This window comes from Diceros bicornis, chromosome 38 (assembly GCF_020826845.1).
Source record: "Diceros bicornis minor isolate mBicDic1 chromosome 38, mDicBic1.mat.cur, whole genome shotgun sequence".
NCBI classification, from domain to species: Eukaryota; Metazoa; Chordata; class Mammalia; order Perissodactyla; family Rhinocerotidae; genus Diceros; species Diceros bicornis.
The window spans coordinates 9,111,028-9,254,808 of record NC_080777.1 but is presented as its reverse complement, the minus strand read 5'-3'; the positions used below and the strand labels follow the sequence as shown (position 1 = coordinate 9,254,808).

At 46.9% G+C, this 143,781-nt stretch overlaps 1 protein-coding gene across 1 annotated transcript; it reads left to right on the top strand.

The window, feature by feature from the left end:
* The first annotated feature begins 36,076 nt into the window (after positions 1-36,076).
* On the top strand, positions 36,077-143,225 carry CNIH3 (cornichon family AMPA receptor auxiliary protein 3). The gene is made up of 6 exons (XM_058533629.1): positions 36,077-36,960; positions 85,956-86,024; positions 90,818-90,865; positions 131,949-132,061; positions 136,418-136,561; positions 140,995-143,225. Exons 1-6 carry the CDS (start codon positions 36,880-36,882, stop codon positions 141,020-141,022), a joined length of 483 nt encoding a protein of 160 aa, XP_058389612.1. The 5' UTR covers positions 36,077-36,879; the 3' UTR covers positions 141,023-143,225.
* The last annotated feature ends 556 nt before the right edge of the window (positions 143,226-143,781 follow it).

Below are 143,781 nucleotides of genomic sequence, written 5' to 3'. Positions count from 1 at the left end.
GTCTGCCAGGAGTAATGATTAGAGTTGAAACAATATCTGGCAATACCTGGATGGATATAGCTCAGTTGGTTCCTCCTGACAGGTCTCTGGCTAGGAGAGCCTACGGCAGCTGCAGTGCTGAACAGGGAGGGTGGGATAGTTTAGGACTAAACAAGTGGTGGGCAGACATTGCCCATGCATCCTAATCCTCTTCAGTCTTACATTACAAATGCCCTAAGGCTATTTAGGAAGCAGATTTTGAATAAAAAGTCCAATTGATTCAATTCATCAGAGGTTTTCTCAATAACAATAGATGGATTATAAAACTGGTAACCATTCCCCAAAATAGATTTGCAATGCTTGGAGTCTCCTCTTAATATATAATGGGGGAGTTTCTAGGAGTAGTAGACCTGAGTGTGTATATGTGTGTGTGTGTGTGTGTGTGTGGGACTCTCTGCAAATGTTTTTTCTTGCAAAAATTTTAAATAAGTCTTGTAATTGTGGTGTAAGTTTGTATTGTCCAATTGCATACCCTGAGTCACTGTCATGTCACAGCCATACCTCCCAGATGCATCATACTTGCAGCCTAGTGTGTTATTGTAGCAAGAGTGCAAGGCACAATGGAAAATATAGGTGAGATGTATGAATCATGAAGTTCTGCTCTTAAGAGATAAGCCTACATGTTTTCCCAGCTTGTTCAGTGAACCTTAAACTGTGGAGAGCGTGAACCCAGCACTGCCCTTCTTGCATTCTTTGCTCCAGTTCCTCTGATCTAATTGTCCTTCTCCTGTGCACCGTGCTCGCTCCCTGAACCTGCACACCTGCCGTTCTCCAGCTTGGGGCTTTCTGCCCCTTGCTTCCTACCCCCACCCCATCCCCCTGTGTCAGGCTAATTTCTACTCCTCTTTGAGTCTGAGCTTAGTGTTGCTTCTCCGGGAAGGCTTTTCTGAGCCTCCCAGCCTGTGCTGTGTACTCCCGTGGCAGCCCCTGCTTCTCCTGTCACATCGTTTGTCACCCATTTGCTTCTCTCTTTCCCCTACTAAGCTGTGTGCTCTATATGGCAGGACTGTGTTTATTTTTCCCAGCACGGAGTCTGGCGTGCAGTAAATGCTCAGTGATTGAGCGTGTAGGGGAGGAAGAAATGTTCCTCTGCCCTCCTAGGTTGTTCTGGCTGGTCTAAGAATTAAATTGACATGAGACACAATAACAAGGAAAATCAAACAAATTTAATGACGTGTATACATGGGAGAAACAGGAAAACTGAGTAACTCACCAAAATGGCCAAAGCCACCACCTTAAATAACATCTTCAGCTAAAGACAAAGGAGGATGTTGGGGGCAGTGGTTTGAGACTTCAAAGGGGAGAAAGGCAATTCACATGGAGATGGACAAGCAAATGTTTGGTAAACAAATGTTTGCCATGCCTTGCGGGGACAATGAGGCTTGGAGAGGACTTTGATCAAATGGGCCTTGCTACGTTCCCCCTGTCTACCACACCTAGTTCATATGATACTATAGTTATCTATGGTGATAGCTCCTTCATGGAACAGGTCTTCTATCTTAAATTCTTTTAGGTAGTTATGGGAAGGTCAAAGTTTCTTCCTGAGTCTTTTGGTATTAAAAATAATCAAGCCAAAGAGACACATTTTGGGATGGCGAATTCTGCTCTCCTGTAAGCAAATTAATGAACTGTCTTGGTTGTCATTTGCTTCCCTCATACTGCTGAGGTCTGGCCAGCTCATCTTCCTTTTCCCCTTTCCCTTGTTCACTCAGTCCCTCTTCCAGATTACCCATGAAAACACAGTCCTTGCCTGGCCTGTTTTTTCTCCTCCTGGTTTTAATTAACTTAGAAATTCTGCTGTTTGTCTCTATATCATACCTGGATGCCACTTCTCTGAAGTCTGTTTGGATGAAATAATGAAACCTTCTATGTATTATTTGGGTTTTTTTCAAGCTGCTTCGTGTTTATGAAAGGAGAAAAGCAAAATTGTAGGGAGAAGACCAATGTCAGAGCCTTTATTATTATTTTTTTTGTGAAGGAGATCAGCCCTGAGCTAACATCCATGCTAATCCTCCTCTTTTTGCTGAGGAAGACCGGCTCTGAGCTAACATCTATTGCCAATCCTTCTCCTTTTTTTTTCTTCCCCAAAGCCCCAGTAGATAGTTGCATGTCATAGTTGCACATGCTTCTAGTTGTTGTATGTGGGACATGGCCTCAGCATGGCCGGAGAAGCTGTGCATTGGTGCGCGCCCGGGATCCGAACCCCGGCCGCCAGTAGCGGAGTGTGCGCACTTAACCGCTAAGCCGCCAGGCGGGCCCTGTCAGAGCCTTTATTACTAAAATGTCAACAGTAGCTGCAACTCTCTTAGGTTTGAGGCTTTTGTGTGTGACAGATGTTTTCAAATTGATCTAGGGATTTATAACATTTGGGCCAGAAGATAATCCAAGAGCAGGCATTGAGCAAGCCAGTATCTTTACTCCTTTTCTGCCTGTTATATACCATGTATACCAGAGCACCAAGATGAGACAGAGAGTGCTGGCTGGCAGGTGTCCATTGTGTCTCGATTTTTATTTCTTTCACCGTTGGCCTTGGCTTCTCCCATAATAGTTTCACCAAAAGAATATTTTATATTCAGAAAGAGAACAGCAGAGGTAGAAATCAAGGTGGGCGAAAGAATGAAACACCTTTAGATGTTTATTTTGTAGTGAAACTGGCGTAAACAACTAGGGTGGGGTGTTGTAAGATGGGGAACCGGGAGTGGGGAAGGCTCATTAGTCCTTGACTTTGAAGAGACCTGGGATCTGATCCTGTGGCATTCTTCAACCTCCCAGCAAGTATTGGAGTTTTGAGAAAGCCACTCTTTAGTTTTGCTCAAATTTATTCTCAAATATTTATAGTGAAACAAAAATTAGAAGAAGAATGGGCACCCAGCTTATGCCAGCCTCTGTGCTGTGTATTTTATTTAGTCATCATCTCATTTAATTGTTTTGATGAAATATTGAGTAGCTTCAAAAGGATGTTCATCAAATATAAGTGATGTGTAAAGAATTATAATAGAGTAAACACCTGTGTTCAGCTTTACTTTTGAATTCCCTTGGATGCTTCTCCTGGGAGCCCATCCATCTCCTTTCTCAGATGCAGCCATTCTCCTCAATTTTGCATTTATCATTTGCTTTCCTTTTAAAATACCTTTTTCACTTTTTGTTATATCCCCAAACAATGTATTTTGTCATTTTGCATGTTTTTGGACTTTATAGAAATGGAATCATACTGTACGTATTTTCTGCAACTTGCATTTTCCACTCAAATGTTTGATTTTGAGATTTACCCATGGTGATGGGCGTCACTGTAATCGATTCCTTTTCTCTATTCGATCATGTTAGATTGTATGAATAGAGTATAGGGCATTTATTTGTTCTAACACGGATGGACATTTGGATTGCTTCCATTTCTCCCATCATTCTTGTTCGTGTCCTCTGGTGCACATGTCCAGGAGTTCTAGAGTATTATCTCAGAGATGGAACTGCTGGGTCACAAGGCATGTGCATCTTCACTCTTACTAGATAATTCTAAACGGTTTTCCAAGTGCTTGTACCAATTTACACTTCCACCAGCAATGTGTAAGTGTTCTGGTTTTTCTACATCAAAGCCAACACTTGGTTTTGTCACACCTTTTAACTTTTGTCAGTCTGGTTGGTGTGAAATGGTGTCTCATGGTGGTTTCATTTTGTTTTCCCAATTATGAATGAAGTGTAGCATATTTTCATATGAATATGGCTATTTATATTTCTTCTTCTGTGAAGAGCTAATTCAAGCCCTTTGCCAATCTTTTTCTATTGGGATTTATGTCTTTTTCTTATAGATGTGTGGGAATTCTTTGTATATTTTAGATACTCCCTGCTATAGACCGAATGTTTGTCTCGCTTCAAAATTCATATGTTGAAATCTGATCCCCAGTGTGATGGTGATTGGAGATGGGACCTCTGGGAGGTGATTAGGTCGTGAAGGTGAAGCCCTCATGAATAAGATTAATGCTCTCAAAAAAGAGGCTCCAGAGAGTGTCTTTGTCCCTTTCACCATGTGAGGACACGGTGAGAAGATGGCTGTCTATGAACCAGAAGTGGCCTCTCACCACACCTGAATCTATTGGTGCCTCGATCTTGACTTTTCAGCCTCCAGAACTGTGAGAAATAAATTTCTGTTGTTTACAAACCACCCAGTCTGTGGTATTTTGTTACAGCAGCTCAAACAGACTAAGACACTACCCCAGCTATGTGTTGCGACAAATAACTTCTCGCTCTTTCTGTTGTTTCATTCTCTTAATGGTGTCTTTGGTGAACAGACATCCTTTTTTTTTTTTTGTGAGGAAGATTGGCCCTAAGCTAACATCTGTGCCCATCTTCTTCTATTTTTTTTCATACCTTTTACTTTTTTTTTTTTTTTGATGAGGAAGATCAGCCTTGAGCTAACATCCATGCCAGTCCTCCTCTTTTTGCTGAGGAAGATTGGCCCTGGGCTAACATCCGTGCCATCTTCCTCCACTTTACATGGGATGCCGCCACAGCATGGCCTGACAAGCAGTGCATCAGTGGGCGCCCAGGATCCGAAACCGGGCCGCCAGCAGCGGAGTGTGCGCACTTAACCACTATGCTGCGGGGCCGGCTCCTCTTCTATTTTTTTTTTTTTTGTGAGGAAGATCAGCCCTGAGCTAATACCCATGCTAATACCCATACCCTCTTTTTGCTGAGGAAGACTGGCTCTGAGCTAACATCTATTGCCAATCCTCCTCTGTTTTTTTCCCCAAAGCCCCAGTAGATAGTTGTATGTCATTGTTGCACATCCTTCTAGTTGCTGTATGTGGGACGTGGCCTCAGCATGGCTGGAGAAGCGGTGCATTGGTGTGCGCCCGGGATCCGAACCCGGGCTGCCAGTAGCAGAGCGCGCGCACTTAACTGCTACGCCATGGGCCAGCCCATCTTCTTCTATTTTGTATGTGGGATGCCAACACAACATGGCTGGATGAGCAGGGCATAGGTTCGCACCAGGATCCGAACCTGTGAACCCTGGGCTGTGGAAATGGAGGGCGCGAACTTAACCACTTCATCACCAGGCCAGAATTAAGACATTCTTAATTTTAACCTCGTCCAACTTATCGATCTTTCCTTTAAAGTTTTATGCATTTTGTGTCATTTCTATACAATCTTCTTTGCACAAGGTTATGAACATATTGCCTATATTGTCTTCTAAAAATTTCATTGTTTTGCCTTTCACATTTAGGTTTCCAGTATACCTGGAATTGATTTTTGTGTTTGGTGTGAAATAGGGCCATATTTATTTATTTCTTTTTTTCCCCCTCAGGTAGATACTCAGTAGTCCCAGCACCATTCATTTCCTCACTGATAAACAATGGCAGATTTGTCATAAGTTTACATACACATAAGGGTCTGTTTCTGGAACGTCTATTTCATTGTTCGGTTTATATACCCCTGTCTCCACTGTCTCCTTCCTAGAGGTGTATAATAATTCTTGATGCTTGATATTTGATTTTTATCTTGTTCTTCTTCAAGTGTGTCTTGGCTATTCTTGGTCCTTTGCACTTTTTCTAGAAACTTTGGTTTTAGACTGTCAAGTTCCACAAAAAAACCTGATCTAATTGAATCTTTATAGCAATCCTGTAAGGGAGGTGTTATTGTCTTTTACAGATAGGGAAACTGAAGATTGGAGAGTTTAAGTAACTTGTCCAAGATTGCTTAATAAGATGCAGATGAGGTATTGCAATCCTGGCCTGTTGAATATTAACCCACTGAAATGTTTTTTTTCAAGGTGTCCCTTATTGAAGCAAAAATTTAACTCTTCTAAAAGTTTACAACATAGTTAATATTTAATCTTAAACTGCTTTATGCAAATTGCTTTTATACAAATACTAACCTTTAAAAAAGGGTGTAGAGAAGTAGGATTATTTGGGAGTTTTTTTTTTTTTTTTTTTTTTTAATTTAGAAAAGGGCAGTAACAAGAACTATCAGGCTGGCAATAATGTTTCTTTCTCTCTCTTTCTCTTTTATTGTGGTAAAATATACATACAATAAAATTTACCATTTCAACCCTTTTTTAATTGTACAATTTGGTACATTAAGTACATTCACAATGATGTGTGACCATCACCACTATCTATACGCAGAACTTTTTCATCATGCCAAACAGAAACTCCGTGCCCATTAAACAATAATTACTTGCTCCCAATGCCCCCGGAGCCCCTGGAACCACTGTTCTACTTTCTATCTCTAGGAATTTGCCTATTTTAGGTACTTCAGACAAGTAGAATCATATAATATTTGTACTTTTGTATCTGGCTTCTTTCACTTAGCATAGTGTTTTCAAAGTTCATCCATCTTCTAGCATTTGTAAGAATTTCATTCCTTTTTGTGGCTAAATAATATTCTATTGTGTAAATGTATCATATTTTGTTTATCCATTCTTCCATTGGTGGACACTTGGGTTGTTTCCACCTTTTGGCAATTTGTAATAATGCTGCTATGAACCTTGGTGTGCAAGTATCTATTTGAGTCCCTGTTCTCAACTCTTTGGGGTATATACTCAGAAGTGGAATTGGTGGATCGTATGGTAATTCTGTGTTTAACTTTTTGAGGAACTGGCAAACTCCGCACCATTACCACCAGCAGTGCATGAGGGTTCCAATTTTTCCATATCCTTGCCAACGTTTATTATTTTCCATTTTTTTGATAGTAGCCATTCTAATAGGTGTAAAGTGGTATCTTGTGGTTTTGATTTGCATTTCCCCAATGACTTGTGATGTTGAGCATCTTTTCATGTGCTTATTGGGCATTTGTAAAGTCTTCTTTAGAGAAATGCCTATTCAAGTCCTTTTCCCATTTTTGAATTGGGTTGTTTATTTTTTTGCTGTTGAGTTGTAAGAGTTCTTTATATATTCTGGATATTAATTCCTTATCAGATATATGATTTGCAAATATTTTCTCCCGTTTTATGAGTTTTGTTTCATTCTCCTGTAGTGTCCTTTGATGCCCAAAAGTCTTTAAGTTTGATGAAGTATTATTTATCTATTTTTTCTTTTGTTGCCTGTGCCTTTGATGTCATATCCAAGAAATCACTGCCAAATCCAGTGTGATGAAGATTTTCCTCTATGTTTTCTTCTGAGTTCTATAGTTTTATCATTTAAGTTTAGCTCTTTGATCCTTTTCGAGTTAATTTTTGTATATCGTGTAAGGTAAGGGTTCAAATTCATTCTTTTGCATGTGCATAACCAGTTTTCCCAGAATATTTGTTGAAAAGATTCTCTTTCCCCATTGAATGGTCTTGGTATCCTTGCCAAAAATCAGTTGACTATAAGTGCAAGAATTTGTTTCTGGGCTCTTTATTTTATTCCATTGGTCTCTATGTCTGTCCTTATGTAGTACCAAACTGTTTTAATTACTCTCTAGCTTTATAGTAAGTTTTGAAATCAGGAAGTGTGAGTTCTCCAACTTTGTTCCTCTTTTTCAGGATTGATTTGACTATTTGGAGTCCCTTGAGATTCCATATGAATTTCAGGTTGGGTTTTTCTATTTCTGTAAAAAAATAAAATAAAATGCCATTAGGATTTTAATAGGGATTTCACTGAATCTGTAGATTGCTTTGGGTAGCAATGTCATCTTAATAATGTTAAATCTTCCAATCCATGAACATAGGATGTCTTTCCATTTATTTATGTCTTCCAGCAATGTTTTGTAGTTTTCAGTATACAAGCATTTTACCTCCTTGGTTAAATGTTTTTTGATGCATCGTCTTGATGCTTTTGTAAATGGAATTGTTTTCTTAATTTCCTTTTCATATTATTTCATTGTCAATGTATAGAATTGCAACTGATTTTTGTGTGTTTATTTTGTATCCTGCAACTTTGCTGAATTCATTGATTAGCTCTAACAGTTCGTGTATGTGTGTGTGGTGTGTGCGTGCACACATGTGTATGTATATAATTTTTCAGGTTTTCTACAAATGAGATCATGTCATCCATCAACAGAAATCATTTTACTTCTTCCTTTCCAATTTGGATGCCTTTTATTTCTTTTTCTTGACTAATTGTTCTAGATAGAACTTCTAGTACTATGTCCAATACAAGTGATGAAAGCAGGCATCTTTGTCTTGTTCCTGACGTTGGGGGAAAAGCTTTCAGTCTTTCACCATTTAGTGTGATGTTAGCTGTGGGTTTTTCATATATGGCCTTTATCATATTGAGGACGTTCACTTCTAGTCTTGTTTTTTTGAGTGTTTTTATCATGAAAGGATGTTAAATTTTGTCAAATGCTTTTTCTGCATCAATTGAGATGATCATGTGTTTTTTTCCCCCTCATTCTATTAATATAGTGTATTACATTGATAGATTTTCATATGTTGAAACATTCTTGCATTCTGGGGATAAATCCCAATGGTCATGGTGTATAATCCTTTAAATATGTTTGCCAGTAGTTTGTTGAGGATTTTTGCATCAATATTCATAAGGGATATTGGTCTGCAGTTTTCTTTACTTGTAGTGTCTGTCTGGCTTTGGTGTCAGGGTAATGCTAGTCTCAGAGAATGAGTTAGGAAGTGTTCCTTCCCCTTCAATTTTTGGCAGAGTTTGAGAAGGATTGGTATTAAAGATTCTTTAAATGTTTGGTAGAATTCACCAGTGAAGCTATCTGGTCCTGGGCTTTTATTTTTGGGAGGTTTTTGATTACTGATTCAGTCTCCCCACTAGTTAGAAGTCTATTTAGACTTGGTATTTCTTCATTAGTCAGTTTTGATAAATTGTGTGTTTCTAGGAATTTGTTCATTTCATCTAGGTTATCCAATGTGTTGGTGTACAACTGTTCATAGTGCTCTTTTATAATCCTTTTTGTCTCTGTAAAATCCATAGTAATGTCCCTACTTTCCTTTCAGATGTTAGTAATTTGAGTTTTCTCCCATTTTCTCAGTCAGTCTGGCTAAAGGCTTATTAATTTTGTCGATCTTGTTGAAGAATCAACTTTTGGTTTCATTGACTTTCTCTATTGTTGTTCTATCTTTATTTTATTTATCTCCACCCAGTCTTCCTTTTCGAATTACTGCTTGCTGCAAAGAAGAGAGTGTGCAGGGGTTGAGAGCTTAAAGCACACGCTGTAAGGTACAGCGTTGGAGAAGGGCTGAAGGGTCGCCTGATTGGGGGTAGAGGAAAGGCTGAGCGCAGGCCCTGCCTGGGCTGTGAGATCTAAGCTGGAAGTTAGGTAGTGTGTTACTGGGAGTTCTTCTTAGGGCCAGAAGCTGTTGATACTTAATCAATGAGAGAGAGCACATGTAAAGTCCTTTCCTAAGGCACAATAAGGAAAACTAGAATGAGATTAAATGGAACTAGGTAATAGTTTAGCAAATTAACCCAGGATCAGGGATTCAGCAAGGCGTTTTATGTGAACATACGGCAGCCCAGATCAGAACTCAGGCACGAGAGACTAATTCTGGGGGAGATGGTTATCTTTTTCCATGTTCCCTATAGGAAGGAAGTGGTCTCCCAGTCAGGGGTAGGCAATGTGTGATGAAAAAGGTAAAGGAGAAGTAGCTACAAGTGAGGTCTTGTTGACCAGGAGGGTAATTCATTTTATGTATAGGCTCGCATTTCCTTAATTTTTTTTGTAAATGGTATTTGCCTCTTTAGTATGCTCTAGGTGGAAAGCATATAATTCATTTTAAACATTTTCATAGTATGTTTGTAAGTAAAAAACATATAGACTAGACCATGTGCTAATTTAACTTCTCTAGGCATCCATATTTGGGAAAAGCCAGGCTGGTGAGTCCCTGTGGCCACAAGAGGAAGCACTGCTTCAGGTCAAGTACCTCTGAGAATATGAGCAACCTCTTACTTGATGGCTTTGCAAATCCAAATCTATTAAGTGGCCCACAATAACAGTATCTTATTGTTGATTAGACCAGGCATTCCTTAAAAACAGAACTATTTTAATATCATTAAGTTACTTAAAGAGTCACTGAGGCAAAATTGTGAAGATCTAAAAGTTTAGAGGAAAGTAGAATGAACTTTGGACTAGTTTCAAATCTTGGCTCTATCGCTTACCAACTGTGCACCTTCAAGGAGTTTATGTACCTTCACCATTTTCCCCAGGGCATGTTTGGATGCAACAATTAGACACCTTCTTAAACTATTGCATATAAAAGGGGCCTTTTTAAGAAGGTGTGAATCTCACAGAATCCAAGGAACAAGTAAACAACCAAGCCCATTTTTAACACCGTTTATGGGAAACCAAGGATTAGAGAGGTTAAGTCTCCTAACTACTGATGCCAGTGGGGCGAGCAGATCCATGGTGTACTGAGCGCTGCCTAGGGATAAATCAATTACATGTTTTGTACTTACATAAGGCTACTATTTTTCCAATGTATGTAAATGCTACTCTAAGGAAGTTCAAATGTATTTTAAAATGTTGTGTTATTCACAGTAGCTTTTATCATGTTCTTTCTCGGTCAATAGACATTAAATGTACATGGGGTCATCTATAAAATTTCTTTTTACTTTAGAAAATAGTTTTTATTTTTATTTTTTTCTGTGTGGAAGATTAGCCCTGAGCTAACATCCGTGCTAATCCTCCTCTTTTTTTGCTGAAGAAGACCGGCTCTGAGCTAACATCTATTGCCAATCCTCCTTCTTTTTTTTTCCCCCAAAGCCCCAGTAGATAGTTGTATGTCATAGTTGCACATCCTTCTAGTTGCTGTATGTGGGATGCGGCCTCAGCATGACCGGAGAAGCGGTGCGTTGGTGCGCGCCCGGAATCCGAACCCAGGCCGCCAGTAGCGGAGCGCACGCACTTAACTGCTAAGCCATGGGGCGGGCCCCTAGAAAATTGTTTTTAAGGGACCAGCCTGGTGGCATAGTGGTTAAGTTTGCACGCTCTGCTTCGGCAGCCTGGAATTCGCATGTTTGCATCCCCAGCGCAGACCTACGCACCACTCATCAAGCCATGCTGTGGCGGCGACCCACATGCAAAATAGAGGAAGATGGGCATGGATGTTAGCTCAGAGCTAGTCTTCCTCAGCAAAAAGAGGAAGGTTGGCAATGGACGTTAGCTCAGGGCCAGTCTTCCTCTTGTGCACACACACAAATCATACATGTACATAGTTTAAAGAGTCAAATAGCAGAAGTGAAAAGCTTGATAGGAGTCCTCCTCCCACTCCCCATTCCTTCTCCCATTTTCTGCTCTTCAGAAGTAAGTACAGTCATGTGTTGCTTAACATCAGGGATATGTTCTGAGAAATACATCCTTAGGCAATTTCACCCTTGTGTGAACATCATAGCAGGTACTTACATAATCCTAGATGGTACAGCCTACCACACACCTAGGCTGTATGGGACTAATGTTACGGGACCACCATAGTCTATGTGGTCCATTATTGACCGAAATTTTGTTATGCAGTGCATGACTATACTTACAATTCTTTGCTATTTACCACCATATCTCTAAATAATACGTTTTTCTTGCTCTTTCTTGATTTTTGATGTTGGGAATAATCTACTTACTTCCCATTAAGGAAGAGAGGAATTTAGTTTTCTTCACATACTACCCTCCCTTTCCATCACACTTGTGGTTAGATCAATGTTCAGTGTTTGTGTTCTTATGACTTAAGTAACTGCTATTCACAACTGAGCCGTGTAGTATACTATGGTTACTTTTTCTTTCCTTCAAGAAAAGGAAAAATTTCCTTCAAAACTTTTTGTTTTTCCTGAAGTTGATATTTGCGTCTGTTTAGTTGGTTAGCTTTCTTTGTATTTACCACTAATTCATTCTCCCAACTTGCTGCCAGTGTATAAATCTGCTCTCAGTACTTAATTACATTAGATTTTTCTATCAATTTCATCTTCTAGACTCTTGATGAGTCTAGAGCCTCCTTTCCTGCTCCAGGCTGGGCTAGTTATGCTCTGTCTACTGCACAGCTGCCATCTTGTGAGCTTTCTTCACCATGATTCCAGAAATTTCCTTTCCCTTTCTTTTGTGTTTGATTCTCTGTTTCCTGGATCCAATGTCTTTCACTTTCTTAGTTTATTCCCTCATTTTGGTGGAACACATCCTCTAGAACGTCCCTGAGAAAGGATGCATGGGAAGTAAATGTTTGGAGATCTTGCATGTCTAAAAATATCTTTATTCTACCCACACACTTAATTATGGTTTGATTGTATAAAATTTTGAATTGGAAAACATTTCCCTTGCTTCCTTATCTTCTAGTTTCCAGTATTGCTGTTGAGAAACCCAAGATCTTTTTGACTCTCCACATTTTTGTTGAAACTCCTCCCCACCCCATTTTCCCTCTCTGTGAAAGCTTGTAGAATTTTCTTTTATCCTCAGTGGTCTAAAATTTCACAGTGAATGTTTCTATTTTCATCTGTTGTTCTGGGCACTCAGCTGGCCCTTTCAATCTGGAAACTCATGTCATTCCATCTTGGGAAATCTCAATTATTTCTTTGCTAGGTTCCTCTTTTCCATGTAGGAAGCAAAGAACAACTCTCTATTTGAAATCCTTTTCTTGAGATAGTGGACCTCCTAAACTGGTCCTCTTTTCATTTACTTATTTTTTTTAGCCTCATGTTTTCCATCTCTTTGCCTTTGGCTCTATTTCTGAAAGATTCTGCAATTTTAACTTCTTTCCCTTCTATTGGGATTTTCATTTCTGTCATATTTTTAATTTCTAAGAATATAGTATTTTTTGGAATTTCTTTTTTTCTTTTCGTAAGCTGTGTTTCCTCCACGTTGCTTTTTTCTGCTTGTTTGTTTTGGCTTCTTTTTCCTCTTAGAGATTTTCCTCAAATGCCCCAGTGATCCCAGGCCCTCGTTTATATTCACGAGTGGGGCCTCCACAAAGCCCACTGGAAACCGTGCATGTTGGGTGGGGCTTGTCAAATCTGGGCTTCATTAGGGTGATCTGTCTGGAACATTTCTTTGGGGGAACCTCTTGATGTTGGTATCTCCTAGGCCAGTTTTTTTGTTGGGATCAGATTCTACAGGGAACTCCTCTAGTCTCCTGTCTAAGGGGTAAAAGTCTGGCCAACAGTGTCTAGGAACTGAGTGGAAGTTGGCCTGAAGTGGGGGAGGTGGTAGTGTCTCAAAATTTAGTCTGTAATCCTTCAACTCATCCCCCTTTGTATATATGTATATATATACATATATATATACATATATATATATTTTTTTTGTTTTTGGTGAGGAAGAGTCTCTCTGAGCTAACATCTGTTGCCAATCTTCCTCTTTTTGTCTTTTCCTTTTTTTTTTTTTCGCTTGAAGAAGATTAGCCCTGAGCTAACATCTGTGCCAATCTTCCTCTATTTTGTATGTGGGTTGCCGCCACAGCATGGCTTGATGAGTGGTGTAGGTCCATGCCTGGGATCCAAACCCGCAAACTGGGGCCACTGAAGTGGAGTGTGCCAGACTTAACCACTACCCCATGAGGCCGGACCCCTCCTTCATGTTTTTAATAAGCTGTCCCAAACCTCAGCTGTGCCTAGTGTCCTGCTTTATTGCCTCTTCTGGAGAGATAGCCTTTGGTCTTCAGCCAAGGTGGTGGTGAGGGAATGAGGGGGTGGGAGTCTAACTGTATCTTAAAGAGACTTTCAACCAGACCCCTTGGTTTAGCCCCCACTTCATCTCCACTCCTAAAGGCAGTTGGAGCTGGTTTAGGACTCAGCCTTCTTAGGTTTTCTAAGTCAGTTGCTACTCATCCATCTCCTTTCCAGTTTCCATTGTATTGCTGTTGTCTTTATCCTGTTCTCTTTGTTGTGGGGATTTTGCCTTACCGCAAATCTCATTACTGTTCTTGTGGGATTTTCAGAGGGAGCAGAGGCTAATGAGTGTGTTTCGTCTGCCATCTTTAACTAAAGTGTGAAAATTTCTGGAAATAAAAAAGGCATCATGGTAGGGAAAAGATTGGAAATCATTGCTCTGGTTCTTCTATTCCTTCTATCCCTCATTTAAAAAACCTTTTACTAGGGGCCGGCCCGGTGGCATAGTGGTTAAGTGCACGAGCCCCACTTCGGCCACCCAGGGTTCACAGGTTCAGATCCCAGGCGCGGACCTGCGCACTGCTTATCAAGCCATGCTGTGGAGGCATTCCACATACAAAATAGAGCAAGATGGGCACAGATGTCAGCTCAGGGCTAATCTTCCTCACCAAAAAAAAAACAAAACAAAAACCTTTTACTTTTGTTTTGTTTCACAGGTCTCTACTATCTGTTAGTTAATCTGACGATATATGTTGACTAATGGACTGGTGCAAATAATAATCAGACACATGATAGATTACTCAGTGCTCTTGAGATTATAATATGAAGAGACCAAAGCATGTTGATTACCTCCTGATGTGAGAATGTGAGAGAAGTAAATTGTACTCTTCTTTTGAAAGCAGTGCCACTGCATGTGGTTTGCATTGTGGGGAAAAAAAGGATTGTCATTCTTATGAGCTCATTATTTTGTTATTGATTGGGTGCCTTTTTAAAGATGACAGGCGTCATTTTTCTCTTCTTGGAAAATGATTTGTTAAGGTCATATTTAGCTCATCTGCTCTGCTAAGGATCTTTGGGGATAAAATTTGAGTCACTCTAAGCCTGGAGTTTGAGAGACAGACTATTCGTATCCAAATGATGACGGGATAAGGAGGACTCTGGGAAGCCTGGAGAGAATGTTGCTGGCGCTGTGTGTCCTGGATCCCTTTTGACATCTCTGGAATCAGACTGGATATGAGAGGTTGTGACATTAAATGTTCACCCAGACAGATGATGGGGCGGGCATGCACAAAAAGGGAATGAAGATTGATGACAACAATTGGCCCAGAGGATGTGGGAGGATTAGGGGGCTGGTTCTTCCCCAGATGATCTTTGCATTTTCATTCATCAAGTTAGCATACTACTTGGCTTTCATATACCGAAGGCCTGGGGTTTCCTTTATCATCTCTGTGCCTCCTCCAGCTGTTCCTGTGTTTCTTTCTTTATTTTAACTGCTATTTATAGTTGATAGATAGCCATAGATGACCAGGCCTTCAAGTGTGTTAGTGTATTAACATAGTTTTAGAGGCAAGTATTTTCTTATTATGGTATGAACAGCTGTGGCTGTCCTTTTCTTTCGTAGGGTTTGGCTGTGACAAGTATATTACATAAAGATAGAAAAGAACAAATGTGTAATTTTTTCTCCCTGATGTAGCCATTGACTAGTTTTAATCTAAAATAGTGGTCATGGATATTGAAATATCAGGGGTGGTGCCCTGTGTACAACATACCTGGATGACTCTCTGCAGAATTTTCTTCTTACAGATATATGTAATGAAATGGAAGAAACCTTATTCACCCAAATTCCTCTTGGAGAGAGGGAGTATGTGTTTGGAAGGAATATTTTGAGAAGCCTGTCGAGGTCAGGGTTAGGGATGCCAAATGAGATGCTCAGGAATTGGAAGGGGTTCCAAATGTGTTCTAAGGAGGGTAAGTCCTGCTAACTAGAGGACTTTGTTTTTCTGAATACTGAGATGGTCAGGTCTGCAAGGTTGGAGGTTAGGAATTTCATTATTTCAGGCATCTTTGAGTCCTTTCTCTCTGTGTTACTCAACCATGTGACTTCAACTGATGTATTCCTGGGGTACACGGCGTGTGCCAGGGGTAATAGAAGCTTCAGAATAAACATGGCACATCTTCTGAGGGATTGGTGGTCTCTATGAATAGACTGTGGAGAATTCAAAACTCACATATGTTTTTTTTTTTTTTAAAGATTTTATTTATTTATTTTTTCCCCCCAAAGCCCCAGTAGATAGTTGTATGTCATAGCTGCACATCCTTCTAGTTGCTGTATGTGGGACTCGGCCTCAGGATGGACGGAGAAGTGGTGCCTCGGTGCGTGCCCGGGATCCGAACCCGGGCCACCAGCATCGGAGCGTGCGCACTTAACCACCAAGCCACGGGGCCGGCCCCTCACATATGTTTTTAAAAACATTAAATTTAAAGAAATTGCTCTGGGGCACTTGAGTCTGTGCTCTTAGACACTCCCCTTCCATCATATGATGTCCTTACCTTCTCCAGGCACACACAAAGAGCTGTAAGAATTCCGAGGACAGAGGGAACATTTCTGGCCGTGCCCAGAGTCTTGAGTGACCACAGGAGGCTTTATGGAGGCAGGACTTGAGGTGAGTCCCAAAGGACTGGGAGTGTTTGTTAGGGGGCAGTTGATGGATGTGTGTTGGGGTGGGTGGGGACATGCGAGGTGAGGGGATGGCATGAATCGCAGCTCAGGGGTGGAGATGCCAGCCAGAGAGTGGTCCAGTTTGGCCGAGTTGTGAGAGAGTGAGAAGTAAGATCTAAATTGCATATGGGGATCAGTGGGATGAGAACCAACTATCAACTATCCTGTTCATTATTGGGAATTTCTGGTGATTTTGGATATTATCAAAGAGAAGCTTTAGGGAGATTAACTAGGGGAGGGTATGCAATGGTGGAGGGTAAGTTTAGAGACCAGGTTGTTTGGTTTAGTGATTCCTAATCAGAGATGCACTTTCAGAATCACCTGTGGAGCATTTTTAACTACCCACGCTGGGACCCCCACCATTGGAGATTCTGATTCAGGAGGTCTGGTGTGGAGCCCAAGAAATCTGTATTTGGAAAAAGCTCTTCATTGAATGTTGTTGCATTCCTTGGTTAAAAAACCCTGAAGTTGGAAATGATTGGAATAGCCTACTTTTAATGTAATGGAACTTGGATTGAGTGTGGTGACAATGGAAATGGAAAAGAAGTGTTCAATTTGAAAGACTGTAAAAGAATAAGGGACATGAATTGATATTAGGACGCTCTCTGCCCAAATATATGTGATGTTCTGAACCATACCTCGTCATCTATGTATCGTCCAGATTAGCACATGTTGGGTTCCCCAGCTCACTTGTGACTGCATTAACCTCGCTTATAGCCCTTTCCTGGGAAATAACCCCACAGAATACATAGTTCTTTGAGATCTTTGTGGACAAATTTTTAAAAGACTATTTCTGCACACTGTTATTGTTGACATTACCATCATTATTAATGTTTTAAAAGCTATTTTATTATAATTTCCAGCTTCTGTTTTGTCCAATTGTCCCCTTTAAAAGAAAGTTACTATATACAGAGGAAAGGCATTAGAAAAAACTTCAAGTTTCTGTTGCATAGAGACATGCAATCCCCATAAACACTGCATGTCTAATTTGTCCTTGAACATCGTTAGAATAATGGGAGACTCAGAGACTATGTTATGCCTGGTATATTTAAGAAAGCAAGGTACTTCTTGGTCTTGAGCAAACTGGATTCAAGTCTTGTTTGGAGACTAGAAAAAAATAACCGGTTCCATCACAAACCCTTTATGCCAGAACAGACAATGTTTCATTAAAAGGCAGAGCAAAAAGTGCTGATGTAGACCCTTCCTTTTTGAGAAGCTGATCCTTTTTGTCTTGGAACAAAGACTGGTAAAAATATTCACATTGCAGTCATCAGGATTGCAAAACTTGAATTTGATGAACAAATATATTTATCATTTGGTATATAGATATATTTTTGGCTACATAGTTCAGCATTTTGATTTGCACTGACCATTTTGAAACAATGAAGCTTTTCTTGGTCATGAAATTTGTTTCTTTGGAATATTCCTACTTTGTGGCGTAGTTGACTGTGTGGTGTTTTCAGCCTTCATGTAAGATAAGAACATGGTGATACCAGCTCAACACAGGGTTGACATAAGGGAAGTGATATTGTAGGAAAGATACCATATTGTAACTTTGAATGGCCTCTGACTAACTCTGTGGATTTTATGGCGCCTCCCAGCTGCTATAAGTTGATAACTTTGTTCTCCTGACTTCCTTAGGAATGTGATGACCCCCAGGCGGAGAGTCTATGCTGATAGCCATCATCAATGATAACTGAAAAATCAGGGTATAGGTCTCTGTTGCATATCCAGTAAAACAAAAGACTATCAGGAACTAAGAACAGATGGCTGCCCCCACCCTGAGACTAGATCTCTGCCTCCACCGTGAGACCAGATGCCTGCCTCCCCCACCCTGCCCTGGAGACCAGCCCCCTATATAACTGGCCTGTAGTCTTTGTTCTGTAAGATGGTTCTTCCGGGCATTAGTCAGCCATCTTCCCCCTTGCTAGCAAGCTGTAATAAACTGCCCTTTCTCTGCCACCATCTTGCCTCTTGACGATTGGCTTTTTTCCTTGCAGTGAGCAGATCATGCCCTTTGTGTGGTAGCAATGGGAATCTCAGAAATGTCAGTGTAGGTTGGCCAGTATTAAGTCTATGAGGATAGGACGAAGGGGCATGTTTAGGAATAGGAAGGACACAACTGCATCTGCTGACATCAGTCTCAAAAGGTCAGGGAAGAACCCCCAGCTGTGCTGGCTTCCCCAGTAATCTGGTACAGACCAATAAAGCATTAATTTGTATGAACAACGCTGGAAGCACACCCTATTTTCAGCCTGCATCACCCCTGTCCATTTCCTTCCCATTGAAATCCCAACTCTGCAGCATGTCATTCAAGTCCTTTAGTGTTTGCCTCAGTGTCCCCTTTAGTCTCATATCCTACCACCCACCCATCAGGCCAGACTCCTCACCGTTTCTGAAGATGCCACTCTCTTCCATGCCTCCATGCCTTTGTTCTTTTGCCCTTTGCTTATAATGCCTTTCCTGTCCATTTCCCTCAATCAAAATCCTACTCATTTATTTTTCAAGGCCTGACTCAATGTCACCTCTATCATGAAGCCTTCCAGACCCCTACAGTCATTCAACACACATGCAATGAGCATCTACCATATGCCAGGCACATGGCTGGTGTTGTGAATAAAGATGGATAAGACACAGACCCTTCAGGGGATCACATATGTGCTTCCACAGGCCACACAGCAGATGTGCCAGGTGCTATAGTGGCGATGTTAATCCAAAGTGCAGTTCTTCCCTTCTGAGAAGTCCTGGAGCTGCACACACTGAACCAGTGGCTCAAGGGAGGGTGGAAATAACCTAGGACAAGAGGATCATGGTTCAGTTTTAAATTTCAAATTAGATTTTTTTGAATCTATAACCAGGCAATAGTCTTGAAAGCCAGACTTTGTTGGAAGAGAAAAGGGCTTTCTAGAGACTCATCTTCCCCAAGAGTAGATCTGGGCCTCTGCAGATCATGGACATTTTACTGTGAGTGTAGAGAGAACTCAGGATATGATCCAGGAAGTTCTCATCTCATAGGAAAAAGGAAAGCCTCCCCCTCCCCCCGTGCTAGGGGGAGAAATGGGGTGGTGTGATACTGTGATTTATAATAAGAAATATGTATTTAGTCTTTGTCCACTGTTTCTGGCTCACAGCTCCCAAAACCCTTGGCATTTTGTAAGCAATTAGAGCAATGGGAGCATCTTTTGTTATAATATTTGTTTATTTGTCCTCAGTTCTTGGAATAGCTTCAGATCGGTGAATGAAATGGATGTCTTGTTATTCACAAGTCCCTTTCAACCGCACCTGAATTTATGTTAATGAGGTGACTTTTGGAAAGCCCCTAGGTAACCTAAGGATGAGGGCTGGTTGCCAGGAGAACCAACCACAATTAGTGTATTGGAACTTTTAGCCCTCCCCCCTCACCTCTGGGGATGGGAGTGGGGCTAGAGATTGAGTTCAATCATCAATAGCCAATGATATAATCAATCATGTCTGTATAATGAAGCCTCCACAAAAATCCAAAAGGATGAGGTTTGAAGAGCTTTCAGGTTGGGGAACCAGAACACATCAGTGTGCCGGGAGGGTGGTGTACCCCAAATTCCATGGAGACAGAAGCTCCTGTGTTCAGGGCCCTTCTAGACCTCGTCCTGTGTATCCATGCTGGATGCCATTAGGACAGGAAGTTTTCCCCTGCACCCCAGTGCCATCTTGAGAAGGAAGCTGGTGTGTGGCCAGAGCTCCTTTGGAAAGTGGAAGTAGACCTCATAGGGAATTTGAACTTGGAAAGTGAGTAAATATTTCCCTGAAAGAAATGAAGAGCCTAGAAGAGCCCAAGTTATTTTTTATTGGAAAATTTAAGATTTGTGTGTGTATGCTGTATTGGGGATTGAGCACAAGATAAGAATAGTTATAGAAAATATATTTATAGTTTTTGCATATTTGAATTTTAGTGTATAAATGTCAACCTCAATTCCACTCCACCCCTAAATACTTACCACGTTCTGTTTTTTTCCTTCTGTTTGTTTCCTCCACTGAACTGTGAACTCCTTTTGGGCAGAGACAATGCGATGCATCTTTGATACATCTTTGGATATCTGTGTCCCCAAGACCCAATGGGACAATCACGACACATAGCATGTTCTCATTAAATATTTGTCGAAAGAATAAAAAAATTCAAAATGTGTAAGTAATATTTCCTTTTATTTTTCCTCAACAGCCTTCTTTCAAGTTTTATTTTTTATTATATTTTTCTGGTTTTATTGAGATATAATTGACATTTAACATTGTATTAGTCCAAAGTGTACGGTATAATGATTCGATATATATATATGTTGCGAAATGATTACCGGAATAACATCCATCACCTCACATAGTTACAAATTTCTTTTTTCTTGTGATGAGAACTTTTAAAATCCAATCTCTTGGCAACTTTCAAATATACAATAAAGTTTATTAGCTATAGTCACCATGCTGTACGTTACATCCCAGGAACTTATTTGTCTCATAACTGGAAGTTTGTATCTTTTGACCACTTTTACACATTTTTTTGAGTTTTAAGGAGTGTCCAGATTTTCTTAGGGCCTTTGCCTTGGACCTGCACGCTGCAAGACTGTGAGGTCCGGGGAGCAGGCAGAGTCCAGGAGGAGCCAGGAGGATGGCAGTCGCACTAGTTATGTTGTCTGAGTGAGAATTTCTGTTTAGATCTCTCCAAGCACAAAAGTCATAGCCCTGTGGCAGGGTCTCCTACGGCTGTGAATAAATCAGAAATGGAGAAGAGGAATTTTTCGGAAACAGCATAGATTCCGGTAGGATCTTTGCTGCTCCTTAAAAAAAAAGTATTTAAAACTCCCACAGTATAAATTAACTCGGATGTAAATAACCATTCAGACAACCAGGAATTTGACAAGCAGAGGTGTCTGCCAACATGTCCTGAGTAATTAACTAGATTTGTGCACTTTTTTCGTTTTGCTGGCAACACCCGGCAACACTTACTTATTTCTTAGCTCTGACTTGATGGTGCTGATTCTAGGACTTAAGAAAAGATTCTGGATTTTGGTGGCCGGCTTCTTAGGCTATGGAGCCTGCTGGGAGAGTAAAGATTGGACCTAGAAACTTCTGTTCTCAATTCAGAAGCTGACTTAGCAATAAGTCTTGGGCCAAGCCACTAGCTTCTCTCTGACCCTTTTTTTTTTTTTTGAGCCATTTTACGGGGGATTGCAATATCTATCAACTTTCCAGATCCCTATGAGAATTGATTAAAGAGCCGAGCTCTGGAGATGAAAGTGCTAAGTGAGCACAACTGCGGCTGTTCAGAAAACCTGAGAATGCACGAGTTGAAACTTCCTTTTCTAAGTTTGGATCTGCTTTTCCCTCACCTTTGCCTGGACGTTAGGGCAACAGAATAATTCTCAGGGGCAGAAGCTCAGTGCATCGCTATTCACAGACTCCGCCACAGAAGGTCATTGAATTTCAGCAACTCCGTGCTCACGTCCTGTTCGGGGGCACCCTGAAGGTGTACACATCACCGTTATTATAATCCACATTCTGAATCAAAGTAACGGTTTAGTCTCCTCAGATGAGATGGAATGTCGGGGGTCACATGAAAAATACTTTACATACCTTTCACGTGCAGGCAAAACTGAGTCTATCCCGGGGGAGCTGCAGGCTGCAGCCTCTTTTCGAAGCTGACTCCTGGAGGCTGTGGTCGGGGCTGCTTTTGCATGAATTGTTTGTTGACATCTGGACACTTTTATCTCTGATGGCTGCTCCGTAACTTAAAGTGATATTTTGCTCCAAGCTCAAGTTTTGGAGAGAGGGAAAGATTTTTAACCGAGAATACACGCACAGGGAAGGACTCCTTGGACTAAGTGAGAACGCTCCTTTGAGTCTCTTTGAGGCTCTGGCAGCCTCCTCCATGTAGCACTGAGAGGGGAGAAGTGGAGCCCTGGGGGCGAGAGATGGCTTTCCAGCAACTCTCAAGTGGGGCCTTGCCAGCGGGACCTCACCATTTGGCTTGAAGTTTTGAGAATTACCAGTATATCAGCAGACTCGCTTTTAAATGCCAACACAGTACTTGGCGTATGGTAGACCGTGAATAATGTTTGTTGAATAAATGGAGAAATAATTGAAGCCCAAATTCCACACGTGACCTTATGAACGATTTTTGGATAATCGGTTGCTTTGGGTTGTTTTATTGCTGTGACTTCCTCCCATCTCGCTGTAACTGCTCTGTACTTCACCGTGAGCATGTGTGTCTCAAGTCTCCCTTCCTGTGCCTTTGGCCCTTCCCCCCACCTCCCCTCCCAGCTGATGGGTCCTGGCTGAGTCTGTGACAGCTGTGTCTGGAGCCTGGTGGGATTTCCGGGGCTTCATTATGTGTTACGTTTTCCTGTAAGGTTTATAGGGGTCTTGCCGCAGAAACAGCAACTTCCCTGAAGTTACGTGTTTGCAACACGACGTGGGCGGCCATTGGAAAAGGTGGACCCTGACTTCTCTTGAAGTTGTTTTTATTTAATCCAGGTTGGCATTCAGACCACGAAGCCTGCTTTTCTAATTATACTTCCTGTCTCCCTCCTCTATTAACTCATAGCCAAACAGGTGTGTTCAGTGATCAATGAAATAACATGCGCGTTGGCACCCTGCACCCCTTCACTTCCCTAAATCCTACCTGCCTTTCCAGGTGTGGTTCAAGGGTCAACTCCTCCGTAAAGTTTCCCCTCTGTCTCAGCCACCGTTCTCTCTGAACTATGAAGTCGTTTTTGATCTGCGCAATTCGGGGGCAGTTGGTCCAGGCCTTTTGTGAAGTGTGGGGTTTGGGAACCAGTTCTGCAGTCCCAAATTGCCATATTGCCTGGGTTTAATCCTGACCCCTCCCTCTCCTAGCTGTGTGTCCTTGGCAAAGTTACCTAACTTCTCTGTTCCTCCGGGCTGTACAAATGGCATATGGGAGGAGCTTGGTCTCACTGGGGAGTGGATTTCTTGGAGGCCCGTTTCAAAGGATCAGGAGAGACCACAGCCTATCAGGCCCAACTGTCTTGGCATCTGCTCCCTGCCCTGCACACCAGGACATAAAGGTTGGCATGGGCCCAACTGGAGATCTTCCGTTTTTATAGATCCCAGATACCGCACTGTAAAGCAGCCCATTTGTGCTCTCGGAGGCTTGGCTGCTAGGTTTCTTCGATCTCTATCCAGGGAGCCAGCGTCCCGAGGCCTCCACCTCTAGGGTACAGTGAGTGGGAATTAGAGCTCAGGCTCTAGAGTCAGAGAGATTTGAGATGAATCCTAGCTGACCCTGCTGTTTACTGTGTGACCTTAGGCAAGTGCCTGAGCTCTCTGAGTCTCAGTTGTCTCATTGGTAAAACGGAGCTGATGATACCCACATCGCAGAGTGTGAGAATTAAAGGAGACAGTGCATGGTGGGTGCTTGCCCAGGATCTGGCATCTAGTAAGCAATCAACATTGATTATTCATAACTACTCTTTATAAGACTTTCACAGAACACATGAACAGTTGCTGTCATTATCTGGTGGGGTCATCGTGACATCCGGTGCTCATTCAGATGAAGCTTCGAGGAATTCTTTTTGTCCAAATGGGGCAGAGCTTCTTTCATTCCAAGTGTGCACGTGTGTGCGTGTTGTGCATGTGTGTGCATGCGTGTGTGGATACAGACGCTCTGATCTTTATAATGGTTTCAGACATCCTTCATGTGAACTGAGAAAATGGAATAATTAAGTGACTCACAGCTTTTTAAAGGTGAAATTCTGGTAGAGCACAGAGGGGTGGAAGACACAGAGAGCAGAACTCAGTGAGAAGAGAAGAGACTCTCAGGGCATATTGAAGTCAGGGCCTGGGAGGGGTCCAGAAGGGAAAAGAAATTGTGGCAGTATTAGTCAGCCTCCGTAAAATTAGATCCAACATTCATCTTGGGAGTTGGAAACTCGTTAGCTATGGGGCTAAACTTAGGAGCCTCCGATTTTTTGCAGGACGCCTGAAATTGTTATCAAGAATGACACACCCACTTACAGCTCGAGGAAGGGTGGGAAGATATTTCACATCTATGGGAAAGCTCACGCCCTCAAGTTTCCTATCTGAATTAGCAAATAGAAAAAAAAAAAATAATGGCATCACAAATTATCATGTTAATAATAATGCCGGCCCTGTCTACTGATGCATTCACTACCGATGCTTTGGGAGGAAAAAGGACCAAATAGGGGAGTGGAGTTTTAGGCAGAGAGGGTGTGGGCATTTCAGATCTCCAGCACGCACCATTAGGCACCCCCGGAAGCTCTGCAGTTTCTGAGTCAATTTCTCCTGACAGGACAGCTGCCTCTTAAGCAGTATTGTTAAAATAGATGATACATCTCCAGGTGTGGAAGGAGCCCGAACTAAATGGGGTGTTTCTAACAAAACCTCATTGTTTGCCATCTGTTTACAGTGCCTGCTTAACGATAACGATAAGAAGAGCACTTAATTTCCGCAGAAGGCAGCACGCGCGGGAAGATGACATTTAGACGAGTTCGGAAGGCAAGCAAGAAGCCGCATCCCATTACTCTGCCTCCTCAGCCCGAGGACTCGGTGAAATTGTGGGTTCTGTGGTTGGAGGCCTTCCTCTGTCCTCCCCTGCCTCTCTCCCCACCACTTCTTTGCGGAAACGTGGCTTCTGCATTTGCTGCGTCCTGTCTGCACAGACCAAGCTGGCTTCTACCTGGTTTTCATGTCAAAACGGATGCATATGGAGAGATGAAGTAACTTGCTCAAGTCACACAGCTTGAGAGTGGGAATTTAATCCCAAAGCTTCCCAATGAGCTTATCATCTGATTCAATTGAGTGAAAAATACATTCAGTGAACACAGTCCGTGTCTGAAGCCTGTGCTAGGTGCCTCCACGGACATTTGCACTCCTCTGTTGAAGTTCTTATCAAAGTCAGAGATGGCTCTGCGCATCTCTGTCGGATTTTGAGCTCCTTACAGGCTCGGATTGTGCCTTGTTTATTGTGCCTGCTGAGTGGTAGGTGCTCTTAGGTAAATGAGTGAAAGGTAGACAGGGTCCCTGTCTGCATGTTGCTCATTGTCTAGTGGGCAGACTTGTCTAAGCCAACTATGGTACCATCCATCCATCCATCTGTCCATCAATCCATCCATCCATCCATTTGTTGAACACTTACTGGACATCTATGATATGCCAGACAGTGGGAGGGGTAATGGTGAGTCAAAGATGAATAAGAAAGAATCTCTAATGTCAAGGATCTCCCAGTTTATAGAGGGAGATAAATAGAGATTCAACATGTAAAGAGTTGAATTATAAGACAGTGTTGTATTCCACTTATATGAAATATCTAGAATAGTCGAATTCATAGAGACAGAAAGTAGAATGGTGGTTGCCAGGGGCTGGGGGAAGGGAGAGTGGGGAGTTATTGTTTAATGGGATGGAGTTTCAGTTTGGGAAGATGAAAAATTTCTGGAGATGGCTAGTGGTGATGGTTGTGTAACAGTGCGAATGTACTTAATGCCACTGAACTGAACACTTAAAAATAGTTAAAATCGGGGCCGGCCTGGTGGCATAGCAGTTAAGTTCGCGAGCTCTGCTTTGACGGCCTAGGGTTCGCTGGATTGGATCCCGGGCGCGCACCGACGCACTGCTCATCAATCCATGCTGAGGCGGCGTCCCACATACAGCAACTAGAAGGATGTACAACTACGACATACAACTATCTACTGGGGCTTTGAGGAGAAAAAAGGAAAAAAGGAGGAAGATTCGCAACAGATGTTAGCTCAGGGTCAATCTTCCTCTAAAAAAAAAAAAGGTTAAAATGGTAAATCTTATGTCATATATCTTTTACCAGAAAAAACCCTCCAAACAAACATGGTGGTAAATATTCCGCAGCCTGAGGACAAGTGACCCCTGGAGCCCACGCCTGGCCCTGTGGCCTGGACACTGCACCCTGGCCCAGACCCCAGAGCTTTTGTGCTCTTGCTTGTCTGGAAGGGGGCTTGGGCAGCTGTAGGAATCAGGGTAAAAGGAGGCACAGGATCTGGAGGCACATCTTATCTAAGCCGTAGGGGAGTTTCCTTCATTATACACTTGCCCTTTCCAGAATCCATAAGTTCTGTCCACAGTGGGCACCAGATTAAAAAGGTCACTTGGTGAATAAAGAACTTTTGTAGTTATCTATCACCGTGTAACCAACAACGCCTAAACTTAGTTGCTTAAAGCTACAGCCCCCTTTATTTGCTCTTGACTCAGCTCTGGGCTGGGCTCATCTGGGGGCTGTGTCTGCTGCCCGTGGTGCTGGTGCACTTACCTGTGGGTTTGGGGCTGGAAGAGCCAAGAGGGCCACCCCACATATGTGGGGACTCCGCTGCATGGCTGGGAGAGCTGGGGCTGGCTGGGCCTCTCTGTCTTCATGGAACATCACATTGAATGAGTCAGACTGATTTTTATTAACTTTTTTTTTTTTTTTTTGTGAGGAGATCAGCCCTGTGCTAACATCTGCCAATCCTCCTCTTTTTTTGCTGAGGAAGACTGGCCCTGGGCTAACATCCGTGCCCATCTTCCTCCACTTTATATGGGACGCCGCCACAGCATGGCTTGAAAAGCAGTGCGTCGGTGCATGCCCGGGATCCGGACTGGCAAACCCCGGGCCGCTGCAGTGGAGCATGTGCACTTAACCGCTTGTGCCACCGGGCCAGCCCCAGGTTTTTATTAGATTTTGATCACCTTCAATCCGTGGAGCTTTGCAAACACCTTTTGGCAAAGTTGCAGATTTAATAAATGGAAACAACTTAAAAATTCATTATGCTTCTCACTTCTGTCATCAGTCATTTTACGTAATTTACTAGATATTCCAATAGCTGTCTTAGAATTTATAATTTGTTTTGTTTCAAGTGGTAATCATGTTTCTTTGTTCCTCTATAGTTTCTTTTGCTTATCCTTATATGCTTAATTACTTTCATGGATTATTGAATTAAAATGATTTGACAGAAACTTATTTCTTGTAAAGCCACAGAAAGTATAGATATCACTATTAGAATATTGTTTATTAAGGCTAATTCTCTAATTTCCTTTATCATTTTCAAAATGTTTGCTCCCATTTCACGAGTTACATTAAAATGAATACAAAATTTCTAAATTCTTTTTGCATTACAGCAGTACAGGCCACCCACTAAGGTGCAAACATTCTTTCAATGTTTAACCTCAATTTCCAGATCATCAGAGATATCATTTAATTCTCTGTTTATGTGATGTATGGCATTGTTGTGGACTGAATTGTGTCCCTCCCAAAGTCATATGTTGAAGCCCTATCCCCCAATGTGACTGTATTTGGAGATGGGAACTATAAGGAGGTAATAAAATTTAAGTGGGGTCATAAGTATAGGGCCTTGATCCGATAGGACTGGCGTCCTTGTAAGAAGAGGAAGAGACACCAGATCCTTCCCCACCTCCCTCTCCCTCTGTGTGTGCACAGAAGAAAGGCAGGTGAAGACAGAGTAAGAAGGTGATTATCTGTAAGCCAGGAAGAGAGCCCCTATCAAGAACCAAATCTGCCAGCACCTTGATCTTGGGCTTCCAGCCTCCAGAACTGTGAGAAAATAAATCTGTTGTGTAAGCCACACAGTCTGTGGTATTTCGTTATGGCAGCTTGAGCAGACTAATACAGTAATAAATATAAGGCTTATCAAGAAACAATTCAAAGTGATTTATTGAATTTACATCTTTCATTGCATCATCCAGTGGTAATTGAATACAATGACTTAGTGCCAAATTAAAAACATTTAGAAATATTTCTAAAATTTTGGCTGAAATACCAGACTTTCTCCCTAACATATAGGCACCATCACTGTCTGAACAAAAGGTTTCCATGGAAATGTGTCTCACTGGTGCCATTTTTCTCAAGCATTGATGATCAAGTTTGGTCATTATTTCGAGTATTATTCCTTCCAACTCCTCAAGATCAACATTTTTCATTTCTCATTTTAAAATAAATTATTAATACACTTTTATGTGACACAGTTGAAGTTTCATAGAAAATGAATATTTTGCTGTCTTGATTTATAACTTTTGACATAAGTTCTTTTCTCATTTCAGTAGATATATGTTTTCCAACAAGTGGGACCATAAATCTAGAATGCAATGTATGTGTATACAGATATTATTCTTTTTTTAAACGGCTATTGAATATTTCATGTTTGGAAATGCTTATGTTTAAGTCCATGCCGGCCAGTGTTAACTTTTTTAAGGGTACTTTTTTTTTTTTTGGTGAGCAAGACTAGCCCTGATCTAACATCTGTTGCCAATCCTCCTCTTTTTGCTGAGGGAGATTCGCCCTGGGCTAACATCTGTGCCCAGCTTCCTCTACTTTATATGTGGTATGCCTGCCACAGCATGGTTTGAAAAGCGGTGTGTAGGTCCGTGCCCAGGATCTGAACCTGTGAACCCTGGGCCGCTGAAGCAGAGTGCTCGAACTTAACCACTATGCCACTGGGCAGGCCCAAGGGGGTACTTTCTTAATTTTTTTTTTTTTTGCTGAGGAAGATTCATCCTGAGCTAACATCTGTTGCTAATCTTCCTCTTTTTGCTTGAGGGAGATTTTCCCTGAGCTAACATCTGTGCCAATCTTCCTCTATTTTGTATGTAAGCTGCCGCCACAGTGTGGCCGCCAACAATTGGTGTAGGTCTGCACCCATGAATTGAACTCGGGCCACTGAAGCAGAGCACGCCAAACTTAACCCCTAGGCCATGGGGCCAGCCCCACTTTCTTAATATTTTTAATCATTTTATCAACATTTTGTTAAATTTAGAAGATTTTGTTCTTTCAAATGCATTAGTGTTTGAAACTGATCTTTTGATTGTTTTTCTCATACTTTTTTTTTTCATTGAACCATGAGCTTTGGCAGAATGTGACTGCATTCTGATGAATATCTAAGTCTTTTAACAATAAACTCTGGGGCCGCCCTGGTGGCGCAAGTGGATAAGTGTGCACGTTCTGCTTTGGTGGCCCCAGGTTTGCAGGTTCGGATCCCGGGCACACACCGACACACCACTTGTCAAGCCATGCTGTGGCAGCGTCCCATGTAAAGTGGAGGAAGATGGGCACGATGTTAGCCCAGGGCCAATCTTCCTCAGCAAAAAAGAGGAAGATTGGCATCAGATGTTATTTTAGGGCTGCTCTTCCTCAAAAGGAAAAAAAATAAAGCAATCAACTCTGATGAATACCTAAGTCTTTTAACAATCAACTCTGGGCACCATCTGTATCTTATACTTACCTCCCTACCACTGAGGAGACACTCATAGTTTTGTTAAAATAATCTAATTCTTTTGTATTAAAGAAATAAAAAATATTGTGTGATTCTGTACCCATTCTTACACATGCAAAAGATGTTCAGGTTCTCTGGATTTCTGCACGGTAACAGAAGGTGCTCTAGGCTGCTCATCATTATTAATATCACTGCTTGTTCTCTGCAGACTCCAAAGATTGAGGTGGGTGATATTTAAATGGAACATTAATAAATGGATCCGCACTTGTTGTCTCTTTATTCTGCGTGCTAGTTTTTAATATTTTATTTATAAATTCTTATGTTTATCAGTATCGAGACACTACATTTACCACTTATGCAAGAATTACAATGCACAAATACAAATAAAGAAACAGCTATGTAGAATCAGCGGCAGCCACACGATTTCAGTATACTCATAAACCAGGATGTAAATTGCATAGTATGCTTTGTGTTAGAGGCTCATTTATCGATGGTCCTTGTGACATCTAATGACAATTAGCCTGAATGAATGAGTTTAATTTAGAATTTTAGACTATTGATTAATTTTACTGTTTGCTGCAATAACTTGTGCTATTTGCCAATCAGAACAGAAATCTTTAATATTATCACAATCACGGCAGTTATACTCATGAATATTGGCTAAATAAACGGTGAGGTGGAAAGCAGAAGACTTTTGAAGTTAAAGGCTCTTTCTGGTTTGGGGGAGATTCTTGGAGATGTCCCTGAGGGGCAGAGAGGAGAGAGGGGAGAGAATGGCTTTGCCAACAGCAAGAGGGAAGCAGGACGCAATTTCCTGCAGACTGGAAAGAGGCTGAACTTGGGGTTCTGGAGGAGAGGCGACCCATATACTGCTTCGTGCCAGCGACTCGTGGAGGAGGCAAGACCTGAGACATGGCTGTGTGGTGCCCAGGGAGGCTGGAGCCGGGCACAGGGGATCCCAGGCACTCCAGCTAGGAGAGGGCAGAAGGCCAGAGGTGAAAGGACCAGGGACCAGTCCAGCTGGGATGTCTCAGCAGGAACCAGTGTGGACCAGCGACCAATGGCAGAGGGGGAGCTGCTGGGTGCTTCGGTGCCCTATAAGCCCCCCAGAAGCTCTGCCCAATTTCCTGGGGAGCCCCACTGAAGCCTGATACTTAATTTCCTGCTAGTTCTGCAAGCAAGAAGGGGGCACAACTTAGATTTAAGTTATTTTAAAGAAAATGAAGAGGTGATTTATCCAGCACTCGCAAGTCTGCAATCATAGTGAGCTTCACACACGTGAATGTGAGCCAGGCGGGTAAGTAAATGTATTCCTAAGGCAGACAACACCAGCTTAGATATAGGAGGGCATACGGAGCAACAAACATGGGCTACCAGTGACACAAGTCGCTGTGCTCAGCACAGAGATGTCAATGGCAGACACTCAACTTTAAAAAAAAAATATTGAATACATTATATGCAAGAAAAAGTGCATAATGTCCTGAGGGATGAGAGGCGAAGGGAAAATCTTTAGATCCCAGTTTGAATAAACTAGCTGTGAAATACAGTTTTGGGACAACCAGGAAGCACAAAGAGCAAAATGTTAACAGTGGTTGAATCTGGGTGATATGTCGACAGATCTTCACGATACTCTTTTCTCTACTGTTCTATATGCTTGAAAATTTTATAATAAACAGTCATTTAAAAACCTCCAGGCCTGCCCAGTGGCATAGCAGTTAAGTTCGTGGGCTCCACTTCGGTGGCCCAGGGTTTGCAGGTTCGAATCCCTTGTGTGGACCTACGCACTGCTCATCAAGCCATGCTGTGGCGGCCTCCCACATACAAAATAGAGGAATATGGGCACAGATGTTGGCTCCAGGCTAATCTTCCTCAGCAAAACAGATGAAGATTGGCAATAGATGTTAGCTCAGGGCCAATCTTCCTCACAAAACAAAACAAAACAAAACAAAAACTCCAATTCTCAGAACGTTCCAATTTCCAAACCCCCCAAAGAGAGAGAAACAGGGAGAGTCTTAGGGGAGGTGGACTGGCTGGGCATAGTCTCTTTCTGGTAGGATTTGAGGGAGTGTTTGGATGGTGGTGGGGGAACTCTGTGAGTTGGGTTTACGCTGCGGGATGGGGAGAGCTTTCTGGGATTCCGACATGCCTTGGCGGGGAAGCAAGGGAGTAACTGGATGCTGGATCCACCACACTGGTAGTGAAAATTGCGCGGAGTTCATTTATGGGGGGAAATGCCTGTTAGGAAATATTCTTGAATTCTATGCTAAATGAAGTGTCTGGTCAGATTCTCCCGTGGGTAGAATGGGATGGTGGGGGGATAGAAAGAGCTCACAGCTCACTTAGCCAAGCTCCCCATGGATTCATAGGCTGCTCTATAGGCTTTGACTGTTTCTCTGATAGATGCTTGCGGGTGAGGTGGAGAGGGGGTGTAAGGGGAGCATAGAAACAGGACAGGGTTGGAAGAAGCTTCCTGAAGATCCAAGTCTTGAGTTGTGTGGGGACACGTTATTTGCCTTCACCTTCAATAAACTGAGGTGTTACTATGTAAGTTGACTATATGTAAGACAGGAAAAGGCAGAAAACCAAAACTCACCTGTGTAGACGTATAAACTTAGAAGGAGGTGAATGTGTCAGGAAAACATGGAACCATCAGATTTACTTAAGAGCAGACAAAGAGTTTGATGGAATTTGCCTAAAGTTGTCACCTTGTCTATGAACCCTCCCCTGATCATACCACCCCCAAAGCACTCTGTCTCTCTTCTCAGACAGCGTTGTCGGCACCATTGTAGCACCCAGAAATTGTCTCAGGTGCTGGTAACAGGAAACCCCATGACAGCAGTATGGAAGAAATGTGGATATTCACAGCCACTCAAACCCTTTTTTTCTTTGCCTTCCTATTTTATAAAGGCCGGAATGAGAAAAGACTCATCTTCTCAGACTCACTTGAGGTAGAGGTGGCCAAGTGTCAGAGTTCTGGCCAATGAGATGTAGGAGATCCCTGGGGAAGGCTTCCTTTAATCTTCCAACAAGACATGCTTTCATGAGCTGAGACCTTTTGGCTCTTTTCTTTCTTCCTGCCTGCAACATGGACATGATGCCTGGAGCGCAGCAGCCTTCTTGTGACCATGAGAACTAAGTCCACATGATAAGGATATCAAATCAGGAAGGGGAAAGGAGCTGGGGACAGTAATGGTGTCATGGCACTGCCACACCAGCCCAAATATCCCGATTTCCTGTCATATCAGGAACACCCCCCCCCATTAAACCATGGTAACACTTAAGAATTGTGTTCACCTGTAAGTAACAGAATTTCTTACTTTCATGGCTTAAAAAAGTGGGAGGTTTTTATTGTCTCGCTCAATAAGAAGTCAGGGAATAGGAAGTTCAGGTCTAGTAGGGTGGCTCAATTATGTTGTCAATGGTACTTGCTCCCTCTATCTTTTTAGCTTTTCCATTCTTAACGTGTTGATTTCCTTCTCATTGTGACAAAATGGCTGCTGTACCTCCAGGCATCAGGTCTGCATTGCAGGCAAAAAGAAATATATATCTCATGGGTCCAAACTGTGTCACGTGGCCACTCCTGGCTGCCTGGTGGCTAGGAAAAAAATCAAGTAATTGGCTTTTCAATGTCTACAGTAGATGAAACAATGTAGGTTGGTCACTCAACATCCATTCCTAATCACTTTCTCCCTTGCCCTCCTCTACTGTGTCACAGACCATTTTTTTTTTTTAAACACTGCCTTGTGAAGGAGTTCTTTATCACCTCACTAATTAGGGTGGGAACCTTGTGGATCTCTGAAAGTGCCCACCACATATAGGTACTAAATAATATTTGTTAAATTAGTAAACAATAACTGTTTGGGGTTCTTATTTTCTGAAATTCTACTACCGCAGTCACCTTTACGAAGACACTGCTCTGTAACTGATAAAGCAAGATAAAGCAGCGTTGGGGAAAGGGCAGGTATTTTTCTGTGATCTGGATGGAGACCTTGAAAGTCAGAGTGGCAGGATGAGGGATTCATGTCTTCATTTGAAATTTTCCTCTGACGTAAAGACTCCTGATTCTGGCAATTCTAGGCCAGATAATTCAGACCAATTCCCCCACTGAACACAATTTAAGAAGCTGAATGAAATATAAAAACACCTTCTTAAAAGCATCAAAGACTCAAGAGAGTAAGCAATTATTGGAGCCAACTTCTGAGAGTGGTCAGGAATCCAGAGAGGTCAGCCTAGCACTTGGGGCCAGTTTTGCTCTAGGGACATGTGCTAATCCGGAGGAGGTGGCTGAGAGGCTGAGTTGTGGTTTTAATGCTTTGTAGGGCTGGGAGAAAAGGTCAGAGTCCAGGGACCACCAAGGCTTTGGACTTGATAATCCACCTGCTTTGGCTTGGGATCCCAAAAGGATTGTTCCATTTGAATAAGGGTGAACCAGAAAAAAAACAGCCCTCATACAGACCACAGTCATCCGGTTAGCCCAGAAAATCTCAAACCCTGAATTTGGATTAAGATAATTCTAGTTTCCCCCAGACACCTGGCAAAAGAAGTAGAAATTCCTCCTTGGAGAAAGATATCATCTTAGACCTCAAATTCCTGTGAAGAACTGTTCAAAACAATGTTTGACATACAATAAGAAATTACTAGACACATGAGGAGGTTGGACTCCATAAACAAGAACCAGCAGAAACAAAAAACAATAGATCAGCCCTAAAGGGACTCAAAATATTTGAATTAAATTTTCTTTGATATTATCTTATTGTTTTGGTGTCACAAAAATTTATACAGTATAATTACAACAATTACAAGAAATGGTTGGTATGAAGTAAAAAGCAAAAAACAGAGCTAGAAAGAAATATACCACTATTGTGCTAGTGGTGTCTGAGAGTGGCAAACTGTGGTGTTTGGTTCATCATTTTTCATTTCTGTATTTTCCAAATTTTCTTTAATGAGAATTTATATTGGAAGGTGTACTTAAGGAAAAGAGAAAGTGATAAAGAATATAAGGAGAGCAGAGCTGGATTCACAGGTGTGCAACCTCTGCAGTTGCCCAGGGTCCTGGAGTCAGATGGGCCTCATGCCTGGTTTAATGCTCTGCTGTTGCTCTTCTGAAATTCTTAATAATTTTTTAACAAGAAGCCCCACATTTTCATTTTGCACTTGGCCCTGCACAGTGTGCAGCCAGTCCTGGCCCAGGGGAAACCTAATGCTGATCTGTTGACCAATCGGTCAACAGCCACTGAACTGGCTCTAGTTTCCCCACTTCTCACCAAAAGGCGTCTTGTTTCCAAAGTGGAGGTGCGGCCAAACAGCTGCAAGAATGTTGTGGTGTAGTGGAAAGAGCCCCAGATTAGGAGTCTGCAGATCTGATTCTAGTTCTGCCACTGGCTAGTTGTATGCCTACCTCTCTGTAATTCATTTCTTCCAGCTCCAAAGCAGTTGGAATCACATCATTTGTGAACAAGGCAGCTAGCACACCAGGGTTACAATAACCCAACAACTATTTATTTAGTGCCCACTCTGTGCAAGATACCAGGTGCTCTGAGATTCACTCCAAACCATGATATGGCGGATTTGCCAACCATTTTTCAGGATAGTCCTTGCTTTCTGGCGTTACTGACTTATCTGAAACCCAAGTTTTATCTTTAACGATTGGAACCTCTTTTGCAGCTGTCAGAAATCCCTTAGGAAGGAAGCATGGCGCCTTTCCAAGATGCTAGGCCACTGGGGCAAAGTGTGCAGATAACATTCTCTACTATTTACTGAATGTGCACCAAAAGCCAGGCTCTGTGCTACGTTCTTTATGTTCCCATTTAATCCCTTAAAATGGATTGGTAGTACTCCTATCCCTAATTTTCAGATAATGAAACTGAGGTTTAAAGAGGTTAAGAAAGTTGCAGCTATAAGGGGTCTGACTCCAAAAGCACACGCTCTCGACAGTTCCACTAGACCAACACCAATTACACAGAGCCATTGTTGCTGCCTCTTCAGCCCAGAATAGTCCACGAAGTCTAGTTTCCCAATCCCAAGGTCAGATGGTGGGGGAGGGTGAAGGATGCGAGGGAAATGGAGAATTTCGCAGGGGCTGGGAGCAGCGCTGCAAACGCAGCCGGGAGCATTAAGGGCACTACAGTTTGGGAAAACCCACCCGAGCAATCCAGGGGGGCAAGGGCTTGTCCTGTATCCGCAACCGACACAAAACCAGCGCCCTCAGCCCCCACGTTTCCCACTCAGGAGGAACTGCGAGAACCGCAGGTACACACCATACCCTTCCGCAGCTTCCCACCTCCTCCAGACGCACGTGTTTAAAGAGTCCCTGCTCCTCCCCGGCGCGCCCCACCTCGCCGCGGCCGCCCTGCCCCAACTGCGCCGCTGGCCTCAAGTTTCCTCCGAGCGGCCGGCGCGCACAGCTGCAGCCGCGGCCACGGGCGCCCAGCGGCGCATCGCCGGCCACCTTTCCCCAGCCCCCGCCGCCGCAGTCTCCGCCCGCCGGGGAGGGCGTGCTCGCGGCGCCGGAGCCGAGGGTGGGGCGCCGAGAGGGAGGGCATCCCGGCCGCGCCGCTTCCGTGCTCGCAGCGGCAGAGGCGGCTGCAGCAGCAGGTGGACCGAGCGTCACGGCGAGCGGCTCCTGGCCTGAAATCCGCCGCTCCTGCCGCCGGGCGGGAGCAAGCCTGCCGGGCTGGAGCCCGTGCGCACCCCGGTCCAGTCCCTAGTCTCCGGGGAACTTGGATTACCGAGGCCGGCGGGCCGGGGCTGGGGCCAGGCGCGCAGGAGCGCACAGCAGCCCTGGAAGCCGCGTCCGGGGCGCGGGACCAAGGGGATCTGGCTCTTTCTGGCTCCCTAAAGACCTTTTCTCCCGAGAAAGCGCCGCTGCCGGCTCCGGGATTCGGGAGGAGCCCGGAGTCCGTGCGGGCACCGCGCTGGGCGCTCTCCGTGTGCGCCCCGGTTGCGCAGGAGGGTCCTGAGCGGCGCGCTCGCCTCTTCTCTTCGGCTGGGGCGCGGAGAGCAGAGGGCTCTTCCCTGGGATTCCGGGGGGACGGGAGCCTCTCACGCGGTCCTCCGTGGAGTCCTCGCACCCCTCGCCGTGTTGGTCTCGAGAGGCTCGCTGGCTGGCACCAGTCTGCAGGAGTTCTCTACTGCTTTGGTTTCTTTTCCGATTTGGGGACATTTCCCGCCAACGACGCTTGAAGCACCTTTCTCTGTCTTCGCGGGCAGGCTGGCGCCTCGGGTCGCCGGAGCCTGGGAGAAACCTATCCCCGTTCGCCGACCCTCAAGTCTCTCTCCGCTTGGCCTGCCTCGTCCTAGCCACTGGCCTCGAAGGGAGGGTGCAGACGTGGCTCCTTTTTGCCTCCCTTTTGAGGGAGTGCGGTCCCCGACGGGGCCATTGGTCTCCTAGGGGGTCTTTGTGTGTGGCGGGATTGGGCCACCGGCCATGGCCTTCACTTTCGCTGCTTTCTGCTACATGCTCTCCCTGGTGCTGTGCGCTGCGCTCATCTTCTTCGCCATCTGGCACGTGAGTAACCGGCAGCCGCTTCTAACTCTCTTTCGCCCCAAACGCGCCCCTGTCCACCTCCTTCCCCAGTTTCTCTAAAATGCCACCTCATTTTCTCCGCATCGCGTGTGTGGGCGGCCCGGGAGGCCAGCCGCGGCGCTTCTGAGGTTGGACCTGCGGCCGCTCCCTGGTCCCGGGGCAGGAGACGGTTCGCGGCATCCCGAGGCCGGGCGGCGCCGGGCGCGCCTTCGGTGCCCAGGCCACTGGCTGGAGGCGGAGGGACAGCTGGTTCCCGGGGGCAAGGCACCCTTGCCAGGGCCTGGCTTTGCGTCCCGGGCCCCGGGGAGTGGCGGCTACAGCCCCGTCTACCCCGTTGCTTCCCCTGCCCCCTCCTCTCTTGCCCGCGGGAGGCGAAGGAGAAGCGCCGCTGTCGGGCCGGCAATTAGTCAAGTAACTATAACAATTAAACATTTAAAATGTCAGCATCTGTGGTGGGTTGCGTTTAGACATAATTGGAGACAAAGTGGAAACACGACACGAGCGCCTTATAAGAGGAAGTAGGGAGAGGCCGGGCCCGGGGAGGAGGGGGAACCAGGTGATGGGGGTCGACATGGGAGGCGGGGGATGGCTTGGAAGAGAGAAAAGCGAGAAGGCGAGGGAGCGTGGGGAAAGACAGGCATGAGTGAGGCCGTGGAGGAAAGTCCAGGAGAGCGAGTTTCCTTCCTCCTTTGCTCTGGGATCCCAGCCATCCACCTCCTCAAAGACCCCCTGCAGGTGGCAGATCTCCCTTCGCCAGGCACCCAGCATCCCAAGCAGGCACACGCTTTCCTGCCATTCTTCCAGGGGCGATGCCAGGCTGAGGGCAGTCGTGGTGGGTCCCCATTCTGTAGGTATGGTGTGGCAATAGGAAATGGAGTGCTTCTGAATAGAAGTAGGAAAAAAGGGAGAGAGTAGGACTGAGGAAAGCTGGTTTTCTTATAGAGATTGTGCAGTATCTGGCAAGTGGGTTGAACTGGAATTCTCAGGGCTTCCTCCTCTGGCTAAGCTCCCTACTCCCGCCATCAGAGAGTTGGCGGGAAGAATGGCTAAGGTCAAGTGTTTTAGAAGGAGCACCAAAGTGCATAGTCTCCCACCATTAACAGCCTTGCCCTGCCCAGCAAGTCCGGGTGACAGAAAGGACCCTGAGGTGAATTCTGGGAGGCATGGTTCTGGTGCCCCTTAGAGAGCACTCATGTGGTGGGAGATGACCTGGGATAAAGAGCAGAAGGAAATCACAGAGTGGGTGAGATTCAGGAGCTTTGTATAAGTAGTTTCTAGAGTGAGAGGGTTTATCTTAAAATAGAACTAAGCAGCTCGAGCTGCTGCGGTTACAAGGCTCTCTGATGAGGAGGAGAGGGAACCCGGGAGGAGGAGGGCTTCTATGTCACCTTAGGAAATTCGATGGCTGGGCTTCCTTCCACATCTCCGGAGTGAGGGAGTTGACCTGGATGATCTTCAAGCTTCCCCTGATGTCTAAGATGCTGTAAGTCCAGGAATCAGTTGATTTAGGCATCTGGGGGTGAGAGAGAAGGAATTCACACAGAGGAATTTCGGGGCTGATCAAAAATCCTGCCAGTGAGAAGTGATGAGATCTTGCATCTTCTCTTCCTCTGCCCTGGGATGCTGGATCTAGTCTACGGTGGAGAATTGAGCCTTGAAGTTGTCTACAGTTGTTAAGGGAAAAAGAAACTTTACTTAATTTAGAATAAAAAGGGGTACAGAACGGATCATGCCCACACACTGCAACTGACCTCTGCTAATGTGTTTTAAAGGAGCTTTACTTTGCTTCTTTGGATTGGGGGAGTTCTTTGCATTCTAGAAGTCTAACTAGTCCCTTTTTCCAGAAATACTTCATTTGCTGTTTCTTTATGTTTTTGCCTTGACCAGAGGGTGGCAGGGACCAGAGAGCTCTGTCAAACTGTCAGGCTTGGAGTTCTCTGAACTAGCTCCTGAAGCAGAGCAGGTAACCGGAAACAGTCATTTTCTCTCACTCAGGGGAAGGTGATACATAATTCAAGAGCAGGTTAATTAAACGGATGGTTTGTGCAGCTGGTTGACTAATAGACTTTTGCATTGGAATCAAGCATTGCTCTGATCCCGTGTTGGCTTCCACTCTTCTGGTTCCCAGTGCTTCTTTGTCCAGGGCAGCTGAATGTGGTCAGATTCCAAGTCTGGGTCAGGTCCTGATTCCCAGGGGCAATGGCAAGATTCCAGTTTCTAATAATAAAAAGAATTTGTGCTTTTTGAATTCAAGTTACAGTAACAATTCCCAAGTCTCAGCCCTCTTCCTTTCCTAATCTTTTCCTTCTCCCTGTTTTCAAATCAAACAACCCAAAGCCCCTCCGCATTAATTTGGTTCCTGGACTTTGAAAGGAGAAATCTGAGACACATCCATTTCAGCACACCCATTGTATGTGTGGGTGTTGTGTATATGGCAGTAATTATTTCAACCAAAATTTAGGAGAGTTAGTTTTATATTAGACTCTGTGTTTGCTTTCTTTCCAGCTTCTTATATTCCTTCTCTATTTCTTGATCTGACAAGCCATCTTGATTGCTTGGATATATTGATACTCCAAATAATGAATTGGGCACTTAACATACAGCAGTTAAAAAGCCTGCCCCATTGCCATCCCTAGGCTGTAAGATGAAGATGGCACGTTTTTCTTATTTAATTGTGCGTTCCTACTTAGGGGTAATAATAGTAGCTACTATTTATTGAGTGTCTACAGTAGGCCAGTTCTTGGCACTTGTAGATGCCCTCTTCTGATGTTCGTCTGCTTACCTCCTCCTTCCCACCGGAGGTCTGGGACGACGATGGATGTGGCCAGCCATAAGCGCAACATTTCTTTGAAGTCTTGTTTTTTTACTTTGAACATGTATCTGCATTTGTTTTCAAATGAAAATATGTCGAATTGCCAATTTATTTTATATCGGCCACTATCTTCTAGTATATTTGTGACGTTTGGAGGATGCAGAATAAAACTGAGATTTTTTTTGTGGCTTTGCATACCTTCAGGCACATGGCTTCTTACTGCCCAGGCAGCCCTTTAGTCCTCGAAACTGGCGTTTTACAGATGAGGAAACTGTGGATCAGAGAGGTTATAAAACTTACCTGAGGTTGCACAGCTGGTATGTATTGGAGCTGGGATTTGAGCTCCAAGAGTCTGAAACTCTTATGCCTATGTCTTTTTCTAACTCTAGCCACTGTCTTTGGATTGTTTGACTTTGATAGTAATGGATAATGTTTCTATCCAAAGAATTAGCTTTTTCTGTATAAATAAAATATTTGGAGTTGGTATTTTTTTTTTTAAATTTTTATTTATTTATTTCTCCCCCAAAGCCCCAGTAGATAGTTGTATGTCATAGCTGCACATCCTTCGAGTTGCTGTATGTGGGACTCGGCCTCAGCATGGCCGGAGAAGTGGTGCGTCGGTGCGCACCCGGGATCCGAACCCGGGCCGCCAGCAGCGGAGCGCTCGCACTCAACCGCTAAGCCACGGGACCTGCCCTGGAGTTGATATTTCTGATTGGAGTTATAAGAACAATAAGACACAAACATACTACATATCCTTTTTAAAATGAGGAAATTCTATTTCATTTTTTTAAAATTTGTTTTTCTGTTTAGAAAATGGTACGGGTTCATTGCCAAAAATTTTGAAGCTACAGGAACATATAATAGAACAAAATGACCACTAGTCTTATCATCCAGAAAAGATTTGAGTGTCTCTTCTTCTCATCATTGTGTATGTGTGTATTTTTAAAAATTGCATATGGATGTTTAGAAGGAAAAAAAGTGTTCTGAAGGATTTCAGATGTGAGGTGGTGCCTGCTTGCAGCCAGGATAAAATGAACAGTGTTTACTCACAAGAGCCCTGTCAGCTGCAACTTGGTCGAGCTTGTTTGCAGACTGTCTCATTTCTATAAACACAGATGAAACCACTCTTTGAAAAGATCAAAGATTTATTACTAGTTATTTCAGGTTTTTAGCTTTTAAAATTTTTCACTTCTGGAGTCACTTATGAAAACTCTGAGTTTTGACAACATACAAATAAAATTAATTCCCAATAATATTTTTGGGGGATTCACAGCAGCGTTTGCTATTGGAGAGTTTTAATGGGCCCCAACAGATGATAACAAATACAGATTTACGGAGAGGCAGTTTTGCTAGGCGAAATGTCTTTCTGGCTGAACCTTTCAGCCAGTTCCACCGTCACGGCCACGGCCACTGGGAACCGAGTAAACTTCTTAGTTTCTCAAATTATCCTTTTGGAAACAAAAAATGGGTTTATGTGAAATGGTCAGATGCCTGGAGTTGACAGTAGCCTGTCCTTCCTTCCCTACCCAGATGAGGATGCTGAATTCTTAGCCTGCCTAACCTGGTCTCCACTTCTTGTTCTGTTTGAGACAGCCCCATCCCCTCTGGTGTCTCCCTTTTCGATGTGATGTCTGCACCTCCAGCCTCCCCTACTACCTCCTCTCTCATCCCCTCACCCCACCTCATTCTCCCTTGCCTCCTGGCTAGCGTGGAAGGAAGCCCCATGACAGCCTTACCATTGTTTCTCGAGCCTAGAACAGTGCCTGGCATGTAGGAGGGGCTCAGTAAATACTCGTGGAATAGTTTCTTGTTCCCTTCTGGCCCATGTGGTAACTCACTTCTGATCATGTGGTAACTCACTTCTGATCTGGCTTCCAGCTCCTTCTCAGGGACTGCTCCCCAGGCAGTCTGGGCACGTGCATTTTCTGCTGAACCCCGGCACTTTGAAACCTTGGAAGCTGTAGTTACAAAGGAAGACTGGCCATTACTGGGGTTACTGTCTTGATGATGCTGGAGCTAGTTCCCCTGCAGAGGGCAGCTTGGGGGCAGTGCCGGCTGTACCTGGAGAGAGTGCCTGCGTTCAGATGTGATGTCTGTGCTGACTCGTGCTGCTCACCCTTGCTGGCCTGGAGGTGTTGGCTGGTGATTTTCTGTGACTACCCCTGAAAGAGAAGACTTACATCGTCATGGTGTTTCTACCACCGTCAGGTTGAGAGAGAGGAGAGAAGGATGCAGGATTCAGAGATGGCCTAAAACAAGTGGGCGCTGGCCCTATCTCGACTGCTTGGGAGGTTCAGGGCCTCTCTGGGATTGGGTGTCACAGGGGCACTGTACCATTTGACTCTGATGTTACAGTTGCTGCACAAACATGACAGGCAGTGACCATTGTGAGGTCTTTGCCAGGTAATTGGGGTACACACCTGTACTGGCCCTGAAGCCATGCCCGGGCAGAGCTCCCTCCTGAATTGTGAGGCTTGAAGACCTCACTTGGCTCACCCAGCCCCTCTGGCTGCCTGCCCCCTTTCTCTCCCTGACATCTACGTGGCTCTGTGCTGTCTCCTCTGGACTTGTTTTCTGCTGCTGCTCTCCCCCCTGCACGAAATCTGCAAAGAAATTCCTCTGCTGTGGACGTGCTCTCTGGGTGGAGCCCTCACCAGCCTTCCCTGTCGCCATCGTCTGTCTCCTCCAGGGATCCACCGATGACTTAGCATCTGGTCACAGTCACATCCACATCCTGCGTCATCCATCCTGGGTGCTGCCGGTGACCTGACCTCACCTCCGGTCACCACTGTCACCTCCTGTGAGCACGTCCATCCCTGCAGTCCCACACCCTGGCCCTGCCTTTCCAGCATGAGCCCCGGGTTCTTTCACTCCCGCACTCCGATACCCTGCTCTTGGCCCTCGTTGTGACTGACCGTTTCCTCTAGACGTCTCGCTCCTCGAGGGGAGGGTTCAGTTCCTGCCCTGTGCCTTCAGACCTCATCGTCCTCCACACGGCTCTTATTGCTGCCCTCAGCTGCTGTGTCCTGTGACCCGTCACTCCCACCTGGAAGCCCTTGGTCTCCGAGGAGTCCACTCACTCAGTTCCCCCTCTGCTCTCACCCCGGGTGCCTGAGGGCTGCTGGGGCTACATGAATGCGCGGTTGGATCTCAGTATCCCCTCATCACTCATCAGCGTCATCCCAGTCCCTTCTCTCAGCTCCTACTATACTGTTGTAGATCTTTGGCATTTTCTCAGAGCCCCCCGAAGCTCCCCAGAGCCCCCCATCACCTCCTCTCTGCAGATGACTCCACCTCCAGCTCACAGAGAAGATGGAGGTTCTCAGACAGGGCTGCCTCCATATCCCGCCTCTTCTGAACTGCTCTGATTATGCCCTTATGATTTCTGCTTCCTTCCCAGACTCTGAAGAAGCAGTCTCTCCTCCTGTCTGAGGCTAGTGCCTCCCCTGCCTGTTCCCCGGGGACACTGCTCCATCACTTATCCCCACCCGCTGTGTCCTCAGCCACCGGCCCTTGCTGGTCCTCACCCCCGGCAGATGTGGGTTCTCTGAGCTTACAGACGAGCCCCTTTGTCCCCTCCCCACGCCACCCAGCCTCTCTTCCCTCGCAGACAAGTTTTGTCTCCTCACCTCCTGCCTCCCATTCCCTCTTTTTATTCTTACATCAAGCATACAGAAAAGTACAGAGACTAACAAAGCCTTCTTCTGCCTCCACCACCGAGAATTAGCAATTGTTAGCATTTTGCTACTTTTGCTTCATATCTGTCTTTTGAAGGCATTCATTTCCTCTTTAGCCTCTGCCTCGTGCCCCCACCTCTTCTCGGCCCCCCCCCCACCCCGTGGCATTGGCACCAGTGGCCTCCTACTGGCCAGTCTCTGAGTACCATTAGTGCTTGTTGGGACCTCTCTGTGGTTCTGACACGGTGGTCCACGCCTCCTTCTGGCTGTTGTTGCATGTTGCTTCTCTGTTCCTCCCCTTGGCCCGACGGTTTCTCCCCCGTCTCCTCTCTGGCCTCTTCTTCCTCTGCCTTCGTTTACCTGTTGGTGGTTCCCCCGCTCAGCATGCCAGTGCCTCCCAGACCTGTCCTCTGACGTAGGCTGTATATCGGGCTGCCTACCCCACCTCCCACAGTCGGTTCCATGCTGAGTGCGTCTATGTGCCCTCCTCACCCCTTGGCCTCAGTGGCCCCAGTCCCACCAGTGCCTCCCCACTCCTGTCCATTCTTTCTCTACTTCCTGCTCATATTCCTCCCCGCTACCCCTGCCTCGTGGCCCTGCCTCGGTTCAGGCTCTCGTCTGCTCTTTCTCACAGCATCGTGGTCCCTTCCAAACTGGCCTCCCTGGTTAAAATCTCACCTGAACGAATCCACCCCCACACACCTGCCGAGAGTGACCTTTCTAACGCCTGAAAGGACCTCTCCGTGTCATTCCCATACTAAACACTTTTCTGGCTTCTCTCACCTACAAAGTTTAGGGGGCCTGTGGGACTGGGCCTCAGTTAACCGTTTAACCTCGTTTCTCGTCTTCTCTGTCCCAGATGTTCTCGACTTCTTGCAGTTACCTGAATGGGCTGTTTCATCCCCCTCGAATGCTCTTCACCCACCGCCTTCTTCACCTGCCCCAGCCTTTGTCCTTAGGAAAAGTCCCACTCTCCCTTGTATCTGAGCCCCACTCCCGCTGCTCCCATCCTCTGGTCTGAGCCCCACTGATGCACTAGTCACGTGATGTTGTATTTGTCTCTGTGCCTGGACCGTAAGCCCGTAGAGGGCAGGACCTGCTGCCCTCATGTGTAGCCTCTGTGCCCAGCATGGAGGTGCCACAATGGTGCCCACTGAGTGCAGAATAATAAATGCAGGATCTGGGTAATTTACTGTCGCCAACCCAAGCTTGACAAACTTGTGCTCAATGAATGGTCTTCCAGACTCCCCTGGTTACAGCAGTCATCTGGGCTCCGCTGGAGGCCCACAGAGTCCCAGGTGTGGTTGAGGGGTAACGGAGCTCCGGCCAGAATCGCCGAGTTGAGGGGAGACGCCAGATGGGGCAGATCCGTCTGGTTGGAGGTGAAAAGGGCCCTGGTGGGCTGACATTCTGAATAACAGGTGTCAGAGAGGAATTGCTTTCATTGGAGTGGGCTGTCAGACAGTGACCACAGCCCATGTGGGTGCCCCAGTGCAGAGGACAGTGTCGGGGCTGGCACCAGCTGTGTTGATTTTATGCTTCAGGATAATGGTCCCACGGTATCTTGTGGCACCCATTTTTGATGGAGGATGATTGTGAAATACACCATTCTCCCATCCCTTGATGACCAGGTGTAGATAGTCCCCTTATGGCTTAGATAAGGCAGATATTAAATTCCAGGCTGATGTGTTTGCCCTTCGTGTTGCTTCTGAGTTGCTTCCTCTTCTAGTAGACGGAGGGTCCTCAGAAAAAGAAAATGAACTGTGTTGGTTTAGGGAAGAGGCATTAGGTGAGTCCTGGTACAAACACTGAGGTCATGCACGTGAGTTACAAACTCAGATCTGTGGGGTTGGAGGCGGGATCTTTCATAGGCAGGGCTTCTGCCTCTTAACACGAGTAACTGAGACTTGCCCGCACTTCTCTTAATGGCACTCGGAATCTGATTAATTCCCATGAAGGTCACTGAAAACTCCAAGTGCACAGTCCAATCCTGAATTGGTTTCTGAATACCAATCCAGAACTTAATGATGAGGCTGGAAAATATTTTTAGTTTGGCATAGAAAGCGAGGCAAACATGAGACCATGTTACTTATGCTAAAATAAAGCCGAAATATAAACCACTGAAAAAGATACCTACATCAAGATTAAGCTGATAGACTGTGACGGAGGCACCAGCATTTCTGTGTGCACAGCGTCGCAGGCATTGAAAGACTTCAGAGTCTTGGTGGGGACAGTCCCTGCTACAGGGCATGGGGATTGAGGACAGGGATCTCATGGGATAAAGTCCATGTCAGTTTGGTGTGGGAGGCCTATTACAATGTAGGCAATCTCCCACTCCCCCCGATCTCACGGCCCTAACTCCACAGGTAGACTTTACTGCCTCCTAGATGTGTGTATTTGTTCCTCTTTCCACAAGGAAAGGCTGTCTCCCTCTTGGATCTAAATTCTGTACATTCCTTCACTGTCTAGCTCAAGTCTCACCATCATCAACTCTGCTCACTCCAGCCTGCCACAGACTCCTAAGACAGCTTGTGTGGCTCATTAGCTCTTGTGTGCCTATGACCTTGTGTTAGTACACACTTTCCTGTGTGTCCACCTGGGCTCTCTAAGTGAAGTAGAAGTGGATGGAAGGCAGGACCCTTATTGTCCACGTTATGCATTCGCAGAACTTAGGAGGACACACAAACACGTGTGGAGCACATCGCTGCTGGTTGTGGCTCTCAGACTGGCCGTGAGAGGAATGGAAGCCACCTCTTTGGCAGTCTCATGTGGCTTGTGAACCCAGAAGCTTGCAAGTTTCCTCCCTTCGAAGAGAAAAGGAGCCTGTGGCTTTTGGGATGTTGGTGGCTGGCTCTGGGAACAGTGCCCAGGAATTGGCCTGCCCAGGATGGGCTGGGGGGCTGCCTGAGAGCTGCTCCTACCTTCTGCCCTGAGACTCACCTCAGAAGGGAGAGTCAACGCAGTAGTCTCCAGGATCCACCAGTCAGTCTGAGGGTCGAGCATCATTGTCAGAGGGGATGGCTTCACCCTCCAGGGGCCCAACCACCACAGGCCTTGGCACTCCTGTCTGTGACGGGGCCCTGAGAACAGAACCTTCCATCACCACCTGACTCTCTGAGGCCGTTGTCTTACATGAGCAATTAAATTACTCTAGCTGGAGGATTTGTAAGGGCCTCGGTTACATACAGGCATGTAGCGGCCAGGGCTGTTTCTTTTTTTTGTGAGGAAGATCAGCCCTGAGCTAACATCCATGCCAGTCCTCCTCTTTTTGCTGAAGAAGACTGGCCCTGGGCTAATATCCGTGCCCATCTTCCTCCGCTTTATATGGGACGCGGCCTCAGCATGGCCTGACAAGCGGTGCATCGGTGTGCGCCCGGGATCCAAACCTGGGCCGCCAGCAGCGGAACACGCGCGCTTAACCGCTATGCCACGGGGCCGGCCCCCAGCAGGGCTGTTTCTTAACCTCTGTCTTACCAGAACTTGTATAGACACTAATTAAGTGCACATTGAATTGGACTGGGTATTTGTGTCCAGACTCCATCATTTAATAAGTCTAGCCTAGGTCTAGACTCAGGCTGCCTTGTCGAGATATCTGTTGTCTTGAGTTCTGTCCTGTTGGTACCTTTTTCTCGACTTTCTCTGTGTTCCCTTGGCTCCCTGAGAGAGAAAGGATCTCACCTGGCCTTGCAGTTTCTACTTTGGGCTCTGTCTGGCTCTTCTAACTTTTTAATTTTAATTTTATTTTTTTATTGTGGAAAAATATACATAACAGAATTTACTATTTTTAACCATTTTTAAGTGTATAGTTCAGTGGCATTAAGTATATTCACATTGTTATGCAGCCGTCATCACCATCCATCTCCAGAACTTTCTCATCATTCCAAACTGAAACTCTATATCCACTAAGCAATAACTCCCCGTTTCCCCTTCCTGTCAGCCCCTGGTAACCACCATTCTACTTTCTGTCTCTATGAATTTGACTGTTCTATGTACCTTATATAAGTGGAATCATACAATATTTGTCCTTCTGTGTCTGGCTTATTTCACTTTGCATAATGTCCCCAATGTTCATCCAGGTTGTAGCACATGTCAGAATTTTGTTACTTTTTGAGGCTGAAAAATATTCCGTTGTATGTATATCCCACATCTTGTTTATCCATTCGTCTGTTGGTTCCACCTTTTGGCTATTATTGTGAATAGTGCTGCTATGAACATGGGTGTGCAAATATCTGATACCCTGTTGTGCATTCTTTTGTGTATATACCCGAAAGTGGAAATGCAGGGTCACGTAGTAATTCTACGTTTAATTTTTTGTGGCTCTAATTTTAGAAGCAGAAACTCTTTGGTCCTAAGTCTTTGCTGCACCAACTTTCTGACCTTTCTTGACCTTCTGGCTCCTGTTGGTTGCCTCTCTCTACCTTCCTCTGTGATGGACCAGCGGCAGTGCCCCACACATCCCAGGTTTACTTGTTTGATTAAATATCCGATCTGTTTTGCTACATGACTCTGGAATCCTCAGGTCTTGCAGGTGAATAAAATGGTTATAGCCTCTTCAAGTCTTAGCATTGGCTCCCAGTTGTCAGGAGTTATAATGCTCCTTAGACAGATTTTACTGGAGACAACTCTTGGGCTTTGCAGGCAGGTGGCCCCATGACCATGGCCATTTCTTCCCGGGAATTTCATCAGGGAGGGATACCAGTGTTTTCTGACATTTTAGGCCTGAGGATGTTTTGGGTGTGTAAGAACTGAGAAATGCACTTGACATTAAGAACAAAGGGATCTTGTGAAAAAATTTTTGTTGCCGTTTGTTAAAACTTAGTTTGCATTTCTGCTTTCAAGTCAATGGGAAGGCCAAAGGCCCAGCACTTTCTTTGGTGGCTGCCAAGGAGAGGGACCAGGCAGCCTTACGTGGGCTGCAGAGGAGCCGAAGACTCTCCATTTCGTTTTTGCCCTTCAGCTGGGGACTGCTGGGGCATGGAAGTGAGGCAGGCTGTCAGCTCACTGGGAGACATTTTGGAGGATGACTTCATCTTCTAGTCTCTTTAAGCTGCCTTGAGTCACAAAAGTGGTTTTAAAAAACAAACTAGATTTGTAAAAGTGTAATTTTGCGCGCGCGCGCACACACACACACACGCAATTACCACCACAACAAAAAATATTCCATAGCAAGGCAAATGCCACACTTTCCTGGCCATAAATATTGGGAGGGTGGAATTTGCTTTCCGTTCTCCTGGGGTAAGGGTGGGTGGTGGGGGGTGTGGGCGGTCGGGATGCCTGCGTGTCCATTTGCGGTCGACATGGTTTGGGTTGAATGCCTTCGTGGGAGCAGTTCACCACACACCTTTACCCCACCAGTGTCTACTGCCCGCAGCCCTGTTTGCATGGTTGGCCCTTGAGTGCAACCAAGACTTAGAACTGCCCTTGGTGGGGTTGGGTTTCTCTGATGCTGTCTGGCCAGAATGATACTATGACTTCTGGTCCTTTGCAGTTGTTTGTAGAAGCTGTAGGTGTGTGCTCAGGACGCGTTTCTGACTGAACAACACACTGATTCCTTTCTCCGGACACCGTTTCTCCTAGCGAGGGAGGAACCGCAGGCCAGACCACTGTGAATCCACCTTACGTCTCCCTCTCTCCGTTGCTCGACTTTTCCGTTCACGTTCTTTTCAGATTTTGTCTTCCCATTTACACAGGGGGTCCCACTTACGTTGTTTTCTCTCTCTGGCCAGCCGCCTTGCACCCCCGAGCTCACCTCCCCAGCCCTGCCCAGCAGGTGGTCTTGCTGGCTGACTGGTTCTGAAGTCTGTGGTGGTTGGTGAGTCCCTGGCATTAAGGATTCCCAGGCCTCGACTACTCTGTCTTTCTCCTTTCTTCCTTTCTTTCTCTATTACCTCCTTTTATTCCTTCTCCTTTGCATATCTCTTAGATCTGCCAAAGGCTGCACAACATCACTTAGCCCAGCTGGAGGGCCCAGGGGCTAGGAAGTTAGCTGACACCACCTCCTTCCCCCAAGGCATCTAGACCCATGGGCTGACATCTCCAGAGCATCAGTCTAAGGTATCTTTTGTTTTTTGTGTTCACATGGTCCATTTTGACTATGGGCGGAGGGACAGCTCTCCTGCTGGGGAAAAATGCAGGGGAGGAAAGCAGAGTCTCAGAGCTGACTTCCTTTTTTTTTTTCTTATTGGCATCTGATTCATGAACCCTAAAAAAAGAGTTGAGAGCAACATAGCCAGCTAGCGATAGCAGCCCAGATGGTCCCCTATATAATAGAGACATTTGTATCTTGGATAAAAAATATTTAAATGTGTTCTGTGAACCTGATTGAGAAAAGGAATTAGCAACTGCATTCAAGGGGTGTGGGTATGGAAATTGCCAGATGATTCTAGTCCCCCAGAACGCAAAGATTAGGAAAGAGGAATTGGGAGGTGTAAGGCCCAGATATGAGGGAATCCTGGGAGGGCAGATGGATTCTGAGGGCACCACATTGCACTGTCCGAGGCCTGAGGCATCCCTGCCTCGGGAGTGTCATGAGTAGAGGGGTCCAGTCTGGACGTGTGCACCTGTGGAGAAGGACTGCATGTCTGGCTTCTGCGTCCACCCAGAGGTCCTGCCAGCTGGCGAGACTTCACAGCAGCTGTAGGCAGACCAGGGCTGAAGAGAACAAATTTGTGCCAACCGTTTCTAAATTCTACACTGAACAGATAACGCAGTTATCCTGTTTCCCTTCTCCTTCATTTTCTGTTCACTGGGAAAGGGTATGGCACCAGTGAATCCTATGGGCCTGCCTGAAATCAGTATAGGACTTTTATTGTTCTCATTGTTATATATCCTAAATGGGCCATTGGGTGGAGCTTGGAAATCTTTGTCTGAGAGGGGTTCTGAATTGAGGTGGCATCGAGCTGACGTTGGCCACTTTGCGAGGATGGAGGGGGAGGTGACGCTGAGAAAGCATTAGTGCCAGCCTCTGGGCTGGAGTGTGCGAGTGGCGGTTTGTGGGGATAGAGGACGTCTTAGGGCACGTGGAGTCATTATCTGGAGTTGGGACTCGGAACCAGATGCTGCGGAAGTTAAAGTCGCTTCATCATTACTGGACCGTGACTTATCCTGGGATCATTTTTCTTGGTGGTTCTGGAGAGTGATGAGGGAATTGGGTAGAGGCCAGCATAGCATATGTGCTGACTGGAGAAAAATGACTGGAGAAAAATGTGTTTTTGCTCATTGGTTGGCAGTTTTAGAACTCAAAGTCATGCCCTAGAAAGGGGCTGGCAGCTAATGGGGCCAGTGCTACTGCTGAGTGGTGCTCTCCGGCAGACTGCTCTGTGGCTTTAGACACGTCCCTGCGTCTCCCTGGGCCTTTTATTTTCATGAGTGTAAAGTGAAGGAGCAGAACACAGAGATCTCTGTGCTCCTGTCCAGCTCCAGGGTTCTGTGGGTCTACCACTGCTTGCTATATGCATCTCGTTCTTTTCCCTTCTCGTGTCATGGTTTTCCTTCTGCGATGGCCTTCCTGGGCATTCAGTGTCAGCTTTCTCTGAAGGGAATGGATCAGTTAAGTTTCTTAGAAATCAGTTCTGGCCACCTTAATCACAGAAGGAATTTATGGAAATGGAATTTGAGTGCTCATAGAATGGATAGAAAGTCCAGAAAACAAGACTTGAAACAACAGGATAGCCTAGATTTAGATGGCTGCCCCTCGTTCTTTTGTCCTTGATGCTCCTAAGGATGGAGAGTCTTGTAGGCTGAGCTTAGGTTGGTGCTCCCTGCTGGCTGTACCGAGTGGTGCGTAGAAGGATGACAGGGATCCCCAGGGACCCTTTTGGTCTCCTCAATGGAAGGACAGGCAGTTGGATTTACCCACCCACCTGAATGCACTCAAAGGGAGAGAGGTAATTCCTCAGAGGAAATCAGAGCAGTGTAGGAAGGGGGCAGAGATGTTGGGTGACCAAAAAATGACAGAGGGCCACTACCTGGGCTCTTTGGTTTAGTTGTCACCTCACCTCTACTCAGAGAAGGCAGAATTTTTTCTAAAGGTTAACTTCTCATTGCCACAGACCCTGTGATGTGTTATCCCCTGTGAGCTGCAGAAAAACATCTTATTTCGCTTCATCCTCAGCTTGACGAGGGACAGCTGTGCTCTGGCCAGGAGGATGGACTTACTGGGCTCGTGGCCCTGAAGGTGTTTCCCCGTTTGAGTGATGACTGCCCACTTAGTAAAGTCCCCATCATCTCATCATCAAAACCTTCCGTGGAGGCAGTGTGATATGCTTCCATGGCACACGTCTTTCCTTCTGAGCCTGCAGCTTTTACAGAGTCCACTTGGATGAGGGCTTTGCAGGAATTTAGCAAAACACATGCTCACCTAGAAGGAAGGGACACCAGTTGTGTAAATCAAAAATAAGAAAAATGGTATCTTGCCGGTTTGGTGTCTCCCAGTCTGTTTAGCCCCAAATTCTAGAGGAAAAAGGGAGAAGTGAAGCCCAGCTCTTCCTTTTCTTCTTCAAAAAGCAGCCCCTTAACCCCAAATTCCCTCCTCTTCCTGAGAAATTTCCCCTTGCCCCACATCTAGACTGTGCTGAGCAGATGTGCCCAATTTCAGTTCCCTGCTTGATACAGAGCCAGGGGCAGGAGGCCCCCTCCCAGGCCCTGTCTGTACCACTTAATATGCTCCCCTCTGCCTTCCCACCAGGAGCCACTCTCTTATAATTAGCAGAGTTGGCAACTTCCACCACTGTAGAGTAGGTTATTTTAGCTCTGTAAATGGAAGGCCACATCAGTTGTCTCCCGAATGGAGAGGTGATGTTATGGCTCAGAGCTATGCTGTGTGCTGGCACCTCCATTAAAATTAGTTCCTCCACCATTCTAGGAAGGTCGTAAAGGAGCCAAATAAAGTTTGGTGTGGCAAGATTATTAAAGCCAAGGGAGCAGTGACTCTAAGAACAGCATGGCATTTTCAGGAAGTCAGTCCCACCGAGCCACGGGGAGGCAGGCAAAGCACTGGGCCTGCGACAGGGACGCTGACCACAGAGAGGGGTGCCTGCAGCACCACACAGTGGATTTCGTTGCTGGGAGCTACTTCCATGGACTCCCTCTTCAGTTTTTCCTTTCTTATATCAAAGTACCAAGCGGAACATTTTATTCAAGAAAAAAAATTAATGAAACAAACCAAAACCCAACCCAGTAAAGGGTTTGGGGTCAAGCAGCGTGCGGTTGCTCTGCATTGGCTCACGGGTGTTCTGAACTTCACTGATGGTGCCCTCCTTCTGGAAGTGGGGCAGAGTGGGTGGGTTTGGTTTAATGTTTGCTGATTTGTTTTCTTTTAATGTGACTTGCATTGACAAAAGGGGATAGAGTCAGCTAATCATCCAGTCCTCGAATCTGGCCACCTAAAGGGACCATGATGATCTGGTCTGTCTTCTCTAGAAATGAGGGTACTTCAACCCCTGAGTTTTCATCAGGCAACCTACTGTGTTTTATAGCAACTGAAATAAAGAATAAAAATGTATCTCCTTGATCTTTACAGCTGTGCAGACTAAGTATTCATACTTCCTCCACAGCTTGTAAGTGGATTTTGTGACATTTCGTTGCTTTCTAGATGGGGAGAAAGAGAACATTGATTGAATTAAGAGGGACACATGTCATATTCCGCCAATCTCCGTATTTAAGATATTGCATAGCCCTGAGGAAGATGTGAATTAAAGGATTGTTCTAATATTTTTATTTATTTACTCATCTGTCTCTGAGAGGTGCGTGCTCTACTGTGAACAGAGGTTTCCATCCGAGAGGCCCAGCACATGCATGCAGTCCTAATTCAGAACAGTGAGACAGAATGTGTGCTCTTCCCGGGACAAACCACCCCTGACAGGTCAGTTCCCCTCCCTTTGGGTTGCAGTCTCTTTAATCGTCAAACAAAGGGGACTTCTCTTTCTCCTGGTGTTCTGAATTGGGGGTCACCCTCCTGCATCAACACAGTTTCATGCAAGACATTATGGTCCTGCATTTTCAGGAGTGGCTTGCTTTAGCAACTGCCCACTCGCTTGCCTTTAGAAGGTCTTTGTAAACCATCAGCAAAGACACATCCTTTCTCCCTTTGTCATGGTGTCTGTCCTCTGACACAGTACAGTCTTAAAGGACACGAGGTCGTAAGCAAGGTAACGGCTGGCTTGTCACCAAGTCGCCGGTTGAGGTCTTGTTGCTGTCAATGAATAAGAAGCATAAACTGCAAGAGAAGCAAAAAGTTTATTTGTGGTCTCAAGAATTGCAATTCGGGGAGCACAGAATCAGGTAGAAACCCAAATAGCATCCTGTAGGGAGTAAAAGTCAGGGGCTTTTAAAGGCAAAGAAGGGAGGTCGTATTACAAAGAATTTTCATTGGAGTTAGAGGCAGAAGCTAGTCTTGGCTAACCGTTGATTGACTATTTGATTCTGTCTTCAGAAAGTCCACAATGCTCGGTCTTTGTGATCAGGATGTCCATTTTCCTGCTGAATTCTTGTAAAACAATTGCCATTTTGGCCCAATCCAAAGGTTTGGCCCTGTCCAAGGTTGAAGACAGCAAGGCAGTTTCTTTGGAAAGGGAGCTCTGACTCCATTTTAAAATGGCTCCACTAATGTCAACTGTGACATTGCTCACACTGTGACCCTGTTGCTCACCACCATCTCCACTGGGGGCAGACAGCACTGTGATGGTGTGTGCTTGGGGGCTCTCTCCCAGGCCCTTCGCTCTGGCTTTTCAGTTGATCCCTTTGGCCAGTTGACCCCTTCCATCTGCACCCCCACCCCCAGTCCCTCCCTCAGGCTCCCCTCCCTGCTGGCAGCTGTGGGACCCTCGCCTTGTGGAGGTCAGTCAGGTTTGCTTGTGGCTTCAGTGCTTTTCAAATGGATGAATAAGAAAGACACAAAAACGAAGCCAGTGGCATTTCCCGTTTATAGCTTTTCCAACATAGAAACCCTGGTTTTGAGCGTAGCTGAAGTATTTCCTGCCTGAACCATAAAGGAAAGCTCATGCAGTGAGATGGGAAGAGTGCTCTGCAGCTGTGCCTGTGAAGGTGCCAACTCGCTGATGGACTCGGCAGGGCTGAGCTTAGACCCCAGGCTGCACCTTAGACCCCAGACAAACGTCGGCCCCACCTCTGTGAGGCTTTGTGGTCAGTCCCAGTGATGCTGAACCCCCTGGGAGAGGGCAGGCAGTGTCTGCAGAGGATGCGGGTGAAGAGATGAAAGCCACAGGGAGATTCTCGAGGGGCAAATGATGCTGAGAATGCTTCTGCCCAGTCCCTGCCTCCAGGCTGGACAGGGTCAGCTTTTTTTGGAAGCTCCAGGAGGTTCCGCAGACCCCTTTTGAGCCCTGCCCACGAGGATGCTCATCCTAACAGCCAGGTGGATTCTCTTCTGCCCTTGTGGACCATTCTTCCTCTTGTCATGCCAGGCCTGAACTTCTGAAGTTGGGCTCTAGAACTCTCCTCTTGTTTGCCTTTCCTGATTTTACCAGCCTCATTCCGCTGCTCTGGGCCTCAGTTTCCTGCTCTGTATGAGGAGGGGTGGCAGAATTAGTGGTTCCCATAGCTGCCTCACCCCTAGACGTTATTTCTCAGAAGGTCTTGGGTAGAGCCCAGGACTTGGAATTTTTTTCCTTTTTTTTAGTGAGGAAGATCAGCCCTGAGCTAACGTCTGTTGCTAATCCCCCTCTTCTTGCTGAGGGAGATTGGCCCTGGGCTCACATCTATGCCCATCTTCCTCTACTTTATATGTGGGATGCTGGCTTGATAACCAGTGCGTAGGTCTGCACCTGGGATCCGAACCTGTGAACCCCAGACCGCTGAAGCAGAGCATGTGGACTTAACCATTACACCACCGGGCCGGCCCCAGGACTCTCAATTTTTAGAAAGCTCCCAGGCGATTCAGACTTGGGACATGCAGGCAGCATTAGGAAGCTTCCGGAGGCCTCTCTGACATTCCATGACTCGTGAATCTTATTCCCTCATGATTCCTCTCCAGGACCCCACATTAAGTAAAGTTAATTACCTTGTCATGTCTTTATTCTCAGTTTGGTCCCACATGTGTACCTCTAGCATGTAATTCTTTCCTTTATTTGCAGTTCTATTTTCTACGAATCCATATTTCCAATTTCCTTCCTCCTCTAGAAAGTTTCCCATGATTTGCTTCTTACCCACTTGTTTCCCTTTTGACCCAGGGCTCCCTTCCATCCTCAAGGTGATATATCTATATATATCTCACAACAGGGAGCAATGCTTCCTGTTTTGCTCACGAAATGTAGTCTCTTGGTGGTTTGGTCTGTGGATTTTCTTTCCCCCAGAAGGTAACCTCCTGACCATCCTCCCCTCCCAGCAAGGAGCCCGGGAGTCTCGAAGGCTCAGTGAACACTGTTGATCTTTGACCTCTGTCTTCCATGGGAAATTGACAGCCGTTGCCTAGCACATTCCTTGAAGTGGACTTTCATATACAAGAAGGCCCGTTATCTGATAATTGTGTGATTCAGAGCTTGATGGGGTCCCCTGTCCCCCCACCTCCCTCAAGGCCTACTGGTTGTCTTGTACCCTACGGCTTCCTCTCGCTCTTCATCGTTGTGTGAGAGCAGGCGGGAGCCCCCTCTACTTTGTGACACCCGTGTGTGTGTGTGTGCGTGTGTGTGTGTGTGCACGCGTGCGCACGCTGCCTCCCATCCACTACCTTCCCTACCTCACCAGCCTCAGCCTCCCTCTCTGTAAATCGAGGGGGTGGACACGGTGACAGCTGAAGCCCCTTGAAGCTCTTTGCTGAAGAGAGGCCCGGCTCCCCCATAACGCCTCACTGCTCTGCACCCTTAAGCAACAGGTGCCCTGAGAGGCAGCTTGATGAGTGTTGCTTAGAAAAGCCCTTTGTTTGCAAAGGATGTTGGTGTCAAGCTTGTCTGGGGAAGCCATTGTGCTTTCTGGTGATGCAGACTCTCGGAGCCTTTGTGGCTGTCGGTTCCTGTGACCCTCTGAATAATTTATTTACCCCTCAGCATCCCCACTGCCTTTTCCAGCAATTCTCTGCTTATTAGCGTCTGCCCTGAGCGTACAGGGGCCCGAGGACCAAGTGAAATGATCCTCATGGCCACGCCCACTGTGGTGTGATTGGTGGAGTGGGGCAGCCCTGAGCCCAGGGACCAGAGGTTTGGGTGATGATGGTGGACATTAGCCACCATCTGCCAAGATGACCATTGTGTGTGTCGTCACCTGGTCACCTGAGGGATGGCTGAGTGGTCGTTAAGGGGCATGGGCTGTCTGGGGTGGGCTGAAGGCCACTGGTTGTGGTCTCTTAAGCAGCAGATCCAAAGGTGAAGGAAGAGGGGCACTCGGTTGTGAGGACGTGTGGCAGTGACACGTTTCTCGTGAAATAGGTGACATTTGGCAAAGATTCTTTTACTTTGTATGTGTGCTGTTTGCTTCCTTGATCAGGCAAGTGCAATTCCGCAGGGCCTCTGAGGCTCATTTTCGGTGTGATTGGGATACGAAGACGCTGCCGGTAGAGTCTTGGGGGCGCCGTGTGGGCTGAGCTCCCCGGCAGACCCTGGCACCACCCTGCAGCTGCCTTGAACCGCGGCACCTGCTCGTCGCAAGTCGCTTAGCCCCACCTGCAGGACAGGCCTACCGCACCTGAAGGAGGAAGGAGTAGAGGGGGCGAGAAGATTCCCTGCCGAGGGAATGTGCCTCCTTGCCCACCAGTCGTTTCCTGGGAATAGTGCCCAAGCACGATCATGTGTGCCCCGGCTGGGAACCGTCCCCTTGCCTCTTCCCCAGCTGGCCTCTCTGGAGTCCCCTCTTTTATTCAGTGGTGCTATCCTCTTCCCAGGTGCCCAGCCCTGGAGGCACCCAGAGCACTCTTCCTTGCCTCTCCATCCCCCAGTCCCTTGGAGAGGCAGGGCCTTGTGTGTACCTGCTGGCCTTTGCTCCCCTTCCAGCCAATCAGGACCCCAATTTCTCAGGCCCCAAAGGAAGCCAGGAACCAGCAGCCCTGTGACTGATCAATATCATGGTGTCTGAGTGGAAAACGTTGCTGAGAGCGCAATTTGCGTAGGCGTGGCCTCTGCTCAGGCAGCACTAGCTGGATTCCAGGGTCTATTCTGGTGCATTTCTCACTTGAAGGACAGCCGACTCTCAGAGGCCACCGGCCTCTCCCCACAGCACACTTCCTTCTTCCTCTGTCATATTCTCTTCATCATATGCTAGCATCTCTCTCAGGACGGGGATATTGGCCTGCCCTCACCTCCAAGAGTTCCAGATGCTGCCAGGCCCCACTTTCCTTTCCCATCAGTAGTTAATGGAGAATATGTGGGGTGTCGGCTGTAAGACTCCGGGGCGATGCTTTTTGGTTTGTCAAGAAAGTTGAAGACGGATCACATGGAATTGCCTGTCCGTCACCTGAGATTAGGACGGTGAGCCATCCAGTCCCGTCTGCTGTCTCTCTTCTCCCTGCTCTGTCTCCTTCTCCGGTGACAGATAACTGACGAGAGATGGAAAATGGAGTTGTCTTAGTAAAACCGGTGAAAGCTCTAGGTTTCGTTCCTCCTGCATCTTGGTGTAGTTCCATTTAGGGTGTTCTTTACCGGTATTCTGGACCAGCGGTTCTCAAACTTCAGTGCACACATGAAGCACCAGCAAATGTTCACAAAATTCGGATTAATTCCTGCCCTTGGGGATTCTGGTTTGGGTGGGAGGGCTGCTATGCTCAGTGTGGTTGTGAGAATTTGTTAGATAATGGTGTTTTCCCTGTATTGCTATTTTGTGGAAGGGTGTGAAGGGTTGGCATCACTGTAATAGTGGCTGATATTGATTGAACACCTACTCCTCCAGGCACTGTTCGAACTGTAGTGACTCGTTTAATCGTCACAGTGTCCTATGATGCAGATGCTATTATTATCTCTGTTTCTCAGAGGAGGAAGTGGAGGCACAGAAAGTTTGCCCATGGTCACGCGGTAGTACATGGCCAAGCCAGGATTGATGCCACGCAGGCTGACCCAGAGCGGGGCTCTGTACCTTGTGCTATCCCACCTCTCTGCTCTGCTCTACCTTTTGGGTAACTGTTTCAAGCTCTCTGTGCTCGGCAGGTAGAGATTTTTTTTAAAAAAAGAGAATGATTGGTATTTCTGATTTCTCATAGTCCTAGAATTGCACATATCTATGTGTAGCTCTGATGAAAGAAACCTCCAAGATGGTTAGGTCCTCCATCTCAAGATAGAAAGCCTGACCCTATGAGGTAAGAGGCCGGGGGTTAGGCAGAAGGAGGGGTTGGGACATTGTGAACAGATGCTGCTGTGAGCTATAAACTCTCCTAAGAGAGCTCTGAAGGGACACTTGTCAATGCAGCTGAACGTACCAGTCAGGATGCAGCCCTCTTCCAAGGCTCCCAAAGGATCCCTGATCCCTACCTGTGTCAGCCAGCTATGACCTCGCAGATTGGGTGCCTCTGCCGGCCTTCTGTGGTCTTGGGGGCTGTAGGCATGCATTTGGAGAGCATGCACTTTGATTTTAGCTCTTATGTTCCTGTCCTCAAATGCATTTACTCATTCCACAGTTATCAAATACCTACCAAGGATCCTGGGCCTTGGGAATATAGGAAGGACCAAAACGAGGGCTGCTCTGAAGGAGATGGCAGTCTGCTGGAGAAAACGCACGTGAGATGAGCATTTGCACTCCGGTGTGGTGGTTGCTGCGTCCACAGAGCATCTTATTTGCACTGTCTTTTGGACATCGATTCCAGCCACATCTACGCGGAGGCTCATCTACACTTAAGGAAACTGGAGAAAACACAATCAGATGTTAAATATAACCACACCTGTCCTGCTTTGGTCCCTGCAGGCCAGTTAGCTTGGCACAGTGATCCCGGCAGGAAGGTGAGTCATGGGAGCAAGACCGAGTGAGGCAGGTTTGGTGAATGAGGGGAGGGCCTGCCTTACTGAAGGCCAGGCAGTTTCCTGACTGTGGCCCAAATGCTTGAGCACCTCGGGAGGAAACCCAGCCCAGGGGAGCGAGTCCGATGTCTCCAAAGCTGGGAGGTGGGTGTCGGTGCAACCCTGGTGAATCTATTGGGGTGTCAGAATTGTGGTAGAGGCTGAGTGACCCCAGGGACCTCTTAGACTGACAGCTCCATGAAGGCAGGGCTCAGGTCTGCTGTTGTTAGCCATTGCCCCAGTACCTAGCCCGGGGCCTGCACACAGCAGGCACTCAACAAGTGCTTGGCCAATGAATGTGTGGAAAAGATTGTAAAAATCTCTACCAGATAATTTTACATCCAAAGTGGTAGCTATGGAGATAGATGACAGACTATCGGAGAGAGTGGGGCTGGACTAGATGATGTCTGAGGGACCTTTTGGCTCTAACATTCTTCCTGGCATAGGACAGGATGTCTTTGTTGAATTGCAAAAAATTCTACAATTCTAGGGAGGAAAAGAGCATCCCTATAACCCTCCCCCATATGTTTCATCTCATCCATTCTTAGGTAAGCTTTTCCTGGCTGCTGCAAGTGGGTGACTGTCTGTTATCCCAAAGACACTTGAGTGTTCTAAACAGGCTTGTCTTCCATTTGAGACCGAGTTTTTTTCTCCACCAAGCTGTAATGCTCATCCGCTGCCACTAGAGGGCCAAGGTTTTGCACAACAACTAGGAGCTTCCAGTTCAAAGGTCTGAGAAATCCAGAGAGCGGGCAAATGATGTCCTGAAAACTTGCTTAAGCAATAGATGCATAAGCAGCCAAGTGCTTGCACGTCTGAGCTGGGGGCGCAGGAGAATGACGATTGTTCCTGTGCTAAGAGACCTCGTGCGGGCAGTGGCTGAGGTCTCCGTGTGGCTGACTAAGGAAAATGGGACCATGGTAGATCCCGTGTGAGGAGTGTTTATGGCAGGTGACAGCAGCTCCCTCACCACTCTGAGCAGTGAACAGTATGAAACTGCTCTCTTTCTCTTTGAGTACTGGGCTTTTTTTATTTTAAAGGAGCAGAAATACTCAGAGGGCGTGGTCTTACCAAGGAAACTGTTTAGTTTCTAGGTCTCCCCGCCATGTTTGATCCTTTTCTTGTTCTCTTCTCTCACCACCTCTCCCTCTGCCCTGCTGCTCCTTTCCTTCTTTTACCCCTCACTCCCCCATCCTCTCTCCTGTGTTACTTTCTGAGGTTTTGCCTTGTTTGGTGTGTGGTCACTGCTGGGCGCTGCTGTGGGTACTCAGGTTCCCAAAGGTGGCTGACCCAGCTCTGGAAGGGAAATCCAAAAAGAAGTGACAAAGAGACTTGGTGTGGCCTCATTGCCCTTGCTCCTTTGCTCAGCACTGTGCAGGATTACATGCCTGTTCCGGAACTTGCCATGGAGGATGCAAAGCCAGCAGTGTCAAGCGTTTTCAACCTGCTCTGAAGTCAGGGCTGTGCAGGTCACCAATAAACATGTGTGTGACACGGTCTCTGTGCTCCAAAGTATGCATTTCCAAAGTCTAGAGGGTAGTGAGGTTTAGGCCCTGGTGCAGTTTAGGATGTTGACACATGGAACAGTTACAGTTCAGAAGGCTCTGTTATGGCAGCGTGTGCCCATTGTGGCCGTGGATGTTTACATCTATTATAGCCTAAAAATCCAAAGAAAAGCACATGCAAAATCCAGTTCATTTACACCATTCCCCACCGCCCTCCCTCCAAATGGAGGAATTTATGTTGTGGTGTATTCTCTGTTCCTGGCCATTGTTCCCTGAAGGAGTTAATAAGGACCAAAATGGCCAACAGGCAGGAAGCAATGGGGAGATGCAGAAGAGAAGCATGGACCATGTTTAATTCATAAATCAGGTAATCTCTTGCCCTTGGCAATGTACAGGATATTTTTAGCCCTGTGCTGGGTAGCCCTTTAGGGAAACCAGTTGTATTTAATTCTCTTCATATTTATTGAGCACTCGTCTGTCAGTCACTGTGTTTGGACTTGTAGGAGATATAAAGAGTAAGATAAAGGCCCAGTCCTCAGGGATCTGACAGTCTAAGATAATGACTATAGCATAAGGCGGCACAGGTCCACGATGGACTTTCAAATCAAGGTCACCTCTGATTAGGGGCATCACAGAGAGGTGGCATTTGTATGGGCCTCAGTGTTTTGACAGATGGAGATGAGGAGAAAGATGGAGGGATTAGTCCCCATGGTGAGGATGTATTTGAGAGAACCCTCAAGTAGCGTGGTTTGGCTGGTCCACGGAGCCTGAACTTCGAGTGGGGAATGTTGAGGTGAAGCAAGAGTGTCTGACCACCCTGCTGCCTGGGCCTGGGGACTAGGGGTGGGCGGAGTTGGCTGAGCTGTCCCTGGCAGGGGCAGGGTTCTGTGTGCCCAAGGCTGTGGAGGAAGTTCTCAACTAAGACTGAGAGTCATGAGAAGAACCAAAGCAGAGAGCTGGGTCAGAACCCCTAGGAGAAAGTAAAGCTCCAAAACATAGGAGAACTTAAAAGAAATGAGCTATCAAGCCATGAAAAGACATGGAGGAACCTTAAATGCATATCACTAAGTGAAAGAGGCCAATCTGAAAAGGCTACATACTGTATGGTGCCAACTATATGACATTCTGGAAAAGGCAAAACTGTGGAGACATAAAAAACATCAGTGGTTGCCAAGGGTTAGTGGGGAGAGAGGGATGAACAGGCGAAGCACAGAGGATTTTTAGGCAGAGAAGCTATTCTGTATGACACTATAATGGTGGATACATGTCGTTATACATTTGTCCAAACCCATAGAACAACAAAAGTGAACCCTAATGTAAACTGTGGACTTTGGGTGATTATGATGTGTCAGTGTAGGTTTATCAACTGTAACAAAGGTACCACTGTGGTGTGCGATGTTGATAATGGGGGAGGCTGTGCATATATGGGGGCAGGAGGTATATGGGAAATCTCTGTACCTTCCCCTCAATTTACTGTGAACCTAAAAGTGCTCTAAAAAGTAGTCTGTTAAAAACAACAACCCCAATTCTGGAGAAGAGGAAGGAAATACCTTAGGAAATGGTCGGTGCATCCGCTGGTGTTCCCAGATAATGAGCCAGCAGGCACAGGGTCTGGGGGGGTCAGGCTGGCTTAATCGATCAGTAGCAGGTGGATGAGGGAAGAGTTTAAACTAGCTGAAGTTTTGAAGCTCTCGACCTGAGGAGTGCCGGTTACAGAAATGGGCAGGAGCTTTTGGGTTTGTTGAGGTATGTTGATGAGTTCTTTTCTGGGCCTGTTCAGTGTGAGGTTTTAGAGTACCTTGGGGCGGAAACTTTGGGTCTAGAGCTGGGGAGAGAGTGAAGCTGTTCAGCTAGAAGTGATCAGTCTAGAAATGGTGATAGAACCTGTGGGACAAGAACATAGGGAGTTCACCAGGACAAGAACATAGGGAGAATATTTTGCCATTCATTTACTCACCCATCAAATGGCTATTTAGCATGGGTACTGTAATAGGCAGTCCTCATTCTTCAGAGTCATTTAGGAGCAGAGGCACTGTTTGGGCTTGGGGAGAAGTTTACTTATTAAGATGATATTAGAGCTAGCGATGCAGGAATATCTGAATTTTCTATCACTTCTCCCGGATGTGTTTCTGGAGAAGATACAGATATAAGGAACAGTAGCACAGTGGGAATGAGGACTGCTTCATCATGACTTAGGGCTGTGCTCAGGTCTCCCCAGTGCAGAGGGCTCCAGCAAGGCTGCACTGGAGCCCAGGGCTCATGTTTAATGCCCAAGTGGGAGTCGTACCTCGTGTAAGCTCTAATCCAAGTTTTATCACCAGCTAGCCTCAACGCCCAAAGGGTGTAATGGAGAGCTGAGTAAGACGGGAGGGCATCTGGCCCAGGAGAGAGGACCAACATGTAAGGGCTTTTTGTGCCCAGTGAGCTTTAAGTGCCCAGTGGCCCTGCCCACCAGTGAGCAGGGCCTAGTCAGGGTCTGTACTCAGATTAGTAATGGTTCCTTCCTGGAGGGGAGGAGCAGGGAGGTTCTCAGCCCCATTATGTGCATGAGCTCCAACTCCCACTACAAATGCCCTTTATTGGAGAGGGAAATGGAAGGCCCAGAGTCCTGAGTTACAATTTATCCCCAGTTGTGAATGATCCGTGTCCCTTGTTCTGAGAGTTTCTTCCTTTCAGACTCCCTGGCCTCTGCAGCCAGCCGTAAGTGGTGGGGCTTCCCTTATGTATGGTGCTCACCAATTGTGGGAGGCAGAATAATGGCCCCAAAGATGTCCATGCCCTAGTCCCTGGAACCCTAGTGACTCTGTTACCTTACATAACAACAGGGACTGTGCAGATGTGATTAAATCAAGGATGTTGAGATGGGGGGATTATCCGGGTGGGCTCAATATAATCACAAGGGTCCTTTTAAGAGGGAAGCAGGAGCGTCAGAGTCAGAGAAGGGGATGTGATGACAGAAGCGGTTGTCAGAGTGCTGTGATTACTGGCTGAGGGCCACAGCCACGGAATGCAGGCCACTTCTAGAAGCTTCAAGAGATAAGGAAATGGATCCTCCCCTAGAGCCTCCAGAAGGAACACAGCCCTGTTGACACTTGATCTTAGCCCCGTGCGACCCATTTCAGAATTCTGACCTCCAGGACTGTAAAATAATAAATATGTGTTGTTTTAAGCCACTGAGTTTGTGGTAATTTCATACAGCAGCTAAAGGAAACTAACACACTAATATATACCTAAAATCCTGGTACATAATAGGTGCTCAGTTTAGTTTATTGGATGAATAATGAATCCCATATTAACTCTAACACCCAAGGCAGGGTTCTCTGTAGTGCTTTTTGAAATCTACTTGGCTTCATTTAGATGGGTAGAAACTTGGGGGAAACTTTGCCCAAGCAAAGAAATCCCCAGCGGCTCCTCCTCTGTTAATTGCAAAATGATCAGTCCTCCAGTCCAGGCCACCACATGCAGCGTCTGCCTGGGCAGGGTTTACGCTGTGACGGCTAAAACATTTGCCTCGACTCTACCTTGCCTTTCACCGCTTTTCCACTCTCTCTGTTGCAAATCAAAATTGAGGAGGTGCCTGCAAGTTTAGAGAGCCAGGTGGAATGATAACCACACATAAACGTTGTCCTTCGTGGAATCTTAGAGGTCTTTGAATTAACAGAAATTTTGAGTAAGCAAGGTGTGGTTCCTGCTCTCAAGGTGCTCGCACGGCCGGGAGGTATTATGTGTAATTAATTATCTACAAAGGTGTTCTTCTGCAGGCACAAAGTGTTGTGTGGGGGTGTTGTGTTGTTTGCACACAACCTAAGTGTCCTGAAAGAGACAAGTCCCCAACACCACACTGGCCACACCCTCAGCTGGATAAGCTGTTTCCGCTGATGGGGAACGTCCCCAGTGAAGACTTTCAGGAGTGTGGGCCAGGGCACTCCCTGCCCAAGTGTCACTTTTCAAGGGGACAGAAGTGTCCCTGGACCTTTACCAAGCAGGGAGGCTAATTGGATACATACTTCCAAGAAGTTGCACAAACTAACCAATTTGATTTTAAATACTTGGGATTAGGCCTCTTGAGACTGACATACAAATTTATGTAAATTATATGCAAAGAAGCACCAGATCCAAGGGGCCTGGCCCTGCCCCCTTACTCAGGATAGCCACTCCAGCCCTGCTGCCCTTGTGTCTAGTTCTGCTTTTGGCTCTGGGACTCTGGGGCTGTTGTGTTGGCAAAACGTGGGGGTGGGGTGGGCAGTAGAAGGAAGGATTGTTCCAATTTAAACAGCCACGACAACAAGAATCCTTTTAGCAAGTCGGCAAGCTGTTCACAAACAGTTTTCTATTCACATGAGGCTTTAGAGGCCTTATAAACTCTCTTCTTGGAAGTAGAGGTCAGGAAAAGATTTGTCAGAACCCAGTTCCTGAGGTGGTACTTGAGGAGAAGTCTCCTCCGCTCTCTGGTGGACCCCCCGAGCTGCCGGAAATCAGGCAGGGCCCCCGACAAGCCCAGTTTAAGATCTGGGCTCTTTGGGCAAAGACGAGGAGGTAGGTATGGAGTCTGCGTGTTCAGTACAGACATTGGCTCCATGGGTCTTCTGGCGCACGTCCTCAGTACTCCATGGCTTGTTCAGATGGCGGTGGGCTGGGGTGAGAGAGAACGTGAGAGAGCGTGCACACACACACACACACACACACACACACACACACATCAAGACTAATAAACACTGAGCCTGGTGCAGTGGGCAACTCTCTCTATGATGTGGTTCGTTTGGTTGGAAGTGGTGAGTTTGGAGTGACAATAGAGGTAGAGAATCAGGTGAATAAAAAAAATTAACAGTAAAATAGCTTTGGGGGGTATTTTCCTGATTATAAGAACAATTCATACTTATTGTAAAAATGCAGACAATACAGGAATGCTGTAAGGAAACCACCTGGTGATCACCTCTATAGGCGTCTGGTGACCAAACTTTCACATATCTTTTTTTCTTTTTTGTGAGAAAGATCAGCCCTGAGCTAACACCCATGCTAATCCTCCTCTTTTTGCTGAGGAAGACCGACCCTGAGCTAACGTTTATTGGCAATCCTCCTCTTTTTTTTCCCCCCAAAATCCCAGTAGATAGTTGTATGTCATAGTTGCACATCCTTCTAGTCGCTGTATGTGGGGTGCTGCCTCAGCATGGCCTGACAAGCAGTGCATTGGTGCGCGCCCGGGATCCAAACCCGGGCCTCTAGTAGTGGAGCGTGAGCACTTAACCACTAAGCCACGGGGCCGGCCCCTCATGTATCTTTTTATGGACGCACACATGCAGAATTTTACATAAATGGAATTATATAGAATTATATCATGCTTTTTTTTTTTTTTTTTTTTTTGCTGAGGAAGATTGGCCCTGGACTAACATCTGTGCCCATCTTCCTCTATTTTGTATGTGGGATGCCGCCACAGCATGGCTTGATGAGCAGTGAGTAGGTCCACGCCCAGGATCTGAACCTGTGAACCCTGGGCCGCCGAAGCGGAGTGTGCAAACTTAACCAGTATGCTACCAGGCTGGCCCCACAAATGCTTTTTTAAGATGTGTCTTGGTTTTAAATTTTTCTGCATCTTGCTTTTCTCACTACATAATAACTCAAGGAAGACTCTCTAAGTTCACTGGTATAGATCATATGCCGTGGATGGGATGCGTCACTGCTTACTCAGTCATTCTCTTATTGATGGGCATTTACTGTGTTTCAAGCACCTCAAACAGTGCTTGGACATCCATTTTTACCTAGTGTTTCCTTTATTTCAATGATCTAGATCCCTAGGAGGGGCATTGCTGGGTGAAGGAGGTGTGTTTTCATTAATAATAGGTATCATCAGATTGCTTTCCAAAGGCTGTATCAGTTCACATTTTCTTTTTCTTTTTCTTTTTTTTTTGAGGAAGATTAGACCTGAGCTAACACCTGTCACCAATCCTCCTCTTTTTGCGGAGGAAGATTGGCCCTGGGCTAATATCCATGTCCATCTTCCTCTACTTTATTTGGGATGCTGCCACAGCATGGCTTTCATAAGCGGTGTGTAGGTCTGTGCCAGGGATCTGAACCTATGAACACTGGGCTTCCGAAGTGGAGCACACGCACTTAACCGCTGTGCCACCAGGCCGGCCCCTGACTGAGTCACACTTTTGTGTTGAGTTCTCAGCCACTATTGAGGGATGCTACGATAAGAAGTCTAATACTGAGCCATCCCCGATGGCCTAGTGGTTAAAGTTCGGTGCACTCTGCTTTGGCAGCCCAGGTTCAGTTCCTGGGCATGGAACCACAGCACTTGTCTGTCAGTAGCCGTGCTGTGGCAGCGGCTCACATAGAAGAGCTAGAAGGACCTACAACTGGAATATACAACTATGTACTGGGGCTTTGGGGAGGAAAAAAAAAAAAAGAGGAAAGGGGCCGGCCCGGTGGTGCAAGGAGTTAAGTGCACGCACTCCGCTGCGGTGGCCCGGGGTTCAAGGGTTCGGATCCCGGGCGCGCACTGACGCACTGCTTGGCAAGCCATGCTGTGGTGGCGTCCCATATAAAGTGGAGGAAGATGGGCACGGATGTTAGCCCAGGGCCGGTCTTCCTCAGCAAAAAAAAAAAAAAAAAAAAGGAGGATTGGCAGATGTTAGAATAGTGTGATCTCCTCAAAAAAAAAAAAGAAAGAGGAAGATTGGCAACAGATGTTAGCTCAGGGCGAGTCTTTCCCAGTGGGGGGGGGGAAATCTAATATCTATTGCTGTGTTGTGTGTGTGTGTCCTCTATTGGTTAAAATATGTGCAGTACATACTTTTTAGATATGTCTGTGGGGATAGTTTGTTTCCTCTGAGGAAGTGGTACCCTTTCTCTCTATGGATGTTGAGAATATATAACTGATCTCTCATTCCACTTTAGCTTCTGGGAAGCTTAGATCCAAATTTTCAAGCCAATTTTCAAATGTTCAAGTCAATTTTGGCATCCTAAGGTCTTCGTGTGTGTGTGTGTGTGTATTTCCTCCTCTCAACTTTTACATTTTATTCAAGCTTGGATTTTTTTCTGGATCTACTTTTTATTCTCAATTATTTTTCACTATTTTATAGTGAATATTTTATTCACTATAGTAAATATTTTATATTCACTATTTCATTTTGTAGTGACTGTAGTGAACTATATTATTTTATAGTTCTGATAAGCCACCTGAAATAATTTTTTATAAGGTAGTGTATTCTTACATCCTCCTGAGTATGGGTAAATTCAGTTGGTTAATTAGTGGATCTGGAGGAGAGTACCCGGATGGAGGTTCCAAATCTTGGGACCTGCTGTGTGATTGATGGATACGTGACTGCATGTTGGATGGACACATGATTGCATGATGAATGGACATGTGACTACATGATGATGGACACGTGACTGCCCCTCAGGGAACTGCCCTCCTGTACACTGGATTCCCCCAGGGTGCCATCTTTAGTGCGGAGATAATGGGTCCTTCAGCATACACACACCCACCTAGGAAGACAGTGTCAGTTAGAAGGACGTCCTCCACTTTGTCTGCAACAAGAGCTGGGTGGGTGGTTGTGATCAACTAATGGAGTATTTATAAAAATATTTTGAGAAGTTTAAGATGCTTCATGTTTATTGGTGCATGCATTTAACATTTACTGCAAGCGCTGGGCCAGGGATGCAAAGATGGGTAAAGGCGTTCGTGCGTCCTTTCAGGAGATATTATTGAGCAACTGCTGTGTGCCCGGCCCTGATCCAGGTGTTGGGGATGCACCTGTATGAGGAAAAACCTCAGTTTTTCCCTCCTGTTGTGTCTCCTTTACTACACAAAACACTTCACTTCTGATCTACAAATGTGTGGGGTTTTTTCCCCACACCAAGCAATTCTCTGCCACACCAGCTGGGTGTCCTACAATTTAACTCAATTCTGACACTATCTGCCTGGAGATAGCATCAGACCCCACAGGTGAAGGGCTCAGTCCCACAAGACTGCACCCCACTACAGATGCCCGTTGAAAGTAGTAAGTCCCCAGGTCCCCCACAACTTCTGTCTGACTTAGCTACAGATTGGAGGTTCCCGTGACCCTCTCCTCAGGTTTGATTAATTTGCTAGAGCAGCTCACAGAACTCAGGGGAACACTTACGTTTACCAGTTTATTAAAGAATCTGATAACGGATACAGATGAACAGCCAGGTGAAGAGATACATAGGGTGAGATCTGGGAGAGTTCCGAGCACAGGAGCTTCTGTCCTTGTGGAGTTGGGCTGTGTCACCCTCTGGGTACATGGATGTGTTCACCAGCCTGGGAGCACTCCAAACTCTATACTGTTGGGATTTTATGGAAGCTTCCTCACGTGGGCACCATCAGTTATTAACTCATTTCCAGTCCCTCTCCCCTCTCTGAAGAGTGGGGGGGTGGGACTGAAAATTCTAAGCTTCTAATCATGGCTTGGTCTTTCTGGTGACCAGCCCCCATCCAGGAGCCATCCAGGAGCCCACCCAGAGTCGCCTCAATAGAATAAAAGATGCTTCTCCTGCTCTTATTGCTTAGGAATTTACAAGGGTTTTAGGAGCCCTGTGTCAGGATGGGGTCAAAGACAAATATTAGAACAAGAGATGCTCCTACTATTCTTATCACTTAGGAAATTACATGGGTTTTAGGAGCTCTGTGCCAGGAACAGGAGTAGAGACCAATATATATATATATTTTATTATCTCACAGCAGCAATGAACAAACCAGTGTGTCTTCTCCTGGAGCATCGCATCCTGTAACCCTGGGGCACTCAAGACCTAACGGGATTCTTTGCATATGTATATGTGCTGTGACTCACTTTTGAGATCAAAGCTATGTTTTTGAATTAGGGTTTATAGATCTAAATTACTATGTTAAAGATGTTTGTGTTTGCAAAGAGATTTACAGCTTTTTTCCCATTCTCCCAACACCATGGAATGGTATCTATAGGTCAAAGACTTGGTGATAAACTTGAGGATTGTGTCTGGAGTTCCCAAAGAAGCTAACATGCTGGGCTCTTATTGTCTGAAGGATGCCGCAGGTGGCGTGTTGTGATAACATTCTCTAAGTCACATAGAGCACGTGAGAGCTGGAGGGAGAGTCAGGTAGTTCTCAATGGCCCCGGCAGTGCCATCCTCCAGGTGTGACTTAGCAGATCCAGGGCGGAGCCTGGCCGTGTATTGTGACAACTTCCCTAAGAAATCTGAAATGCTCCCCATCCCTGTTTCATATTCAGAAATGCTGATCCAACTGAATGCACTAATTGTGCATATGAGGAAACTGAGGCACAAGGGGGCAAAGAGGTTGCCCACCGTCACACAAGAGCGATCCCAACGTCATAGTCAGTCAAGGGCAAAGTCAGGGTGCAAATTCAGGTACCTGACTCCCATGCAATACACTTTCCGGGAACCCAGGCTGTTTACCTTGCGTGGACATAGAGAGAGTGAGGGTGGGGAGGTGGGGTGGTGCCGTGCGCTCGCTGTGAAGTTAACCATCCTGCTTTCTGCCCTGCTCTGGAAAGGGGGCCAGCAGGGGCATTTTGGTTTTATTCTCACTTGATACTGTAGTTGCTGCTCTTCTGTTCAAGTATTTTAATTATTCAATTTTTAGTGCCTGGCTCTGAAGACTTCCCAAAGCAGATGGTGCTATTTTAAAAGCCTTAGTAAACAAAGTGTGTAGGTATCCCCCTGGTGGGGGGGTCTTTCTGCAGGAAATCATTACGGGGGCATTTGCTACCCGAAGAGTCTTAGCAGCCCATGTAGGTTTCCACAGACAGCTACAGCTCGGCCTTCGGTTGCCAGATTCATTCATGGGTTTGTGCAGGTTTGGAGGAAACGGCTCCCACAAAATGGCTTTACGAGTGTTGGGAAAGAGAGAGAATCACCCTCCGCCCTTTCTCTTAGGTTCTTATGGCTGGCCAAATAATTAAAAAACAGGTTAGCAGGAGAAAATAATACCAAGTTTAATAACATGTATATATGGGAGAAACCAGGGAAACTGAGTTTCTCAACAAAATGACAGAGATTCTCATCTTAAATACCATCTTCAGCTAAAGACAAAGGAGGATGTTGGGGGTGGGGAGGGAGACAGAAGGGAGACAGAAATCACAGTAATCAAGGCTATGCAGATTTAAGTCCTCTCCTTCTGTACTGATAAGAGTTTCCACAGATAAGGCCACACCCAGTACAGAGAGGGAGATATGTCAAATGCAGATTTCCCTTATAAATGTAAATGTTTGTCTAGCAACTCTTTTCAGGGCCACCTAGAGAATGTGGCCCGGGAGAGACAGAATTTTTGATAAGATGGGCTTGTTGGTGCCTTTCCTATTGTAACGTCTATTTTACATTATATTACAGCCATCATATGACAGTGGCTCCTTCCTGAATCAGGTCTTCTATGTTAAATTTTTTAGGCAGTTTGGGGGAGGTCAAATGTCCGTCAGAGAAAATAATCAAGGTAAAGAGACATATTTCAGAGTGGCCAATTTTGATCTCCCACAGGAGGAAGTGGTCTGCCCATTGGGCACATGGAGGCAGAGCTGAGCGCATTTAATTGAGTTTTTCTTGGAGGTGGATTCCGCATTTGGTTTTGAGAGCTTGAATGCTACAGTCTAGCATTCAAGTCCTAGTACAAACCCTTCTAGACTGGGAAAGGAATTCTAAAGCCCCCAGGATGGTCCTCTCTAGGCTGTTCTTGGGCCACACAAATATTTGCATAGTCATTTTCATCTGACTTGCATATGATTTACATATTCTCACAGAGGCGAGTCTCTTCCAGGCAGTTTGCAAGTTGAAATTTCACTCCTTCTCTTTAGAGTTGCTGTTTCCTGACTCCTCATCTCCTGTCACATCTCCTGCCACTCCTGTCATTAAGTCCAGGGACCATGTCCTGTCTTCTATCTGCAGCTCTAAGCACAGCGCCTGACACAGTAGATGCTTATTAAATACTCAGTGAACTCTGATCCCCTGAGTTGACTCAGCACAGCCCCAGATACTGGTGTTGGAGGAGACAAAAGAACCAATTAAAGTCCTAGAATTTCATAAAGAAAATAGAAAATAATATGAGTCTATCTTTGTGTTTTAGGGCAAGGAAGGACTTAAAACTTGAAAAAGTATAAAACGTAAGGCAAAAATGGATTGATTTCCATTCAGTGAAGTATGCCACAGAGTTAATTAACAGGTGACAGATGAGAGAAGGGATTCAATATGTCTAACACTGAAAGAGAACTCACATCTATGACAAACTAGCAACAAGTCAGATCAAAAAGAAAAAAGACAACAATCCCATAGAAAAATGGGCAGAGCAGCTAAGCAGGCAATGTATAGAAAAAGAACCCAAAAGGCTAACTGTTATATGAAGAGAGCCTCTAACTGGAGAAATCCAAGTTAAAACAACAAAAAGGTCCCTGAAAACCTATCAGACTGCAAAACCTAGAAAGCTGGGTGCTGGCAGTTGTTGGCAGGGATGTGGGAGTGTAACCAGTCGGGGAACACTTAGTTCTATTAAAGAAACCATAAATGCACAACCAAGCAGTTCCACTCCTAGGTATAAATCCCAAAGAAATTGCCACACCAATACCTAGGGGAGCATGCATAGCGGTTTGTAGCATTATTTGAGGTGCAAAGGTCAGATCAGTCTGGGTCTCACTGGGAGTATGGATAGGCGTAATGTAGTGGCTACACCCACGGAGCCCTTTACTCTGCTGCTGAGTGCAGAAGGCAAAGAAGAGAATGCGATACGAGCTAGGTAAGTTAAAAATATGTGCACACAATGGGCCAGCCCGGTGGCATAGCAGTTAAGTTCATGCATTCTACTTCCACGGCCTGGGGTTCGCTGGTTCAGATCCTGGGTGCCAATCTACTCACTGCTCATCATGCCATGCTGAGGTGACGTCCTACATGGAAGAGCTACAACTCTACAACTACGATACACAACTATGTACTGGGGCTTTGGGGAGAAAAAAGAAAAAGAGGAAAGTTGGCAACAGATGTTAGCGCAGGGCCCGTCTTCCTCAAAAAAAAAAGAAGTGCCAAAGAATTTGCTGTTATGTTTAAAAAAAAAATATGTACACACAAACATATACGCAGTTTGTAAGAACACAACAAAGAGAAAGATACACATTCAAAATAATCATCAATAATCACCTTGGATAGAGGGAAAAGGCTAAGGGGATAAAAGGAAATGAATGAATGAATGAATAAATACAATAAGAGAGGGCCTTGATAATGTGTTGTGAACTAAGCAGTATGGTTAATTCACCCTCTGCCCCTGAGGATCCCAAAACAAACAAAAAGCAATGCACCACCACCAACTCCTAAAAACATAAGTTCTGGGGGGCTGGGCCGGTGGCATAGTGGTTAAGTTTGCTCATTCTGCTTCAGTGGCCCAGGGTTCGCCAGTTTGGATCCTGGGTGCAGACCTATTCACATGCTGAGGGGGCATCCCACATAGAAGAGCTACAACTCTACAACTATGATACACAACTATGTACTGGGGCTTTGGGGAGAAAAAAAAAAAAGAAAAAGAGGGACATTGGCAACAGATGTCAGCACAGGGCCAATCTTCCTCAGAAAACAAACAAACAAACAAACAAACAAAAAAACCCAAAAGAACCACTTAAGTTCTGGCCCAGAGCTCAGGAGCTCCCTTTATGCACATTCTACCTTCAATTTGATTAAATAATTCACGTTCGCATTCAGAACAATCAACACCTTGCTTAATAGGCTGCTACTCTCAGAGGCTGTTGCGTTTTCAGAGTTAACACAAGAGAATGAAATAGAGGTTGGTGTTAAAGAAAAAATTATTCTGACACTTGTTAACGCAGTAAGGAAGATTTTATTCAAGACTATTGCAAAAGGGGAGAGAGATCGGACTCAATTCTGGATACAGCAAGGACAAGTGGGGATTTAGAGCCAAGAGCAGGGTCAGGGGGTGGTAGGTGGAAAGTTACTAAGCGGAGACACCAAGTGGGGGGGATTCCTACTAAACTGACTTAACAGGGTTCTTGCTGAAGGCAGACTAGGGTGATCGGACATCAAGGGTGGGGATTCTCTCTCAGCTCACTTAGCAGGATTCTTGCTAAATCTAGACTCTGCAAGGATGGACATGGAAGCCCAAGGTGGAGGCCTGGGTGAGAAGAGGGCTCAGAAGGGCCTGACTGAAGTGTGGTCAAGGAGAGAGTCTCTGTCCTTGGTAAAGGGCAGCACCCCGCCTGCCTTGTTTTTGGTAGTATATCCAGATCCTACCACGGTGCCTGGCACATGGGCGATGCTCAGTAAGAATTTTCAAGAATGAATAATGATGGATCTTCCTGGAAGATACTTTGGGGTGTGGGCGCCTCCCTGATGCACATCCACACTCATTTGTGTGCGTGCGTCTCCCCAGAGCTTGGGCACTGCAGGAATTGGAGGAGCTTTTTTACTTATTTACTCAAAGGGGCAGAGGACACTGGAACCAGAAGGAGGAGCCATTCCAAGAGCCGTGTGGGAGGCTGAAGGCCAAGGCCTCAAAGGTGTCTGGAGGGTCACCAAACAGTTTGAGCCAGAAATTGCTCCTGAAGTCTCCTGTTTGAGAACCAAGGATGCCAGAGCGAGCACAAGCTGGGCGAGAGGTGGGGGAGCTGGGGCTGGGGACAGTTGCTTAGAGCAGCCTCTGTGGTTCTCGACTGACTGCTTGACTGGGTGGGCTGGCTGCATTGGGGGCTGGGTGGAGCAGGGGGCTGTGGCCTGGCTGAGTGGGTCCTGGAAGGCCCCTGAATGCTACAGGCGGCTGCCCTCTGCCCACCCCTCCCTCGCTGCCTGCGTTCTTCCGAGTGGCTGCCTTGCCCACCCCAAGTCAGCGGAGTGTGTGGGCCCCCTCATCGGCCTCTCCTCTCTGGCTTTTACCCTGATGGGGATGGCTGCTGGCTGGGGCCAGGGACCACCCTGCTGAGTGTCAGCGGGAGCGAGTCAGCTGGGCCTGCTCTCTTGGCTTCCGTCCCAGAAGTGCATGGCTCTGGGGACGTCTTTGTTTTCTGTTAACTAGGTGGGGACCAGGGAAGCAACGTCAGAACCAGCTGTGTCTGTAGATTCTGGCAGCGACAATGGCAACTAACCTGTGTCCTGTGTTCCCCAATTTGTACTCATCATTAGGTCTAGCGACTGGTCTGGGGGCAGCGGATGCTTCCTTCCCAGCTCACCTGCTGATCCCAGCCTCCTTCCCAACATCCAGTGCTCAGTCTCCCACCTGGCACAGGATGGGCCCCGCTGCTTTCTCACCCACCCGTGTCCTCAGAGGGGCGCTGCTCTTGGCTCCTACCTACATCCTGCTGCCCCACTTTTTCCCTAAAGTGCCTGAGTTCTCCTGGATTCAGACTGTGTGATGTTCAAAGCCAGGGAGGGAGGAGAGTCAGAAGACCAGAGAGGTGAGGCGCAAACATCTGCATGATGGTAATGACTACAGTCATAAAAGTAACAATTAATATTTATCGTTACTCTGTGCTAGGTGTTGGCCCAGTGCTTTATGCACATTGTTTCATTTAATCCTCGCAGCAACAATATGAGGTAGGAACCGTTACTGTCTGCTCATTATACTGAAGGATGCTGAGGCTTGGAGAGGTTAAACAATTTGCCTGCAGCCACACAAATAAATGAGGTGGAGTTTGGATTTGAACTGAGACGTTCTGACTCAGAGGCATATGCTTAACCGTTAGGCGATGTTGCAACTTTTATATAATGGTACTTTCCGCCTCCTCAGCCAGCATCCTCTTCATTTCTCTTTACTCTAATGCTATGGTCGATGTCACCTCATTTCACACGCGCACAAGCCAGTTGAGGTCGGGCTGGTTGCTGTCCCCATTTTATAGCTAAGGAAACCACAGCCTGGAGAAGTGAAGTGACATGCCCAAGGTCACATGGCTCGTCACTGGCAGGGGCAGGACTCACCTGAGACCTCCTCCAGGTGCAGGACTCTTCCTCTAAAGAGGCAGCCCCTGTCATGAGGCAGGGAGGCGTGGAGAACACCTACTGGGTGTGGAGCCAATGGTGGCTCATTTGTGATGGTGTGAGGAGGGGCCTGTGGGGCATGCATTGGTGGGGATGGTGGATGTGAGAGGGTTTAGGATGATGTGACATAAGAATATCTGGTGACTGAGGGGCCAGGCATGGGGCTGTGGGTGGAGAAGCCAAGAACAGAAGGTGTGGCTGACAGAAGGGCTGGGTTTCCTTTTTCCCCTGACCAGCAGCCCTCCTCCTGCAGAGGCCAAGGAGCTCTCGACCTTTAAGTCTCTGCTTTGGAACTGGCGCAGCCCCATCCTTTTGTGAGGCCAGATCACACACTTTTTCCAGGTTATTTTAAGGCAGCTTCCTTCCTAAGACAAGCTCACCAACAGATGCCAAGATTCATGATGTTTTCTCACATTAGAATAGGACCCACTGGGACCATCACTCTGTCATGATCTTCTAACCAAGCCCCACTGGCCAGACCCAGCACTGCCCAGAGCCTGTGACAATCCCTGGTACTGGAGGATTGTGATGGTTAATTTTATGTGTCAACTTGGCTGGGCCATGGTGCCCAGATGTGTGGTCAGACATTATTCTGGATGTTTTTATGAAGGTGTTTTCGGATGAGATTAATATTTAAATCAGTGGGCTTTGAGTAAAGCAGATTGCCCTCCATAATATGGGTGGGCCTCATCTAATCAGTTGATGGTCTGGAAAGAACAAAAGATGACCTCTCCTGAGCAAGAGGGAATTCTGCAGCAGACAGCCTTTGGACTTGTGCTACAACATCGGCTCTTCCTGTGTCTCCAGCCTGCCAGCCACCTTTAGATTTTGACTTCTCAGCCTCTATAATTCCATGAACCAATTCCTCAAAATAAATCTCTTTCTCTATGTACACATCCTATTAGTTCTGTTTCTCTGGAGAACACTGACTAACACAGAGGTGAAACGGGGTGAGGTTAGGCTCACAGCCCCTGTGCTGGTTCAAGGTTTATTTTCCTTTTCTAAGCTCTTGGCCGTATAGGGCTAAGCAGACAATTTATTTGATTGGGGGTGCATAGAAGGCCGGGCTCTGTGTGCTGAGCCTGCTGTGGCAACCCACACTGATGGGTGCCTTAATAACCCTCCTCACTCCCCTTACACAAAGGGGAGTCTGCATGGCCCACTGGAGAAGCACACGGAAGAGAAGCAGAGAAGGTGAGTGCTGGTCTCCGCTCTGCCGCTTCTGCTGGGTGCCCTTGGACATCCTAATGACCCCTCATTCTCCTCAATGCTTCGTTTGGAAAGCGGGTGTCACACCTACTTGGGATGTTACATAAAATGAACATAAAATAAAATAAAACATGTGGAAACACTTTGGAAAATTTAAACCACCCTGTGACTCTGGGCGTTGCACTTTTTAGAGAAAGGGGTGAGCGGTGGGTTGGGTGTCAGAGACCCTGAATCGTTTTGGGTACCACATGGTAATGGGAGCTGAGCAGGGGCCGGAGAAGGAGTTGGTACCCATGAGTGGGGAGCAGATGCTTCTTTCTTAGGGGCTCAGGAGTGGCTTAGCAGACGCTTGTCTGTAGCAGTTTAGAATCAGTGAACAGAGACGTTAGGACTCACGTCTTCACCGGTGTCAGGCAAAACCAGGACTAATCATAAGCCATGTGTGTGTTACAGTCATGGTCATTCCCATCCCCCGTCTTTCTCCCACCTGGCGGAGCTCCTGAGCCTCAGAAGGGGCCCCAAGGCTTGGGCTGAGCTTTGAGGGAATTGTTCTTGTTGGGACAAGACGTGGAGAAGAAATAAAAAACCGACTTCTTTCTAAATTAGCGGTATATTCTGAGCATGCCTTTTGGGGACTTACAGGAAGACTTGGGGTGAGTATAAAAGCCCACCTCCCTGGGGAAGTATTTATTTTGAGTCACAAATGCTCCTGTCTGCTTCTTTCACAGTAACATTCATTGGTGTCACCAAAAGCCATTCCTTCCTGATCCCGTCTTAGGTCATAGCAGCGGCACTGTCAGATATTTTGCAAATGTTGTGGATTAGTTTCCCAGGGCTGCCTTAACAGATGACCACAAACCAGGTGGCTTGAAACAATGGGAATTTATTCTGTCACGGTTCTGGAGGAGGCTAGACATCTGAAGTCAAGGTGACAACAGGGCCCTGCTTCCTCTGAGAGCTCTGGGGAAGATCCTTCCTTGCGTCTTGGCTTCTGGTGGCTCCTGACAACCCTTGGTGCTCTAGGTTTGTAGCTGCATCACTCCCATCTCTGTGTGTCTTTCTCTGTCTCTTATAAGGACAGTGTCACTGGATTTAGTGCCTCTAACCTAGTAGGACCTCATTCTAACTGATCACATCTGCAGGGATCCTATTTCCAAATAAGGTCACATTCTGAGGTTCCAGGTGGACGTGACTTTTAGGGGGACATTAGTCAACCCACAACATGGAGAAATCGAGAGACATCTGCCCAGGTGGCCCCACTGATGGGAGTCTGAATATAGACCTGAGGGGAGGGAGTTGTCCCTGTTGGTAGATGATCAGCAGGCAGAAATTCTGGGGGGGGCTCAGGCCATGGGCTCTCCCAATGCCAGGGTGCTCGCTGGGGTGGGGTACCCCAAATTCATCCTCTGGCCTCCTGGATCTGACTTGCCAGGGTACGTGATCTCTTCTCATATTGCCTCTGAATACTGACTTCTCGTTTGGGTGAATTAGCCGCCTCGCAGAAAGGACCTGAAAACCGTCAGCCTACCACCTATTCCTCAGGTTGCATAGCTGACACTGGTTTCACACGGATTGACCTGTCTCATCAATATCCCCTTGGTCACGTCCATCACAAGCAGCAAACACTCAGTTCTGCGAGTCATGTAAAGGCCACATCCCCAGTGGAATGGGCGGGCTAAATGAGGTCTCGCCCACAGGTCTCCTTTGCGGAGCTGCGGTTGGATGAGTCCCACACAGGGGGATCCTTGGGTGGTCCTTGCTCTCCACCTCATCTCCTCCCAGTCTCTCTCCATCCCTGGGCTTCAGCTGCTATGGCCTTGCTGCACCTCACCCCTGCCAAACCCGTTCCCCCGTTAGGGCCTCTGTAGCATAACTCCCTTCTCCTGGAACTTTCCATGTCCAGCTCCTGGACATTCAGGTCTCCCAGATGAAATGGCACCTCCTCAGAGAAGCCTTCCTTGACTGTGCCCCAATTCTATGCCTTCATTCACACTGTTGTATTTTATTCACGCAGCCTTCCATTTTTAGAAATTTTTCTTGTTCATTTGCTGATTCTCTCCCCCGCTCCCGTCCTGATGATAACCTCTGTGGTGACATGACCTTCTCTTCTTGCTTACTGCTGTGTTCCATAACCAAGAACAGGGCCAGGTGCATTGTGGGTGCCTGGTCAAGAGATTTTGGGGCATCTTCAGTAACTCATCTCTTTATTTTTACCCTTTCCAGTCACAGAGAGGCAGCACACTGTGCTGGATGGAGCATCAGATGATTCAGACACTGGTCCTGGTGCAGGCTGTCACTCACTCATTGTGCCACGTAGAGCTCTGCCTGGGGCTCAGTTTCCCAGACTGTACGCAAGGGGGACATCCCTATGCAGTGCATGGGGTTCTTGTGTAGATCGAATATTGCAATAAGATAATGCAGTACACGTGCAAGATCGTGAGGGTTCAACCAGCTAAGACCTTTCAGAAACTGGAGGACACTGCGGAGCAAACACAGGGGAGAGAATGTTCCAGAGAAAAAGAGGCTTCTCCAAATGCTAGACTCTCTAATGGGGCAGCCCTGGGGACTCATTAGCTAATGGAGGTTGAGATTTCAGTCATTTCTTACTCTTCCAGGAAGGTTTTTGCCGTAGCACAGCGTGGTTATTTTTAGCAAAATAACTGTTTCAGACAAGCAAGGTAACTTTTAATCTCTTGAGTATAAATGCTATGGGCCTAAAGAAGAAAGGCTTCTTGAGACGCTTTTTAGAGTATTTCTATAATTCCTCGCCTCTTGAGGTGGGTCCAGGCTGCTCCCCCACTCTGGTGTTGAGGCCCATGAGGCCGAGGCTGTCTAGACCTAGGGCAGACTCAGCATGGCTGACATTGCTACGGGAGGCCGCTAGTCCCTGGTGAGTCCCCTCAGAGGGGGCTTCTGTTAGCTGGTGAATCATTGCTTCATGATCCTGTGATGGGGGTGGGGCTGGGGTCTGGGGGGCAGCTGGAGGGTCTGGGGCAGGACCTTTGGGGATGAGTTACCTTAAGCCTATTGGTGGCAGGGACAGGGCTCAACGTTTGTAGAAACAGCTTCACATCGAGTGTTCCTCTGCGTGTGGCTCCCTTCCTGTCTGGACTTCTCTGCTGCCTCCCCTGGCCCCTGGCTCTGCCTCCCTGGAGCCTCCAGCCTAGAACATCACTAGGTCCTGGTGTCTGACCTTCTCTCTCCCTCTCGTGCGGCATCTCCTGCAAAACCCCTGATTTCCCACCGCAGTGCCTGGCCTTTGCCCCACTTCTCCAGGAGTGGCCCAGCCCCAGGCACGGTCAGAGATGACCTGGCTCTCTAGAACGTCCGATATGCAGCCTGTGGAAGAATTGTTTCTCTTGCTTTGTTTCTGCTATTCTGCTGAAGACCTTTCCAGCCTTTTCTGTGCTCACTCAAACCTCCATCTCCAGTTTGATGAGAAAACAAGGTGGGGAGATGCCCTATCCTTTTCCCTCCCTAACAAGGGAGGGGAAGTGGAACAGAAAATGAGGGTGGCTCTGAATATAAATTCCACCTGTAAATTTGATGAGTTGGGTGAAATGGGCCAGTTCCTTAAAGTCACAAACTATCAAAGCTCTTGTAATAAGACATAGATCGCCTGAATAGTCCTAAATCTATTAAAGAAATTGAATTTGTAGTTTAAATCTTCTCATAAAGAAAACTCCAGGTTTTAGAAAAAAACATACGAGAAAATCATTGTGGCTTTAAGCGTTCACAGATCCAACACTAAAAGTACGATCCATAAAAGAAAAACCGATAAATTGGGTAAACTGATGTTTCAAAATGAGAAACTTTGGCTCTGAGAAGCATACTGTTGAGAATGAAGGGGCCGGCTTGGTGGCGTAGCGGTTAAGTTCGTGCTTTTTCCTTCGGCAGCCCAGGGTTTGCCACTTCGGATGCTGGGCACGGACCTACTCACCACTCATCGAGCCATGCTGAGGCAGCATCCCACATACAAGTACTAGAAGGACCTACAACTAGGATATACAACTATGTACTGGGGCTCTGGGGAGAAAAAAGAAAAAGAGGAAGATTGGCAACAGATGTCAGCTCAGGGCCAATCTTCCAAAAAAAAAAAAAAAAGATTCCATACAGGTTATTAAGCAGAGGTGGTCATGCACAATTAACCTTATTTAAAAAAAAAGAAGAAGAATGAAGAGATAAGCCACAGGATAGAAGAAAATATTTACAAATTATGTATCTGACAAAGGAATTGTATCCAGAATATATAAAGAACTCTCAAAAATTATCAATAAGAAAACAAACAGCTGAATTGAAAGAAAAAGATGTCAAATGATTTGAACACACGCTTCACTAAAGAAGATATTCAGATGGAAGTTAAACCCATGAAAAGGTGTTCAACATCACTAGTCATTGGAGAAGTACAAATTAAAACAGTGAATTTTACTGTATGTAAATTTAAAAATAAATTTTAAGAAACATGGGTGGGATTTGAAGGGATTTTATCATTGGATCAGCAGTTAAAGTTCGCCTCGTACTGTCAGATGCTGGGCTCTGTGGCTAGCAGCTCAGAGAAGCTAGCCTGTGCGTACAGCTCAACTGAACTGGCCGCCCTTGGATCGTGGCATCGTCCTTATGCTTGTCACGCTCCCAGTCATCCCGGATTTTAATGACTCGGCTCCACATAGAAGCCTGCAGCCCCCAGAGGGTTATGCTCTGCTGTGCTGCCTGTGTCTTCTGTTCTCAGACACCAGTCAGGAGGCTGGGACTCAGAAACTCTGAATTCGTGCTAAGAAGAGGGTAACCTAAACCTCACCCCTTCTGGGAGGCTTTGCTCTGGTTCCACAGGGACAGTTGCTCACCCTATATGTCCTTGAAATCCTTCCTTCCTTCTCTCTGTCTTGCGGGCAGGATAATGTAATGGTCACTGCATAGGTTTTAGTGTCACAGACGCCTTGGTTGGAATCCTGGCACTAGAGCAGTGATCTTGGGCAAGTAGTGTAACCCCTTTTGGTCTCAGTTTCTTCATCTCTAACATGGTGACAATAATGGTACCTACCACACGGGATGGCCGCAGGATTAAATAGTGAAAAGCACGGACAGCATGTAGCCCAGTGCCTGACATAGTGAGCACACGATAACTGGTAGCCGTTATTATAATCATCTTGACTGTAGCCCTTATCACGTTGTAGTGCAATGATCTGTGTACATGCGTGTCTCCCCGATAGACCAGAACTTGATGGGGACAGGAGCTGTATCTGGTTGATTTTGTATCTCCAGGGGCTGGCCCAGTGTCTCTGTGTAAGAGATGCTCACTGAACGTCAAGTGAGTGGATGGGTTAATTAGTGAGTAGTTACTGGGGGTGGGGGTGCCGAAAGCCTTTATCCTTGTTGTGTCTATTGCCATCATCGTCATCAGAAAGCACCCATGAAGTACCTGTCATCTCATGGAGCTCAAAGGCGGAAGCAACACTTCCGAGCCTTCCTTCCTTCACGCCTTCCTCCAGGTCGGGAGGTTGCCTGCCCTCAGCCTAGCCCGGCAGCTCGGAATCCCCGGGGCTCCTGTCTTCTTGCTTCAAGCACCAGCTGCCTCTGTTCCCTTCAGTCCAGACTCGCCTCCCCCCACCTATCCGAGGACACGGGCACAGGTCAGGGCTCGGGATGGGACCTGTACGGGTCCGTCTTCAGTCCCAGCCACGATGTGGGGGCTGGACTCCTGTCCTCCGTGGGCCCCCAGCCTCTTGGGGAGCTTATATGTGGAGCACCAAGAGTTACGGGGTTTCAGTTGATGGGGTCAAAACATGGTGACTTGTCTTCCTAAGTGAGTGAATGATAAGCCCAAGGATTGCTGATGCCAGCCTCAGGGGAGCTAGGAATAGCGAGCTCCGGGCTCCGCTGTTGGTCCTGCTCAGTTTACATTTACATCAGGGCGAATGTGGATATGGATATTGATGACCTTATGTTCATTAGGATTTGTAGTTGGGAGATAGATCCTGGCTCAACAGATTGGACCGAAAAGGGATAAAGGTCAGTTCCTGTGCTTAGGCCCCCCCAAAATCCAACAATGTGCGTGCAGAATGAGGTGCACTGAGCTCTACTGAAAGCACATGAAAAAGACACAGGGCTTTTAGGCAATGCAAGGTCAATATGAAGCCAGGGATGTGATGTGGCCACAAAAGAGCTAATGCAATCAGGTTATGTTAACAGAGGCATAAGCTACAGAACAGAGGAGGTGAGTGATACTTTTACTCTCTGTGCCAGCTGACTTCATCTTGAATATGGTGTTTAGTTCTGACAGTCACATTTTAGTATGCACATTTAATACAACCTGTAACATCAGTGGAGGGCAATCGGGATGACGAGGCAGCTTAGCACCAGTTTATGTAAATAATAGTTGGAGAGACTTAGCTTGAAGAAGACAGATTTGCGGGGGTGGTGATAGCAGAAAATACTTAAAGGTAGCAGAAAATACTTTAAATACTTTAAAAATACTTAAAATACTTCCTTGTGGAAGAGTGATTTGACCCATCTTACGTGCCTCTAAAGCAGTGCTGTACAATAGAACTTTCCGTGAGAAGGAAAATGTTTTATATCTGGGCTATTTAATAGCTACTAGACAGCTGTGATTTTCTGAGCAATTAAAATGTGGCTATGAACTGAATTTTTAATTTAATTTTAGCTAATTAAAATTAAATAGCCAATGGTGGCTACTGAATTGGATGGTGCAGTTCTAGAGGGCAAATGAAAAAATAGACCAGGGGATGGCAAATTTTTTCTGTCAAGGGTAGGAAAGTAACTATTTTGGGCTTTGCAGGCCATATGGTGTCTGTTGCAACTACTCAACTCTGCCGTTGCAGTGCAAAAGTATACATAATATATAAAAGAATTAATATGTCTGTGTTCCAATAAAACTTGATTTATGGAAACAAATTCGAATATAATATAATTTTTACATGTCACACAATATTATTTTTCTTTCGATTTTTTTCAACGATTTTAAAAGTGTGAAACCATTCTTAGCTCTCAGATTGTACAAAAATGGGTGGCTGGCTGGGTTTTGCCTGCAGGCTGTAGTTTGCTGACCCTGGCTTAGACTGTGGGTGGAAGCCTTGGGGAGTCATGTGTAAGTTCAATGAAGGAAGGCAAGGATTGATTAGAGGTAGCCAGAAATGGACTGAGCATCCTCCATAAGTGATGAGTTTCTTGATCCTAAAAGGTTCAAGTACAGGCTGGATAATTAACTATCTGGCAAGGGATGATATAGAAATGTGTCTGTTTAATACAAGTTATACTAGAATTTTCCCTAATTCTATAGGAGTATTGAAAGCAGAATGACGTGTGACTGCTTTAAAATTATACCTGCTTTGTAGAGGGAAGCAAGTTGTTTTTCCTCACTGCATCCTTACTCTCAGCCCCATGTTGCTGGAGCGAGGGCACTTAGGGGTGGTGTGTGGGCTTCATCAAGTCAGCAATTCTGCCAAGTGTTCAGGGACCCCTGGCATGTGCCTTTGTGGGGAAGTTGGTTATGTCCATTTATGTGCAGCCCAGGAGAGACAATGCTGAGAGTCATACCCTAAGAGAGGACACTCCACTGGCCAAATACCACCTTGTTCTGTCATTGAGCCCCCCTTCTGGGGACAAGGTGGCTTGGATTAGGAAGTTAGTTCTTTCTGTGGATGTGCCATGTCTCCTTCTGTGATTGCCAAAGGTTACCTCCAACATTCTCCCCTCCAGACAAAAGGGGAAACTGTTGCTCTCGGGGGAGCTCGGAGTCTCTGTCCGGAATGAACTTGAGGACCCAAGGCCAATGGACCAGGCTGCGAAGCCTGGACCATCCAGGACCCGGCTGTCCAGCCTGTGAATTGCTCGAGCTAGGGTTATTGCTATTACTGTCAACTCTGCTTTCCTGTTTTTCTCTTTTCCCTTTTGCTTGACTTCTGTCCACTTTATTTCCAATCAGCATCTCTGCCAAAATAAACGAAAATAAAAAATAAACAGCCCTGGGCCAGCCCCGGTGGTCTAGTGGTTAAGTTCTGCGCGCTCTGCTTTGACGGCCCAGGTTCAGTTCCCGAGCGTGGACCTACACCACTCGTCTGTCAGTGGCCATGCTGTGGTGGCGGCTCACATACAAAAAGAGGAAGATTGGCAGTGGAAGTTAGCTCAGGGTGACTCTTCCTCAGCAAAAAAAATAAGTAAATAAATAAAAATAAACAGCCCTTCCTGTAAGCAGAGAAGCAGACAGTGCTGATTTGAAGTTTAAATTCTTTGTGCCTTGATCCAGACTCCAACCCGCCCTCACCAGACTAGAGTTTTCTCTACATCTTTGTCAAGCACAGAAAGCTTAAAAAATTTATTGTGGGGATATTTTTATTGAGATATATTTGACACACAACATTGTGTAAGTTTAAGGTCTACACCATATTCATGTGATACATTTATATTGCAACATGGTTGCCGTTGTAGTGTTGGCTAACACCTCTATCCTGTCAGAGAATTATCATTTCTTCTAGTGTTGGGAACAGTTAAGATCTAGTCTCTTAGCAAGTTTAATGTTTATAATGTAGTTTTGTTGTCTATAACCACTGCACTGTGTATTAGGTCTCCAGGACTTATCTACTAGTTGGATGTATGTACTTTTTAAACAACATCTCTCCCATTCACTATTTTGGGGATTTTTAACCATAAAGAGAACTAGACAGAAAGTACAGTCAACCCCAAGTGTCCATCACCAGCTTCGACAGCGACCAACTCCTGGCCAGTCTTGGGTCATCTATGCCTCTTTCTGCCTCCTGCGTTATTTTGGAGCAAATCTACAGAAAGCTTTTGACGTGCTGTACTGATTCACCTTTGCGCTAATGTCTCGATTCTGTGTATTCTGTTTCAGATAATTGCCTTTGATGAGTTAAGAACGGATTTTAAGAGCCCCATAGACCAGTGCAACCCTGTCCATGCGGTAAGTAGTGGGTGCTGGTGATGGGCAGGGTGGTGTCACCACAGGCCACCCAGAGCCTGTGAAGGAAGGCGAGGTTTCGATAAGTAGGATGAGTGAAAAGCATGCTCTGCACTGACTGGACCTCCATGCCTGGCTCAAGGTTGTCGAGGAGACTTCTCACTCTTGAGGCCGGCTGAGGTCTCAACTTATCTTGCAAGTCAAGTGTGACAGTCCCACGAACCCAGGTGGGAAGGGTCTGCTGTACTGTGGCTGTTGAGTTCTCAAGGCCTCATGTTGGTGTTTTTTGGTTACACATCCTTGAAACAAAGAGAGAGGCTCCATGTTGGCCAACATATTGGCAGGGTATTGGAGCATCCTTAGTGGTCATCCCCACTCTGCACTTAGCCAGGTTTCCCAAGGGAGACTTGCCGAGTGGGTTGATGTACAAAGCTCCTAGGCCCACATCTACCACCTGTGAAGCATTCATCTTGACGGGCTCCGTGGGCCAGAGGTCAGCTCGCCTCCCACTGGGGACTCGGATGCCCTCTGGTTGTCTGGTCCAGGTTCAGCACGTGAGGGCCCCCCACGCCAGCATGCACTGCTCCCAGAGTCTTACTGCTGCATCTTTCTTGTCTGCCCGGGCATGCTGCCCTCCCATCTGCCCTGGAAAGGATGTAGAAAGAGGCCTTGCTGTGGGGAGGGGAGGAGGACGTCACTCCTGCTGAGTGGGGTGGGTGTTGGCTGTCTGCCTCTCTGGTCAGTGCAGCCCCTGTCCCAGAGCCAGGGACCAACCGTGCGTGTGGACAGAGCCTTTTCCCAACTCCAGAGCAGCCTGCTGGGCTCACAGGACGGAGCCCACGCAGTTCACTCGAGTGTGTCTCTCAGTCTCAACTCACCGGCCTGCGTTTAGCTGAATTGCTTCCAGGCCCTGGTTTCCAGTGCTAAGGCGAGTTTTGTTTGAATTGCTCTGTTGATTTTTCAGCCCCAAGTTGTAGAGAGAACACCACCCTCTCCTAGGATGATACCATCTTAACCTGGAAGGTAGTGACAAGCACAAAGAGCTTTGTTCTCCTTAGCTGCAGGCTCCCTGAAGAAGGATATGCTCTTAGGGGGCTACCAGAAGACCATTTGGTGGGCCAATCTTCAGTGGCCCCCTCTGTAAAGTGGAGGCTTATTACTGGGGTTGTAATTCTTTTGAGTTTTTACCATGTGCTAGGAACTTTATATATGTAATCTGTAATTGTCGTAACTGCCACACAAGCATCACTGACCCAACGTATAGACTCTTATCCAAGGACTCATAGCTCGTGAGTGCTGAAGTCAAGATTGGAACCCAGCTCTCCCTGTCTCCAAGCCTACGTTCTTACCATTGACTCAACATTGTCTCTTTAAGAGAATTGATTTTATAATACCTGAGGCCCCCTTTGGCATCAAATTCTTTGATTCTATGAAGTAGAGCCAAACTCTTTCCAAGTCAACTGTGTAAAGCAGAATTCTGTTGCAAGTTGAAAGAATCCCTAAGATCCACTGGCGAACTTGCTATAGCTTGTGAAACTGATCATTATTAAAATCCATTTTGTTTCCATCTGCCAGCCCCCTACCCAGCTGTGATAACTTGGCTCCACCAGGCCTGAAAGGGTTGCACCCTGGGCCTCATTTCTTCCTGGATGTTTTTGTGTTTGGCACCAACGTTACACACTTGGCTCGTCCATATCGACCAGGTGCACGGCGCTGTTCTTGTCCGAGGGAGTGCTTCCATTCTGGAATGCCAGGGAAGTCCAGAGCCCACTTTCCTCCCTCCCGGTAGTCTGGGCTCAAATTAGAAAGCAGCTCACTTAGAACACCCAGAGCCTTCTTGTATGATCCCAGGGTAAACGCTAGCGAAGAGGTGGGTCCTGCTGCTTAATTCCATCACACAAGTTCACCACTGGGTTGTAGATGATTGGAGAAACCATGAGACATTTTCAGGGAGTCCGTTTCCATCTCACCATGGCAAGAACAGAGAAAATCCGGACTAGCACAAGTTCCCCAGGGAGCTTCTATGAAAGGTCAGAGCAAGGATAGAACTGCACACAGTCGGTGCTCAGTAATTATTTGTTCACGAAAGAATGAATGGATATTGAAGGGCGAAGCTGTGTAGCATGGAAGCTGGATCTCGACCATTTACTCCTATTATTAAAGCTACACTTTTAATTAGTTAATGAATTAATTAAGTAGCCTGGGCCCGGAAGGCCAGACATCTCAAGAACACACTGAAGCCACTAGGGAAAGGATTCTTGTCTGAGATTTAAAAAAAAAAAAAATCCATAAAAACTGTAAATGGAAGCGTGTTAGACACATTTTCCCAGTTCTTACGATGTTACTCCCTGGCAGGAAGTTAAACGCTTTGATGCCTCTTTTAACTCATATTCAAGCTCTTTGGGCCTCTGTAGAGCCCCTGGAGCAGCACTTCAAGATCAGGTGGCTTGAAAAAGCTGCTTCACTGGTTGGTAACTCCAGCTTTGGAAGACTTGTGTTACAAGTGATTGCTGATCGGTATCATGCGTTTCTAAATGAGCGTGCCTGGGTCCACTGGTTCTTTGGATTTAAGATCCCCTAAAGCTCCAAATATTGCTGGATCCTCTGGGTGGACCCCTTCCAGCTGGGCATTCAATATCACTGTGAAGTAGGGAGAGATGTTGTCCTTCAGAGGCTCTGGCTTGCCAGGAAGGAGCTAGTGTGTGTCCTGTACCACCCTCTTGCCTGCCTGGTATCTCACACCTTTTCCCGTTATTCTCCATTTAGGCAGCCTCCATGCCCAGCTGTGGTGTGTGTTTGTGTGTGTACATGCGTGCGTGTGTTCAGGAGGACGTGGTCTGTCTTCCTAGCCACGCGGACACTAATTCGTCCTGATGTGGGCTCTTTCCTCTGGGCTTAAAGGATGCACAGGAATCACTATATTTTCCTGTGATCATATTTATTATTCAGTTAGGGAAACTGAAGTGTCCCAAGCCACCTGTCTTCTCCAGATCCATGAGGAATCTCATTGCCTTGGTAATGAAGCACTGGGAGATGCCACAGCTGTGTTCCCAGTAGCTTCAGAAATCGAGAGAGTCACGCAGGGAAAAGAGAGGCAGCATTTAGTGTGTGATGTGAGCATTATCACCTGCCCAGCCACAGGGCATCTTCCCTTAGCAGGGAGCCAGATTCCAGAGATGGACTTTAACGTCTTGAAAAGTGTTAGCCCGGGGGCGCTGCTGGTGTCTAATTTGGTGGGGAGATTGCTCCCTCTAAATACACTCACTTTAGAAAAATAATACCGACGGGCAGAGAACTTCCCTAACTTAGACACTAATTAGGGCGCGTATGCCCTTCAAGCCCTGAGTGGGAGGGCTGACTGTGGGCTTTAGGACACTCAGTGAACGCATGGGGTGTGTTCTGCACTTTGAGCATCTTACGGGTACATGGAGGCTGAGAGAGACTTTGCCTGTAGAAAAAAGTACAGAAACCTTTCCTGGCCTGAGAGGTATACTGAACCCCTGCCGTTTGCTGGGAGAATTTTCTTAAGAGCAAATGACTTCAACAAGGTAGATGGAAAAAAGCCAGAAACTCTTTTTTTCTTTCAGCTTTATTGAGATATAATTGACATACAGTGCTGTGTAAGTTTAAGGTGTATAGCATAATGACTTACATATATTGCAAATGATTACCACAAGTTTAGTTAGCATCCATCACCTCATATAGATACAAAAAGGAAAAAAAAGAAAAAAGATTTTTTTTCCTTGTGATTAGTTTTAGGATTTAATCTCTTAGCAACTTCCAAACATGCCACACAGCAGTGTTAACTATAGTCACCATGCTGTAAATTATACCCCCAGTACTTATTTATCTTATAACTGGAAGTTTGTACCTTTGTCCACCTTCATCCAGTTCTCCCTCTCCACCGCCACCTCTGGTAACCGCAAATCTAATCTCTTTTTCTATGAGTTTATTTCTTTCTTTCTTTTAGATTCCACATGTAAGTGAGATCATACAGTATGTCTTTCTCTGTCTAACTTATTTTACTTAGCATAATGCCCTCAAGGTCCATCCATGTTGTTGCAAATGGCAGGATTTCCTCATTTTTTATGGCCAAATAGTATTCCATTGTGTGTATATGTATATCACATCTTTATCCGTTCATCTCTTGATGGACACGTAGGTTGTTTCTGTATCTTGGCTGTTGTGAATAATTCTATAATGAACATGGGGGTGCAACTACCCCTTTGACATAGTCATTTCATTACCTTTGGATAAATACCCAGAAGTGGAATTGCTGGATCGTATGGTAGTTCTATTTTTAATTTTTTGAGGAACCTCCATACTGTTTTCCATAGTGGCTGCACTAATTTACATTCCCACCAGCAGTGCACAGGGTTCCTTTGTCTCCACATCCTCGCCAACGCTTGTTATTTCTTGTCTTTTTGATCATAGCTATTGTATCAGGTGTGAGGTGATATCTCATTGTGGTTTTTGTTTGCATTTCCCTGATGATTAGTGATGTTGAACACCTTTTCATGTGCCTGTTGGCCCTCTGTATGTCGTCTTTGGAAAAATGTCTATTCAGATCCTCTGCCCATTTTTTAATTGTTTGGTTTTTTTTTTGCTACTGAGTTGTATGAGCAGAAACTCTTATTAGGAAAAGCCACTGGGTGTGAGCGTGCAAGCCATCTGGCCAGGAGGAGTCTCTGGTGGGATCTGCCTCCTCTACTGGGGGCTGGATGAGGGGGCTTCTCTCGGTCTTTCAGCAAAACCTCTAACCTCCCTTTTCCTTTCTTTCTTGTGCATGCTGATAGAGGGAACGGCTGAGGAACATCGAGCGCATCTGCTTCCTTCTGCGGAAGGTCAGTGCACGAGCTGGGTACGGAGGGCGGACGGTCACGTGGTCATGGGTGGTCACAGAGCGAAAGGGGCTGGGGAGGCTCAGTCCCTGCTCCAGTCCTGTCTCCCCAGGAAGGCACATGGCGGCGGGAGAGGGGGAGGTGAGAGCAAGTGATCAGTTCTTTGAAAACCTCCGGGGACGAGAGGAGCTAATTAAAAGGGGTGGCCATCAATCAAATTGTCAGGACAGCACTGGATATTTGCAGGTGCCCTCTGGTTGCATTTAGAGGTTCTTTATCTTTGCATGATGATGGATGGCACTTCCGCCCGATGTTTGCCTCACAGCCTTTGTTCCTGTCTGGTGCTGGGCTCAGAAATGCTCCCGCCCAACTCAGGGAAGTCTTTCACTGGATGCTGGTTTCCTTTGAGGTTTCAGCCTGTCACTCAGCTTTGCGGTCTGATTGACAGCATCACTGGGCGTGTCGGAGGGGCGGGATGGGAGGTGTTATTCTAAGGGGAGGCAAGCATTCAGAGAGTTGCTCTGAATGGATGGGCAGTAGGTCACAGCTGCCCTAAACGCATTCAGGAAGCATATTCACGTCTGCACGTGCAGCTCAAGCTTGGTATTTAGCACAGCTCTGTGACATAGCTGGGGAACCCCTGTGGCAGAGAGACCAGTCTGTCACTCTCCAATCAGGAAAGTGCATGCTTTTGGCAGCAAAGTGTAGAGAATAGCAACTTGCAAGTAAGATAAGCAGTGTCCCTAGCCTTGAGCCAAAGGACATCCCTGATTCTTGTCCAGAGTGGCTGGGCTACAGGCCGTAGGAACTCCCTGACCCAAAGGGAGTTTTCAAGACTTAGATGAATAGGAGAGAAACCAAATGCCATGCCAACATGGATAGAAGGGAGGCAATTTTGCAAGCTTTTGAAATTTTTTATGTATTTTAATAATGATACCTTTCATTGGGAGAGAGAGATCAATCAAGAAGTTACTTATTTTTCTAGCTCATTACTTGTCCTTCAATGTTTTCCAAGAAACTCAGCATGGTAGAATGGCACATCCTGTATGTCACGGCAGGGCAGTGTGCTCAGATATGAAAATACTAGTGATCCAAGGAATAAAGAAGGATTAAGAAAAAACAAATGACATTTGGTATTAAGGGTAATTCATGAATTGTCAGTTATTTTCCCAGATAATATCTTGGGCACTGATAACCTGCTCCAGCCGTCTCGTCCATAGTCTCTGGTTTGTTCTTTAAGACTGACACCTAAGTGGCCTAGAATGGATCAAGACTAAATCAGAGCTTTGTCTTTCAAACTCCCTTCTTCCCCCATCCTGAGTGTACCATCCTGAATTCTCTGCAGAGTGGTAATCCATGTCCATTACATCGTAGCCTTGCCCATCTTTCTGTATTGCTTGACCATCGACTGTGGCCAGACAGTAGGCAATGGCCTGTGGCTGCCTCTGCCAAGGTCCCCTGCTGCCCACAGCCCTGGACCTTTCAAAGGTCAAAGCCAAGGATACAAGAAAAAGTACGCAGGCTATGCAAGAATTAGCATTACCGTTTGCAAATTTGCATATAGTTTGCATAAGTTTCTATAAACAGTAGACCGAGGCATTTTCCTCCAGGAAACATGGTACTCCACATACCTTTTTCTGTTTTTTTCCCTTTTTATTTACTTCTTCTTCCCATGCTCCTGCCTCTGCTGCTTCAGTGAATGCAATTGCTATTCATTGTTAGTGGGAAAGACCAGGGAGGAAAGTTCGAGAGAGACATCAGAGGACAGGAAACACTGACTTCAAGACTTTAGGGGTTATAACTGCGCCCGGCCACACATTCTGCTGCCTAACGGTTTTCTGCCTCCCACGGGAGCCGCACTGGCCAGCACCCCGTGACCAACTTGGGGCTGACATAAGCCGCTTTCCTTGTGGCATCTTCCTGCTGCTCCCGTGCTCACAGCACACCTTTCCTGTCAACACCTGGCTCTGTTAGCTCTCACCTCTGTGTCTGTGTGTCCTGGATGCCCGAGGTCATTTTCATTGATGTCCACGTGATTTCTTTCTGAACGTGATTTCAAATTGTTAGCATTTCCGACTGTCTGGCCACTGAGATCTTGCCGTCCCTTGCTTGTTTTTTAGCTTAACTTGGTAACTGCATTCTTACAGACACATTTAGGTACCGGACATGTGGGTCTGACTCTTCCCACTAGAATGCAAGTTCTGGAGGGACAGCGACTTTGTTCTGTTCACTGTCACATATCTAGTGACGTAGAAGGAAGAACAGTGCGTAGCCTGCTGAAGGTGCTCGAAAAATATTTATTAAGTTAGGGAATGAGTGCTAACTTGCTGGCACTTCTGCAGTCTAAGTCCTTTTTGTTGGGACCCCTGAGATAATCAGTAATCTTTTCATTTCTTCATTTCCGTACTGTCTATGACAGAGCACAAAACTTATATATTTTACTACATATATCTGATTTGTATTTTAAACTCGAATTTAATTCTATATTGTATTCATTCTTGACACAGAAGCTCTACGCTACAGTGTCTCCCATCCCTTCCTTTTTCTTTGTGTTCATGCCCTCTGCCCTCTTTGTAGTCTGTTTTTTACTAGTATCTTTTCTCAGCCAATTCTGGTTCCTTCCACTGGAAAGGTGGTGTAGGGGGTGGTGAAGTACACAGGCTTCTGCTGCTTCCAGACCTGCCTCTGCCCTGTTATCTGTGTCGCCCTCAGCATGACTCTGAAGTGGGGTAATAAGAACAGAATCCTCCTCACGGAGTTGTTGTGAGAATTAAATGAGATCATACAGGTGTATCTAGCCCATAAATACTCAGTACGCATTAAATGTTGTTATTATTATTTTTATTGATTGATTGTTTTAGTGAGGAAGATTCGCCCTGAGCTAACATCTGTGCCAATCTTCCTCTATTTTGTATGTGGGTCGCCCCCAGAGCATGGCTGATGAATGGTGTAGGTCCGCGCCCGGGATCTGAACCCATGAACCTGGGCCGCCAAAGCAGAGTGCGCACCACGCCATGGGGCCAGCCCACAAAATGTTATTATTATTGTTATCCTGACCCTTAGCTGCTGCCTAAAACTCCTTATGCCATCCCCAGGCACACACTTGGTGCTGAGGCAGGCCGAGGTAATGCTTGGCTGGCGCACCCCTCTTAGCGCCTCCTCCTGTTTTCTTAGGTAAAAGTGCCATTTGATGTTTGAGCTTCGTCACGAGGTGGGGTGGCCTGGGCCGCCTCGCTCCCATCTCTCTCATTCTGAATAGGCTTCTGAGTTCAGATTCCCGAGCTGTGAGTGCGTTGGGGATGGTGGGGAGGGTTAATGGGTCTAGTTAGCGTCACCACCTTCTGGGAACTGTACCTTCCAAGAAATTTCTTGGAACTCGTCTCCTAAACACCCCGGAATGTGATGCATCTCAGCAGCTGACTGTTGTTAAACCACCTCCTCAGCTTTCTTGGGAGAAAGGAAGGGATTTTCAAAGCAGATCCATTTTTAGCTCTCTAATTATCAGAAAATGTGTTCTTTGGGTAATTGTCTGAACTGCAGGATTCTTGTGTCGACTTGTGCTTATGATTCATTTTTTCACGGCAAGAGCCACTTGCCTCTTGCACAGCTTTCCCGCCCGGAGCGTGTTGTCGGCTCTGTGGGTCTCTGTAAGGTACAGGTTTGGAGGCAAGAAGCAACATGGAAAGCAGAGGTTGGTTTGATGGCTGCTTTTAGGCGCATAAAGTGTCCTCATGGGGAGGAGACTGACTAGGGGCCTCCTGTTGCATCTCCAAATTCAGGGAATCGTTAGAGGAAATGAACCTAAGTGAAAGCCCAAGGTCGGTATGAGAATAAAGAGAAAATTTCTGCAGAAATAAAGATCGTCAAACCTTGAGATCGGTTGTCCCAGGGCGGTGTGACATGTTCACCTCCCTTAGACTGAGTTGGACAACCTAATGGCTGAGATGGTTTCCAGTTAGCCTGCCTGAGAGGGGTATTAGTTGCATAGTTTGGAATGTCCCCTCTGGCGACAATTCTTTGATTGTCCAGCTCACCCCCTGATTTCCCCAAGAACGTGTCCTGTCTTACTGCAGGTTTTCTGACATTTGTGGATGTGAAAAGCTCTAGTAGGTGGGTAATTTTTACTCTCTCCATTGAGCAGTCACAATGGGACGTGGTAGAGAAGGGCGAGTGGGCAGAGGGTGGGGGTGGGTGGGGGTGTTGAGTTTATTGGGGAGGTGTAACCAGGCTGGAGGGGGAGCAGGTGCTCCAGGTTTAGTTCTGGAAAGAACCCAGTGGTGATAAGGCCACAGATGTTACCACTAATGACCACCTATGTCCCTCCCCGTTTCATGCTTCTGAGAGCCACACCTCTGCCTTAGGGGAGGTGGCATGGTGTGAAGTGAAGCTGAATGGTGTGAAGCCTGAATCCACTGCAGAAATTCCATGACGTGGTCCGGAAAGCAGGGGCTGGAGGAGTGGGGAATGGATATGACACTCTTATAGTGCAGAGTCAGTTTGTTAAATGAGAAGATTGCGTTATTGTTCCCACTTCTTCACCCTCCCCTGTATCCACCACTGGCTATATAATTTTCAGGGCTCAGTGAAAAATGAAAGTGTGGGGCTCCATGTCAAAAAGTTATTAAGAATTTTATGAAACTGACAGCAGAGCATGCAGCTAAAAGTAGGGCCCCTCTGAGCATGGAGCCCGTGAAGATCACATGCCCTTGAAGCTGGCCCGGCCTCTATCTATGACCTTTGCCATATGATTTCACAGTTCCTGCTAAATGCAGAGTATGTTTCCTCTCCCCACTGATCTTGGGCTCTGCCGTGTGATGGGATTTGTCCCCTGGAATGTGAGAGGGCACATGAGTGTGTACTGAGGCTTTAAGAGTCCCTGGATGTTTCTGCTCTCCCTCTCGCACTTCTCACATTGCCAAGGCCAACCCACTGGTGCAAGGAGCGTGAAGGCACAGGATACAGACCTGAGCCCACCTGTAACTCAGAGCCAAGCCCACCAGATCAGGTGACCCCCAGTCAACCTTTAGATGTGTGAGCAAGTATAAATAATTGTCATTTTAAGGCACTGAATTTTGGAGTGATTTGTTACACAGCATTATTATGACAATAGCTAGCTGATACTCTATGTATGTGCCACTTTTATAAGGGGTAAAACCTTTTCTTTTAAAGTGATTTTATTCTGTGCCAGAGATCAGCCATTTGCTGACTCTACAAATTTATAAATAGACAGTTTTAAACTCTGTCCCAATTTCTTTGACCTGAGAGAAGGCTACTAAATGCATTTATATGCCAGAACTCAGAGAAGGGCCCATGTCACTTTGGAGCACAATATTTGTCATGCATTAACTACCTGGAAAAATGGTGAAGACGGTGCCTTTTCTCTAGTTACTGGCACTGCCTGTCACAAGGGCTTGACTTGATTTCCAGTCTTTTTGGCTGTTAATGCAGTTCTTTCTGCAGGGCTCCGGAGGGAATGGTGGATTTTAATTGAGAGACATAATACAGTAAACAGGGACACATAACTCAGAGGCAGTGTGTGGAATGCCTTAGAGAGCCCATCCTTGACTCAGCTCCAGATCAGAATTCTCTGTTGCTTGGGGGATTTCTGAAGCACGACAATGACAATAGCTGGTTACATTTCAATGTGCTTCTTTTAATCCCCACAACCACCCTATGAAGTGGTCACTATTAATAGCCCCTCTTAACAGATGAGGAAATCAAGGCTTAGAGAGGTTAACTGTATATCCTGGGGTCTCGTATTTCATCAGTTGGTAGAGCTGGGATTTGAAGGCAAGTCTGTTTGACTAGAGTCCACATTTTTAATCACCACATTATAGGGGAAATTGTTGGTTCTCACTGAAACACATTCCTTAAGGACCACCGCTACAGTCCTATTGCTCAGCTGTTTTAAAGGGAAGATATGAATACCGGAAGCCAACTAGGGCCTCAGAGGCCCGTGATATGCTTGCTCACCATTGATGGGGCCAAGTGGATTCCTTTAAGTCCCTTTTCTAATTCCATTTGACTTCTTGGTAGGATGGTTCACCCCTGGAGGGAATGTTTGAAGAAAAGTAAAAATATCCTGGAACAAAACTTGCAACTAGTTCAGAAACCGTGTCTCATGTATAATTTATTTTCAGGCGCTTTCTGTGGCAAACTCCTTGTTAGTCAGAGGGAAAAATGGAACGTTTTACTCACTGTGTAAATAATGGGGCTGTCATGGGGTTGCTGAACCGGAAGCTGGAGGGGCTAGAGTGCGAGTTGTGTCCTCACTTCACTCTGCTCCAAGGCTACAGAAGGCAGAGCTGGGGCTCTCACAGCAGCTCCCTCGTATGTGGGCTCTGGCTTCTCGAATCTGGGGAGCCGGTTGGCCCTATCCTTATTAGTTCTCTATGGCCATGATAATAGAGTATCAAACCAGTTTACAGCAACCACCATTTATATTTCTCCTAAGTCCATGGGTCATCTGGTTGGTTCCACTGATTTTGGCTGGGCTTGATTCTCCTGGGGCTCATTCATACATCTGGCAGTCAGCAGACCATTTGCTACTCTAGGATAGCTTCAGCTGGGACAGCTGGCTCTTCTCCACATTGCGTTCTTCAGCGACTAGCCCAGGCTTGTTCTCATGGTGTCACGGAGAAGCAGAAGAAGACATGGAAATGCACAAGCACTTTCTCAAGCTTTGGTTTGCATCAAATCTACTAGCATCCTATTGGCTGAAGCGAGTCAGATGGCCAAGCCCAGGGTCAGAGTGGGAGGGACTACAGAGTTACAGGGCAAATGGCATGGATAGAAGGAGGCCATTCATTGACACCATAAATGCTGCCAATCTACGGCCTGTCCGTAGAAAGGGGATTAAGATACAAGAGTCAGGAATTTTGCAGACTTTCTCTAGAATGGTAACATAGACTTCTAGATGTGGGGGGCTACATCTCTATTGTAACACTTACTACACTGTATTATTGTCTCTTTGGATGCTTTCTTCTCCCGTTAGTTTGTGAGTTCCACGAAGGAGGAACACAATGTCTTACTCATCTTTGAATCCCCAGTTTAGCACCAAGTGGACACCAGGTTGACGGTCAATGAATGATCAGGAGATGGAATGCTAGAACTGGAATGGACCTTAGCAGTCATCTAGCCAGGTCTCTCATTCTCAGATGGGAGACTGAGACCCAGTGGGCTGAATGGTGCGATGACGCCAGAGCCAGTGTGTCCTGGACTGCTTGGCCACCTCGGCCACAGTGCCCTTCCCAGTGTCTGAGGTCCCTGACGCTGGACAGAACCCTGCTCAACTGTAAGCTCTCTGGGGGCAGGGGCCATACCTTCCTTGCTCACAATTGTCTCTGTAGGGCCAAGCAAAGTGTTTTTGAATAAGTAAATACCATTGCCCTCATCCCTGCCCCGTACCAACGGCCATTTCACTGTGAGTAGCGTTCACTATGCATGAATTTCGTCTTCCCTGCAGGGTACAACCTCTCACCAATTTGGCATCTGATGGGCCCGGGAATAAGACGGCGCACCTTTTTATTCTAGAATTCCAGCTAAAGTTGTGGAAAAGATCCTTGGTTATTTCCAAATAAGCAGGTCTCCAGTGAAAAGTGGTCTCTTCTAGGTAGGTTCATGGGAGGCAGGCCCTGCTCGGGCACTATTATCATCTGCAGCAGGATCGCAAGTGTGAGGAAAGTTCCATGAGCAGTCCTCCAATGGGTACTCTGCATCTTCTTCCTGTTGTGACGACTGTACAGAAATCTTAGCTCCTGCCATCATGAGAGATGGTCTCATTAGTACTGTAGGTATTTAAAGACTGTGCTTTCACAATTCTGACTTTTTGTGAGCAACCCTGAAGGTCAACCATGTAGAGCAATCTGCAGTATATCTGTGCCATGAATTTGATCCTGCGTGTTTTCAGGCTGGTGGCACGAATGTATTCTTTAGCTAATGAACGAGCCTAGCCAGCTGCCCAGCACCCTGATCTCAACACGGCTTCGTCATTCTCCCCTCATTAGTCTACAACCAGGAATTCTCATGAAATGCCTAGAGAGCACTTACGATTTCTAGTGAGACTTTGCTGCCTTTATTGTGAAAAACCATATACCAGCACAGTAGCAGGAAGTGGCAGATGTTAGCATCCACTGTTTTTGTGTTCGTCACTAGTGGAACTGGTGGTTTCTAATCATTTGTGTATCAAAATCCCTGTGGAGACTTTTCCAATTTACATCTGCTTAAGAACCACTTCCAGAAGTTCACTCCAGTAGGTCATGGGAGTGTCCAATCATCTGTATTTTGAAAATGCCCATGCGTGCTTCTCGTGGGTGGCCGAGGTGGAGAAACGCTCTGGGAAATATTTGGTGACTTGGATGGTTGGGGGACGTGTTGGTGATTCCTAAGCGGCTCCCATAATGGCTCCCTGGGGTCTGGAGAGTTGGATGTGCAGAGGGAGAGGGAAAAGGGAGAAGAGACTCAACCCAGAGAGATTGGCAGTCAGCAGGCAAATGTGGCCAGCTGCCGACTCCTTTGTAGATGGCCCTGGATGAGCTGAGCCCCAGGCTCGAGGAGCATCTCTACCCTGCTCTGTTCTGGCTGTGTGTGGAGCGAACATCTTCCTCACCCAAGCCATGATGGAAGGTTGGTTCTGAGTTAAGTGTGGAGTTGGCACAACCAGCTCCACAAAGGGAGGAAGACCAGTGGCCCTCATGGTGGGGAGAGGAACCCTGAAACTGTCAGTGACCTTAGGGTGCATCACTGAGAGTGGCCTCCCAACTTGGCTATGCCTCACATCAAGTCTGGAGAGGTTATTAAAAACACAGATTCCTGGGCCGGCCCCGTGGCGTAGTGGTTGAGTTCAGCGTACTCCACTTGGATGGCCAGGGTTCTCGGGTTCAGATCCTGGGCGTGGACCTACATCACTCGTCAGCCATGCTGAAGCAGTGACACACGTACGAAATAGAGGAAGATTGGCGATGGGTGTTAGCTCAGGGCAAATCTTCCTCAGCCAAATAAAGAAAGAAATACATACATACATATACCTGAATGCCCACCCTCTGTGATGGTTAATTTTATGTGTCAACTTGGTTGGGTCATGGTGCCCAGACATGTGGTCAGACATTATTCTAGATGTTTCTGTGAGGGTGTTTTTTGAATAAGATTAACGTTTAAATTGGTGGACTTTGAATAAAGCAGATTGCCCTTCATAATGTGGATGGGCCTCATCTAATCAGTTGTAGTCCTTGATAGAACAAAGACTGACCTCCTCCAAGCAAGAAGGAATTCTGCAGTAAATTGCATTCAGACCTCAAACGCAACATTGGCTCTTTCTGGATCTCCAGCCTGTCAGCCTACCCTGCAGAATTTGGACTTACCAAACCACTACAATCGTGTGAGCCAATTCCTTAAAATAAATCTCTCTCTCTCTCTATATATATGTATGCGTTTGTGAGTATGTTGTGTGTGTGTGTATACACACATCATGTTGGTTCTGTTTTTCTGGAGAACCCTAACTAATGTACCCTCCTCAATCCTGGGAAGTTCAGGTTCAGTAGGTTTGTGGAGGGGCCCTGGGACTGTTGTGTAACCGAATCTTCACAGCAACCTGTGAGTTGGGTGAAATTATCTGCCTTCACTGGATGGTCAGTACCTTGCTCAAGGTCACCCAGCTCATGAGTCTGGTTCCAGAACTCATGCTCACTCCCTTTCTTCCTTGCTGCTTCCATTTGCTTCCATCCATAGGAGCCGGTAACTTTCTATACCTTTTACAGAGCTTTTTGCCCCTACCCTCCAGGGGCCAATCTCTGCAGGCCACTAACCAAGAATGACGATCGCTCAGTTTCCCCTGTAGTCTCCACAGACTGTGTGGACCAGAAAAAGGAGGCCAGTCAACTTATTGCATCCATCGGCAAAGCAGATTCTCGCAGGCCGACCTTCTAAGCAATAAAGATTTATGGACTCTCGGCAGTTCTGTTATGAGAATTCACTAAATCGTTGACCCTTCGAACAGAAATAATTTGGTTTTCTGTAATACTTTTCTCCTCTCATTAATATGAAAAGGAACTCCAGGTATTGTAGGACGTGTGGGAGGCAGAAAAGCGTATTGGGTTCCGATATGAGTAAAAGATGCAAGATAACTGTGGTTGAGACACGAGGGAGTCGGTCTTTCTCGGGGGAGTTGGTCCAGGCTGGTGGGGGTGGGGATGGGGAGGACTCTGCCTCACAAGTTGTCTGGGGACCCAGGATCCTCCTGTCTTTGGAGCTCCGCCATCGTTAGGGCATTTTCTTGTCCGTGTGGTCCACGAGGGCATCACACCATGATGTCCTTTCATCAGAGGATGGAGGAGGGGCCAGGAAAAGGGCCATTTTGGTGAAGGACATGACCCAAAAGTTGCACACATCACGTCCACTTAACTCATTGCCTAGATCTGAGGCAAATGGCCACATCTGGTCTTATTTGGGGAGGCTATATGCGCAGCCCCAAACCGAGGATTTCATTCCAGAGAGAAGGGAGAGTGGGCATTGGAGGATGACTGCAGATCTTGGTCTCAGGGGGGATTCCAGTATGCAGACAGTCAGTGCAGGGCACATAGCCACTGATGTGGCTTCAAGGGCAGTGTGATGGGGGGGTGGGGAAGGAGGAGGAGACGACTAGGCATGAAAGGTTGAGGTGCTGTTAGATGGTGCCCGGAGGGGCCTGGACATTGTGGGGGTTGGAGGAGGGAGCTAAGGAGTCCTGGGTGTTGGCCTTCGTGGGTTCTAACCTGAATTCACTCATTCCTTCAACTGGAATGCATTTAGCACCTGCTATGCACATAGTCCTGTATTATGTGCTGAGGGGGATAAATGTGTGTGTGTGTGTGTTGTGTGATGTGTCAGTTGTGAAGACATGCTCAGTTCAGCTAAAAAGGATCTTGTTTTTTCTCTGAATCACACCATACCTTACATTATCGTCACTTAATATAAAGCATATCTTACACAGTTGTATTCTTGAGGGTAGAGATCACGCTCTCCTAATTTTTGTATCTGCTGCATTGCCTAGCGTGGTGTCAGATTCACGTTAATTAGCTAAATGGGTTAGTGAACGTGAGCCCAGCATAATGGCTTGGACTATTATTTTCGTAATGTGCGAGGCAGGATTCTCGCTGCTGAGCATGGGGATAAGGCAAGTAGAGGAGACTAGAGAAAGGCCGGTGGCAGGTGTGACAAGCTTTGTCTTCTCCGAGCATCCCGCACTGGCCAGGATGCAGTTAGAGGGCTGCTTCTCAGCCTTGGCTGCACATTGGAATCACCTGGGTGATTAAACAAGCTTAAAAAGTCTTGTTCCTGGGTCCCACCCCCAGAGTTTCCGTTTCATCGGTCTGGAATGCAGCCTGGGCAGTGGGGTTTTAAAAGCCCCCCCGAGTGATTCTAATGTGCAGCGAGGCTGCAAATCACCGAGTTGGCGGGTAAGTTGGCGGGTAAGCCAGATTTCGATAATGCAGGTGGGGAGGCGTTTTCACTTTCTCAGGCCCTTAGGGTATGATTTAGAGAGCCATCATTTTCTAAATGGCACCAGAGTAAAAGCAATAATTTGCCCACGGGTGGACTGAAGGAGCGGGCGCCCGGCTTCCTGCTTCTGAGGAGAAGGTCGACCCAGCGGGACGACTCATTGCGAGCAAGCCATGGACAACTTGTTTTTCTTGGTGGGAGCTTGGCTTCCAAATGCTGCCTTTTCCCAAATGTGATGAGAAGTAAAAATTCAGTTTTTCAACCTCCCACATGCTCACCCTTCCAGATACTCATTTTTGCCCTTTTCCAAACTGCTGAAAAAGCAGGAAGCATTTCTGGGTCGTGTTTCTAGGCCACAAAATGTGCCAATATTACCAAACCCTAATAGCCTTATTCCCTGTAGCGTTACCCAGTCTCTACCTTGCCCTGAAGTTAAAACCTGTACCTAGGCAGGGCCGACAGAGAGCCCTGGGACTCCGATGAGAATTCCTATGGGCTCCCAGCTTGTGCTGAATTGATTCGTCCGCTCCAGATGTATCTTCTTCCCACGGAATAGCTGTATTGCTGCCTTATCATGCTGGCTCCTCTTACAACTTATATGGGATTTGTTACTCTTTAAGCAGTTTGGGGCGTTGGTCCTCCTCCAGCACAGAGTTTCACTGGCTCTGATTCCTAAGCTGTCTCTGTGGCGCAGACAATTGCAAAATGCATGGAGTTTTGTTTCATTAGGATAAGACCAGGCAATAGACAAGGGAGTGCACCGAATAAGTTCAATGTGCTATACAAATGCAAAGTGCCATTATTAGAAAGGGATGAGACAACCATACTGTTCCCTTTCTGCGTCTGCCAAATGGTCAAAGCGATGGTGAAATGCTGGAGGACAATGACGGCCGATTATAGCATGCGGAGGTGGGCGGGAAATACGCAGCAGGAATAGCTCTGCTATTGTGGCCTTTTAGTGGTGACATCACTGCTGTTGCCGCTCAATGCATCAGCATAAAGGGGTGCCAGTGCCACTGGTGTCCTGGTAGGAGCCAGATAAAGGAGCCACTTAGGCAAGGCCCTTGCCCTCGGGGAATAGAAGCGTTCAGATTACATCAGCGGGATGTGGACGAAATGACAAACAAAACATCTTCTGCGAGGGTCTGTGTAGTCCTCTTTGTATAAGCTAGACTTTAATACACACCACTGTGCTACTTCTAATGTCTTATGTCTTATTTATTTACTTTCTTTTGGTGAGGAAGATTCGCTCTGAGCTAACATCTGTTGCCAATCTTCCTCTTTTTTTGCTTGAGGAAAATTAGCGCTGAGCTAACATCTGTGTCAGTCTTCCTCTATTTTGTGTGTGGGTTGCCTCCTCAGCATGGCTGATGAGTAGTGTAGGTCCGTGCCTGGGATCTGAACCCTCAAACCCAGGCTGTTGAAGCGGAGTGCACTGGACTTAACCACCATGCCACTGGGCTGGTCCCTTCTAATGTCTTTTTTTTTTTTTTTTTGTGAGGAGATCAGCCCTGTGCTAACATCTGCCAATCCTCCTCTTTTTTTTTTTTTTTTTTTGCTGAGGAAGACTGGCCCTGGGCTAACATCCGTGCCCATCTTCCTCCACTTTATATGGAACACCGCCACAGCATGGCTTGCCAAGCAGTGCATTGGCGCGTGCCTGGGATCTGAACTGGCAAACCCCGGGCCGCCACAGCGGAGCGTGCGCACTTAACCGCTTGCACCACCGGGCCGGCCCCCCTTCTAATGTCTTTTGATGGTAGTGATGCCAGTTGTTAATAGAGACCAAGTGTGGTGGACATTGGGGTTGTTTCAAGTTATTGATAATTTCAAGCACAAATATTCTAGACTTTAAAAGGAAGGCAGTGTGGGAGGGTAAAGTCCGAGGTATAATACTTTGTAAAATGTTTGTTTTCCTCAGTAGACTATGAAGTTGGTGATGGCAGGTCTGTGTATTTTGTTCACTCTTACCTAGAAAGCAGTGCATATTCATAATGCTTTGCTGACAGAATGAATGAATGAGTGGAACAAACTCCACGGTGACGGTGTAGGTCCTTTATCCATAGTATTTCACTTATTCTTACAACTGTGTGTGGTGGAGATGGGGAGCTGAGACTTGAGGGGTACATGTCTTGCCCAGGTCACTCAGGTGGTAATTGCTGGGTCTGGATTCAAATCCAGCTCTGACTCCCAGACCCCTGCCCTTCCTAGTAGTCCTTCTGTTTCCATGCACTAGAGATTAAAAACGTGTTTCCTTACATTTCTCTGGCCAGTTCCACACCTTTGAGTTTTTCGGAGCCCCCTTGACACCACCCTCTGACACACCAGCATTTATCTATTCCCGTGATCCACCATCATCCACATGCACGAGTGCACCATGCTGTTCTCTCATCTGACCACCATCCCTTCTCAGCTGACTCTTGTCCTCCAAGTCAAACCCAGGCTAAGGAGAAGATGACCAAAGGCATCTTCTCATTTCAAGAGGCTGTTGGGAAATGGATGGCTTGGGAGAAAGAGCCTTCAGAAGACGCTGCACCCTCTAATGCTGGTCCCCTTGGGACCTCTGTTGGTTTGCTAGGGCTGCCGTAACCAAGTACCACAGACTGGGTGGCTCAAACAACAGGAATTTATTTCCTCTGTTCTGGAGGCTGGAAGTCCAAGATCAAGGTGTTGGCAGGGTTGGTTTCTTCTGACGCCTCTCTCCTCGGCTTGCAGATGGCCGCCTTTTCGCTGTGTCCCCACGTGGTCATCCCTCTGTCTGTGTGTCTGTATCTTAATCTCTTCTTATAAGGATACCAGTCACGTTGGATCAGGGCGCATCCTAATGACCCCTAATGACCTTAATTACTGCTTTAAAGACCCTGTTTCCAAATGTAGCCACATTCTGGAGCACTGGGGATTAGGACTTCAATCTATGAATTTTGGGGGGACACAATTCAACCCATAACAGCATCCATGCACCAGAGAGGAGTTTTTATGGAAACAGCATCCCTTGGTTAGGAGAAATGATTGGCCTTACCTTGAATTTTGCTCCTTGACAAACAGCAAACAGAGTGAATAGTGAGTCCCTGAACTTAGATTTTACTAGCATTTTCCCATCATCTGCAGGTGTAGTCCAGTGAAAGAGAGGGCAAGACTTTGATCCTTTCTGTTAGACTTTATTGCATGTGTATCGGAATAAAAAGCAAATGTATACTGAGTAAATCCTGTGAAGAATTGCCCCCATGATTCTCCAGGGGAGATGGGCCAAAGAAGAGGAACAGAGCCCACACCCCAGCAGGGAGCAGCGTGCAAAGCCAGTCGCCCGAGCCTGGACAGTTGGCTCAGCTCACGTTGGATGAGGCGCAGGTCATTCATCATTCTAATTAGCTCTGGTTCCTGTCTCCCCAGCAGGCATGGGGTCAGGACCAAATCATGTATGCGATGTGAGCTTTTGCAGAAGTGCCAGTTGCTGAGGTGGGCTGAAGTTATATAATTAGCATAGCTATTTGTATTTATAGGACATCCCTTCCCAGGAGATCCCAGCACTTCCCTGCCCAGAAGTTGTCACTTGGTGGCGGGACAGCGTGACCCATTCTGGGGCTGGAGGAAGTAATGAAGCACTCTGCCCACCCATAGTGCTGTGCAGGCTGTGCAAAAAAAAGTCATTACGTGCACGGCTCTGGGGAAGGCTGACGAGGTGCGTCCCTCTGCTATGCAGAGAGTGGAAGAGGGGCTTGGGCTCTTTGCTGGAGGAGGTGCGCTTACCTAGACTTACAAGATTGGTCCTTAGTGGCTTAGGAAAAGTTTTTTCCATAACAACATTTATTAAGTTACTGAGTGTGGCATAGAATATGCCAGACGTTGTGGAAAGTGCTTGGCTGGATCATCTCACTTAATACTCACCCTCTGATGTGACATCATTATGATGTGGACATTGCTGTGGTCCCCTTTCGCTGATGAGGATAATGGAGGCAGAGGGATGAAGGAGCTAAAGCCAGGACATGCAAAGCCAGGATTTGAGTCTAGATAGTCTTAACCCAGAGCTTGCTCTTTGGTTTTTCTTTATTAATTGTTTTAATTATAAAAGTAGTATGTCCTCATTTTGACTAGAAAATGATGCTAAGTTAATATGAAGGAAATATTAATAAGCTCCCTAACCCCTCTCTATTTCTAACTCTCTGACATCACTAATATTAAAAACTTGGTCTATATCCTTCTGCTAATATCTCCATGCACATTCACACACACACAACTATGTTCATACACACACTCAGGGTTGGTGTTTGTTTGTTTCTTTTTCCCAATAATGGATAAATTGGGTTTTTTTTGGTGAGGAAGATTGGCCCTAAACTAGCATCTGTTGCCAGTCTTCCTCTTTTTGCTGAGGAAGATTGGCCCTAAACTAGCATCTGTTGCCAGTCTTCCTCTTTTTGCTGAGGAAGATTGGCCCTGGGCTAACATCCGTGTCCATCTTCCTCTACTTTATATGTGGGACGCCTGCCACAGCATGGCTTGATGAGCGGTGCATAGGTCCACGCCCGGGGATCCGAACCCGTGAACCCCGGGCCGCTGAAGCAGAATGCACGAACTTAACCACTATGCCACTGGCCGGCCGCTAAATTGTTTTTCCATAACTTGTTTCTTCCCCACGTACCGTGACATCATGGACACCTCTCTAGGTCAACCCTATAGACCTGACTCTCTTAAAAGTAATTGCACAAATTTTCATAATGTTCCACAGTACACACGGTTTATTCAGTCATTTCCATATTTATGGACATTCCGTTTGTTTTCAGTTTTGTTTAGCTCCTACTAATAACCCTGCAATAAACACCTTTGTGTGTTTATATCCCAGGAGTAAGATCGTTGGGTGAAAGAGTATATGAATTTGTACTTTTCTAAAAATTGCCAGATTACTTTCCCAAAAAGAGTGAAGCAATTCGTATTACCACCAGCGGTGTAAGAAGCACCTGTTTCCCCACATCGCCGTCATGATGAGTAGTTGTTATTGGGAGCCCGCGGGCTGGCCTGTCCTCAGCCACAGGTGCAGATTCAAGTGGTCTGGAAGTTGTTCTCATAGACCAGAGTTTCACAGTCTTGGCAGCACATTCGAATCTCCTGGAGAGCTTTGACAATCCAGGTGCAGCGGTCCTACCTGCAGACAGTCTCACTTGATTGGTCAAGGGGGCACGGGCAGAGGTGTTTTCAACGCTCCGCAGGGGATTTGAATGGGCTGCCACGGTGGAGAGCTTCTGAGAGAGACCCTGCCGACACCAAGATCCGAATTTCCCTCTCTCTTCCTTCCCCTTCCCCTGGTTCCTTCCTCGTTCCCTGGGGTCCTTTCCTTGCAGGTCAGTGGAGACTTTACTGGAAGCTGTAGGTCTTTTCCTTCAGCCAGCAGCCTCTCACTTACTGTCCTGGTCCTGTGGAAACACGCTGGTTGTAAGGACTGACTTGAGCCCTCTCAGAAAGTCCCCTGCTGGTTTGCAGAGCCTTTAGGGCCCTGCAGGGCCACATTGCCCTTGAGAGAGCCTCCTTACCCATCCGGGTTTGGAGCACTGTTTCCAGGAGAGATGGGGGTGGGGTGCACCCACTCCTCTTTCATGACCAGAGACGCATGGAAGTCCCACTGGTGTCCTCTGCTGCAGAGGTGATGTCACTCACATCATGCAGTATACAGGCCTTCCATTCTTCCACCGGGCACTGCACCCCTTGTTACCTGCAGTGTGCACTGGTGTGACGCACACGGCTGCCTCCAGAATAGCAGCCCACGCCCTCACTCCACTGCAGGTGCACCCTGAGAGGTGTATAGACCACATGCAGAGTCCAATACAGCGAAACGCTGGTCTCTTCCGTGGCACGATGGGTACGCTGCTGTTCGCTGCCATCCGACGCTCACCGAGTTAGAGCAGCTCACGGGCTGATGTGGGAAACCTGCACACCAGCAGGCCCAGGTGTTTCATACACAATGGGGGTGTGTGTGTCAGTGGGAAGGAAGTGTGCCGGTGCTTACCTCGTTCTGCCTCAATTGTGTGAGGACCCAGCCCCTGGCTGGTGGTAGGGCCAGCAGTGTCCTGCAGAGCTAGGAGATGGCTCACATGTGTAAAAACACTAGGAATGGCTGTGCTTCATGAAAAAAGAGGAGCTTCTGTCTTTCGGGAAACAAATTGCTACAGAAACTCTATCCTTAGCTCAAGAACTGGTTAGGATACTTGAAAGAGGCAACCAGGCAGGTAAAGACCGATGATACTAGAAAATCAGTAGCTGGCCATCCTCGGCATTGCTGGGCCCACATAATCATTAACCATGATGTCGAACATTTGCAAAGTGCTCTTTGGGGCACTGTTTTTCAAACTTGGCTGCACACTGCATCTCTTGGGGAGTTTTAAGAAATACTGATGCCTGGGTCCCATCCCCGGAGATTCCAACTTCATTGGTTTGGAGTAAATCTTGGATGTCAGGATTTTTAGAACATCTCCTGGGTGATTCTACTGTGCAGCCAGGTTTGAGACCCTCGGCAAAGCAGGTTTCGGCATTCACGTTCGTTGATCCAGTGAAGCTGCCCTTATGGCCTGGCTGCTGTGGCTCAGCTGGTCCAGTGGCCAACTTCCACCTTGGCCCTGTCGCTCCCTTCCTTAGTGCAAGGCCATGTGGGGTGCACAGACACCTGTCATTAGCTCCCCTACATCTCCTGGCACCTCCAATGTTTGGAAAAAGCCTTTGAGCAGCAGGGATGGCTGGGCCTTTAGAGGTCAGAAGCGTTTCCAGCTCCAAGAAGAAATAGGGTAGAAAGAGTAATCTAATGAATACCTATGTAGCCCTCACTACATTCGTGACTTGCTTATCTGTTCTTCCTATCCCCCGTACATAGAGCACACACTCTCCGCTGGACGATTTAGTTGCACACATTATGGTTCTTCACCCTGGAATACACTCTCTGATGTAACCACAATACCATTATCACACCCAAGGACATTGTTATAATAATCTTATCTGATTATAGTTCAAGTCACATTTCCCCTATTTTCCAATAATGTCTTTAGAGGTTTTTTTTTTAATCCAGGATCCAATCAAGTATCATACCTTGCATTGAGTTGTCATGTTTCCCACAATCTCCTTTAATCTAGGACAGCCCCTCCACTTTTTTCGTGACATTGACCTTTCTGAAGAGTCCCTGAGTGGGGGGAGTTTTTTCAAGTTCTGCAGGAATTTTTAACGAGCAGCAGCAGATCGAGAAGCTCTGCAATCGAGGCTGACATATTTTGTTTTCTTCATGTAAATATTTATGCGGGAAAATGAACAAGCAAATCGGATGCTGGCCTGGGAACTGCGCGCTTCCTGCTTCTTGGTCCTCAGAGTGGATTGGCAGCCATGCTCCTGTCTGTCCTGCTTGCTCTTTGGAAGAGCCACTGTCAGTGTGTGCCCTCCGTGCACGGCTGTGGCCCTCGTCGTGTTTATTCTTACTGGGTCCAAAGTCCCAAGCCACTCTGATCAATATCTTTTCTGGTTGCTGAGCATCTTCACCTCCTCCATCCCTCTCCCTCCCAGGATCTCCCATGCCCATTCTGTGTTTTTTGCACTGGATGTTCAAGATTTGAGCCCTCTGTACTAATTGCTTGAGGCAACCTCAGAGAGGTGGGCAGGCAAGTGGAGGGGTCTGCTCTCACCCTTATCAGGAGCAGTGGATTGTCGAGGATGCACTGCAGAGAGGGTGGTCCTTCCCGGGGCTGCCACAGTACCCTGCTCTAGCCACATGGAATTATGATGCCCCATTCATTCTTGCCCTTCTCGTTCATTCCCCCTTGACTTGTTTTTTTGTCTGGACCTACCCATTATTTTTTTTTTTTGGTGAGGAAGTTTCACTCTGAGCTAACATCTGTTGCCAGTCTTCTTTTATTTTGTACTTGGGTTGCTGCCACAACATGGCTTGACGAGTGGTGTAGGTCTGCGCCTGGGACCCGAACCTGCGAACCTGGGCTGCCAAAGCCGAATGTGTCAGACTTAACCACTAGCCACTGGGCCGGACCCCAACCTACCCATTCTTTAAAACTCAGCTCATGTCACTACTTTTGGGAAGCATTTTGCCTCCTTCCTCAGTTGGGACGTGTGCCCTTCTGTGGGCTCCCCCAGCACCTTAGCTGGCAGCACTGCATTTTTCTCTCCCCAAGTAGACCATGAGCTGCTGAAGGACAGGGGCTGAGTCTGTGGTAGGTATAATTCCCCAGACCTTAGCATGGCGCCTGCACATCGTGGGTGTGCAGTCAGTGTGCCGTGAGCAAATGGAAGGAAGTGGAAGGAGAGCCCGATCTAGTTCTGAGAATCCTCCAATCACGGTTCTCCAGGGTAGAATCATAGCTTATTAGAGTAGAAAGGACCTTAGTGACTTCTGGTCCAGCTCCTTCACCAAAGATAAATAAAAGTGCAGGGAGATAGAGACCCACTCAAGGCCCGCAAATGGCACTCCATCTTCTCTCTACCCTAAGTCCTTTTCCCCATAACTCACCTTTATTTCATTGGGCTATTTATTCATTTCAAATGTCCAAATCCCTTTGACTTTCAGTCATTCGCATGTGGATAACCCTTCATATCATTATCAACTGCAAATATCCAGCCTCATTGGTTACTTCTTCTTTCTGACCATGGGAAAGAGAAGTCCATTTTAATACCAGTGTAAGCAAGATGTACCAGGAGACCAGATCTGTTGGATGAAAACCAGCAATCACAAAACACCACTCTGTCCACCTCTAACCTTGAATAAGAGATTCCGTGCTGCTTTGGAACATCTCAGGGACGCTGTCTATTGGTGTGGATGACCGAGTGTTAACCATGAAGTTCGTGGAAGCGGTTTTGCTATTCACGTGGTCCGTGGACCAGCAGCAGTGGCATCATCTGGGAGCTTGTGATAAACATAGAATCTCAGGCCCATCCCAGACCTACAGGATCATAGTCTGAATTTTAACAAGATCTCCAGGAGATTTGTACGCGCATTAATTTGAGCAGCATGGCTGAGACTCCCAGCTGTCGAATACAGAGCCAACTGGTTACACTGCTCTTCATCACCTGAAGAGCATCACCATCGTCTGAGTGCCGACTATGTGTAGCCTTGTAGGAAGGCGCAGCAGGAGTGAACCTCGCCCTGTTGACCTGCCTTTCCTGCCACATCAGTACCACACTCCTGACTAAACCCCAAGCACTGCCGGAGACCATCTCTGTGTGCTGCATTCCTGCCCCTCACTGCAGCAGGGTCCTCACCACTGTGCAGCTGGTCCCTGACTCACCCCCACACCACTCCGATCATGCTACCCCATCGGCTGCTCCTGACTTTCTCTGCTTTCCTTAAGCGTCCCAACTATTCTGCTGTTCCTCAACAGTGACCACTTGTGCTCGTGAGTAAGTAAGGGCTACTGATGTTGGGTTCCCCATCTCTCTCCTCTCTGCTTTACATCCTCATCTCTCCCATCCTTCTCTCCTATCTCAGGGCCCTCTCTGCCCCATTTTAAGGCTACCCATTCCATGGGTTCCCTTGATTTAGTCTCCTTCTAACTCATTCTGGAGCATATCCAAACTAACTCTCTCTTCCAGAGTACCTTCTATCTCTCATTGCTATCCAGCTCTTTTTTTCCCATCTTTGAACACATCTAGTCTTCCTTGTTCTAAAAAATTTTGTTGACCTTGGTAACTGTTCACACTACCAACCCACACATTTCTTCTTTCATGTATTGCCAAATTCTGGAGTCATCGACACTCTTTGCCTGCACTTCCTCACTCCTACTCATCTCAGAATCCTTTGCAATGTGGCAGATGCTCCTTTCATTCTATTGAAACTGATATCTTGAAGGTCACCGATGACATTTCAATTACCAAAGCCGATAGATTGACTCCTTCATTCTTATACCCCTTGACCTTTCTGTAGTGTGACACTACTAGTCACCTTCTTTTTGGCTTCCTGGCATGAGACCATCTTAATTTTTCCTCTGTCTTGTGCACACTCATCTCCATCTGCTTTGTGACTCCTCTTCCCTCACACCCCAAATATGGGTGTTCGTTCATGTTCTGCCCTTGACCTGGTTTATTCTTGTTCTATGCTAAGAGTTACAGTCAGCAGCATGTGGGTCATATGTGACCTGCAAATTTGTTTTGTTTGACTCATTTGACATTTTAAGAATCTGAAAATTTCACACGAAAGTCTGGGTTTTCAATTTCTTTTGAAAAAATGCACAAGATCTGGTAATATTGGAACTGTATTCCTCAAGGCAGCCATCAGCTGGAGTTGGGTAGTGGATGTGTGTTCTTCAGATCATCTTCACTCTTGCCACTCCCCCATCTGTCTACCACTTGTATGCACTGGAGTGTAAGATTCTGCTTTCTCCTGAGCTCATCTCCTCCAATACTGGAGCTTCTAACATGCTATCATGTTAGCGGCCCTCCAATCTATTCCTTGTTTCCTATTTCTTCTCTCTTGAATTCTAGGCAAGCATTTTTAACCATCTATGGAGCATCCTTACCTGGTTCTACAACTTGTACCTCAAACTCAGAACCGGGGTTAGGAGTGCTGATGAATGATACTTCACCTCTTTGGGTTTGACCCAACCGAGAACAGACACAAGGGTCTAGATGAGGATTAAAAGGCAGCGTCATACCCAACCAGCTGCATGCATAGTCATGACAGGATTCCAGCACTTTTAAGTACAGGAAAGAGAGAGAGGAGAATGAGAATGCCAGAGAGGGGTGGGCTCCAGGCTTGCGTTGCCGAGGAGCCAGGCTTTGGACCCTGACCGCAGGAACCTACCACATCATTGCAGGAGTGAGGAAAGAAAATGCATGCAGTTTAGGGTCAGGCAGGTCCCAGAGCAAGAGAAGCCAGGCCACGGGCTTCCTCCCTAATACTTCCCCAAGATGTGGAAATGGTTGGTGGGAATTCCTGTTGTATGCGTTGAAGCAGGAATGCAGAGGGAGGAACTGAAGGGTTCAGAGTTCTCCCTTCAGTAAACCTGCTATAAACTCATTGTTGCTTTACAACCTGCTCTTTCAATTAACCTACCTTGGTTATTTGAGACACTGTCTTCCATGTCACTCAGGTTTAGTACCCCAACTGTTGTTGGTTTGTGGATTCTGTTGCCGAAGTGCTTCATGAATTACAACCCTCCTCTCCCAAGCCACTCCCCGAGAAAGTCAGACCCTCATTTCTTTTCGTGGACTATTGCAGTAGCTTCCTAGGTGGTTTGAGACTTTGGTCTGTTCCCTAGTCCTCCTCCCTGGTTCACCCTGCACATTATTGCTTGAGTGATCTAAGGAAAACTTGGTCGCATATAACTTCCTTATCCAAAAGCCTTCTCTGGATCCCAATTTTGGAGAATGAATGAGAAATACTTAGCATTGCTTCTAAGGCTCTCTGTGATTTCCTAACCTATCTTTTAACCTTATTGAAACCTACTTCCTTTCAAACACTGATTTGCTCACCCAGCATTTACTGAGTCCCCACAATGTGCCAGTGATTGTGTCAAGTCCTATGAATAGAGATGTATAGGACTCTGCTCTGTGATTTCCTTTCTTTGTGCTTTTTCTTATACTAGTTCATTATCTGGAATGTTTTTCTCTGTTGGCTAAAATGTTATCTTTCAGTTTCAACTCAAATGTCGCCTCTTCCATGAAGCCTTCTCTAATCCCCTAAACAAGAAATAATCTCCACTTCCTCTGTTTTACTGGATTTTTTATGGTCTTCCTGCAGAATGATGTCTTGTCTACAAGTTCCATTCTATTATGTGGCTGCCATCTTCCTGAGGGCTAAAGCTATGTCTTCATCCTGAGTTCCCTATGGTGCCTATGCAGTCCTAGCACATATGAGGCACTCTTTTGATGAGTGTTAATAAAATTGCATTTTCTCCAAAATAGGAAATGGAACAAACCCTGAGAAATGTGTTTAAAAACACAAATGTGTTAAGCATGATCCTAGGTATTCCTAAATATAGCTACACAGAGACAAAAATGTCGTGATTAATTAACGACACATTTATGAGCCACCTACAATCTGTTTTGAAATAAAGCAGCATATAAAAATGTGAAATAATATTTCTTCACCTCTTCCTTTTCGTTCCTCCTGCAGCCAACTGAGGTTTTTAGCTCTTTACCCTTAAGAACCAGAGGTTTCCTGATTGGTTTTTCTAAAACCAGATGCCAACTTTTGCCAATCCGTCCATTACACATCTGCTAAATTATTTCTGCTAACACTGCTGTGTGTGTCACTCCTGTGCTTAGAGGTCTTTGATGGTTCCTTGTTGCCTGTTGCATCAAGACCCAGATCCTTCGCCCAACCTTCAGGGGCCTCCCCAGGGGCCTTTCCCAGGCTGTTGTGGGCTTCTCCCCAGCTTAAACCCAGGCCAGCCAGGTAACACCCCCTCCATTTGGGTGCCATATCTTCCTTAGACTCTAAAGGCTTGCCGAAAGCCCACCCACTCCCTCGAGATCTTTAACTCTCTTTTCAGCTGGGGTAAGTTCTCCTTACTGTCACCTCGAGCAGCTGTTTTCAAATCTGGATGCTCATCAGAGTTAGATGCACAGCATGTAAAATACAGATCCCTGGGCCCCACACTCTGGAAATTCTAAAGTGGCTATTGGAAATCTGCATTTTTATGAAGATCTACCAAAGGATTCTGATGTTTAACAGTTTTTGGGACCAGTGAATTTTGGTCCCCAATGGAGATCCCATTACGTTGACCCTCCAATCATGTAATGGGATCTCAGACTGCCTTGTGTTGTGTTTATGTGTCTATCTGATCTCCCCTTCTGGATTGTACTCTTCCCAAAGGCAGGACCGTGTCATTAAGTCATCTCCCCTTTGGATCACCTGGCAGGTGTCGCTCACGGTAATAGGATAAATTACTCGACAAGTGTTTGTAGAATGAATGAATGAATGCACGAATGAATGCATGTGTGGGAGACTTCTTCGAAGAGGTGAGACTTGAAGGGTAGAAGGAATTTGTAGTGTAGCCAGGAGTTGAGAGGAAATTCAAGTGGAAAGAGGAGCTTTTAATTTCGATATTTTGTGCAAAATGCAGGTGATAATCAGACCTCTGGGGAGTCACTCTGAAATCTGTTTGCTTCCAGGGTCAAAATATTCCTCATAGATTGAATTATTTCCAGTTTTGAGAAAATGCTCATCTTTATAAGAATTTCCAATGTGTACCTTATTATTTGGTTGTTTCATTTCTGGCTTTCTGTTGATCAACTGGGTGTTTTTAAAATAGAATGCTTCAGTTCTTCCAGGATCTGGTTCCTGAGGTTGCTCTGGCAACCACCTTGAAAACTCCGGAAAGCTTTATCCCAAGTTTCCAAACTTCTCAGACTTTCCAGCTGCCATACTGCTTTTTACCATAAAGATTAACATTAAATAATCTTAATTAATTAACTAAATCTCCTAAAACTGCTTCAAAAACCCCCCCGCATTCTGAGCATCATAGTCATCACATATTCCTTTCTTGACTGGACCAGTATTGAACACTGGATCATATGATCTTCAGCAGTGTGTTAACCAGGCATCAACACACATACTGCCCAGGAGACCTTCCTCTGCAGCCCAATAGTTTATTTAAACCATAATCACTGCACCTATGGCTTCCAGAACATATCTCTGGTTTTATTGAAAAGCCAAAAGGAGAAACAAACATGTAACTGCTGAGAAGTATGTGTGATATTGATGGTCATGGCTAAGTCTTTGCACAGTTCCAGGCAGTATCACGGATGTCACAGCTCTCCCTTGCTCTGTTCAGTGTGCCTCGCCCACGTGTATGTGATGCGTGCACATCTAGGGGTTTACTTCTGTAAGTCTACACTCAACAGTCCTGATTGAGTCACTAAAGGGCTATGTGACCTTGGGCACGTTACTTTGACTTCTCTGAGCTTCAGTTTCCTACTCTGTAAAATGAGGATTAGAAAAGCACCTACTTCAGAGGTTGTTGCAAGGAATAAATGAGATAATGCAGTAAAGCACTTAACATAGTGATTGGGGCTGCTTAAATGTTAGCTATTATTATTACTATCAATCGACATATGCACATAGCCCAGCTTATTGGAAGAAAGGAGAAAAGCATACACCATTTTCTACCCAGTATGAAATTTGTCTATTTTAGTACTTTGGCTCCTCTAGTTTCAGTGTAATTTGTAATCGGTCTGCAACACACAGCATTAATGTTATGTATCTTCTAAGCCGCCTCAACAGGACCTGGGCTCCCTGAATTAAAGCAGCCTCCAGAAACCAGCCTGGGAGTCCCAGACAGGATGGCACCAGTAGCCCCCGTCTTTCAGTCTTAACTTGTAGAGTTGTCTATCAGAACAGCTGCCCAAAAACATATACTTTCGTCAGACTCCCCCACTCACTGAGAATCACCTTCTTGAGACAAACTTCTCACGTGGCCCCAGGGAAAATGTGAAAGATGACGGGGAGTCGAGAGGAGACTTGTGTTGGCCTGTCTCCTTTGCTCTCTGCAAGGGAGTCAACACACACCGGGGACCCTCACTTTGCGAAGAGTGTGGAAGGCTGCTTGCTTTGTACTTTCCAGGAGCAAGGAGGACGTGTTCTGATGTGTTCTGTTGTGTTCTGTTGCTTGCACCTCCCACACACTCACTGTGCCGTGGTAGCCCAGGGCTCTGGCACACGTTAGACCCTGGATAATGTCTGTCTGAATGAGTGCATGGAGTACATGAGCCGGCCATGATTGGAATTCCAGGGAGAAGTGATTAATCAGACCTCAGGGTCCTTCCATTCATCCACTCATTGATTAAGTTATTATTAAACACCTACTCTAGGACACCTGACAGCACTGTCCCTGAGAGCTGCAGGGGCTACAGAAGCGTGGACTGTCCTCAATTTATAAATGGATTGTTTGCATTCCAAAAATTCATCTGAAAGTTGATTGTTTCAAATAAAAACCCATTTTCCACCTGGTGTTCAGTCTTAAGGCCAATCCAGAGATTCCTGTCCTCTTATGTGGTGAGGGATGGGGTCACTAGTACTGTGGAATCATCATACCTCCATAAAAAGTTGTGTTTCTCTCATGTGCCTTCTTGAAAACAAACACAAAACAAAGAAAGCCAGTGTTCCCATGTGCCTCTCTAGCTACTGCCCTTCACTAGCCTCCTGGTCATAGTCACACTTCTCTAAACAGTGTATGAAGTGGCAGTGACTTCTGTGTCCCTGAATCCAGTGGGCATTTTTCCTTCCTGTGGTGTTCGTCTCCCTCAGTGGCATTTGGCTGCCCATTTCTCCACCTATCTTTAAGCACGAAGTTCCCCTGGCTTTCCTGACACCACACCCTCTGGTGGCTCTTTCTTAGCCTTCTTCATCTGCTCTTTCTCTGCTCATTCCTTGCATGTTGGTGAACCTAAGGACTTAATCCTGGACTTTGTTCTTGATCTTGTCTCACCCTGCTCTCTCCTACCAGGCACTCTGAATATCATTTACCATCAATGTTCCCACCACCGCCAAATCCTTCTTCTGAGGACAAGTCCTCTATACCCAACTGCCTTGGGGGTCCTACAGACACCTTAAACACTGGCCAACATTGAGCTTCTATCTCTCCCCCTCCCAAAACACTTCCTCTTCCAGTGCTGCTTATCCCAATAAGTCCATCACCCAGCTGTTCAAGATTTCTGAGAGTGATCCTTGACTCCTCTTCTCCTTCACCCTCACCTCTCGTCTGATCAGTTACTAAGTTCTACAGATAGAGCCCCCTAAGTATTTTTCAAGTCCGTCAATGTGACTCTATCCCTCTGCCCCTGTCCTATTCCAACCACCACAGCCTCTTGCCTGGACCACAGTAAAGAAAGTGTGAAGCCGGAGGATTACTCTTCTCCTTCAGCTTTCATTCTTCTTCTTCAGGGCAGCCTTCCTCAACCCCCAGACCTCTGACCATCTGTTTTTCCTCCTATAGTATCACGTTCTTCTCCTGCATAACAGTATGTGTTTTCCACACTAGGACATAAGCTTCATGGAAACAAGGATGATGTCTTAGTCCCTTTTGTGTACCCCCCACACCACTTAGACCTGGTATATAGTAAATGTTGAATGAATGAGTGAATGAATACAATGGATACGTGACTTGAATTTTACTTGAGAGTCACAGAAGCCATCTGTCCCCACTGTAGCCTTAGCTTCCCCAGGGATAAGTCTGTGTTGATAGCTCCAGGAGTGGGGTTACTGGGGGCTGGAGGAGATGCAGGGAGGACAAGATTCTTGGGATTAGCAGCAGAGATGAAGATTTGGGAAAAGAATGGGGTATAGTATGAGGCCTCTGGGGGTTTGGAAAGCAGACTGAGAACTGAGTAAGGAAGTTTTGAGGAGCCTAGAAGGGAATGGGGAGGGAGCCACAGGCTGAGGAGTAAGGACCCCAAGTGGGATCTGTCTTCCCATCCTCTCCTGCCCGTCTCTGCTATTTCTTGGTTGCCCAGGGGTGGGAGTGATAAGCAATGGAGATGAGAAAGGAGGGGAAGTGTTGTGTTCTTACAGTGACCCAGTGGAGCTCCTCGTTGGGCCCCATCGAGGCTCCTGCTTCTGCCACAGGAGTGATGGGAGCCCCTGCTAGGGGCCTGGAGTGGGGACCTCGGGAGCAGCAGAGGGTTCTGGGCAATAGCTGGGGACAGGTAGCCTTTCATCCCTTTCTCATAACATTGGCCATCCCATTCTTCTCCTTCATACCTGTGCCCTCACAGTGGGGAGAAACAGGAGGAGGCTCCCCTGAGACACTGTGTGTGCATGTGTGTGTGTTTGTGTATCTGTGTATTTTAGTCTACTCAGGCTGCTCTAACAAAAATACCATAGACTAAGTGGCTTATAAACAACAGGCATTTATTTCTCACTGTTCTGGAGGCTGAGAAGTCTGAGGTCAGGATGGCAGGGTTCTAGTGAGGGCTCTCTTCCTGGTTTGCAGACGGGCACCTTCTTGCTGTGTCCTCACGTGGCAGAGAGACATCATCTCTCTCACGTCTCTTCTTCTATGGGCACTAATCCCATCCGTGAGGGCTCCACCCTCATGACCTAATCACCTCCCAAAGGCCCCACCCCCAAACACTGTCACATTGGAGATTAGGCATCAACACATGAATTTTGGGGGACACAAACATTCAGTCCACAGCATTGCATATCCTAGCAAGACCAGTGTTGGCAAATTTACTTCCTTCCTCCTTTGAACCTGCTGTGTTTCAGTTTCTATCTCGCTTCTCCCCATGTTCTGCCTTGGATGATACAGTCACTTAGGTGTTCAGCTTATCTCCCCTGGGCTGTCGTAAGCTCCTCGGGTCTTTCTCATTGCTGGGCTGCCTACCATATTGAACCCAGTACGCTGTGTGCTCAGAGCTTGGAGAGCTGAGCCGAGTTTGAATTTGCACTGATTCTTCTTTGCTCAAGCTCCTCATGACCAGTTGTACACATCCATAAGGGACCAGCCAGGGCTAGGGCTACAGTCTGTGGATGTGGGACAAACGGACACTAAACTGACACCAGAGCCACAGAACCTAGGCTTGCTAAGTTAGTGTTGGGTCAGCACCATGTCTTAGTCTACTGAGATGGCTGTTATGGTTTTTCATACTTAGAAATTAGCTCGATGGTGATAGCTATGTCTGTGTGGGGGAATGACCAAGGGACCAGGTTATTTATTCACGCAACAAAAAATTGAACTGTGTGCCAGCCGCTGTTCTCAGCAATGAGGATAAAGTTGTAAACCAGATGGGCTGCCCTCATGGAGCTTTCTAGTGTGAGAAACAGACAATAAACAAGTAAACAAATGCATAATTGATATATTTCACAATTGATATGAAAAAATTAAAGCAATAGGGAGAGAGACAATATTGGATAGAGAGGGAGGGCTTATCCAAGGAGATGATCTTGAGAGGATTCTTGAACGATGAGGAGGAACCAGCCATGAGAATGTCTGGGAGAGGACTCTCCAGTTAGAGGCAACAGCACATGCTAAGGCCCTCAGGTGGAAACAGACGGGCTGAGTTTGCAGAACAACCAAGGGGTGAGTATGGTTGCAATGGAATGAGCAAGGGAGCAGTGGTGGGATGTAGGGTCAGAAGGGCACAGAGCCCAGATCACATAGGGCCTTAGTGGTCATTGTAAGGAGTTTGGGTTTTATTCTAGGAGCAATGGGAAGACATTGGAAAGTTGAGCAGAGAAGTGATGATCTAATTTATATTTCAAAAAGATCTCTTTGGCTACTGGGTGAAAAATAGATTGGGAGTGGAGGTGGGGTAGAAGAGAGGAGACCAGTTAGGAGGAGGCTGCCGTGGTTCCCGTGGGCGGTGACGGAGGCTGGGACTGGCCCAAGGTGTTTCTGGATTTTGCAGCAGGTGCCTTTTCCCCGTGGCTGCCTGTGAGGCTCCGTGCTGCCTCCAGTTTTCCCACTGCCTGTAGTTCAGGCTGTTTCCTTGACCCCTTTACTTACCGTTGCATAATTGCATCCTACAGCACATTCTGTTGTTCAGCTGTCGGTCTCTGCCCCCAGCCTGGGGATGCCTGGAGCGTCATCACAGTGCTCACCTAATTCATCCTGGCTTCTCCACTGCCTGTCACAGCATTTGACACCTCATAGTAGGCTCTCAGCATGTTTGTCAAATAAATAAATGGTAAGTTTGCTGAGCACTCACTGTGTACCAGACACTGTGCTGATAGAACAACTATATGGAGAGAGACCCACAAAGACACGCACAGACAAACCGATGGCACAGACACACACACATGCACAGTAGTGACTCAGGAGCATGCGGAGCTTTACTACTTAGGCATAGTTATTGTTGACACACAAAATGATTAGATTCCCCAGAACACATGGCGTTTTGGGGGATAGAAAGTAGTGGAGGAAGAGAATTTAAAAAATGTGCAAGCACTGGACATAGATTGGAGAGGGAAAGGGAAGATACATTGGTTTGATTTTCAAGGGAGTTTAATTGCTGCTTTTTACAAAGTACTTGGAATATTTGAGCTGAAAAGAATTATAGAGATTGTCCACAAATACCTCTCCTTACAGATAATGGTTATTATTTATGGAGTGGTACTATGTGCCAGGCGCTATCTTAAGAGCATCATACATATTAACTCATTTAATACTCATGACAGTCCTATGAAATAGATACATTATTATTCCCATTTTATAGATGAAGAAACTGAGCCCATTGACATTGAATAGCTGGGGTTCTGTAGCTTCTTTAGAGGCCAGGCTAGAGCCCATGTCTCTTGTTCCTTCCTCTAATTCCATTTTCACTAAGACACTGACATTCAAGCCCTTACTGGACGCAAAAGTTACAATATTATTTTGTCTTTTCTTTAAAATGATAATTTGCTAGACCAAACTTCTGGTAGGGCTTGACCCCATCCAGCAGACTTTGGACAGACATTTGCATGTGCAAGCACTCAGATTGCCTACCTGGGTGGTCTGCAGAGCTGCTCATTTGTCTGGTCTTTGTACTTGGGGCTCTGGATCGTGCCGTTTGGCAGATTGCCCACTTCCCTGTACGTGCACCAGCGGCCAGTCAGCAAATATTAATTGATGGTGACCGTGACAGTTTGCTGTCCTTTCCCCAGTGCTAATACTTGCTTTCTCATTCAATTCACCCTCTTTTGCTTGTTCTGAGCAAAATTTCTCCAACCTGCTGAACGTAATAGGTAATTAACACTACTTAATAGCTGGTAAGTAGGATAATCGTCTGTTTTTATTCTGGAAGAGGCTGTCGTTCGGAAGCTAATGGTGCTGCTCAACACCCAGGCGGCTACTAGGCTCACTCTGCTAAGGAGCGATCTGTGGTGCAATGAATAAACTCCCTGCTCTGGAAACAGCAGGTTCCTGTTACATAAAAGATGTGTCAACAGAAGCTTCACACGGAAAACACTGCTGCAGGAGGGGGCAGTGACTTAGGAAGGTGTGGACTTGGGGCTTGGAATCCTCTTCCCCCAACAAGAGTTGGGGTTCCTTCCCTTCATCCTGGGCTGGGAGGGCAGTGTGGATGGGACAGGCCGGAGAGGGGAGGCAGGGCTGGCAGCTGTGCCAAAATTCACTGGTGAACTTAACGAAGGGGAGTCCAGCGTCAATACTTAATTGTCATCCACCACGTGCAAAACTTTCTGCTTGGGCTGTGGACAAAAATAAAGGCAAAAGATGACTTGTTTCTGCCCCTGGCCCCTTTCCTGTCTCTGTGGTCGTCCCTGGTCAGGTGAAACCATGACTATTCCCTGAAAGTCTTGCAGGTTTAAAGAGAAGCTGGTATAAAGGATTTCTGGTCTCAATGTCATTTCTGTGGAAGACTTGGAAGTGATGTCCTTCTGGGACATAAAGACAAAAGTGACTATCTCAAACACCTCAATGGAGGACGATGCCAAACATCCCTTGGGGATGCCCTTCTGTCTTGATATTCTGCATTCCCCAATACAGCTGATCGTCTAAGTCTCAGCTCAGAGGCAGTTCTCCTCCGAGGAGCCCTCCTCCATTTTCTCATGCAGAATGGACAGTTTCTTTTCTCCTTTCTTCCTGCCCCGAATGCTGCCTCTGTACCTTGCTTGCCGTTTTTGTTGTGCTGTGGAATCCGCGATACACGTGACCACTTACATCGCAATCTCCCCTAGCTACACTGCCTTGCATTCACTGCTTAGTAAGTGTTTCTAATAAATATTTGCTGAATGAGTGCATACGTGGGGCTCTTCAGCACTAGAAGGCTTGTTAAACCCTTACCCTTCGGCCCTCCTCATTCTAGAACATTCCCTTCTGCTAAGGTCTCTCCTCTCAAACAGTCTGAACTTTGGCCTAATCACTCCCTATATTCTGAACACGATTCCTACTCCCACCAGCCGTGGCTTAAAGAAAGAAGAAAAGGAGTGGGTAGCTACAAGTCTTAACTTAAGATGTCTCTGAATTGCCAGCAAGTTGTAGGAGAATTTTGTCCCTTTAAAAACATGGCATTACTTGAGGAGTGCTTTTTATTCCCACCTCCTTCCTGAGTGGGCTCTTAGGTAGTTCAGTAATTTAACAAGGGTGTGAGGGAATGTGTGTGAGAGACTTTTGAAATTCAAGTGTGTCTTGAAGCTGCGTGAAAACAAGGATAAAAGGCAGGCTGGGAGGTGTGGGCAGGGCTGAAACCCAAAGGTTTGGTCCTAAAAGGAACCAGTCACCTCCTAGGTTTAGAAAGTGTCCATCGAGATGCCAGGAAGGCCAGAGACAGCTGGAAGGAGCTTGTGAGGGTGGGGCGCAGAGGTGGCCTGCCAAAGGCAGGCAGAAGATGGCGGGAACTGGAGGCTGTGGGCTTCTGGAGGTGGAAGGATGCTGGAGAGCTGGGCTCCATCCCCGAAGATGCCAAGGCCAGCCTTCCAAGATGAGAGACCGTGGCCACGGGGACTAAGGGAGCCAAACCTCCAGGTGGCAGTGTCTGGGAGAGCCAGGAGTCAGACACTGCTGCCCATCTTGGAGTCTGCGAGCTGTAGTGAATGAGCAATGCTCTGTGAGCGCAGGACCGTCACAGCCTTGCTGGGGGCTTGGGGTGAGGACTGGGATCCAGGGTCTTGAAAAAGGAAGCCTCTGCCCCATGCATTCTTCAGTCCCTTATGAATCTCAGTTCAAATGTTTAACAAAATCCTCTGGGATGCTTCCAGAAAATGCAGATTCCTGGCCCAGAGAGTCTATCTCAGTGGACCGGGGTGGAACCCAGGAATCTGCGTTTTTAACAGATGCCCCAGGCGATTGTGATGCTGGTGGCTGGTGAACCCTGCTGAGCAGCCACTTCTCAAACGTTAATGTGCGTATGAATCAGCTGGGGATCTTGTATAATGCGGGTTCTGATTCAGCAGATCTGGGGTGGGGCCACAAGTCTGCAATTCTAACAAGCTCCCAGGTGATAATGGAGATGCTGGTCCTGGGACCTCACTTTGAGGAGCAAGGTTCCCAGTGGTTCACCTGGGAACTGGTTAGAAAAGCAGAATCTTAGGCCCCACTCAGACCTACTAAATCTGAAACTGGGTGTGGGGCCCAGCCATCAGTATTTTGGCAAAACCTCCAGGTGATTCAGAAGTACCATAAAGTTGAGAACCACTGCTGGAGAATGGGGAAGCTTAAAGAAATGGGCTGGAGCAGGAGGCAGAGTGGAAGGGAGGTGGCCGAATGAAAGTGTCAGGACAGTAGAGCAGCAAGTGAAGCCCTCCTGTCACCTCTTTTCCTGGTTTCCTTCTCCAGAAACGAAGCTGAGACCCCTGTGAATTCTGATGGAAGGAATCTTCTTCCTCACAGAGTTGTGCATGCACACTTTTTTTTTTTCTGGTGAGGAAGATTGGCCCTGAGCTAACATCTGTTGCCAATCTTCCTCTTTTTGCTTGAGGAAGATTGTCCCTGAGCTAACATCTGTGCCATTCTCCTCTGTTTTGTATGTGAGATGCCACCAGAGCACAGGTTGATAAGTGGTGTATAGGTCCGTGCCTGGGATCTGAACCCGCAAACCCCGGGCTGCCTATGCAGAGCACACAAACTCAACCACTATGCCACCGGGTGGGCCCCATGCATGCACACTTTTCCTCCTGGATCTAAGTGGGAGGATCTCCCCACTTGGCCGGTGTCCCCAGTGCATGGCACAGCTGGTGGTGGGGGACAGCAGTGGGACTAGGGGTGCCAGAGCTGACGGGCATCTGTCAGGCTGGAAACTGGTCCCCGAGGAGTGGTCAGAACAGGAAGGATCAGGCAGCTCAGGGGGCTCTGAGCAGGGTGGGGGGGGTAGGCAGGGCAGTCCACGGTGGCGGGGCAAATGTCTGGGGCACGTGTGACTAGGTGGTACAGGTTTGTCAGTGCACAGCCAGGTCCCACCAGGGACCGCTGGGCCGAGCTGGGAACTGGGCCATTCACTCGCTAGGTAGCCGGGAGCAGTGGGCAGCGGGGGTGTGGGTTTTGCCCCCCACCTTCTCTCTCTGGGCCTTTTCCTCTGTGTGCCGCCTTTTCCTTGTGTAGAGGTAAAAGTGAGTCCATGTAGGTGCCAAGAAAGGAGCAGAAAGTTCCCCAGTGTGGGTTAAATGTGCTGTGGGAGGGTAGGAAGGAACCGGAGGGCCCCATGGGTTGGAAAGGGGGAAGCCTGGAGAGAAAGCCTCTCTGGAAACAGCACTCCGTGGCTCCCTGCCCCACCTCTGTGCCCTCGCTGACCAGCCGGCCTCCCCAGGCCAGAAGGAATTCTTCTGTCTTCAAGTCCTGGGTCACTCAGGCAGGGAACCCCCTCTCTTGCCATCTCCCCCAATCTTCTCGTGTTCTTGGTACACAGGAGCAGGCCCGTGGGAAACATGATCTGGGACTGGTTTCCCCTGAGCCTGGCCCAGTCCCCTGGGATCAGCCGTGGGGGTCCGACCATGACAAGATCAGAGCAACACATGGCCCAGGCATTTAGGAGAGCCCCTGGCAGCGAAGGGCTCAGAGCCACATCCACAGTTCCTGGTGTGCATTCAACCGGCACGTGTCCGATTAATTTTACGGTGACTTTTTAAGTTACAGTGCTAGACTAGGTGATTCTGGGTGAAGTTGCTTATGTACCAGCACCATCTGCCCAGCCCTTCAAAGTATTTGATATAAACATTGCTGCAAAATTCAGGAGGTCAAACAATTTAACATGCTGGCACTGTTACAAAATAGGCAATGCTCAAGGCAGCCCAACCCCAGGTCCTAGGTGTTGGGGTGTTCCTGCTTAATCGTGCCGTCTGAGGTTGGGGTGCCAGTCCCCGGCACGAGGCGCTCAGAGGCCTGCAGTGGAGCTGTGCCCCTGGCGGAGGCAGGCCTGAGAGGCTGGGCTGCCCTCTCCACCCCCAGGTTGCTGCAGGCTCTTGGGAGAGCTTCGCCCAGAGCAGTTAAAGAGAAAGTGGCCTCCTTCCAGCAAAGGGACTCTGAATAAGCTTTCCTGATGGTGCGTGGGGTGCTTGTCTCATAATCTTCCAGTTTAGCAAAATCCCAGTTCCCTAACCACGCCATCTCTTTCCTCCTTTCCGCTGCCCTTTCCCCCTAATGTGAGTCACATGCACGATTGTTCATTTGGGGAGAGATGGGGAACGGATCTCCACGTGGGACATTTATGAGAAAATTGCCTCCGCCCTGCTCATCCCGGAGGGGCTTTTCTGTTTTAGGGCCAGTTTAGTATGGGCTGGGGAGTAAAATTAAGGAGACATCATCCTTTTCTCCTTCTCCACACTCATCAGCTCCTGGGGCAGATAAACCTTAGGGCAGACACACCGGGAACAGGATTACTGTGGTTGAAAAAAAGCAAGGACTGGGGTTTTTATGAGAGACAGGCTGTTCAACAGTGCTTGGTTTCTCTTCCACTTGAGGAAGCTGGAAGCTTGGTTTAATCAGACGGGGGTCGGAAGAGATTGGATGGAGAATCAGGAAACCACATTTGATTCTGGGCCATTTCACTGACTTTCAGAGGAAGAGCGACAAGTTACCTACCTGAGAATGGCGATTAGCTGGTATGTGATGTTTAGCAAGAATAACGATCCCCTTCATCCCCATAGCAGCATCTTCCTTCGTTCGATGCTTCATCACCGTTGAGAGCACTGTCATTCGTAGGACATCCTGTGTCTCTTAACAACAGCCGTGTTGGTAGGTTGTAAATGTTGGCATCTACACATGAGGAAAATAAGGCTCAGCGTCATTAGCTGATTTTCTCAGTATCACACAGTTGATCATTATGTAACTGGTAAGAATTTATGTAACATTTTGAAAGATTGGGCTAATATTTTTAGCCCAATGTGATCACAGCGGAAAAGCTTGTTGTCTGAGTTGATGGAGTCCATTCAGAGATGGGCGGAAACTCTTGGTCTCACAGCTGCCCCTCCCTTCAAGCTACACTCAGCACTGGGACTTTCCCCGTGGCTTCTGTGGCTTGGATCTTAGTGTTTGGTCCCAGGCTGGCTTATACCAGCCCCTCAGAAATCCTGTCCCCCTGGGATGCGTGGTGCGAGCCAGGAGCAGACCTCCAGCACTAAGGACACTTGCCATCACCTCTCCATCTTTGCCAGCTTCCCTCTCCCCGGTCTTAGAGAATCCCCTTTCTCTCCCAGGTAGCTTCATTCCTCCACTCCAACTCCAAGCATCCTCTCTTTATTTCCTCTCCCTTTGGGGGTTAGAAGAGGCGCACCCCCTGCCCTCTGATGCCCTTCTCCACCACAGTGGTGAGATAAGGCAGAAGTTGATACCTCATTACGTTTTTCTCCCGTAATAGGTAAAGGTTAGCAGTCAGCTGCAAATCATCTGTGGGCTAAAGCAGCAAATGAATGGATACATGAATGAATGAGAAGATGCATAAAGAGAAATAAAATATTTTGAACACAAATAAAATAAAATTCTTGGAAAAACAAAGTTAAGGATGAAGGCTTAGAGCTGAGCTGAGTGTGGCATAGAGAGGGAAGAGGAGGGGGCTGCTCTATTGGACGGAGGGAGCATGTGCACAGGGACAGAAACCTGCCAGAAGGTTCTTGCACCAGCCTTGGGAGGAGGTGCAGGGGCTCCGACCAGTAGAGGGCAGTGGAAATAAAAAGGAAAGAACAGATGCAAGTGACTGTGAAGAAGAAATGGCAAGATTTGGAAACAGACTGATGTGGAGAGGGATGAGACAGAGGAGTCAGAGATGGCTCTCGCTAGCAGAAATTGGAAATTTAGCAGATAAAGTTTGCAGGTTCTGGGAGGAACATGAGTTTTCAGCAGGCGGTGGTTGTGGAACGTCTGGATAGACAAGTCTGCAGGAAATGGAGATGGAGGACTAGAATCTGGGCAGCAAGTCAGGACAGGTGGTCCTCACCAGAGGCCACATGCATCCTCTCAGAAGTGATGGAAGAAGCTAGGGAGTGGGTGAAGTCTTGGAGGTCTTCACTGACAAGCATGCGAGCTTTGCTAGCGTGCTTCGAGAATTGCTCCTGACCTTTGACCTCTGGCATGCATCAGAGCAGGGGGATGGCGGGAGGAGGGGGTGTTGTCATCATACTGTCGTGACAGGTCCCAGCCCTTCAGTTTATGATGGGGGCATGCAAAGGCTCCAGCACTGGGAGATGAGAAAGCTGGGTCCTTGCGGGAGGGGAATAAAACTGATGTTTATCCAGCCCTTGGCTCATGTCAGGCCTGGCCTGAATGCCATTCAGTGGCGAATGAGTGGGTCTGTAGGTGGGCTCGTGCAGGACCCACCCTGGGCACTGCCTGCCTTCTCTCTGCTTTGTTCTCTTGGTTCCTCTTCCTGGAATGCAGACGTCCCACTTCCTCATGTGGTTATGTTTTACTCAACCTTTCTAACCTCCCTTGATTCGCCTGGATCACAGAACCTTCTGTGAGTCCCTCTGGTTGGAATGAATTGCAGCCTTTCAGCAATCCCACAATCCCTGTATTGAGACTGCTTATTTCGTATTTATAACTCTATAATGCAGGGAATAATAAGACATGGGAATTCAATAGACTGTGGCCTGCGTGAAACAGTTCCTCTGTTTGTTGTGTGAAAGAATCAGATTGGCATCATTCGACGGCTTCTCTTGTGAATAAACAATGTTTCCCAGCGCTAAGGGATGACTCAGGGTGGTGGGGGCATGGTCGGAGCATCACTCAGTGTGTCTGTAGTTTGCCTGGTAGATTCAGGGGTGTCTTTATAAAACAGTTAGACAAGCTCAGGGTTGGGAGGGGACATCCAGTCCAGCTGCCCACACGCGTGAATAAGCATCATGCCTGCCTGGTGGCCATTCGCACCTACGTAAGCACGCCCAGTGCTTGTGAAAGGAAGAACTAGGTGGATGGTCGGGGGAGGATTAAGAGGGATGAACACAATTTTGCTTTTCCCATTGATTACTCATTCTGTATCCGACAAGATTTAACCAAATTATGCTGTCATGGGAAACAACTCCCAAATCACAGTCGCTTAAAACAACCCAAATGTCTTTCTTTCTTGAGCTCTGTGTCCATCCCCGGTTGCTGGGGGGCCTCTCTCTTCGCTTACAGTTTCGGGATGAGGGAGTACCCACCATTGTAAATGGTTTTTGCTGCGTCAGAGGGGAGAGAAAGAGACTCTGGAGCGCTTTGCAAGTAAATCGTCCAGTGTTCTCTCCACGTTGTTTCTGCTCAGAGCCCACGGGCCCCGCCCAACGACTGGCTGCTGAGCGGTGCGGTCTTCCCGTGCTCCCGAGGGCGGAGTGCGGGAGCGTGTGGAGGGCAGCAGTAATGCCCACTGTGCAAATGGCTGGCTGATTTTCATTCGGTCTGGGAGGAATGGATTCCCTACGGCTTCCATGCCGTCACGACAGGGACAGCCTGGGCAAGTAGGAGAGAACCAATGTGTGTATGAGAAGAGCACCAGCGCTCCTAAACGTCTCCCCGGGTGAACTGGAGGAGCCTCTCCCACTTGTGAGCATCCTGCTCAGTGACCGTAAGAGGCATTTGGGAGAAGCCGCCCAGAAGAGTAAGATGAATTCTTCAGCGTTTTTCCCACCCCCACACCAGGCTGGGCACCTCTGGAAGCAGCTGGCCTCTATTAAGCAGTTTTCCTCAGCACGGTGACAGTGACGAATCCTCCGTGCTCAGAAGGTTGCAGCTACCACGATAAATCAAGCCCCGACGAGGGAAGAGGCAGTGGTGATTAATAGTAGGACCTGAAATCCACGCTGTAATCAGTCGGATTTGTCACTGGAGTTGGAGACCGGGGATGGTGCTATCATGGATGATTCAGGCCCAGAGTGGCTGTTTCTGAACATGTTAATTACCTTGGCAGAAGTAGCTGAAACTGATGATTAAAAAATGTAGAGATGTGCATAGCAGAAGTCACAGCCACTGCCTCCGGGGCTGGCATGCCAGGCTCTGGGAATGTGGGCTTTCTCTTTGAATGAATGGGGGGAGGTAGGGTGGTACCTTGGCCAGGTGTGGATGGGGGTGGTAAGGATAACTCTAAGATCCTGTGAGGAGAAATGATAGGGACATACCCCCACCCCCAACAGGTGGTTGAGGCTCATAGGGGCTGGCTGTTCCCAGTTCACCCATGGAGGCCTTTGGAATGATGGCTCTTTTACGCTGATTCCAAGGTTACTGTCTGAGGATTCTAAGGCATGGGTCAATGCAATTCACTCTTCATCTGACTTTATAGAAGATGTCACTTAGTTACAAAATGCGTTTCTTATATGTGTGCCTCTGCAAGCATTTATCTTTAATGTGCGTCTCCCTCTGTATCTGTCATCTGGGGCAGGTAACTCATCTGACTAAAGTGAGAGATGAATGAGACCAAAGTCATGTTCTGTACTACCCAAATGGGACAGGATGAGGCAGTTTATTTTCTACCCAGAGAAATCTTGGTTTGTGACCACAGGATACATCCCTAACACCAGCCAGCCATGCTGCAAACATATGCACTTGGTCAGTTCAATTCATTTCATCACATATTTATTAAGACTCTAAGTGCCAGGTACTGAGCAAAGCACTTTGTAAATGGAGTTGAGAAAAGAATAGAGCTTGGCTAAGACGGCTTATAGAAGAGTGGAGTAGATTCATCCTCCATGATGGATAGGTTATGGAAGGTCCCCCTAGGTGAGCGTCAGAAAGCATGCCGTGGGGCTCAGAGCTGCAGGGTGGGGTGGGCTGGGGTGAGGTTCGGTAGTGGGGGCAGAGCTTTCATTAGGAAGTGGCATTTGAGATGGACCTTGAAGGATGGTTAGAAAGATTTTACTGGGAGGACCAAAACATTCATGATGATCTAAACAATACACAGAGGCTATACACAATACCCCCATACATATATATATATTCCTATATGACTAGAAAAGATGGTGCATTTGCATCTGTGTCTTCAGGTGTTCTTACCACTAGCCTAGGGCCAAATTGTTTCTTTACAATCATTTTGATTTCTATTACAACTTTGATTTCTGTTAAGATGTAAACACCCCTGGGAGGGGTTCACAATCATTTTAAGCTCTTTTTACCCGTGTATTTCTGGGTGGGTAGATTGGGGGTGGGGGAGCTTAGTCTTCCTGCTGGTCACCTTCCGCCGTCTGACCCTTCCTGGCCTAGCCTCGTTTCTTTCCCCTTCCTCCAGAGGCCACACTTTCCCTCTTTTATCATCAAGATGTGTCCTTTCTCTTGGGTTCCTCTTGATCCACCCACCATCAAGCAAACAAAATGCTGTTTCTCAACTTTTTCCTGCCCTCCTATATTTGAAACAAACACACATATTCACTTTAGGTTTGTGAGTTCCTGTAGGAGGATACAGGGGGGCTATAAAGACAAGAGTGATAGACTCGCTAGAAACCCTGTCAGTATTTCTCCTAGCGGGTCCTGCCTCGGGTCAGACATCACAGGGGCTGGACAGCCTCTTCCAGTCTCCCCAGTGGTCATCCATGGGTGACCCCCAGAAGCAAGTGCAGTACTCTGGTAAGTAGAGTGCTGAGGGCCTGTGTCCATTTGGGGTTGAGTATAAAGCATGGCTCCAGTACCATAAAGAGGAGAACTTACCAGAAATGGATTAGTCTTGGGGCAGTGAGTCTGTGCTGCTGTAGGGAGGGCCTTTGTGTCACCAGCATGTTGGAGGCAGTGTCCGGGCAGAAGTCAGCTGCCTTAGAGGTGGGAGTGACTTTTCCTCCCTCTAACTCAGGCCTGTGTCTCTGCTCCCTCTTCAGCTGGTGCTGCCAGAATACTCCATCCACAGCCTCTTCTGCATCATGTTCCTGTGTGCTCAGGAGTGGCTCACCCTGGGGCTGAACGTCCCTCTACTTTTCTATCACTTCTGGAGGTAAGTCTGCCTGGACTGGTCTGTCCTTCCTCTTTTCTGCTTGGGCAGCCTGCCCTCCAGAGAAAACCTTCCCCCAAAAAAACCAGCCACCTGCTGCCTTCCTCTCCTCCCTTCCTTTTGGAGACTTTGTCTCTAGAGCCTTCTTCCGAGCTACTCTCAGACAGCAGTCCAATCAGGCGAGGCCCTTCTTATAGGCTCCAGTAACCACAGCCTCAACTCTTGTAGATCAATGTTAAAAGCATCTACAGCATTATTCACAATGGCCAAAAAGTAGGAACAACCCAAATGTTCATCCACAGATGAATGGATAAACGAAATACGGTATATCTGTACAATGGGATAGTATTTGGTAATAAACAATGAAGCACTGATACATGTTACAACACAGATGAACCTTGAAAAAATGACAAGTGAGAGAAGCCAGTCACAAAAGGCCATTTACGTGAAATGTCCGGAATAGGCAAATCTATAGAGACAGAAAGTAGCTTGGTGGTTGCCAGGGGCTAGAAGGGAGGGGGAGTGGGGAGTGACTGCTAATGGGTATAAGGTTTTCTTTTTAGAGTGATGAAAATGTTCTGAAATTAGATACTGGTTGTGGTTGTACGACTCTTATGAATATGCTGAAAACCACTGAATTGTATACTTTAAAAAGGTAAATTTTTTGGCATATGAATTATATCTTAATTAAAAAGAAGGCACCTACCAGATGGGCTGGCTTTTCTGCAACAGTTCTGATTTTTAATAGTCTATTCCCTGCTAAGATTATGCATCAGATCATGTGATTTGGGCTTTTTGTAAACTATAGTCGCCATATGGATGTAGGAGGCAGGGAATGGGGAATACAAAAGTAGTAAAGAGTGCAATTATGCACATAAACTAACCACCCTTTACCCCTGCTCCCAGAGCTTTGGTCCCCCAAACATTTCGTCATTGTTATTTTACCATAAAATATAGCCTGTATTTAGTCACGTCTAAAGCATCCATCCACTCCTTCGTTTAGCAAACATATGGAACACACACTACATGCCAGACATTGTGGGAATTCCAAGATGAATGTAAGATATCATCTTTCCCTTCGAGGAATATACACCCTAGCGGCAGAGGGAAATGTATTCTTAACAGAAATATGAGGAATGTATGTAGGAGTGTAGAGAAATGAGCATTGAAATTAGGTGGGAAGAGTGACGCTGGAAAATCTGGAAAAGCATATTCCAGGTTGAGGGACTAGCATATGCAAAGGCTCAGAGGTAAGAGAGCACTTGATGTGTTTGGGGAATGGCAGTTGTTCATTGTCTGGATGTAGAGTTCTTGGAGGGATGTGAGCAGAGATGGGGTTGATGGTCAGTGGGGATCAGTAGGGAGGGTCTGAAATGGTTGGATGGGGAATTAATTTATTCTGTTGGGAACGGACAGCTCTCAGAAGCTTTTGAGGAGGAAAATGGCCTTACCTGATCTGGTTTTTAGGAAAGTGACCCTGGCAGCAGTGTGAAGGATGGGTTGGAGGGTGAAATTTTGAGGACGAAATCCGATTAGGAGGTTATGATGAAATTCCAGGTGAAGAGATAATGAAGGCTTGAACTTGGTAGTGGAAGTTGAAATGGAGAGAGAAGGGGAGAATCCGTGGAGGTAAACTGGACATGCCTTTCTGAGAGCAGAGGAGAGAAGAAGTTGCAGGTTTAGGGAGGAAGGAAGATGATTTGGTTGTGTAAGAAAGTCTTGCTTTAAGTTAAGGTAATCCACTAAAATCTGAATTTAGAAGGAAGTCAGATAGAAGCATTGTGGCGTTGAAATGTATTGCATACCCCCTCGGGACTTTCCATGCCTTAGCTCATCCAGTGTCCACAACATGAGTGAGTTGGGCTTCCTTTTGCATTTTTCACACAGGGACACAGTGACTCACAAAGGATAAGTTACCACCCTGAGTCACTCAGCTAGGCCATGGCAGGGCCAGGGTTCAGCCCCACCTCTCTACGGACCACAGTCCACATCCTCGTCACCTGGCATGCCACCCCAGGGGGCTGGCTCTCCTCCCTACAAGAGGAATTTATCCCCGGGTCCCTCAAATAGTGTCCTGTCCACCCAGAGTATCAAAAATGTGGTTAATTTACAAAACTTTGGTTGGTGCTATGCTTCTTAGGGCGGTCGCTCTTCCAGAGGGAGGAAAGGGAGAGGCAGGCCAGGTCCTCACACTTGGCAAGTTTATGCTTATTTAAGAAGAGAGTGATTGCAATCTCCTTGCCAATAGGGACCTTGTCTTACTTCTTTTGCGGCCCTGACAGGGTCTAGCCTAGTTCCCAGCAATTTGTAAGTGCACAGAAAATGAAAGAAAAAGGAATGAGGAGGGAGGGGTCCTTTACAAATCAGAGTCCCTAAACACCCTCTTTCTTTCCTTTCCCCTCCCCCTTCTAGCAGGTCCAGTCCAATGACATTTCTCTTGCAGATAAAGCTCCCTTCTGCCCTAGTTCTCAGTTTGCTTCAATAAAAGTGGAACTGTCTGCCATTTATTTGGTGCCTGTTCTTCACAGATTATTTGCATCCATCACCTCCCATAATCGTCACAACAGCCCTTTGGAGTAGGCAATTTCATCCCATTTTACAGATGAGAAAGTTGAGGCTGAGAGAGGTTAATGACTGACCCGGGGAAGGTCAGTCTGGTGACCCATGAGTGGCAGAGCCCTGGCTCTTTCCATCGAGTGGCTCAGTCCCCTACCCCACCCCTGCCTCCACTTAACGAGGTCACCTGGGAACAAGGCCATAGCTAAGGCAAATAGGTTTTGAAATGTGCTTCTGGGAAGAGGAGAGGTGAGTGGCCTGGAGGGCTATGAATCTGGCTTGTGGCTTCCTCTCAGCATAGTGTCGGTGACAGATCATGTCAGGGCAGTCCTCTGAAGGAGAAGGAGGAGGGAACTGAAATCCTGGCTCTGGGAGGTGCTACATTACAGGGATGTTCTTTACAGCAGTGTGATTAATCTGGGCAGAGCCCACTCCCCTGGGCCTTGCTCACCATCAGTCCAGAACCACAGCCTGTGTCAGCGGCTCAGAGGGCTGTTAATTTGCACCCTGGCCTCCTGATTCCTTTAGCAGACTGACAAAAAGGCAGCCCGCTGAGCGATTTCAGCCAGGCTTTGTTCTTCTGCTTTGAATGAGGTTGTGGCCAACATCCTGGGGCCAGTGTCCTGTTGAGGGCCAGAGGAGGGTCTGTGGACAGCACTCCCCTCCTGCCCCACCACTTCCAAAGGGCTCCGCCCCGGGTCTCACCCGGCCTGAGAGTTGCGCTCCTCCTGAGAACAAGGCTAGTTCACGTGGAGCCCACGGGATATCTGAAGCAGGCAGTTTGCTCCAGCCTCCCTCCTCGGTCCTCCTCCCTTCTCCCTCCTCCCTGCCTCCCTCCTCCCCTCCCCTCCTTGCTCCCCTCCCTCCTCACTCCCCCCCTCCTTCCTCCCCTCCCCCTCCTCACTCCCCTCCCTCCTCGCTCTCCCCTCCCTTCCTCCCTCCTCCCCTCCCCCTTCCCTCCATCCTCCCCTCCCCCTCCTCGCTCCCCTCCCTCCTCGCTCCCCCTCCTTCCTCCCCTCCCCCTCCTCACTCCCCTCCCTCCTCGCTCTCCCCTCCCTTCCTCCCTCCTCCCCTCCCCCTCCCTCCTCGCTCCTCCTCCTTCCTCTTCCCTCCCTCCTCCCCTCTCCCCTCCTCCCTCCCCCTCCCTGCTCCCTCTCTCCCTCCTCCCTCCTGCCTCCTCTCTCCCACCTGCTGTTTTTTGCTTACCTAGTTTCCCCCCAGGGCTGCTCTCACCCCGCCATGGCCAATGTTCTTTTTGCTGTTCTGGGGCCCTCTATCGAGAAGAAAAGTACCTGCAAACTACTCCACACTCCAGTGGGAATATGATGTCCCTCCCAGAGTATTCGGGATTTTAAAAGAGGGTCTGGGTGGGGGACAATATTTACCCAAAGTAATGAATGTTTAGGGCAGTTTTGTGGTACAGTGGCATCTACCAGTAGAGACGCGGCTCTCCGTCCACCCACACCTGTGCCCATACTGGTACCCACGTGGACACACACTGCGGACCCCCACTCCCCTGGACGAAGGAGGCTCTTCCTGCTGTCTCTCAGGGCCCACCAGGTGACATGTTTTCCTTCTATCAGAGCAGCTGGTATGTGGTGGATCTGAGTATTTGGAGAGTCACCACCTGTGAGAAGATAGTGTCTGGGCTGTGATGCGGGCAGGGATGCGGGCAGAAGGTAGACAGCTGCTCGGCAGAGATTCCTCAGGGGGAAGTCGGCATCAGGAGGGCTTGGCCCAGACAATGTCAGATGTCCCTTCCAAGCCTCTGAGTCAGTGATGCTGTTTCCTCTTGCCCTGCAGGTATTTCCACTGTCCAGCAGATAGTTCTGAACTAGCCTATGACCCGCCGGTGGTCATGAACGCGGACACCTTGAGTTACTGTCAGAAGGAGGCCTGGTGTAAGCTGGCCTTCTATCTCCTCTCCTTCTTCTACTACCTTTACTGGTGAGTTTCTGCCTCTCCTGGTGGGTTTCACTCCTGCAGCAAATGGAGGGAATTTCAGGCCGGCCTCCTGGTCTTCGGGAGGCGGCCTGTGAGGGTGGGAGTCGTGCCCATCGGGTATGAGCCCAGCTGTCTGACTCGGGTTTGGGAGCAAGGGCTTCTGTGTGAAGGAGTAGGAGGCCTCGCCTGCTGACAGGCGCATCCTTAGGGCCGCACAGCGAAAACACATTCTACCAACACCTCTTAGGACATTCCTGGTGCAGGGCAGTCGGCTTCCCCATAGGGCTCCCGCCTCTAGCAACTCACCTGTGGTCCCAGATGCACAGCCTCATCGCCCTCTCGCCTGTGTGTAAGCATTCTCGGCGACCATAAGAGACCCCCAGCAGCAACCACGATTCACAAAGGAGCATGCTGCATCATTAAATGCTTACACTTATGATTCTCCTAATATTCCATAACACCACTCTAATTAAGTAAAACATGCTGACTTTGCAATTCCATTTCAGGACTCTCCCATCTTTTCACCTCTTTACTCAGAACATCCTAGCTAAGCAGATAGTTATAAACAGCCTGTCTTGTGGTTTGATACTCCAGAGAATGCCTTTTCTGAAAATGTCTCCTCCTCCTTCCTCTTCCTCTTTAGGCTCATTTCTGGGCATCTCACCTGTCACCTCGCTCTCCTGTTGCTACCTGTGGCAGGGCATGGATATCCCCAAGTATTCCCATGTTGTCTCCAGAGTGGCCTGGTTGGCAGTAGCCAAGTGAGGAAGAGGATGGTGGGGGGCATTAGGCTCCAAGGCCACCTCAGGGTTCAAGCTGGACTGGGGCAGGCTGCACAGTGGCTGCATTTTTCCAGCATTTAAAAAGGAGCCAGGGGGCCCGCCCGGTGGCGCAAGCGGTTAAGTGCGCGCGGTTCAGATCCCAGGCGCGCACTGACGCACCGCTTGTCAGGCCATGCTGTGGCGGCATCCCATATAAAGTGGAGGAAGATGGGCACGGATGTTAGCCCAGGGCCGGTCTTGTCAGCAAAAAGAGGAGGATTGGCAGATGTTAGCTCAGGGCTGATCTTCCTCACAAATAAATAAATAAATAAATAAATAAATTTAAAAAAGAGCAAAATAAAAAAGAGAGAGAAAAAAAAAAGAGGGAAAAAAAAAAAAGGAGCCAGACTTTGGGCTAAGATCCTTACGTGTGTTGCTCAGTTTATGAGCTAAATGCTATCACTGCCTACGTATTAACAATGAGGAAACTCAATCTGAGATAATTAGATAATTTTCCCACGGTCACAGCTAATAGTGTCACAGCTGTGAGTCCATCTCAAATCTGATCCCGAAGACTGAGCTTTTAACTGCTGGCTATCTTAGGAAACCCCCAGAAAGGTCTTCATCCAAGTGTGGTCTTTGGACCTCCTGCGTCAGACTCTAGGGGTGAGGAGGGTGTGCTTCTTAAAAATGCACATTCCTGGGCTTTGATCTGCTGATTCAGAATTTCGGGGCTAGGCGTCAGGGATGCTGATGCACACCTGAGGGTAAGACCTGCCGCCCTGGAGATGCTGCTTGGTTCTGCCTCCTCTTCCCTCCACATCCCAGCATCCAGAAGGCTCGGTGGCCCTGGAGGTCTAGCTTCCCCTGGAATAACTCAGCCTTCGAGGGGAGTCCGAGTTATTCTACCACATTCTTCTTGGAGTCAAGGGTTGGTCGAGGCTCCGAGTGACCTCTTCCCTCCTCCTCCTTGATGGAGTGTCCTGGAACATTGCCTGCTTCAACCTATAAGGAGCCTGAGGGTCTATGAATCCTCTCTGGAGATTTTCAAGGTGCCCAGCAGGTTCACCCAAGTCTCTCTGACTCCAGGTCTGAACTCTCTATCAGGCTGGTTCCCGTCCTGGGAAACTCATAGAGGGTGGCCCAACCCCTCATGGGCTTAGCGACTTGACCCTTGGGCTGACATGGAGGTTAGGTTTCTTTGCTGGAATGTGCTCAACCTCTTTCTTTGTGGGGCTGTGACAGCGCCTGCTGCAGAGTCATAGGCTGGTGGCCTGTCCCCAGAGGCAGCATTGTCTCCATTGCCCCTCCTCAAAGCCAGCAGAACAAGGACGGTGCTTTCCCTGGCTCCTGCCCTGTCAGCATGGGGTCTGCCTTGGTCTGGATGGAGACCGAGGCAGGTCAAGCTCCATCATTTCACTTTTGTTGCAGTAACTGCTGGAGCCCAAGGCATTATGGGAGAGAACATAGAAATTCACAGACAGAGAACAGCTCTCTATCTGCGGGGCTGTGGGGGCGGGAGGGGGCGGTGTGGGGGTGGTGTGATTGTTCTGTCACTGATTATGTTCCAGACATTGTTTGACTGTCTGTCCCGGAGTCCTTTAGTTCAGTTTGGCCCCACTGCATGTTACATTCAGTAATTACTTTGTTTCCAGAACAAAATTGGAAACAACTGCTCTTCCTCCCTCACTGGGACCCTGGGTGGCTGCTGGGGTTCCACATTCTTGGTTGAATCTGACCTCTTGGGGCTCTTCAGGGCCCCTCAAAGAGCCTGTTTCTCCCCCTCAGGAGCTCCCAGCCCCTCAGATCCAGAGCTGGTGGAGAGCACAGGACCATCAGCCCAGGCCACTCTCTTAGGGAGGGAAGGGGACTCACGTGTATGGAGAGCTGCGTCTGACCTGAGCACAATGACAGAGACTCAAGTGACAGCAGCTGGGGACCCCACAAAGGTGGGGTCGACATTTTACAGAGGTTCCTGAGGGGTTAAGAAATGTGTCCAAGGTCCTAGCTGATATTTAGCAATTTATCTGCCCCAGAGCCTGGGCTCTTCCTACTATATTGTGCTAACCATCCCACCCCCAGTGCCATCCGCCTTCTCAAGTTGCCTTATGGACCAGATGTTTGCAGATTACATGGGATGGGGACTAGCTAATGCTAATACTGACGGTGACACCAGCTGGTTAGTCCAGTATGAACTCTATCTACCTGCTCACTAGAAAGATCTTTTCAAATCAAGAGTGTAAAGCAGGCTGATCTTACCTCCATGAAGTAGCACCACCCTCCTGCCCAGTTACTCCGGACGGATCTTGCCTGCCTCCTCTCCTGTGTATTTATCTCACTCTCTATTATGTTATTCATGGTTTACTCGGTGGCGGAGACCTCATCTGTTTCATTCACCTGTGTATCTGCACTGGCCTGGCCAGTGCCTGGCACACAGTAGGTGCTCATTAAATCCTTGTTTGTTGTTCAGCCTGGCTGTATGCTCCCTCAAGGCAGGGATGGATGCTGCACACTCTCCATTGTTTCCTAGCACCGATAATGGTGCCTGGCTTGCAGGAGGCACTCAATAAATACTGAGTGAATGAGTGAATGAATGAGTGAATGGAAGTGAGTAAACAGAGGCCTCCCCACTGAAGCTCAGTATTATGCTGGAAAGAGCACGGCTTTGGCGTTGGGATGGGGCTCCTCGCCTTGCTGTCGCTGGCTGTGTGACCTTGAGCAATCCGCTTCTCATCTGACCCCTGACTTCCCCGTGTCGAAGAAGACCCCTCTAGCTCTGGGCCTGACCAGTGATGCTCTGTGAACATGAAGGGTAGCAGCTTCTTAAAGATGAACTTCAGCTGCTTAGGAGAGCTCGCCAGGGCTTCACAGCTGGATAGGGTTAGAAGTGAAACACTTGAGATTCTTTCCCTTGGTTTTGTTTCTTAGATTATCCTTTTATTCTCTCTATAATGTGAAAAGGTGGTTGTTTTCCTTTCTGCCAAATAGACAAAGCGGTATATTTTGGTGTAGAACGTTCCTCGGCCTCGCAGCCCTTTCTAAGAGCCCAGGGGTGCATGACCTCCGTCCGTGGTAGTGTTGAGGCACCACCTTGGGATACATGCTCTTAATGCATCTTTAATGCCTGGATTCTGTTAAAAACAGGAGGGCCAGAGGGTTAGCCAATTAAGAATTCATTTCATTCATGTGCCCAGAGGGCCTGTGTTTACACATCCGCCCCCACAATAGTGATGATGATCATCTCCCCAGCACTAACGCATTATCCAGCAGCATCTGGGAGCCTCTGGACACAGCCGTCACCTAAGCATGTGGCAGCTGGTGGGATAAAGAATCTGCTGCACCCCTCCCCGCCCACCCACTCCGGGGACCTGCCCTGCAATTGCAGAAAAGAGAAATAGCAGCCATAATAATCATCCTGATGAGAATAATAATAGGCACTTAGAGCAATCACATCTTTTATCTAAGGGACACGATATGCTCTCGTCACAAATGTTTAGTCCAATGTTGTGGGAAGCAGTAGGGGGACAGTAGGAGGAGGAGACGAGGTGCGTTAGCGGCAGGAATGAGAAAGAAGCCAGGGGCTCCAGCTTTTGGAAGGTCCCTGTCTTGAGGAGCAGTCGGAGGCTTTCCTGGGCTCCCACTAATGCCTTCTTTTCGTTTTCTTTTTGCATTTAGCATGATCTACACTTTGGTGAGCTCTTAACTCAGAGACCACGCACATCATCAGACACTGGGATGGGAGAGGCCTGAGACTGAGAAGTCCACTTCTGCTGGTGATGGGAGAAGGGACCAGAATGGGACGGCAGACGCTGGGCGAATCGGGAGCTGGAAGCATGCAGCAGCGGGGGTCCCGAGTTAACCGTGCACATATGTTGTGGCCCTCTGTGTCATAGTCTTTGGCGTTCACATCCCACACTCGGGTTGTAGCGAGGGCCTGGGGGAGTGGGTGACAAAACACTCAACTTCTCTGGAGCGAGAATGGCTGCTTCCTGAATCCATTTCCTCGAACGGCTCCCTGCAAGTTCACACTGAGTTCCTGGACTGTGAGAGTGGAGGCTGGAAGATGTCTGCTAAGGAACAGAACACCAGAGTCAAGGCTGAGTCTGTGGGACCCGTTGAAGGCCTCAAGGATGTTGTGGGCTCTTGTGTTTCTTCCAACTGCTGGCCACGCCCTTCACCTCAATGGGAGGGGCTGGAAGGTGTGCAATTTGCTCCAGCTGGACCAACCCTGAGACTGCAGGGGTGTCTGCTTTCGTGCTGTCATCATGACATCATGAGCTGGGTTTGGGGCAGTATGTTGGTAATGAGTTATGTTCAGAGTCACAGGAATGGGGGTGTCCTGGGGAGGGGAGAATCATAGGAAAGATGGTTTTTAAAAATGTTTCCTACATGTTCAAAGTGTTCATTCTTCACCACAACAAGGTATATTCTTCTGCTGCCACTCAAAGCCACCACAGAGTCATTGAAGGCAAATCAATTGGTCAACATGAGTCTTTGAAGCTACCTTCTTTTTAAGGATCCTAAAACAATTCCCAGCCCAGAAAATGCTGGAATGTCTGCTCCAAACTGTGGGCATCCAACAGCCAAGAAGTGAGACAACATAGTTATAGCTTCATTTTATGATGCTGCATCATTTGTACTGTTTAGTTTAATTTGAGGAGATTAGCTTATTCAGAATTTTCCATTTGACATTCTCTCCTTTTTTGGGTAGGAGTCGTGCTGGGGGGCTGTAATAATGACAAGGCGGAGATTTTTATTATGTTTAAATTGAGCACAGTGATTTTGACCTTATTCTCCAAACTTCCCTTCTTTTCTTCTGTTTGACATACGCAGGCTATTTATACATGTTCCCAGTTTCCATCCGAAACTTGTGACTCAGGTTTATGAATGGTATTTGTGTAATGCATCGTGTGCTATGTTTAAAACGCAGCGACAACTCGAGTGTGTCACCTACCTGGCTGTCTCATTTAAACCCATTACAGGCTGGATTCATCTCTGTATGGTTGGTAAACTGATAGGTAGAAAACGCAAAGTTTCAAAAAGGCGTGTTTCTTTTACAAATTCTAGAGAAAAGAAAATGCAGACTTCTACTTTGAGGCAGAAGGTATAAAGCCAGAGGATTTGAGGCAATATTTTGGGGAGCTGGCTTCCCCTTGGCAATCCTCATCTCCCCACTGGGTTTGGGGTTGGAGGGGAGAGTTCCCCTTAGGGCTGGTTGGCCTCATCTCGGACTCCATTCCTGAGAGGACCAGTTACCCTCCTCCAGAGAAACGAGCCCTGGGTTCCAGGCTGCAGACAGCAAATCTAACCCCCCAGCCATCTTGCAAACGCCACTGAACGGAGAGGGTCAGTGGGCCATGTTACTTCTGACCGTGGAGCTGTTTTGTTTGTTATTTTAGATTTTACCTACTTTCTAAAAGGTTTGAAGTGGCTTATAATAGCAGACACAAGTACAGAAAGACTGTTAACATGGAAATAGGAAATTTGAGTTAATCAAGGAGGAGGATACAGAGATACCGACTTCCTGAACAACTGTTTACTGTAATGGAGCTTTCAATTTGATATCCTTTCTCTAGCAATTCACATTTACATAGTCCTTGACAGTTTATGTCTTTCACATCTTCTCATTTGACCCTCCTTACAATCCTATGAAGCTGATACTATTCTTTTTCCCAAGTGAGGAAACTGAGACTCAGAGAGGGTAAGTGACTTACCTATAGTCACGTAGCAGTCACAGACCTACCTTTGAACCAAGTCATCTGACTTTAAAAACCCCATGTCCTTGCCATCACACCTGAAAGCTGGCACAATCGTAGAGTCCCGGTAAGTTTTGATTAGTAGCATTAAAGGAAAGATTTAAAAAATAGAGCTATAGAGGAAGTGCCTGGTTTTCTTGCCCTCTGTGTGCTAGCCTCAGACGTGCTTTACTGAGGGAGGTTCTTCTCTGAGCTGGTCCTCTGGAAGTTTTAAAAGCTGCAAGTGCCTCTGAGGCAGTTCTTATGTTTATGAAAGAGAAACATCAAATATTTCCCACCCACAAGTTGTGCTGGGAAGTAATTCCAGTCATCTGTTGGGATCTTGAGCCGACTTTCAATTCCTGAGAAATGCTATTCATGATGATAAGAATAAGAGTAATGGGGGGTTGGCCCTGCGGTGTAGTGGTTGAGTTCAGTGTGCTCTGTTTCGGCAGCCCGGGGTTTGCGGGTTTGGATCCTGGGCACGGCCCTACACCACTTGTCAACCATGCTGTGGAGGCGTCCCATATACAAAATAGAGGAAGACTGGCACAGATGTTAGCTCAGGGCCAATCTTCCTCAAGCAAAAATAGAGGAAGATTGGCAGAGATCTTAGTTCAGGGCCAATCTTCCTCAGCAAAGAAAAGAAAAGAAAAGAATGAGTAATGAGTACAGTTGATGGAGCCTGTGTGGTGTGCCAGGCTTTATGCCACAATCTCACTCAACC

What these genes read in the sequence shown, in the direction of transcription:
- CNIH3 (XM_058533629.1), top strand. Translation starts at nt 36,880, where the DNA reads ATGGCCTTCACTTTCGCTGCTTTCTGCTACATGCTCTCCCTGGTGCTG. An exon ending in CTTTTCTATCACTTCTGGAG is followed by an intron (nt 132,062 to 136,417) that starts GTAAGTCTGCCT and finishes CTTGCCCTGCAG; the next exon opens with GTATTTCCACTGTCCAGCAG. An exon ending in TTCTTCTACTACCTTTACTG is followed by an intron (nt 136,562 to 140,994) that starts GTGAGTTTCTGC and finishes TTTTGCATTTAG; the next exon opens with CATGATCTACACTTTGGTGA.